Consider the following 121,896-nt stretch of genomic DNA (forward strand, 5'->3'; position numbering starts at 1 on the left):
CCCTCCTCTCACAGAACTTACATTCTAGTGGGAGAGAAAGGTAATACATAAGTATAAAAAGTATGGCCAGCAGTGAGAGTGAGGAAAGATGAAGCCTGTAAAAGATGGAGAGTACCCAGAGTTAAGGTGAGGTGAGGGTGGGCTACTTTTTAAGATGACAAGGTCTGGTCATCTGAAAAGAAACATGAAGGAGTGAGTCCTGCCAGTATCGACCTGGCCAGGAGTTTCTGGGTAGAGGCAACAAGTAAAGGACTGAGCATGTGTGTGTGCGCGTGCGCGCACGTGTGAGCATGCATGAACACTTTACACACTTCAGGAACAGCAGGAGAGTCAGTGGTCTAGAGAGCAGTGAACAAGGAGTAGAAGGCAAAGCTGAGGAGCCAGTTCATGTAGTGACCTGGAAGCCACCATGGCAAGGAAACATTCAAGGAGGGCTTTGGCTGCTCTGTGACACATGGACTGTTGTGGGGCATGTGAGGAACCCAGCAAGAGTGGAAGCCAGAGGCCAGCTAGGAGGCTACTGCAATAGTGAAAAGAGATCTTACGAGGGCTGTCTGACTCAGCCACTGGAGATTTGCTGTTCCTGCAACACAGAGTAAAATAATCTAAAAATTACGCAGAGAATTTGAATGGCAAAGGTCAAATATCTGGATAATTCAAGCCTCAAAATTAATTTGGGAGTCTACAGAGTTATCTGAACTGGCAGTCAAAAATCACCATCAAACTTCAGAGGACAGTAATTTATCTCTGTCCCTTGCTTTCTGCCAATTTAACCTAAGGGAAGTGGACTTGAGATCTGTAATTGGCAGAGTGGGACTGCAGGACCTTAAAGTCAGATTCAGATCAAGCAAACTAGCTTTATTTTTGCCAAAGAAAAGTGTTTCGTTGAGCCAGATGACAATTTTGTAGCCTAACCTATTTGCATTGGCTCTGTCTACCTTCTGAATTACTCCCATAATTGCTAATTCTGAGTTTAATTTAAGCATAGCTGCACATGGAAGACAGAGCTAAGGAAAAACTAGAAGCTGTGTCTTGAATAAACGTATAAATTAGTCTAGAAAACTCCACTCAATTAGGCTGCTTTTATAGACAGAAGTATTTCAAGTAAAGAAAGCATCCTCAAGGTCAAATGTTATGTAGGCCAAGTCCCTCCTTCTCTGAGAGGTAAATGGACGTTTGAAGTAGGCACCGAGTTTCAAATGAAAACAAATAAAAATCAGTCACAAGGACCTCCAAAAGTCACATCTTGATAAAAAGGAGGCTCAATCCTGACCCTCCAGGTTGGTTTATTTACTTTGATGGAACTCACTGGAAAATTGTTCGACTCCATGCTTCACTGTGCCTGTGTAGATGTGTTTTCTGGGCATTGGATGTAGTTCCTGTCAGTCAGGCACTTTCCTGGAGCACTAAAATGTACAGATTACACACATCAAAGGCAGGCTGCAACCACTGTAGCTGAAATTTACACAAATCTGTGCTGCAAGTAACTGGATAAACAATGAGACTAATGACCTTGTTCTGCATTAATCTCCATATGGCTCTGTTGGTACTGCTCTTGCCTTCAGGCAAGAAGGTTGTGGCTTTGGCTTCTAGCCTCAGACCAGGGATTAGGCGCGGGCCCAAAGCTGACAGAGCCCAGAGCCCTGCCCCTACAGCCCAGGGAGCCTGAGAAGACTACAGAGGCCATCCATCTTAAGTACACTTACCAAAATTCAAGAAACATCCCTATTACCATATTCACTGAGGAAACAGACTTGTGAAAATAAGAAAAATCCTTTAGCCATGCCTCCCCCTTCAGAGAATTTATTTTCTTTAGGAGGGCCCAGGATATTCCTTGAGTATTTTCAGGGCCTCCTCACTGTCCCCCAAAATAAGACAGAACCCCCAGTGTCTTGGTCCATGTTCTTCTTTCATCCAAGGATAAATTTCATAATGGCTGCCATCTATAAAGAAGAGTGAAAGGAAGGACTGAAGTTGACTGGTAAACTTGATCAGCAATCACATCTAACCTGGGACATTTGCAGAAAGATATGATAAAAATAGAGGGTCCTCTCCCTACCCGCCAAGTGCTGCTCCCCACCCCACCACCCATTGCTATAGAGTCCCTTCAACACTATTTGTGAAATCTGCATGTTGCTGCTAGCAGAGGCAGCCAAAAGAGCTGGAAAATCTCAGAAAGATTCTGTACTGGGCAGCTTTGGGCCACAGTAAAAGGAGACCGGAACACCAGAAACCACCCCTTACTCTTGCTTTCATCACCTTGTACACAGGTCACAGTGAAAAGTTTATACTGGGAGGTGGAGCTCAGGAAATGACTCCATCAAGGGGGTTACCTTAGGTTAGAAAGGATCACGCATGAAGCACATGCAGCAAAACGCCCTAAGTGCTACACATGTGGTACTCCTGTCACTTCACACCCGGCCCCAGCCATCATCTTCACTGCCTTGTAAACCTGAGATGCCTCAACCTAAGGGATATAATCACATTCTATTCTGAAACATAAATTCTGGTGGGATTTACACAGTCTTAAGGAATATCTTTTATACACCTTTCTAGTCACTCCCCTGTGTTCTTATTTCTGTTCTTGTTTTGAGTATTTTATCCATACGTATATTACTCCTTTCACAGGCCATCACATTCCCAATGCTGTTCACAGAGTTATTGTGAGTTGTGTCATATGCCTCACAAAAATTATTCTACACTCAATGTCATTTTTATTCATTCATTTATCAATTCATTAAGAGCCTATCATAAACATGAGGGACAGTTAAGGCACATTCTCTCTCTTTCTGGAATGTTCTTTCTCTCATCACAGTCTGGAGGTGAGACAGGAGGGAAGGGGACAGGGCACAAACAATGAAGGAATGACACAGCAATTGAGGACAAGACAAACTGGTTATAACCAAGATGGTGGGAAATTTGACTCCTAGTAGACATTGAGCCTCATGGCACACCCATAAGGTGCCTTGACAGTTCCTAGGTTGACCATAAAGGCCAAAAAGTAGGCGGGTCCAATTCCTGGAAATCTCTGCCCCTTTCCCAATGTAGCTGGAATAATCCTTTCTACTCATTAGCATATGAAATTATCAAAGTCATAAAAACTAACAACCCCACGCCTCGTGGTCACTCTCTCTTGCCTTCTGAGATGGCACGCACTCTATTGGGTGTGTATCTACTTTTACTATAAACCAAACACACCCACACCTCTCAGCCTCTCTCCCTCTTGCCTTTTGAGATGGCCTGCATCCTACCTATGGAGTACGTATCTTCTAAGCCAGTTTCTCTTCTGAGTGAGATGGACCCCACTCTGTCTACAGAGTGTGTATCTCTCTACACAAACTTACTTTCACTTCACTATGCCTTGCTCTTGAATTCCTTCCTGGGTGAGGCAAGAACCTATTCTCCAGCAACAGGGGTAACAAATGCTAAGGTGATTTTTGTGCCTTTGTAACACAAGTGTTGCAGATGTGGAGATGGTCACAGCAATGAATGAGTGTGAAACTATCAGCATTTGCTCCTGTGGTAAAGATTCCTAATGCTTTAGAAGCTTTTTGTTTGACACCTACAAGTCTCCATAAGAATCATCGTTGCTTCCTACCTTACATTTGTACATACTTTCACATGCAATATCTCACTAAATTTTTCTAGCAATCATGTCAAGTAGGCTATTATTACACTTATTTTGCAGAAAGGAAACTGAGTCTGGGAGAGGTTAAAGGGCTTGCCTGAGGTCACCACAGCGTGCAAGCGAGTGGCAGCACCTACCTTCAACCCAGGATTTCTGATTTTTTGCATTATACGATTTCAAAGCTGTCTCTTTACATTGGTTACTTCTGAAACAACAGAATATTGCTCAAGAAGTGTATGCAAGGAGAGGCCTTAGAGTTATTTTTGTTTTGTTTTGTTTTTTACCATAAAGACAGAAACTTTCTGGCTAGTCAGGGTGTAAGAGAATATTTCCAAAGTCTGTCAATCAGATTTCAAATCATAAAGACCAGAAGTGACAACTAGTGCTTTGGTAAAAATAATCTTAACACTTGTTTTCCAGATTTCTGTGCAAGGAAACTAAGCGGCACACCTTACGGTGTGTAGAAAAAGCAGCACTCTACACAACAACAAACACGTGCACATGTGTTGTATCAACGTTCTTTTCCCAAATGTGGTCGCAGAAGAAAGTGTGAAATATACTGAAATAAGACAATATTTATGGCTGAAGAAATTCGGCTTCACATAATGGTAATTATGAACAAGATATTTTCCCTAATAAAATTACTGCAAAGTAAAATCTGGAGAAACTAAGTGTTTCCCTATGTCCTCTTTACTTTATTCCATGTGCTCAAGAATAGTTGCGGGAGAGTATAGGGAGCGGGGCGGGGGTGGGGGGGGGTAGTTCTAGAGAGACGGCCTCTGCTGAGGGTTGGTTTTGCTTTAGAAACTGGAATGTGTCCAGGCTTGATTTTTATTTTCAATTCACATTTCAGATCCAGCTCCCCAAACTCTTTGATCTTTCTCCCTGTCTCCTTACCCGGAAGAGAACCCTTGGCCTTCTCAGCTGGGAGCTGGGAGCACACGTGGAAAGACTGGCTCGGATCCATATTCTTGCCAAATTTAGTCACACAAAGGGGCCTGCAAGGGAAAAAAGAAAGGATGAAAGCGGCAGCCGCCGAGACTTCAAAGGCCACGCCGCCGCGCCGGGCCCTGCGCAGGCGCCGCCCTCCGCGGATATAAGGTGCGGCTCGCACACGCGGGCGGCCTTTCTGCGCTGGCGACCCGCGCGCGTCCTCGGCCCGAGGGTGGATGGAGGGGGGACAGGCGGCGGAGGGAGGTACCAAAGGACGAGCCGCCAGGTCTGCGCTACCCGCCGCAGCCCGAGGCCGGTCCGCACGCCAAGTTAAGGAGCCTGAGAAAAGTTTTCAGAAAGGAGGGAAATGAATTTCACGTCCAGCTCGCTAGGCGAGCCGTCCTGCGGCCCGCAAATGTATTCCAGCTCCCAAATCCATTCCATTCCAATCTGGGATCCCCTTCCAGACATAACGCCGGCTCCTCTGCACGGGAGCCCGGGTTCCCGCCGGGGGTTGACAGGGGTTCCCGTCGCCGAGCCGTGCGGCGAGGGCGCGTGGCTGAGCTCACACTGGCCCGTGCCGCTCCTCTGAGTATGCCCCGCGTCCCCTCCTTCCTGTCCGCGATCACCCCAACTTGCCTCCTCTCCCTCTGGGCGCCCTCGGGACGTGGGCCCTCTCCTTTGGGTTGGCAGAGGGTCAGCCAGCAGAACCCACAGGATGTAGGGTGGGATGGGGCCCTCTCTTGCGGGCCGCCGTGTGAGGACCCGCCCCCTTGGACGGGCGCGCCTTGGCCCTCCCAGCCAGCGAAACGCGGGCGCCGAACGTCCCACTCGCAAGAGCGCGGGAGAAGCCGCGGGAGGGCTGGAGGGGCGCGGCGGGATCCGTGGGCGGACCCCGCGATACTCTGAGGAGCTGCAGACGCCAACCGGCGCCGGCTCGCGGAAGCCCGGCGTCCGCAGGCGGCCGGATTTGGGAACTACATTTTCACGGTCCCACGAGTTCTCTGTTACCCCCCGTGGGTGTGGGGGTTGAGTTTGTTTGTCTTAGGTGGGGGCAAGAAGAGGCGGAAGAACCCCTGGGACACAAACTGCCATTTCCCTCGCCCCCACCCCTCCCTTTCCGAGAAGTCCGTTAAACTGAAGATGCCCACAGCTTTAGTCCCCTGGTGATGCTGTAGTGGGAAATCGAGGGTGCAGGAGTTCCGTCTCTGGAATCACATTATTCGTTTTTCTAGTCCTTCACCCTCGCTACTCTCTCTTCCAGCATTCTCTTCCGTAGGCCCCCTCCATCTCCTTCCTTTGTGATCCCACCAAAGTTGTAGCTGGGAGAGAGTCCAGGCCACACAAAGGGGGAGACCGGGAGCCTGGGCGGGGGGTTAGGACCAAGGAGGCGGAAAGGGCTCTGAAGGGCACCGCGCTTTTCCCTCCTCCCTGTAATTAAGGACTCACTTGAGTGTCTGTAGCTGACTTGACTTGGCAGCAAAATCGCCAGGGGGAGGGGTCTCTGGTGTGTGGGGTGGAGAAGCGGGTTGTGGAGGGGGTCAACCTCCTAGTTCCCCTGCCGGCACCCGTGGGGGGCTGGGCCGCGTTTACCCTTCGGGCTGCGAGGCCTGTGTCTGCCGCCCCCCCTCCTCTGTTCCGGCCCGGGGTGGGCGCCTCGCCCCCCACGCGCAGCGCGGTTGACGGCGCCCGGCGCAGAAGGAAGTGTTGATATAAAACAAGTCACTGTTCGCTCCCAAACTGAACCCCAACCAACCAAAGCCACCAAGAGGGGAAAAACCAACAGCAATCCAGCCAGCCCCTGGCAATTGTTTCACGGTCGGAATTAAATCACATCAAAACGCCCCCTGATACCCACATCCTGAAGGAGTGAACCTGCAACAGCCATCCTCCAGTCGTTCGCTCGAGTTCACACGAACAACCTGCCTTTACATCCGAGGGAAGGGGGCGGAGGGCGGCGGTGTTTCTCCCGCGCGGCACCCACCACATCCCGGACTTTGCGCCCCAAGAGGCGGCTGCATATGTTAATAGAAGCCCCCACACGAATTAGAAGAGACTTCCCCGCAACAGAAATACCTTTGCCTGGAACTTCGCCGAACCTGTAGGAAAGGAGGAACGTCTTCCCAGGGTTACTTCGCCCCTCCCGCGTCTCCCAGCCTTTCCTCCCTGGAGAGAAAAGAACATTTCACGTGGAAATGTCAATCTCCCTCCCAGACCAAGCTTTAAAAAAATGTTTTCTAGGAAAGCACCTTTTAAGTGCATCTCATCAGACGATTTGCAGCAATGCTAAGGGACAATCAGCCAACAGCCCGCATGCCACGAGGAGGGAAAACAGCCACGCACATAGAATAAGGCTCTGGGTGATTTCGTTAGAAACAGTGTTTCCAAAGGAGATTTGCCGCAAAACACAGAACGCAGCCACCTACTCTCGGCCCTTCTAGTAAACGGTCCCCACTAGTTACTGTTCCAAAAATTCCCATCTTCTCGAACTCCTAATCTCCAGGACACCTGGAGCTGAGCTCCAAATGACTCAGGGAGTCCAGATAATTAATATGAAGGAGTAAATGGGATTCGAATTAGTTGCAACACAAACAGGGGGGTATAGGAGTTGTCATTTAAGCTCTCTTTGACTTCTAGAAAATACCCTCTGGCCATTCTGAATGCCGCCCTCCCCCCCTTACCCCCCCCCCCCGTTTGATGAAAAGGAACTTCTACTCTGGTTGCTTTGGTGAAACAGTTTTCCAGTTCTTTTCTTATCGGTCAGATTGGCGCATTTGTGGGAGAACTTTTGGCTTTGTTTTACATATATCTTTTAGAACAGAGGGTATAATGTCTGACACAGCTACATGTTCACATCTCTGGGACATTACACGGAGGAAGTTGCATATCGCTACCAACCAAAAAATAAAATTGAGGTTCCCCCCCACCTTTTTAATATTGCCTTACATATTTTAGCAGATTATTCTTTTTGTTTTTCTTCTCTAAGGCATAGCATTATCGGCCATTTAAAGTGGAATTAATGTTTCACTCTTCCTGGGTCCCGTCACCAGCCCTTTAATTTTACCCGTCCCCCCAGATAGAATTTACTGTGTGACCACTGGCCACACTCTATGTGAGCAACTTAACCCTTTAAATGATGTAGTTTTTAAAATTGCTTCCTAGTGAATTCCTATCCCTAGCAAGTAATTATCAGTAGGCGAAGTTTTGAGTGCTCATTTGGAGCATTGTTAAGATCTTTACTTATACAGTATCTAGCAGCTTGCAATTTCCTCCTTAGGGAAAGAAGAGGGATCTTTGCATGACGATTCCTGTATAATGGAGCTAAAGTCTGATTCTGTAATGTTTTTCTTATTTTCAATTTAAGAGAGATGGAGACACATTTCTTCCTGCCCCTTGTTTACTGTTCTGAGGTTTTACAGATGGCTACTGTATTGAGTATAATAATTTTGCCTGGATTTTTAACTGAGGAGGTTTGAGAGCCAAGGAACAAAATGTAATGTGTTTTCAAACTTCAGCTTTGCTCATACTGTAACTTTCACAAAGCATCTCCTTAAAAGTCCTGTCCTTGTACAAAAAGTATCAAAGAGACGGTGGAGGCTGGGGAATTTTTGAGGTTGGATTCGGATTTGCATCTTCAAGGGTCCCTTTGAGCGTTCAGTCTGAGGTGCCAGAGGCTGCCCTGTCCTCACTCCTACTGGCTTCGCTCTCCTGAGTCCTTTTGCCTTCTCTTTCCCCTCCTTGGCGTATATCTCCGAAAATTCATGAGAGACCTAGCATTACTCGCTGTGCGTCCCATGGTGAGGAGGTAAGGAAAGAGATCTTGCTTAAAAAGCGGTAATTAAGACCCAGTCTTGAGTTTTTTCTTCGTCGTCCTATTTTTTTCGGTAAGCCTGGAGATTGTTTTTGCTAGCATGTATTCCCTTGTCCTTTTACAACATATTTAGAAAAGCCACAACTCTCTAGTTCTTCTCGCTTCCGTTTTCTCATATTAGTTGAGCAATGTGTTGTTCCCCCTTTTCCTTCTATCCTCGATTCCCGCCTCATCCCCTCTGTCAGAGCATCTATCAATGTGGTGTCGATCACAGCTGCGGCGGCTTCTCTTTCATCTTCTTCCCACTGCCCGAGTAAGGGAGGGTGAGAGGGCGGCGGAAAGGAGGTGGGGGAGAGACTGGCGGAGGAAGGGGGGTGGGTGGGAAGGGACAAGAGAAAAGATACTTAGATGGTGAAGTTAAACCATTAGGTCAGAGTTTCTCGTCAATTTCACGTGGGCAGCGCGTGAAAGCTCAAGAAGCGTCGGGTCCTTCCTTCCCTCGCCAAGTTGCCTAAATTTTTCCTCTAGCGCGCGCGCGCGCGCGCGAACACACACACACACACACACACACACACACACACACACACACACACACACACACACACAAACAACTAGGACTCGTCCTACAGGCTCTGGGAGAAGAAAAAAAAGTCCTCAATCACCACCTCCTCGCGGTCCCCCTCCTCCCCCACAGCGGGCAGCCAAGGAGAGCTGGAGGCGGGGGAGGGGAAGGGGAGGAGAAGCGACGCAAGTGGGTAGCTTTTCAGCGCCGGCGAGGCGCGGGAGGAGGAGAAGCAGTGGGGAGGCGCAGCCGCTCACCTGCGGGGCAGGGCGCGGAGGAGGGACCAGGCTGCGCGCTCTCGGGCCGAGGAGCCGGGACGCGCCCGCAACCCCGCACGCGGCCCAGCTCGGGGCGTCACCTCCCCCAGGCTCGGCGAACCCGAGGGGTGCAGTTCTTTGCTTTGACAAGCAGCCCGACGGAGGCGTGGAGAGCGGCGAGCAAGAGAGCGAGCGAGCCAGACTGAGAAACTCGAGCCGGGAACAAAGAGGGGTCGGGTTGTGTGTGTGTGTGTGTGTGTGTGTGCGCGCGCGCGCGTGTGTCTGTGTGTGTGTCGACTCCAGCTCCCGGCAGAAGCATTTGGGTCCAAGGCCCCTGCTGTGAATCCCCAAGACCCAGCCGTGCCCTCCACTGCCGACTCCCTTCGCTCGCCGGCACAAACTTTATTCTTGGCAAACTTCTTTTCTTTCTCTTCCCCTCCTCCTCCGCCCCCACCTTCTCCTCCTCCTCCGGCAGATTAAATGCGCCAGGAGAAGGAAAACCGAAGCGAAAGGGAAGGAAATAAGAAGCTCTAAAACGGACATCTCCAACCCGGGTGGCTGGTTTTTGTTCGGTTTTGTGGTTTTTTTGTAATACCCTCCAGGAAGTGGACATTTCGTTGTCTTCAGATTCTCCTTGCACCGTCTCTATTGGGGCAAAGGGAGTCGTTTTGCCCAGCTCCCTTCTTTTCTCGGAAAACAAACTCCCAGATTGGCATCCAGGGAAGCTAGGGTGGAGAGGTTTGCGTAGAGACACGCCAACGGACCCTCCTGTGCACTTTGGAGAGTCGAACCTCCTCCGGAACCGGCGTCCACCGCGCGCAGACCCGGGAGACGCTGGTGGCGTGGGGTGGCCGCTGCGGCAGCCTAGCCTAGCCTAGCGCGCGCCGCGCAGACGCCCCCAGAGGCGCCGGCTGCGGCGGCCCTCGCAGTTCTGTGTCCTTTGGCCTCGGGGACGGGCGCCGGCGTTGGTCTCGGCGGAGTGGGAAGGCGCAGGCGGCTGCCCGGGCTCGGGCGCCGCTGCAGCTGCTCTGGTTGTCGGCCGCCAGCCCCGTGCTCGCCGGCCCGGCTTCCGCCCGCCCTCCTCCCTCACGCATCCTTCCAATTCTCCTTTTCTTCCCCCACCTTTCGTTGACCCATTCTCTTTTCTGCTGTCGCCTGTGGTGCTCCCCCAGCGGAGCGGAGATTACAGAGTGGTCGGGATGCCCCAACTCTCCGGGGCAGGCGGCGGCGGCGGGGGGGACCCGGAACTCTGCGCCACGGACGAGATGATTCCCTTCAAGGACGAGGGCGATCCCCAGAAGGAGAAGATCTTCGCCGAAATCAGTCACCCTGAGGAGGAAGGTGACTTAGCCGACATCAAGTCCTCCTTGGTTAACGAGTCCGAAATCATCCCGGCGAGCAACGGACACGAGGTGAGCGGGCCGCTGCCCCGAGCTCCAAGAGGCGTGGCGGGTCCCGGGAAGAGCAGAGGGAATAAAGGAGGGAAGGCACCCAGCAGCCCGGCCTGACTGGTCCCGAATAGGTCTGCTGGGAGCAGGGTGGGAGGATGGGGGTAGATGATGGGTTCCTAGTCAACGTTATTCGTGTGTGTGTGTGTGTGTGTGTGTGTGTGTATAGGGGTGTAGAGGGAAACATTACAAGTGGATCAGTTTTGGGGTTCGGAGATTAAACCGTTGGTTTGCGGCCAGGAGAAGCTGCCTTTAACCCGTAACGTTTCACCTTCGGACTTTTTTACTGGGATTGAGAGGGTGCGATGCCTTAAAGCGAGGATGAACAGCACAACTGAGAAGTTCTTCCGTAGAACGGAAAACAAAGTGCACGCGCTCTCTCTCTCTCTCTGTAGATGTCTCTGCAAAAGTGCGTTAAACCACCAAAGGTTTAGGTAGAGACGAGCAGAGCCGCAAGGCAGAGAGGAAGGGGAGGCGGGCGTGGGCCGGGGACAGGCGGGGCCGTCCCAACCGCCGCCAAGCCGGGCTCGCGAGGAGCCGGCCGGCCGAGGGGGCGCGCGCTCGGGCGGCGGGGGCGGTTCGGGACCGGGTCCTTGCGGCCGCTGGAGTTCCAGCGCCGGCGCAGGCTGCCGGGAGCCGTGGGAGCGCTGAGTCGAGCCACTTCTTGGAGGCCCTGGCAGTACTGCCCGCCACACTAGTTTTCTCCAACCACCTTCACTTAAAGAAGAAGAAGAAAAAAATATCACGCTTCTATCTGGGGTTAGTTTGAGCCAAGATCAGGCCTTAAATCTATGCAGAAGAAAGGCGAGTCAGAGTCGAGATGCGGCGGAAGCCAGGGCACCCACTCAGGGGAGGGTGGAAAGCGCCTTTATCAGATCTCCTGGCCCGCTGCGGGCGATAGCGCTGGTAACCCGAGTAGAGTAAATAGAGACACGTGGGTGCTGGCGAGAGAGAGCCGCGAACCGGACCGCGCGGAACGGCTATTTCAGGCCGCGAGGAGAGCTTCAAAAGATGAGGGGTGGGGGGAGCGGATGGACCCTGATACCCGACACTCCACTGGCCACACTTGTTCACAACTGGGCAATGCTTTGGAGGAAATCCGGTAGAAAAGACCTGACATTCAGATGATTTCACCAACGCTTTTTCCCTCCAAAGAAATTTGGAGGGTATACCCTTTTTCCTTAAATGGCATCCTTCTGCCCCCAAAAAGAAAGCTTGTGGTTTTGAGGGCGGGGACATTTTGGGTTTTAAACAGCAAGTTTAAGAACACATCAGAGTTACCTTCTTTATCCCAATGGCAGGGGTGAGTACGCATTTTGGAAGGCCGGGGACCTGGGTTCTAAGGAGAACATGGGGGTGTTCTCTATCCCCTGAATCTTTCATCCCAACATGCCAATTCAGGGACAGCTAGGTTGCAGCCAGCCCTACTTGAAAGGTGTGTGACCATGTGTGTGTTGTAGGAGGAGGTCACTGGGAGGACGTATGTCCAAGGAACCAAATAACATCCCGAACACTCGAGGCCAAACTCAGATTTGTAGAGCAGCCTTTTGTTTTGTTTTGTTTCTAGCCATTTTGCTTGTCCTTTCTTTTTCTATAAATAAATTTGCCAGCCACTTACCATTTTCTGCATGTTTCTGCCCTGCGGAGAAGGGCCCTGCGTTTGAAGCCCAGAACCCAGGTATAAGGGCTGTGTTAATCTTTGCCGGTGGTAAGTGGGCATGGGGCAGGCCCAACGAAGATGGTGAAGGGGTAATACCACTGATTTGCACGTGGTTAAGTCTGGGTGGATGGTGGTTACCAGAACTGATATTAGCTGGGCTACCTTTTAGGTGTCTATGACCCAACTCTCAAATTTTCCTCCCTTTAACCACAGAATAGTTCACTTTTCTCTTGTAAGCTTGTAGTCAGCTAACCATGGTAGATTAGGAGGAGTGGAGCTCCTGCTTGAACTGGTTTGGGACAGTTGCCTAAGACCCTCATTTGTCAGTAGTGGGCTTGTTTTTATTTAAAATGTCATTTTCAGTTGCAAAATCGTACTTCACTTGTTTAATGAGTTCTGATTGAAGTGAACAGTGGTTGAAGAAGCTATCAGAACCATCAACCCCATTAACTCAGATTCCTATCACATTGGGCATCCAAGTAGCCTTGATGTGTTTTAGCGAACAGCATACGGACCGTCCCCAAATTTGTTTTTATTATTATTTATACTTTCTAGTCCTGGGTAGATAATTCTCAGAAACACATGTTGAAAAGGAAAAGATTTCCCAGTACTCAACCCTAGCCTATTCTCTAAGATTAAGAAAACAGGCAGGTTGAGTTGCACCTAATCTTCCTCCTTTGAGTTACCAGTGGAATCACACTTACTTTGGTATTGTCATAAATTCTAAGGTGATTTCCTTTCTTTTGGGGGTGGGGAATTGTGCTGTTAGGTGGCCAGACAAGCACAAACTTCTCAGGAGTCCTACCATGACAAAGCCAGAGAACACCCTGATGAAGGTAAGACACTAACTCTACTTCTCCCAGTTTTATTGTTTAACATGTGCAATTTGTGAATATAGGGATGTTTTTTATTTTCGTCCAAGAAACCCAGATTAGATGTAATATGACATTTGTTAAAATGGAAAAAAAAAAACAGGAAATTTGTTGTTTCTCCATAATGTGTGTTTACAGTGTAAAAACTGTGAATTTAAATGAGTGAGGGGCCTTTGGATTTCAGTTGGATTCCAAAATTCTTTGTGGAAGAGAAATGTCTATGATGAGTTTTCCTCTTTTCCTCACTTTACCTAAAGTTCTAATTATAAATAGATCTTTAGTATTTTTTTCCTGAATTGTTACAAAGTAACAGTCTACATCAATTTATTTTCCAACAAGAATAGTTTCAAAAGGATTTTCACTTGTAAAATTGCTGTTTCTTGTTATAGTGTATGTGCATACTAAATATGGCTCAGTAAAGAAGAATCTAACCTTTAAAAATATAAAACTTAATTCTTAAAGTTAGGAATGATGCATACAGAACATGATAGTCAGACTTTCTCTCCATTTCTTATTCTTGCTCAAAACATTAAAAATTATGTATATATTTTAAGATTTAAAGAGAACTCTCTGTGACTTTAAAAGAATGTGTAATCTGTAGGGTTCCTTTGTTGAACAGTGTCCATTTCTGTTCTCCTTTAATTACTCACAATTGGCCTGACCAGAATGAAGTGTTCTCATGTACAACATGTCAGCCAGGGGAAGAAGGAAAGAGAGTATAATATCAGGCTTCCTTCTGAGCTACAAAGTAGTTACACAGATTGAAGAGAAGAAATGTATACACTGAATACACACAAGTTTCTTTGGCAGAATGATGTAAGTGTAGCACATAAAATTAAGTCTCCTGGAGTTAATCCTTCATGAATTTGGATAGTTTCCTGTACACTAGATACAACTCTCTCACTCAGTAAAATGTAGTCATTTTCTAGAAACCTAGAAGCACAGGTAGAATTTTTGAGTCTGCCTGTAAGCTGGAGCATAACTTTAAGTAGAGTAAATGTATACGTGTGTGTAGAGCTGAATGGCCTAATGTATTTATATTACAGCTTTATGTTTGTGTGTCTTCTTTCATCTGTCTGTATTTCTTAGTCCAGTTTGTTAGTATTAGAACAAATTAAGTTAGATGGATAACACTTATTTTTGTAAAAACACCAGTCAGTAGTGGAAGTAAATTGAACCACATGTTTTTAAAACATCTGGTTCACTGCTAAGCCATTTAAGAGAATAAATACTGTCAATCTAAAATAGAGCATAATAATCCAGTTACAATATTTTGTAAACAAATCTTTTATGTAAGGTCTGATTTGTCGTAGAACCATTAACTTTTCAAATGAAAAATACAGTGACATAAAAAGGAAGTCAATGTGTCATTGATTGTTCTTTGCATTCTCTCAGGAAAGCATCCAGATGGAGGCCTCTACAACAAGGGACCCTCTTACTCGAGTTATTCAGGGTACATAATGATGCCAAATATGAATAATGACCCATACATGTCAAATGGATCTCTTTCTCCACCCATCCCGAGAACAGTGAGTAACATGCTGATGTTGCAAATTATTTTCAGAAGTGCAAATTAACTTATATTTTGGCAAAAATGTTTGTTTTTTTAAACACACTGGAAATGCTTTCATTATATATGTCCGGTCATTGCTACATAAGACCTGCTATGAGGAATGGTTGCCTTAAAATTATGCTACGTTTGATGTTTTGCACTTGGAATTTTAACTTTTGGCTTATTAGTTAAGATTAATAAAAAACAGATCATGAGCTATGATGAAATCAAATGAATTTAAATCAGCAAATTCATGATTTTATGAGTATTTGCTTTCTACTCTGTTGAAAGAGATTGATTTAGTCTTTCAATTAACTAAGTGCTGTATGGCTCTCACTGCCCATAAGCTGTCTAGAATCAGAACTCCTTTGGCTCGTTTGGAGCTGAATGTTCAGAATGTTACTTCAGCTTTCTAAAGTGTCTCATTTGATTGTATTAGCTAATGTTTCTTTAAAATCGGTTTGGCGTGGGGTAGGGGAATGAGCTGTTTTTACTTTATTGCGAATTGTTAAGAAAGTATCACCTGAAGATTACTCTAATGAAAACTGTTCTTTTTTTTAATCTCGGAGTTCAGTTAATTTTTAAGTTCTAAAAATGCAGTGGCATTGTAACTGCGTTCTGCATTATGCAAATGATAACACTATGAAGAATTTTAGATGTTATTTGATGATATTTTCTCTTTTGCTGAGAAGTGGAAACCTCACTTAGGCAGGAAGAAAACATGTAAAGGGTAACTTGTGTAGAACATGTGAAGTGTGCTGGTGGTGGAGTTCTCCCCGAGAATCAGCTCTTTGAAGGTGGTAATGGAGTTCTACTGATCCGTCAATATATTTACCTTTCTGGCCTCAGTCTCCCACCACCACGCAAACCCCAATGAAAAACTCATACGTTTGGGCCTTGGAGGTGAGGATTTCCGTCTAACTGGCCCTCCTGGGAGTTGAATCTAGGATTATAGGATGGAATTTGTAGTCCTTGCCATATTTGCCCAGAGCTTCTACCAAGTGATAAAAATCAGTCACAGATGTTTGGGCACGTACTGTTGTTAATGCCTCAGTGAACAGAATGTGGGAGCAAGATGCTCCAAGTAGCAGAGAGGAGTAGCTCCCAGTCAGTCATCAGCAAACAGTATCTGTGGTTATCTTGATTATCTGTGGTTCTCAACTGTTGAAGTGATAGGTCTATGAAGTAAAACCACTTTAAGTGGGCACTCTGATTTAGAAGTTATCGTAATTTTTTCCCACAAATTTTGGAAAGATGTTTGACCTTTCAGGTAGGGGATAAGATTTTTCTAATTTTCACATAACAGCTAACGTGGAGATCTTGGAAGTCTTGTGATGGTTGTTATAGGAAGTAGCGATTTCACATTATATTTTAAAAGGCTTTTCAAATATTTAATGATAGAAATGTCTGTGTGGTATGTATGAATCTCTTACCTAAAAAGTGGATGAACTAGTAAGAGCAAATATAGATTAATATTTAGAGACCACCCAAATAAATGCTTCTGAGTTTTCAAATGTGTAGGAGACTTTATATCTGTTTGAATTAAACATGCGTACATATCAGGTATTTCTTTTAAGTTGGGCTGTTTTTGTTTTGCTGGTATTTTGGAGTAGATACGTCTTAGACAAGGAATAATTGAAGATTTCTGCTGAAGGCCTTTTAGAATAACAAAGAATCTTTACAACAAATCAAATTATAATCTCTGACTTTGTAACAACAGAAAATACCGCTAAGATAATCTTACACTTTTTGGCAGTGTATACAGTTAATGCTTAGTAAGTAATTGTGGAATTTATTCTGTTGTTCAGCTGCTTCTCCTTTCAAAACAATTTTTAAAAAGTCAATATAATAAAAATCGATTGATATTTGTAAATTATCTCCAAGAATATTGAAAGTTAAGCTTCTCCCTCTTTAAACCAACATTTTCTGCCTTAGGTCTCTCTAGCCTTTTCTCCCACCCCCCCCCCCCCATTTAAAATTACTAGAATGGAAAGTATTTATTGTTAGTGTACGTATTAAAATTTTGAGGTCAGTTAGTTGAACAGTCATTCATTGTTTAGGAAAGATCTGTGGCCAGAATAAATGTTGGTGGGTGCAGAGTGGAGGAAAGGGGTGTGGTGAGGAAACAGTTACCCTACCCTGTTATCTACTGCTTTGCTTTAGTCTGTTACATTTTAGGCACATTTTCTTGGCAATATTCTGCAGTTTGCACAGTTCCAAAAGCTTTTCAGTTTTAACCACAAGACTACCTTCAATTTTTTCTTCAAGGGTCCGACCGAAGTGAGTTGCAGTCTTTGGTTTTTAATACCTAACAGCTGTTTTTAATGTGTCTAAGACCCAAAACACTTTAACCGGAAGGCAGCCTCTCCTCTTCACCCCTAACCACACTTCTGCCTCTTGCTCTAATTTAGCTCTGTCCTTAGCAGGACTGAGTGTTTGTGTAACTGACATCCACGGTGATAGGTTGCATCTAGGGTGTCAGGAGCAGGGTGACCATTTGTGTTTTGGCCTAGGGTGGGAGCAGGAGCAGTCCGCCGGCATCCCTGTTACTTGGATTTCCATTCCAAACAACTGCTTGTTTACTGCATCTGCTGCCCTCAGGTGTTAGAATTGAAAAAATATCTGAGGGTGGGGGAGGGCCCTGCCTGCCCCTTCCCTACACAAAATCTTCTGTTTAGATGCAAGTGCAGGTAATCCAGAGAATACCAGCTGTGGCCAGCTGGCACACACAGAAATGTTTCTGCTGGTAGCTCGTGGTAACAATTCTATATGCGTTTGCTCTTTTTTAGACGAACACTGACATACGTCTGCACGCACAGCTTTTACCTATGACCTGAATAGAGTATTGCCTACACAGGAGAACAGCTTTCGCCAATCAGGCTTTTTTTCTTTTGAAGGGAAATTTTAATTGGCCAATTACATACTTACAGAAATTCTTAGAGGTGTATCTATACCATAAATCTTATAAATGAATGTGTCAGAGAATTTAAAATGAGAATTCTTAGTTCAGATGAATTGGGCCTAAGGAGAAAGCACCTTTATATAATAATAGCACATTTGGTGTCAGTGTGAATTCTTAAAGTACAGTAAACTGTGGCTTGAATTCTCGTCTTCTTCAAGAGTGAGAAGATGCAGAAGCCTGTTAAATATTTCAGAGCAGGGGCCCTGGAGAGTTTATTAAAATCATACTCCCAAGACTTTCTTTCTCTGCGTCTTATTTATGAAAATTCTTGGTGGCCAATGGTTAAGTATTAAAAAAAAAAAAGTAGTTTGTTGCGTCCTGCGCTGGGTGCTGGCACTTGTGTGCTGAATACCGTGTGACAGTGAGCTTGGCTGGCTTTACATAGTGAAAGTTCCTATTGGCCTCATGCACTGTGGTTATTCATCTTAGGTGTCAAACTTCCATTTGTCCCTCACACAACCCAAATGTTTAACACCTCCAAAGTGAAAGATCTCATTTCTCTTCGGCTGCTCGGGGAGGGAGAAGCAGCAGACTTAGCGCAGGAAGCGACTGCAGACATTGCAGCTCGGGTCCCCCCAACCGCAGTAACACCTGGTCAGAATAGTGCTGCTGCTGACTGCGTTGTTTGTTTCTGTCATCCTTCTGAGGATGGATTTTTAGGTGGGAAAGGACAGTTGTTTGTGTTCACATTTCATCTTCCTTTCTTATTTTTAGTAGACGTTGCTATTAAAATGTTTCAAGGGTATTTTTCTTCATTATTTTGAGCAACTCAAAAAAATATGGTTTTTACCTTAAGGGAATCAAAATTTGGATTTCTGAGGAACGGAATTATGCCTAGTGTAACTTTATCTTAACCTCCCCCCACCCCACCCATGTTTGTATTTGCTGACAAACAGATAAAATTTGATTTTTGTCACTGCTCACATCTGGAATTAAGAAACGAGTTGGACGTGTCTAATCAGTAAGCTTACCCTTATCCAGCTGTCCATCACACTGCTGCATAGCTTTGAAAATAATCACAGGAACAATAATTAATCCAAAGATAGAAGGAGACTATGCTTATTAATTCATTCAAGGGTACAGGGAGACTATGGCTTATATTTTAAGTAAAATTTTTAAGGTGGAGTGTCTTTTCACTTTACTGCAAGGAGCTACTTCTTTTGACTTACTGATAAATTATTTTAAATTTTCTAATCTAAGTTGTATACTTTTTGAAGCTAAGTATATTAAATTTTCCTCTTTGCCTCAAGTGCAGGAGAATTTAAGTTTTAGAAGCGTATTCTATCTCAGATTGAATGTGGATGTCAGGAGAATGTGTGGGAAAATTCCTCAGAGCCCCAGACTCTTCTGTTTGATTCATCTTATTTAGTACTGCTACAAAGTTGGGAAAGGACCACAGTAAGAATAACTGGGACCAATGACATCCCCTCTTCAGATACCTTAGATATCTTATGACCAAACAGCATCCTAATTCAAGTGTCCCAAGTGTCCCAAGTGTCATGCTACACGTGACCCTTTAGGAGCTAACATTGCACTTGCATGACTTGTACGGCAGAATTGTGATCTTTATTCAGATAGGTTTTTTTCGAAATGACCCTAGACATTTCTTGTTCATTCATAAAGACAGAACAACCCAGTTTCACAAAAACAAAGGCAGTTGAGCCAACCTGCAGAAAATCTTGCTCTTTGAAGTCCCCCTCCCCCTCCCCCCATATAGGTCCTGAATTTGCTCTCATCAACCCCATTATTTTGACCCATTTTGGTCTTGCAAAGACTTGTGTAATTTTAACAGGACAGAGTAAGGGCCTCACAATTGGATCTGTCTGGACTTGAATTTATCTCACAACCATTCTTCAATAGTATCAACTGAGAAAATTTTGCAACTTATGAGTCTTGTTTTAAATAATCCTGTTAGTTCCTTGGACGGAAATGTTTTTGGTTTATGTGACTGACATGTTTTTAAGCAATCGGCTTGTTCCATTCCTCTCTGACTCCTTTACTTACTCATTTGTGTATCATAGACGTGATTGGAATTTTATCAACCTGGTTTTTCTTTGGTTTCGAGATAGACTTCAAATTTAAAGAGAAAATATACTAGCACCATCCATGGGCCAGCAGAAAAGCACATATATTTTATTCCCAGGCAAAAGTAGAGCTTGGCATTCTATAGGTGCTGCTATCATGGGACTGAAGGTTTTTTCAAAAGAAGGTATTCATTTAGAACTTGTATCTTTAAAGTCATTATTTAAGTGATTATGCCAAACTGAGCCAGTCTGTTGAAAGCTAATACTGTAATAGTCAAGAGACTTAGTACTGCTTTATACTGTCCCAGCAGGTCCTCATACATTTGGAAAAGGCAGCCATTGGACTGTATTTAAATATTTTTTAAAACATATTTTAGATTGATGATCACTTTTTAAATATTAATTATAACCTTACGAAGTCATAGTATAGGAACTGTAGACTCCATTATCAGCTTTTAAGTCATTTTAGGTGTATAAATTAATCCAGTCTCTAAGATTTGGAGGTGCAAAGCCAGAAAATGATCTAGAGACCAACAACAAAAATGGGGAAGGGGACGGATCGAATTCATCAAAAAGGAGAGTCAGAAGTTGAATGGAGAATGGACAGGGAACAGGGATTGGTAACTCCCAGATTCTGATAATCTAGCCAATCTAGCTGGGACTGTTTGCAGACTATTATCAGGCTATTCAGAGGACTGTAAAGTCTCTATAAAACAGTACATTTATGCACAAAACCCACTCTAGCTAAACCTCTAAACCTGCTGAAATTATCCACTTGCTGTTACTCAGCTGCCTTCAATTTGCATGGAGAAAATTGCAAGGGCATTACAGAGCAAACAAGAGTTTAGGTTACCTGTCCCCTTTCCCCCATCTGTAGGAGAAATATGACTGACAGAGATGTTACTTCACACAGGGTCTAGAAATGTGTTTTTGTAGCTAACCTGGAGCAAGTATACTCTAAAAAAACTTTTTTTTTTTACTATTGACCATTGTTTCTAGCTATGCCCACAAATAATACTATATGGAACTTGATGACAGTTTTGCAGAATCAAGTTTTGATCTTCATCATAGTAATTTATTGTTGATGTTACGTTCACTTTTAAAAAGAGGTCTTTTTTTTTTTTTTTTTTTTACTGCTTTACTCAACATGGAGAAAGGTTGAATGAGGGGTAGGTGGCAGGAAGGCTCTAATATAAAAAGCAAAGTGGCTCTAGTGTAGCTTTAATTTTCTTTTCTTATTGTCAGCTTCTGAATGAAACAGTTACCAAAACTGTTAAAAGCTGACAAAGATATTTTTATAAGTCCTTTTATTTTTTTGAATCCTGAAAATTTTTGCAATAAAGCCTATCAACTGTGGATGATAGTTGATCCTCTGGTCAGTTGATCAGGGACTACTGATGAATTATGAGATAGTTACATATTATGAGTCAGCCTAGCACAGAATAGACGCTTCAGTAGATCTGCTGAATAAATAATGTGCTAGAAAATTTTCATATTTGTTTTCTGGATATTTCCAAATGATCTGTGTTTATTAAACCAAATGCGGTGTGAAAATCAAGATCTGAAAGTGTCTGCTAAATAATCCTTAGTATTTTATTATTTCACTTTTTCTCAGATTTGTTGATCAATGAGCATTAGACCATTGTGTTTAATGAGGACATCAGTCAGTCCTTACAGAATGTTGTTTCCAAGTAACACCTGAAAATAGTCAACTGGAGAGCTTGCTGCTAGAGTGAAAAGGAATGGGATTGGGTCCTCATATGAGGACTGGTCATAAAAAGCACTTACCTCTTACTTAGGTCCTAGAAACCTAATTGAAGAAAAGGAGATGATAGAAATGACTTTTTCAGAAGGGTGCTTGAGATGGAAATATAATAGTAATAAAAAGAAAACCGTCTTCAATTATGTTTCAGGATCATATGGTTAATGCTTTTTAATTCATTTTTATTCTTTCCCAGATAGAAAGGATATTTCTTTTTTCAGTTTAACAGTTGAGGTATTTTAAGATATTAAAAAATTCTGCGTATTCTTTCCAAGTACATGTGGTAGCATCCGTGCTGACTTTTCTAGGCCAGTGTGTATTGTAAATTGATTACACCCTTCTGCAGTGTGGAGAGCACAATTTTTGAGTTTTTATTAGGTGGAGGTAGGCACCTGTAAGCCCTGTGAAGGCTGAGCCTGTGGGGGAGGAAAGTCCTGGGGAAGATGTCCAAAGATCTGGAATCTAGTCCCACGTCCATGACTCGCCTCCAAAGCCTTGGGAAGGCATTAAACCTCTATCAGCCTTTGTTTTCTCATTTACTATGAGGCATGTTAATATCTGGCTTACCTACCTAATATGATTGATGTGAAATTCAGATGGCACAAAGCCTGTGAAAGCACTAAGTTTTCTAGATTAAAGGAGCAGAGCAGGAGTCTCAGATGTTGCAAGCCAGTGTCCTGGTCCCCACCTGGTCGGAATTCTGTCACAGGAGGGGCTTGGCTGTACCCTGGAAGCTCCTGAGAAAGGGAGGAGTTTTGGGGTCTTACCGTGCCACCATGCTAACCTGGAATTTGGACCCTGTGTGAAGGCCTTACATTAACCTTCAGAAAATATTTGCATCAGTAAAAGTTTTGGGAATTGTCACTATGTCCTTTATAGAGATAGCTTTCTTCTCTTGGGCTCTTTTTTCTCTCCCAGTTGTTAGGAGACCACCTGGTTTCCTCTTTAGCTCTCTTGTCCTCTACTAAAAGAATGATGTGTGTGAGGGAACAGATTTCTAAATTTCAGATTTGTTAAAAATCTCATATCCTTCTAATATTTGATATGAAATTGCCAGGTAACTCTTAACTCCTTGGATGGGGGTAAGAATCAGTTTTTATTTAGGAGACTCTTTTTTCCTTCATTCTTTAGGAGCTGGGTTTCTTCTCACTGCAAACATTATACCGAGAGGAGATTTAAGAGCCCTGTGGGTGTAGAGGACAACAGGCGAGTTATTTTTCCCCCATCGAATTTTCTTCTGACTCAAATCTTTCCAGCTTTCCTGGCACCTAAAAAAATCAGGTCCAAGGGGATATTTTGTCCAGGCAGCAAGGAGAAATCAGTGTTTTTCTAGTCTCATTGGAAAATTCCAGCTTTCATCCTTTGAAGACCTTTTTCTCTCAAAAAAACTCAGTGAATCTTAAGTATATTTCAATGTGGAGTTAGCTTTCTTGGAACAGAATTCTTCAATTTTAAATATCATATACTAACCCTTGTAATAATTATGAACACATATCATCTTGGCACATTAGTTCATATGACTTGGATCAAGGAAGAAAGGTACTGTGATCTTAACTGTGTTAACCTTTGTCTTAGACTTCAGCAGTTAGATTTCTTAACGTCTGAAACAAAAACAAAGCTACCAAAGTAAAAAATGTTTATTGTTTACTACACCTAGGCTAACCGGTTAAATCGCCAGCAGGAAAAGAATCAAGTCTCCCAGACATTGCTTGAATTGCTTTTTGCTTTTTTTTTTTTTTTCTTTTTGATATATGTTAAAAGTTTAAAATGAAAATTCAAGAAAAATTTTTGAAAGGGAAAACAATTAACTTTCTTTTTCTAATTACTATCATGTGCCAGATACTGTGTTAGGCATTTTACATGAGTGGAAACTGTGAATAGGTGTTGTAATCTCCTGTGTGGAAGACAAGGGGCCCGTCCTCGGGGACAGCAGTAACCTGATTCAGTTTAGTAAGTGGTAGAGTTACTGCCCTTCCTAAGGTCTAAAAAGTTGTTTATTTTCATTTAAAATAACCATATTTGCCTTTCAGAACATAAAATACTTATTAAATTAATCATAATGTTGATTAAAATGTAAAGCACAAAAGTAATTTTTATTTTGAAGAGTTTTTTTGGCAGTTTCTTTTCAATAATGCCTAACTATTTTTATGAAAATAAAAAGAACTAATACTTTCATTTAAAAAGCAATACATGTTCACCAGAAAACTCAGATGAGCAAAAAGAATAATATTCAGTTCCCAGGAGCCTGCTGTCAGAGATGACCACTCTTAAAATTTGCCATGCAGCCTTTTAGACTTCTTCCTGTGCACATTTAGAAATACACACACACAGATGGAGGTTACAGCTCAATGGTAGAGTGCCTGCTCAGCATGCACAAGGTCCCTGGGTTCATCCCCAGTCCCTCCACTAAAAAGTAAATAAATAATAAATAAACCTAATTACCTCCACCCCAAAAAGAAAAAAATTGAAAACAAAACAAAATAACCAGAAATACACACATGCATTCATAAATAAATGTCATACATTCTTGGCAATGGGAACATAATATACCATTTTTGTACTTCTTTTTCCCAGCATATGCAGTAGATAATCTTTTTTACTCTTCTGTAACATCATTCTTATTGATGGCCTAATTTATTTAATCAGTCTTTTCTTGGTGAGACATTTAGATGGTGTCACCTTTTTTCTCTATCTTAAGCAATATTGTGATAGAATGCATATTTTCTAAGTCTGTACAAATTCTGTTTCTTTGGAGTACATTGCTAGAAGTGGAATTGTAGAGTCAAAGGCAGTTCACCTTTTTAAGGTGGGATTAATCCAACATTGCAATTTAACCTTAAAAAATTTTATTTAAGGTCAGTGTTTAAAGATATTACTTGTTTACATTCACATTTGCTTATGGTTGGTGTTTTGAGGCTGATCATTTTGATGCCTTCCTCCAGTAAAGAAATTAGTCCAGGATGGATAAGAAGTCAGACACATGGGGAGCAGAATATCAGCTTAATTTTTTTTAATCGAAGCAGCTTAATTATTATTAAAGCTGGATTGGAGAATGTGACTTGAACCATGACACAAATTTGGACTTCTTTAGACTTCCCCAAATGGAACACACCACTAAGTCATCCAATAAGGGCAAGGAACTTCACCTCCTGTAGAACTGGAGATGAGAACAAACCCATGTTCAGGCAAGCTGGCCCCAAGAGAGAACAAAGGGTCAGTCTGCCCTTGCTCAATTCCTTCTCCAAATCTCCAGAGATGAGCTGCTCTTCCTTGTGGAATGTGAAGAAAGGGGTGGGAGAGACAAAGACTGTAGCCACTGCCAAGAGAGCAGCTCCTACTTTATTGGCCAAGCCAAGGAGGAGGGGAGAAGGAGAGCATGGTTACCTCCTTAGTCATAATCCTTGCTCAGAGTGATCAGACCGTGGGCCAAGGACAGTAATAGTACAATACGTGCCTGATTATGATGGAAGTTGCAGCAGAGCCCTGCTGTTAGGGCCAGAAGATCTAGATCTCAGTGTCTGCTGCTGACCAGCTACAGCCAGTTACCTACTCTCTGAACCCTGGTTTCTTCGCCTGTAGCATAGACTGCCATCTCTTCTGCTTACAAATACACGGTACTCTGCATTAGTAGTGGTGTTTCTGGAAGGGGGACCAACTGCATCTGAACTTACTGGTGTTCTTGTTAAAAATCGCCCTTAAAGATCCAGACTAAACTGTACTTCCTCCATGAAGCTCCTCCTGATTCCACCACCAGCTAAGACTAAGTGCTCTTGCCTGTGGGTTCCCTCAGGACCTTTTTCATAACTGTTTCTACATCTTATAATAGTTGGTTCTCCGTGTCTGTTTGTCTCACTAGCTGTTAGTTCCTTTAGGATAGGAAGCTTGTCTTACTCATCTCTATTGCCCAGAACCTGTTATACTGCCTGGCATAGGGCAAGTTATTCCACATATATTTGTGGGATAAATAGAGCAGAAGTTTTAAAACTTCACTAATGTAGGGCAGTAACACCGCATATCAATCTATATTTAAATAGAGACTCTAAAAAAATATATATACTAATGCAGAATCACAAACTTGAAACTGAGCTTAGAAATTGTCTAAGCATTAAGTATAGTCCATGGACTAAATATTAGCTATTATTTTGAGTACTTAGTATATGCCAGGACTTATTCTAAGCACTTTATATGCATTAATGCATGTAATCCTCACAATAACCCAATGATATCCCCAATATCCCTGTTTTACAGATGAGGAGACTGAGGTATAAAGAGGGTTGAGAAACTGAGACATAGGGAGTGTAGAAATGGTTAAGGACCACTGTAAAACCAGACCAAGAAGTGCTCGGTCAGATACTGTAGGTAATTTGCTTGGATCACACACTGGTAAGTAGTGGTGCCATGCTTGGACCAGGCCTTGATACCCACTGCAGGGTGCTTTCTGCAGCTTGTTTTCACTGCCATCACTGGCACACAGAAGATGCTCAATGATTGTTGAATCAGTGAATTTTTCATCAGGAAGATATGAATGATTCTTAACTATAGGGCTTTTGTGAGTATAAAATAAGATAGTATATGATTTTATAAATGTCTTTAACATTATTTTAGTAGCAATAGGTATGGTGTTAGCAGAGAACATGGGATTCAAAGGCAACAAGTTAGATACAGTTGGGGGGGTTAGAAGAGGGGGGAACATGTGGAAAAGATGGTGAAAGCTCTAGCCTGATGATGAGGGGAAAGTATTGGTAGAAATAATGAATTTAGAAAGAGGAGCAAGTTTTAGGACAGACATTTATGAGTTTGGCTTAAGGACCAGCCTATGTTTTCTCTTTTATCTTAAGAAAACAAAAAAATTAACCAAAATTAACTAATATCTGAAATGAGACATTTTACATTATGGACATCGTTTCAGTCCATAATTTATTTAAGTCAGCCATGCCTCACAAAATCACTTCACTTACCTCTGAAAGCTGCCTGGACCTTGATTAGAAGCTTCTGTGTGATTATGAAAAATAGAACTGCATATTACCATCACTGAGGAGAGGAATAGTATTAATACACTAGCATGTAATATTTAATATTTAATGAATGCACTTTACATGCATTTTTCTTATTAGAGACTCACTGTACCACTATGAAGTGAATACTGCTAGTCTTTCCATCCTTCCATTCAAGGAATTGAGGCACAGAGAGGTTATATGATTACTCTAGTCCCAAAGTTTAGTAAGTGGTAGAACTTGGATTCAAAGCCAGATAGCCCTGATTTAGGAGCTGGGACTCATTTCATAAAGTAGTTCCTTCTTCTAAAGGATGATGAGAATAATCTTTAGTCAATGTCAATAAATTACTTTGAGGATTAAAAGTGTCTGTTATGCTTATGTTTTATTAAAGAATGTAAACCGTTCAGCTTAAATAACATGTTCTAAGAATACTTCAGAATTGTCTTCTGGTTCACTCAGCACATAACCATGTAATTGCTCAATATATTCTTGAAAATCCCCAGGAAATATTTGTTTCTTGGGTATATCAGCCATATTTTGATAATGTCTAATTTTTATGGGAATTCATGTTGCTCACTTCTGGGGTCCCAGTGTCCTTAAGTCTTGAGGAGTAAATAGATTAATCAAATAGCCATGTGGCCAAAGGTTTTGGGAGTCTTGGAATCTCTGGTGAATGAAGGTGGCCCTTATTCCGTAAGAGCTGAGCATCTAGAGGCAAAAATCTGCTGCCACAGGATGTTCTTTGCACAATACGCAATTAAAATGTGCTTTGTTTTTAGGAGCTGTTTGTGGTGATTTTTGTGGTATCATGATGTCAGGTTAAGTAAGAGAAATTAGTTTAGGATTAACTGGAATTGTGATCATTCCTGAGAAGTTGCAACAGTGGGTTTCCTTAAAAAAATAAGGAAACTTTTTTTGTTAGGATAATTATTAGGAACAGTCTTCTCTTCTTTCTCTCAAAAGGGAGTGTCTTTTTGTTGCTGGTTTTAATACAAGTATTTTTTATAAGTGGGCTCATAAGGTTATATTTTATTATAATTTTTTAAATTAAAAGTATGTTGTTGCTCATCTTTCCATGTGATTAAGTAAAGGTCTGTATCATCAGTTGTGGCTGAATACCATCCTATTATAAGAATATTTCAGTTTATTGATTTTATACTCAATTATAGATTTTTTGTTGTTACTTGTTTTAAACAATGCCAAAATTAAACCCTGTTACAAACACATATTAATAATTATTTTTATAGGTTATGTAGATTTAAATAGATTATAGACCTAGATTCCTATTGAAGTAGATTATAGGTAAATATATATGTATATATATTTATGTTTGACATGTTTATGTGAATTGCTTGATCGTATCTTTCTTGATTTATGAGAGCTTTTTGTATATAATTCATATTAACCATTTTGATAACAAGAAAATGCTCTCCAGCATTATCTTGGCTTATTCTTACATTTTATTTCAGGAGAGATGTTAATCAAGCTCTTCTGACTCATGTAGGATGATAATGTAACTGGAAAAGCATTTCATTTCATTTCACTATCAGAAGAAGACACCTGTTGTTACAGCAGTCTCTGAATTAAACCTTAAGTTTAGGATTAAACAAATTTTTGATAGAACAAACAACGAAGAATGTTTGTTTCAGGGATGATTTGCCGTTCATCCCATAAATATTCATGGAAGGTACTTATTTTGAAAGTCATTGTGCTGAGCCCCATAGTTGATGAATGACAGTGAAGACAGGGTCACCACCCTCAAGGAGCTTACAGTTTAGTAAGGGAGAGAGGATTGTGCAAACACCCACAGCTGAATGCAGAGTGAGCAGGAGCTACATCAGTTAGCACAGGACAGGAGTGGGCAGGTCTTCCTGTAGCCATGCAGTTCCTGAGTGCTGCAGTTTGTATAAGTGCTTTTATATGTTTTTCTTTATTTGCTTTTAGTTCAGTGTGGAGCATTTGGAGTATTTGGTTTACTTGTTTCAAAATGTTTGTGTAGATAATTCTATTTGGGTAGGGCCAGGAAAGTTGCTTCAATAAAGATTTTTTTAATTAAAACATTATGCATAGTAAGTAACCTAAGACTATGTAAGAAAAGAACGTAGAACAATTTATAGAGCATTTTATTTTATTTATTTTAAAAGTGAAGTTAATACATCCATCATAAAGCATTTTAAATGAGCAAGTTTATAAACATCACTGCCAAGTTAACAATGGTTGGTAAGCATGAAGGCTAGAAGTTAGAGCCTCTGTTTAGTTGTTGATACTATGTCACTGTTTCATTGTACACCACCAGAAACTTTAACTTGTGTAAGACGTTTATTCTGTGTATGCTAACCACATTTTAAAGAGTAATTGTCAGGCTTGACCACAATTAGAATTAGGCAAATGGAAGGAATCTCAGGAAGGTAGACAAGTTTCCATTCATATATAAGAACACATGCCCTGGATCTTGAATGCCTGAGCCCAAATCCAGGATCAGCCCCTGGCTAGCTATCCAATGGCAAAATTACTCTTACCTCTGTTTCTGTTCCTTACTCACAGTTTGAAAATTTTCCCAATAGTTGGAAACACAGCAGGAGATGGCTTCTTTGAAAATGATGTTACTTAATTACCACATATAGGAAATATTTGGTCAAAATCCATGGCAGGGAATCACTACCTGCTAGGCATAGGTGTCAAGATACATCTGTGAATTGCAAGCCTGAGGATGTTTGCTTTCGTGTCTTCTATACCATTTATTGAATAGTTCTAAGCTAAGACCAAATTTAAATGATGTAAAATCGTATTAACTAGATTTCATAAGGGGTTTTCACATATCTATTTGGGGAAATTAGTCAAAGATTAAATTTTTCAAAAAGAAATGTTTCCTCCCAAGATAGAAGGAACAGACATCTCCTTGTAGTGGCAAGAGAAATGTGACGTTTAGCCCACGGCTGAGAAAACACAAACCCACTTCATAATTCAGGGACATCTGAGGTTTTATGTTATGTTTATTTGTTTTTTGAGTAGTTTTTGAGTGAATTCAATAACGTGTGTGCATTGTGAAGTTTGAAAAGTAGGCTACCTAAGGGAAAACAAATTTTAAAAGGCTTTTTTTTTTTTAAAGTTCTGTTGTTGCTAATTTCATGGTGGGGGTAAAAATACTGACGTGAAGTTAGGCAGTTTGTTCACTAGCTGTGTGTCTTTGAACGAGTTCCCAACTTCTTCGAGCCTCGGTTTCCTTGTCTAGAAGTGGTAACAGGTGGTGGTTGTGTGGACTGTGGGAGGCATAGTCATGGTGGTGTGCCTGCCTTATTTAAAAGCCCCTGGGCTTCTTGGTGCCAGACCTCTGAGCCGCATCAGAGAAGGAAGCACATTTGCATTTCTCTCGAGTTGTTTTATCGGTACTGAGAGTGTCAAAATTGACCTCAGTGCTTTGGTAAAGGAGTTTTTCTGCTCTAGGGGCAAAGCAAGGTCTGATGGTATGAGGAAGGAAGAAAACTGACCCCGTGCTACTTTTGCCCGGCTCTGGAAGGGCATCTCATTGTGCTTTAGTAACTTCTGGGAGCACAAAGGTTAGACTAACCATACAGGTGAGACCTGGACATCTAATTTGAATGGTTCTGTGCAATTGACCTGCTGACCATTAAAGGTCTGCCTTCAGAAAACCAAGCTATGCCTATTTCTGCTTTTCCTCCTCTCCTCACACCCCAATGTATTCCTGGAATTTGTCACCCACAGTTGCCATCCAGATGCTGTATTTTTACAAGCAAACATTTTGCTGTTTTAAAGTCACAGGGTAGCCCTGTAGGCAAAGACTAAGTCACACAGTAGTTTTACTCAGAGAGATTACATCCAGGAAGGTTTTCTCTTCTGGCTTTTTTTTTTTTATTTGAGGGAGAGGAATTTACCCACTTGTTCAGCAAATATTTATTCAATGATTACTAATTTTTACATAGCTTTATCTGGATATAATTCATGTGCCATACAGTTCACCCATTTAAAGGGTATGGTTGAATGGCTTTTACTGTATTCACAGATTTGTGATTATCGTGACGGTCGGTTTTAGAACATTCTCATCACCTAAGAAAGTAAGCCTATATCTAGTAGCTGTCACCCCCACCCCATCTCCCCGACTCCCTCACCCCCAACCCTAGGTCTGAGTAACCACTAATCTATTTTTTGTCTCAATGATTTCCCTGTTTGGGACACTTAATAAGAATGGAATCATGACAGGTAGTCCTTCATGAATTGCGTCTTTGAGCGTAGTATTTCCGAGGTTCATCCATGTTGTAGCATGTATCACAACTTCATTCCTTTTTTCCTCTGGCTCTTCATGGCTGAATCGCACCTTCCAGAGGTTAGGTACTTTCCCTGGTGCAGGTATGAACATCTGTACAGTGAGAAAAGAAGTTGATTCAGTCTATTTTGGGAGGAGGGAAAGTTAAAGTCAATTGATATTTCAGATATACAAGTCAGTAGTGAGAATATTTTTGACCACAGAATGCTGCCAGTTAAAAAAATTGACTATTCTGTAATTACTTATGAACTATATACTTGAATTACTTATTTATCTAATAACTCAAGAGTATACCCTTAGGGCACTGTTCATGGGCATTCATGGAAGCTGCAAACTCTTACTTAAAATGAATACTTGAATACTTTGTTTAGCTTCATGTCACATCTCATAGATTTTAGCTCTAACGCAGACTCTAACAGAGTTATTAGAAATAGGGTCATTGTCAGCTTTGCCGTTTTCTTGAGTTTACCTGTACTTACATTATTAGCACTAACTTTAATTCACTCAGCACTCTTGCCCATCCGATATGCAGAGCAAAAGGGGGCATTTGCCCAATGACAATGTGTATATTAAAATACTTCGTTAAGCTTAAAGTTTTAAATGTAAAAATAAATGTTGACATTATAATGTTTTCTTCCTGCACCCCTGGGGGGTTATGCTATGTACTCTTTGTGTACTACGTTGTAACCCACTGCTCTGGGTTGATAGGGAAAGTAAAGAGAAGCTGAATCCCTGTTTGTTCCAATAAGGTACTTCTGGCAGTCTGGCTGCTGTGTGTTTCCCGTGAAGGTTTTTGTTTTTTTTTGTTTTGTTTTTTTTTTTTTTTTTTTTTGAGACCAGCTGATTCTGCAGCACAGAAATACTCCTTTTTGGCCAGTTAGGGAAGTTCTTTGCTGTGTAAGTTGTGGCCCAGCACCGCCTGGCTTTGCTGCCCGCTGGGCTGTGGGCCGAGGCTGTGTGTGACCCAGGTGTGGCCCAGCTCAGTTCCAGCATTTGAGGTTGTGCTTCACACCGCCCTTGTGGCAGCTCCTGTTGGCCCTTCTTGTGGCCCTGCCCTCCAGCAGCTGTGTGGGAATTCCGCTGCCTTCCTTCCCCTAGATTAGATGTCTGCACTGGGGTGTTGGCTATTTTAAACCAAAAATGTACAGTGTGTGCAAGTGATGAAACGGCTTGAAAAGAAAGCCCTCCGCTATCTGAAACGGTTCTCGGTCTTTCCTGAGCACATTGGAAATTGGGCACCGTCCAAATCTTGACGTGCTCTCATGGCTCTCAAAGGCACAGCTAGTCCCCAGAAGGACCCGCCCGATCAGGAGCTGGCCATTTGACTTGGAGAAGGCAGGAGGGCAGTTTAAAATCCTAAGAACAAGACTGTTTCTTCAAAACGAGCTTGTGACCAGCTTTGTTCTTCACTGAAGGAATATGCCAAGGAAATGGGCTTAAATTGTTGAAAGAATTTAGGTGGGAAGAATTACTTCAGAGGGAGGGATTAATAAACATGGGGATGGTTTATCAAGGAAGAGCATGGACTCTGACTATTTGAAGGTCTGGAGAATAAATGTTTGTTTGTGTGAAGCGATTGCAGTGCCTGCCCTGGAGGGATCTGGACGGTGGGCTGTGCCCGTCCCTCACCCACCTCGCCTCCCCAACTTGCCACCTCTGAGGTGCTTATGTGTTCTGTTCTTTCAGTCAGCAGCGTGCAAACCCTCCAGGTCCTCCGAGAGATTATAGTCTTTCCTGAAGGGTAAAGTAAACAGGCCAGCATGTAGATTCTGCTGTATAATGAGTCCCCCGTGTATTATCACAGCGTTGTCACTTCAGTTCGCAATGATGGCCATTTTTGCTGAGGGCAGTCTCAGGGGTGTGTGAGCCCACGGCTCCTGAGGGTCCGTGTGCTTTCAGTGTGTCCCTGCTTAGCTGCCTGGTGTCACACTCAAGGTGGGTGGCTGAGCAAAGGGCTCGTATCACCTCACGTCGTGTTCAGGTGACTAAAATTCTAAATTCAGATTTCTCGGAAGAGAGCCTTGAAGAATACTGGACTGGCTGGAAGGAGTCTAGGAAAAGTGGGCCGCTTGGTGGTGAGTGGGGCCTGGGTCCAGTCAGCTGGTCCTGACTGCTCTCAGGTGCGAGTGGGAGGCCACGGATGCTTCCGGTGGCTATTTTGCTGGCTTTCCTGGAGAAGGCTAATGATAGAATCATGAAAGAAATGGTTTTTGCCTGATAATCTGAAACTAGATTGGGGCCTTGGGGTACGGAAAATATGATAAGCTTATTAGAAATGCAACACAGAAAAAATAACTGGAACTTATTTCTGGCAATTTCTGAAAATGGTAAAATTAAGGAAAGACAGCACTTTTCCAAGAGAAAAATATCTAGCCTTTGAAATGCTATTACTTAGATATTCTTGCTGAATTTTGCTGTTGCATTGCACAGACTGAAATTCACGGAGTGCATTTGCACCCCTTTTCCCCAAACAAAACAGACAAAAAATGAACTCCAAATAAAACAAGCATCAAAACTGTAACCCAGTAAACTGAGGTAGAGTTGTCCAGTTCAGCACAGTTTCAGACAGATTTTTCAGAGAAAATTTACAGTCGGGGAACCTACAACCAGGCCTGTTGATTCAAAATCCTATCAAACAGACAAAGGCAGCTTTTGTTCATCAATTACTTGGTGTTTCAGAGCTAAGAGATTCTGTATAGGATGAAAGGAGGCAGTTATTTCATAGTCAATTCTTCGATGTCAGTAAGTTTTAGAGCTTCTTAGACTTGGAAGAGTAAAAAACTCATGGTTCATTGACTAATATCTAAATACACAATATTAAATCTTTTTGAAAGGGGGCTTTAATAAATGAGATGCATTATTCACTTTTGTAAATTTTTAAAAAGTTCTACTTTCCCACTCTCTCCATCCTAAAGTCTTGTCTGTTTTCACATTTGGAGTTTCTCTACAGAGCTACAAATATAAGTTGGGACAGATATTTTCAAAAACAGAAACTGAAGTATTGGAATCGGAATGTGAGAGGGTTTTCTGATAGCTAGGGAGTGGTAGTTACAGGACCCGCACAGCACTGCGTAACCCTGGAGACAGAGTATAGTGATTTATGGTTGACCTGCTTGTTTTTTGTGTTGATTTTAAATGTAGTAGTGGATTATTTACACAGTGACTTATTTATAGTGACCAAAATGCCTTAATTTAAAAAATGAGGAATTCTTCACTCTTATTTGTCATTTTAAGAAAGAGTAGAATACTGGTGTTAATATACTTTGGTTATTGTATCCTTAAGAGTTTTTCTGCTATTTGGTTCCTTGAGGTTTTGATTCAAACGTCAAGGTATAATCATGGCAGACTGATGTGTGTCTGTGTATCTGGAGCCAGAATTGTAAACGTCCCCTGACTTTCCTGGTTTTTTTTTTTTTTTTTCTTCTCTCTTGTTAATAAGGAATTAAGTACAGTTTCCCAAATGAGCTGTGATTTACTGCAGATGCAAATTTCAGCTCTCCTTAATAGAAAGGGGAGTGGGGAGGGGGCAGTTCTTGAGCTGCTGCACAGGTTCACCTTGCATCAGGTGTCTGCAAAGTCTTCAGACCCAGTGCATGTTAGAGTCCCTCTCCCAATTGGAATCACTTGCCCTATCATTTCATTTTACCCTTTAGGCTTGAAAAAGCGTGTATTTAGCCATCAGTTCATTTTGTGTGGTCTGAGTTATAAAAATGCCCCTGCTGGTTTTTCCATATGAAAAACATGTTTTTCATTTGTGGAAACTTATATAATTTTTTCTTCTTGGCTGGGCTTTCTTTTGTGCTGCTTTAAATTAAAAGCAAATGTACTTCCCTCCCCTTCATTCTTGATTCCCCACCCCCATCTTTGCATGTTCCAATTACAGAGTTGTGAAAATAAGTCATCTTTCGGCTTTTGTTACTTTAAAACAGCTATCGGTGATGTCAGAGTCAATACTAAAAGCATTAAGAATGCTGGCAGAATGTAATGCAGCTGCAATCCAACATGATGCTGGAAATGGGGTTGAGAGCATAAAGGCTTTCCATATTCCCAGGGCGCACAACTGCTTGCGGCCTTGGCTTTGATCTCTTCAAAGGCTGCTGCCTCCTCCTAGTAGAGAGACTTGGCTGCCACTCGCTTGCATTGAAAAAAGGCAGAGGTCTCTATTCAGGCAGAAATCAATCACTGTGCAGAAACAATTATGTGTAATTCAACCATCATGAAAACAGGACGAGATTACGGGTTTGTTACCTGAGTGACTGTGTGGAGACAGGGAGCAGAGAACACTGGAGTCCTGCTGACATGCCACATCTCGATGACAATTATAGACATATGAATGATGCGGCGGGCGGGGGCGGCACGGTGACAAATGCTGGTCACGCTGTCCAGCAGAGCAGAAAATGAGGTTACAATTGGGAGATAATGTTTGCATATGTAACCATATTTCAGCAAGCCGAACAACTTCGGGAAACAGACCCTCAAAAACTCTTGTGGGTATTTGTATGTATATATACCAGCATGTGAATGTGATACTAGCTGAATTAAGGCAAAAATCATCCTAGTGATTTGAGAATTAGACTAGAAGAGCAAAAGAAAGTGAACCTGGGGTTATTACATTTGCTGACACTCTGAAAACACAACTAAGTTTCTAACCTCATATATGTGAGTCTGTCTTTAAACATTTGCTCATTCAAGAGTAACATTTTTATTTTAAATTTGTTAATCTACCTCAAAAAAGCATTATGTTTTCTCATCTTAATTTAAGCACTTTGGGAAAATGATTTTGTCTGTTGTTCTATCTTCCCTTGTTTTCAAATGTTATTTTTCTAAAGCAACCTTCTGAAATGCGTTGAAGTTTCCTTTCACTGTGAATAAAAGCCTTTTTTCTAGGTAGGAAATAACTTTTTGCTGTAAGTAGAAGTATATTTCATCTCAGAGACCTGGCACGCAAAGCTGTCGAGGCATTTATTTTTATTTTAACTTGCTCTTGTCACCTAACAAAGGCGTAGGAGTAACCTCACACTTTGCCAGCTAGCCCAGCTAAAGGGGGGAAAAGGCAAAATAAGATGAAAACCTAGATGGCTGATTATAAAATGGTATTGCTGCTGTTCAGCTTGCTACCCAGGCCCGGGTTTACCTTTTATGCCGCTCCAGCTTAGACATCAGAGGCGTGAGAGCTGCTTTGAGTTACAGATCTTCAAACAATAAGTCAAAACAAAAAATCAATCCCCTCCGGTCCCTGGGTGCAGTTATCGAAAGATAAAAGAGAAAAATAAAGTTATGCTAAAGCAGATAGAGGAAAGGAGCAGATACGCCAAGGAAACTCAGAGGACAAGTGCAGAGTTGAAGTGGGCCTCGTGTGAGCCAACATCAATGAATTTTTATCTTATCAAAAAGTTTTAGGGTTGCCAGTTCTTTTCAAACTGGATCCAGTCTGCTCCAGGGCTGCCTGGAGCATTGGCTTTAATAAAGTTGCTTTCCCACCCGCTCCTCCCTTTTAAATATAACCACATAGGAATTAGAGTGCATTTCACTCAAGGTACAAAACTTGCCACAGACTTCAACAGCAAATTAGGGGTTTCAATAATCCCTTGATATTTTGAATATAAATTGAGAGGTTTTTTTTTTAATGTTTATTGAAAGCTGTAGATTTACATGAAAAGTAAGGGGCAAATCTCTATAATGTGTGTTCTTTTTTCAGGCCAAATTACTAAGGAGAACTGGAAAGCCCCCATGAATTCTTTTTGAGGTTAAAAAAAAATCTGTGTTTTTCCTGTTTCTTGTGGGTAATGTCAGATATTTTTGGAGATTAACTTTAACAATCTATCTGAAGCATTTTGGCCGGCATTTTGATATATGAGCCAGTATGTATAATTATGAATTCAAATGAGAGTTTAAAAAGGCTTATATTTTTAGATATTCTCATAGAATAGTGACCTATTTGCTCACTAATTTTATAGCTGTAAACATTTCTGAAATTATCCAAGATACAGTTCCTTCATTAGCTTCCCTGAAGGTATTACATACAATGGCAGCACAGATCTCATTCTTACCCTTCCCTTGGCTTCCCTGTTTTCCTCACTGATAGGGTGGTGTCCCTGAGCTTCTGTCTGAGGAGCCAGGCCCACATGCATCTCCTTAACCACGGTGGAGCCTGGGCTGCCCCTTGCCGGGTAATCAGTCTTCAGATTTTAAGGAAGAAAAAGATAGTCGGTGTTATAGAACTGGATGCCCTGCTATGTAAAGAAATGTGTTCTATATATAAACTGTAGTTTATCATTTGAGTAAAATCATCAAAGCTTTCATTTGCATAGTTCAGATGACTCACTGTTTTGAAAATTAAATAAACTCAAATGGAAAACAACCACACACTGCGGGTTGCAACTTTTATTTCTTAGTATAGAGTTAATGAGCAGAAAATGGCAGAGCCGTTTCCACACATCTGAGGGTTACATTTTTTTAAGTATTAATGAATGCACTTTATTGTAAACACTGAAGCTTACAAGAATGTGCTGTCGGCCCTGAGAGAAGAAGAGGGGTGAAGATTCTGTCTAGTCTCTTGTAATTAAGCTGTGGCCGAGAACTGCAGGCTGTGTTTAGGCCTTTGTCCTCTGACTCTCCTTCAGGCAGGGTTCAGCTTGCATTTCTACTCCAGTTCTCCCTTCCATTTCCTATCCTTAATCCCATCTTGTCATCCTTCCAGGCTACTTAGCGGATGTTATTATAAGTGCCTTCATGTTCACATGCAAGGAAGGAAAGAAGGCAGGAGGAAAACGGGGCAAGGTATATATGCAGCAGAGTTACCACACCCTAGCTAGCTCTGTCCTGGCCCAGGAGGAAGAACCTTTGAATTCCTGACATCCCAGCACGGAAGTCTGAGCTCAGATCTTTTACTCCCACACAGGCAGTAGCAGCTCCAAGGGGTTGGGGGACAGGGGGATGAGGGCGGGCTGGCCTCCGTAATCTCCAGCATTATCCTTAACCACCCCAAATAAACACCTGTGCTAAGTAAAAACATTCTTCAAGACAGAACCTCTAATCCCTTCTTCCAACTAGATTACTGTCCCTAAGCCCCTTTTCTGCAGAAATGTATATGCCAGATAAATTTTGGGGTGTATTCACCTGTGAGTGTGTATATACATATATACATGTACATATAATGCAGTGTTTAAAGCTGATGAATCAGATTGTCTATACTTGAATCAGCTCCACCACTTAATGGCTATGGGACCTTAAGCAAATTACTTAAGTATTTTAATCCTTCATTTCCTTATCTGTATAATGGGAGTAATAGCAGTAACAATGTGGGAGCTCTATGTAAAGGTAATGCAAATGCAAAGCATAGGTGACATTTAGGTGTTAATGTTAGCTGTTCTTGTTAGAAAAGAACACATCTGTTCTGCCCTCAATTGAAATGATATTTGCATTCTGTTACTAATTTATAAGATGTATTTATGTGTCTTTGATACTTGAGTTTCTTCATGACCCATTCCCAGAGTAGAGCCCAGACTGTGGAGGGAGATGTTAGGTCCAGCATGTCTCATCTAAGCCTGAATTTCTATTAAAGATGCAATAATAGAGGCATTTATTGCAGTGATCCTAATGGCTGCATCATCATGGGAGAAAATATATGGTTAATGATTTGTTTAACTCTTAGATTTTCTAATTTGGAATTGAGGGAAACAAAACCATAATTCATGTTCTTTGTACCCTTTTTAATATGCTAAAGGAAACAGCTTATCTCTCTCAAAGGAAAAAGAATTTTAATTACATACATGTTATATTTTAGCATATTTTATTTGTTAGTTGGATATATTCCATAGGACAATATTAAGTCTTTATTATAGTCTGTGCACATGTAATTCACTAGCACATGGGATGGTAAGAAGGAGAGCGACAGTCAAATATTTTGAGTTACAAATAAAAAATGGGCTAAGGACCTAGAATTTATGATATTCAGGATATGGTGGATGAGACAAACAAGATTCAGATTACTGGATTATTATAAATCCTCTGGAATAAAAGCAGACTCTGGGCAACACGGTAACTCACATCTGTCCTTCCTACACTCACATGCTCCTCCTGCCCACCAGCACGCACAGCCTCTTAACCATCACACCACAAGTCATCAGTGCTGCTTTACCTTTCTCTGCTCAGAAGTTGAAAATCTAAATCACAGTGTGAAGATAACTTTATGATATTTAAAATATTACTTGGACCTTATGTTTTAATAGGACATCTCCGACTTTGGTGATATGTTTTGTTTTTGTAAACAAATGTTGAAGATAACTTATTTAACAGTTTTGTTCCTTTTAACTTCAAAATTTTGTACAGTTTGAAGAGTAATTATTTAGGAGGAGGCACCAAAGTATATCTTAATTAAAGTTAATTAAAGTCAATTTAAAAATATTTAAAATAAAACCTCTGAATTTTTGACAAGCCAAAAGAATCTTAGTCTGAGTAAATAGCTTTATCCTGAGCAGAAAGGCCCAGACAGCCTCTCAGATTTTTTTCAAACTTATTTGAGGTATAATTGATAAATAAAAATTGTAAATATTAAAGGTGTACAAAATGATGTTTTGATCAACTTCTCAGAATTTTAAAGAAATACTCAGAGCTCTTAATTGTAGCTCTTTAATTTTCAGTGACTACATACCTATTTAGTAACTTCATAAAAATTATTGGCAGGTGTCTCCCATTTTGTACTCTTGGCTATTTGGAGTTAGAACATTCTTACAAGCATAGCAGGGTAAACAATCACAAACATTTATGCTTTTGAAAGAAAAGTACAAGTCTTGTTGGAGGGCACATGAGCCTAAAGGATTTAATTGGACTCTTCAGGCACACTAAGAATCAAATACCATGTTTTATAATACATGTAAATCTTGCCTCTAGCTCTGCAGTTACAAAACTCCTAAAAGGCAAACTTCTGGGATTTGATCCTATGTATTGCTGAGCTTTTGAGATTTGAATGCGTTTTCCAAACCCAGAATGTTATTATGCAGCATAAGCATCTAAAGTTTTTTTTTTTTTTTTAAAAAAGGAAATTAAGGAGATGTATATTATTTCATTAGAAGTATTTGAACTGGCAATTTAGCACACACACATATTGCTATTAAGATTAATGCTTCGATTTTAGAATGCTTGGTCATTGAATAGTCAGGCAACTCAAGTATTGAAGGTTTGGGGGGAATATGTATCGTAGAAGGACAAAGCAGAAATGATAGAAAGATAAAAATTTTATAAAATGCTAAACCAACATGGAAATTTTAAAGGTAAGAGTTCTTCATAGAACTCACATAGTGTTTGCTTGTGCACCTTAGAAAAGATGAACTATGCTTTATAATTTTAAAGGTTTTAGTATCTTCTGGAAATTATTTTGCATTTAAGTTCAGAATTTTTTTTTCTCTTGCCCACCATGTTTTGTTTTGTTTTTCTACCTGAATTTTAGCCTTTGAAGGACTTAAGTCTTTTCACCCCATGTCATCAGCTTCCTATGAGTGGTTGCCCTGCTTCCAAGTAAAATGAGACCGGGTTTTGTTCTATTGGCCTGTTTGATAATTTTGTGATTTACTTTCTGTATGAACGGGTAAGGAAGAAGTCAACCTAAGGAATTTTAAAAGGATGTACTTAATCCCATACTGTTTTGATGTATCTTTGGGTGGGGGTGGAGGGGAGTGATGAAGCCAAAAAGAAGAGATTCCTGGGAGCCAGCCCATGGGGTGAGTGGGAGGAGGGTAGAAGGAATTCCAGGCTTCGAGTGGGGTTAGCCCCTGAAGGATGTGGAGTGGATAATTACCTGCACTGTAGGGCTTGGGGAGGCCTACAAGTCTCTGCTTGCCTAAAAATCTCTCCGCTGCTGGCAGTCCATTGAAGTGTCACTCAGCCGGCCTACTGGCTCCCAATTCCCACTGTTACAGGTTCTCTACAGACAAAGCCGGGGCGTTGCTGCCTAAGGCCCCTGCTTAATGCCTGTAACACAGACACTGCGGATGGGGAGGGCCTTAGGGGTGGGCTGACCTAACATTCTGGCTGGTAGACACAGCATTGTGCCTCTCCCAGGTGAGCCCAGCCCTCTGCAAGAGTCCCCCCTTCCCCTCTCGCTCTCCCACCATCTTCCACCCCTGCTGGGAGAGGCACCTGTGTTTTAGGACCATCACTGAGAGTAAATGGAATCACTCCTTCACATGGTGTTGAGACTACTGTCATTTGCCTTCCTCTCACTCTTTTTCCAGACTAAACATCCTTAGTTCTTCCAAGTCTGTACTCTCAGAACTTTTGCTGTTCTGGTTCCCCTCCTCGTTTCATGCTTTGTTTTGGTTCAATAAAGGCTTGAGGTTTGAACTCCTCAGTGCTTCAGATTGAGTCTAACCACTGCAGCACTGGGCTGGTCTGTGGTGTCCCTCATTCTAGTTCTGTTAATGTAACCACAGGTTTTAGAGTCTTAATCACTTCTTGACACCTAGGCTTAAAGTTAATTTGGGGCAATTAAAACTCCTGTCTTCCTCCAACATGTTGGTGTACGGACATATCAACTTGTAGTTTTGTATTAATCCGTATTAAATCCCCCTTCTCAATGTCACTTAGTCATTTTTAGCCACTTTTGGTCATTTTGGATCCAATAATAGTGTTTTTTATTCTTCCCATTTTCTTGTCCTTTTGGAATTTGAAAGGCAGGCATCTTCATCCTCCTTAAAGTCATTGATGAAGATATACATAGAGGCAGGGCTAAGAACAGACTTATTGAGCCATTCATCAGTACCCTTTGGGTATTTTAGAAGAGTCTTGTTGAGACTTTGGAATCAGATAAGAATCCTGGTTTTACCTTTGGCTTGCAGTGCGACCTGGAATGATAACTTCTCAAGATGTTAATATCCTCATATATAAAATGATGATAACTCCTGCTTCATAGAACAGTTGTAAGGATTGGAGGTCATGTACGTAAATCATCTAACACAGTGCCTGGCACATAGTAGTGGTCAACAAAGATTAGTTCCCTTTTTTTCTGTGCTTTGGAATCACAGAGATAAAGTTTAATCCTTCATCCGTGGTCTTGTGTTAACTGAATCACTGTCTTGTCTGTTGGCTTCACAAGGCTTCTCTTTTCTAGGATTAAGTGCCAATTCCTTTGACTGCTCCTCCTGTGCCCTACATTACTGCACGTTTGAACTTTAGATAAAGAAATAAGTTTGCTTTGGATGAGTAGTTGACCTTTTACCTAGTCCTCTTTCTGCACTGGATTAATTTATCAGTCGATAATTTAGAATGATGACATGGAGGAGGAGGCATCGTGGGTAAAAGGGAGGTGTGTGATAGCTATCTTCAGACAGTTAAGGACTGCTGGTGTGGAAGGAGTAGACTTACCTTGTATAATTGCAAAGGACGAAATTATACAGATCCACAGTCCTTTATAAATTTGGAATTGAAGAATACCTGAAAATTGTATTTTTTTTAAATAAATTTGGTGGCAAAATCTGACCCTAATTAATGTGAAGTTATTTATAAGCTTTATTACACTAAGTGTAAATATTCATATGCCTCACTGCAAAAATATGTTTGATTACAGAGTACTGTCCTGGTCCCCACTGAGGGCAATACATAACACACAGTATGTATGCCATGTTGCTTTTCTAAAATCTGAAAAATTAAGTTATAAAATATATGGTCCCAAGGGTTTTAGATAACCCTTGGGATTTAGATAAGTGATTGTGGGCCTGTACCAATGGGTGAACAGAAATCATAGCAAGACGAATACCAGTCTATTTTAGGAAAGATTTTCTCACATACTTGACAATAAAGTGGGATTATTTTCCAACATGATGACACCTCCAACACTGAGATCATTCGTGGTGGGGGTGAGGAGGTGCTAGGAAACCATCTCTTATAGATGTTGTCAAGAGAGTTTATAGAGTAGGAAACTGAGTCTATGAAGTCTCTTCCAATCCTACATGCCAGAGTGTGGGCATCTAAAGATGGAGAAGCCCGTAATTGCTTTACATTTATTACTTATGTCTCATGATTACATAGAATGCTATAGTCATTGTAAAGTTTAAATTCTAAATAAAGGTTGTATGATAAACTTTGATTTCATGAGGTTGATCTGACTCAGGGGTTCTCAAAGCTTGGTCTGGGCATCAGCAGCATCAGCATCACCTGGAAATTTCTTAGAAATGCAAATTTCTATTTCTATCCCAGATCTACCCAGAACCTGTGAGGTGAGGTCCTGAAACCTGTTTTATTAAGCCCTCCAGGTGATTCTGACGCATGCTAATTCACTAAGATTACTGAGTACTTTCCATGAAGAAAACACCTGCAGGGACCCCATGGGGCCTGCAATCCAGGTAGTATTTTGAAAAGGCTATAAATGAAACTCAAAATTCGGAAGAAGAGTAGGGGAGGAGTAAAGGAATTCTGATTGGGATAATGAGAAAAGGCTTATTGGGAAGAGTGTGCCTTAAGATGGGTAAGACTTTGGGGGTACAGAATGGGATAGTATTCCTGGCTCAGGAGAAGGAACAGTTACCTCCCCACTGGAGAACTCAGTTGTCTCTAGAATGCCAGTGATTGACATAGCACTCACAAGGGAGGGCTAAGACAATATATCAGCCAGACTACTGGGTTACATTTTTCACATACTTTGGATGTGATATCAATGCTTTTTGGACCCAAGTGCTGTACCTATTTTTTTATCCTTGTTAAATTTCATCTTGGTCGAATAGGCGTATTATCTAGTCCTGTAATGTTTTGGATTCCTGAATCTCTCACCTCTGTTGCCTAATTAAATCCTCATCCAAGTCATCAATAAAAATTTCAAATTTGCATTTGAAATCTCCCTCCAGGTTGACCTAAATGCTAACATTGTGTCAGTGCACTTGCTGAACTAGAAAGAAATAATTTTGATTTCCTGTGTGGTTTGTTTAAAAAAAAAGTCCCATTGTTTTATCGTCATACCCTAGACAACACACTACTAAATTTTTTACTGGGGACTTTTTTATATTTTAAGCTTTTTATTGTAAGATGTACTTTATACTATATGATAAGCTACCCAATGGCAGGATTTTGTCTAATTTTTAGCCTGTCAGAAACTACATTTTTATTTTACTCTCTCCCAAGAGTCCATGCCTCACAGAAGCCACACTGGTGACAAGCAGCATGTGCTTACAGGCTTGTGTCGGCATCTACCCAAAGCAAAGGCGCACAGATGGGTCTTCCAGAACCTTCCCTTAGGCTGCTTAGGCAGTTTGTGGAAACTGACTTTAATACTGTTGCCTAAGAGTTCATGGTGTTTCCAGATGTCTTTCTTTTGACTAAAATTTTCTCTAATGATAGATGGAAGTATGTTTTTGTGATGGCCTCTTGCATGATTTTGTAGGTGTGATTTTGCCTAGGTACTTTGGAGTGGGTTAAGTTAGGAAAAACTATTTCTATATAGCACCCATCACCACAGTATAATAGTTTGATGTTGTTTAAAACAAACAAACAAAAAACCCCAAAACATACAAACAAAAAAATGTGTTCCTTATTTATTTTCTTTCTTCATTGGTTAAGGACGAACCTAAGCTCCAGGAAGCAACTGGGGAGGCGGGAAAGGGAACATGTTATTTTCACTTCATAGCTAATTAACTGGAAAGCCTTTTGATGAACAGTAAACAGTTAACAATATAATCATAGGCTGATAACACAGCATCATAGGACTGTCAACATAAGAGAGCATCCTTATGCCTTTAAGGATCTCAACATTATCCGGATAGATAGCTATCTGTCAAGCTCTTAATGGCTTCATTTTTAAAGAGAATCTTATAAGCAGTCCTAGTAATTGGTTCTGGTCACCTGTGTTTCAGGCTGTCCTGCCTCCTTTTTTTTAACCTCAATTCCAGCTGCTACTCTAAAAGTCCTTGTTATGAAGGGAGAGATTTTAAGGACTATTTTAACTCATTCCTAAACTCAAAAGGAGATGAACGAAGTACTGTTTTTCTGTAAGTGATCATCGGGACTGATGAGGTTATGGAAAAAAAGAAATGAAAACGGGATCACTATTGACTACCTCAGTGACTCTTCACTCTGTAAATAGCGATGCTACCTGTAAGATGGTTTACGGGGACAATGTTTCTTTCCTAAATTGGTACCATTTATTATTGGTACTTCAGACAGGCTGAGAAAATTGTTCAAAGAATACACCATGTGATTCCTAGGGTTACACCCAAGTGAGTGTCCAATATTGATACCATGTGTTTGTGCCTAAGATTTGCAGCTAGCTTGTCCTAACATAAGGTAAATTTAATACATTTCTAGCTTTATTAAACAGTTCAAGTGCCAAGATATGACCTGAATTAACTGGGAACAGTTTGTTGTTGGATAGACTTACAAAGAATGAGAAGATAGCTTTGTTGTTTGTCTGTTAAGTGGAATACCCAGAGCAGTATTTTTGTTCTATATCTGGAATTTTCTCAGAATCCAGAAAAGTGTTGTTTTACTTGGATTGTTCTGTCTCCTTCTGTCTCTCCATTATTCATGAATGACCATGTTTTTGAGAACAAAGCATTCAAAATTCATGTAATCTCTACATGGTTTGAGCTTCTAATTTTTTTCTTACCCCTCTTAAAAAAAAGTGACTCTGAATCTTCAAGAAGCTATGATTCAGAGATATTTTTCCTCCTAAAGTTATAATTTTCTCTGGAATTCTAGTGCTCTTATAACACTAGAGGCAAAGAGAGCATTCTAATTCACCACTGGTTCTTGGGAATGGAAAGGGTTTGTGTTTTTCTGTCTCTTTCTAGTGAGCTGGTTGGAACTGACCAGAGTTCCATATAATCAGAAAGACTGTGAAGACTGCACGGTGTTCAGGGAAACTTGGTTTTCTGTATTTCTTTTTCTTCTTTCCTTGGAAGCAGCAGGTTTGGTAATGTCAGGAATGGGAAAATGAACAGAAACAGAAGAGATGTCCTGATTCAGCTTTAGGAGTGGAGCAGAGGGAGGGGTGAAGGATAGTGTCCAGTGGACACTTTTGGGTTTCACCTGGCTTTATTTTCTAAAGTAAAGTAAAAATGGTGCCTATGATTTAATAGTGTGGGAAGTGCTCATTTATTTTATCTGTGATAATGTTTATTTGATTGCTACAAACAGCCATTTATAATAGGCATTTTTACGGGTTCTTTTCCTCTTATTTTTATATTATTAAAGCAACAACAAAGGAAATAAAATGAGCTAGTTCATACACAGCCTACCACCCTATAATAAATAACTTTTTTCATTATTTATGATCTTTTCTATTTTTCAGTCTTTTGCCCGTGTACATATGTATTTTTGACATTTAAAAAAAATCTCATCTGTTTAGATAATATATATCCTTTCAAAAAGAATGGGTGCTGTATCTTAACTGTATATTTATTGTCTAGTCAAAATGAATGTATTTCACAGTTTAGAAAAGAACATTTTAAATACAACTTTAAAATAAGTTAGGCTCTTAAAAACAAATTTATGGTTACCATAAGGGAGAGGCAGGAGGGAGCGATGAATTAGAAGTATGGGATTAACAGATACAAACAACTGTACGTAAAATAGATAACCGCCAGGGATTTACTGTGTAGCACAGGGAATTATACCCAATATCTTATAATCACCTATAATGGGATATAATCTGCAAAAAAAAAAACTGAGTCATTATGCTGTACATCTGAAACTAACACAGTATTGTAAATCAGCTGTATTTCAACTTTAAAAATAAGTAATGTCTTTCTAAAGGGCAGAAAAAAAAAGTTCTGACTCTTTACTTTCAGTCAACAATTTATCCTTTAAAAAAAGTTCTGTTTTTTTTTTTCTTGAGATTTTAATCCTGCCTTGCTTTTCTACCAGTGACTGATTTCTTGTCAAGCTTTTATGGATACAACTTTTTTTAATGGTAACTAAACAATTTTGCTTATATTATAAACATTGACATTTAGGAGCTCTTGTTCTAGTTTTATTCATGTTTTTTTTTCTTGAACCCCTAACTTGTCTTTGGAGGGTAAGACTGAAGGTCCTTGTGAAGGTCCTGACTGCTGGATTCCCTCCATTAGTAAAAGGTCCTCTCATGGGAACTCCACAGTGGATGACCACTGTCACTTCTGTACTAGGACTTGCATGTACATTTCTTTTTGAGAGTACTGTCTCTTCCTGAGAACTGTACATAATTCACTTGCTGTTTTTCCCCAGCCATCACATACTGTGAAAACTTACTCTACATATGTTGCATTAGCAAACCTCCAGTGGCTGGAGAGAGAAAGAAGTAGGGCTTATGGGATTGAAATGTCCAGCACTGGACCCTACAGAGAAGATTCAGGGCCATGGTCAAAAGCCCCAGAAAAAAGGACACAAGGACAGACAACTGATCCTTGACCTCATTCTCGTTGCTTGGCCCCAGACACTTAAAACTTTAAATCCCTATTTCCCACAGTTCAGCCTTCAGTTGGTTTTTTTTTTGTTTGTTTGTTTGTTTGTTTTTGCAGATTATATTCCATTATAGGTGATTATAAGATATTGGGTAATTCCCTGTGCTACACAGTAAATCCCTGTTGGTACAAGTTGTTCTCCATACATCCATAAGTTCTCTGTGACCTCCTTTTTCCCCACTATGTATTTACTTTTCTAAAATCTCTGATTCCTGACAGTGGCAAGAGTGCTGCAATACATTTTCTGCTTCAGTAAGTGAGAAGCAGCTACAGTACACGTTCAGTTGAGTGGGATGTGCTGTAAGATCAGTTCCAGACGCTGCCTGTAGTCCCTGAGGTAGTTTGATGGGTGGTTTTCAAATCCATGGAGAAAAAGAGAAAACATGAAATTTACAACACAAGGGTAATTGTAAATAACTTCTTACCCACAGTGAACCTTTGGCTTGCTTCTTTCTACCTCCATTCCCTCCAGCTCTCTTCAGCCTCTCTCTCTGGATGTTCATATGAGATTCAGCTTCAGTGATTTATATAGAGTCTTCACGTGCTCAGCATTTCCTTAGGAACACAACTTTATAGATGAAGTAGCAATTTTTAGATGTCTTTCATTCCTTATCAGTCCCCCTAATGTGGAGGACTTTGAGGTAACATAAGGAGCCCTTCCGAAGGATAATTCAAAGAATTGCTTTGTCAGGTGGGAAGTTACAAGTGCAGTCACGAGCCTCTCCCAGGTTTCAGCGTGCTCTTCTTTCTGCCAAAATGCTCCCCCACGTGGAAAACTCCTGCTTGGCCACTGACCCTGCTTACATGTCACGTCTCCTAAGATCTTCTTAAGCCCTAGTTGGCCTTAATACACCTGTAGAATTTTTTTTTAATTCATGCCTCACTTATAACATTTTCCACATTGTACGGAAAGTTATTAATTTACATCTCATCCCTCTCATTAGACTGTGCACATATTCCTCAGGACAGAGACCACCCTTGTATGATTAGTCCCTAAAACTGAGCACATAAACACAAGTCAGTGAATGATAAATCAGTAAGTGAATGGCAGTTTTCACCTCGTTTTTTAAGAAGGATAAAAAATGAGTTGAGTATGTTGAGAAACTATTACAGTCTTGATTAATTATTCTAATTATGACTTAACCTAACTCTGATCCTTTTACCCACCTTTCCTTCATCCGTATCACACCTTTTTGTACATATCAAAAGGCACAGGAAGGTCAAATTCAAACTAATCAGTTTAGGACTTAATTAGATGAAAAATTTTGATTGGGAAGGTTGACATAAGTAACTTAAAAAACTTTTAAACACTTACTAAAAGTATCTATCATACCTGTTTTTCATTATTGTCAAAAATCTAGAACTTTTTTTTATACATTTGTGTATGAAACTTCTTACAATTGAAGAAACTTATAATTGGAGCTTTAAGTTCTTGGTAGAAAATGAGAGAATTCCAGAACATAATTAAGAGCACTGGACTCTGGAATAGGACCATTTCCTGAAACAAACAACAAAAAATTACCCCATTCCAATAAAGTTGTCTCATGTTCATCTAAGAACTTAAATCTTAAGAATTGGAGGTTATGGGTAGTTTTGTTGGTTTGGGGGGGTAAAAAATATGATCAGTGTTCGCACTTTTATGATTAGTAACTTTTTTAACTTAGAGTTCTAAATAATACAGTATAATACATTTAGGATTACCTCATAGGTGAACTATGATAGATTTAATCAGCCTTTATGGATTACATTAAATGGAAGTTTCAGGCAAGCCTTGGCCTCTCTTTAGTGGTAAAACTGCACATTCACTACTGAATAGCTAGCCATAGGTAATTTTCATTTAGTTCATGTCATACCTGTAGTTTTTCAGTGATTTCTGTAAAGAAACACTCCCTGCCATAATACCCAAAAGAATGCAACAAAAAAATTCTTATAATACAATAATTAAATGTAAGGGCAAATAGTCTTAAATACTTCAATAAAGGGAGTAGATAAAGAAAACTAGAACATTTACACTACTGCATTTAAACCATCTGTTGTAGGTCAGTTGTTTACAAAATTTGACTACTGAGCTATTTTCCAAATTCATATGCTTTAAAGAAAAAAAAGATTCTAAGGCGGTGTCATGCAGAAAACAAATGATTTTTCTGAAAGACCTCAAAGTTGCAAAATCTTAATACCATATAAACTATCAATAATATGTACATATCTGCTGAATTTTCACAGATTTTCAGTAGTTTATCAAGTAAATTCTAAAACACTAAACATTTCAACTGTAATAGTGGGAAATTTAAAAATGATAATGTGTGGCAGGATATATTTAAAAGAGAGCTGGAATTCTTCCACTGTAATATTGTTATGATAATGACTGAATTATATTGAACTGGTAAATATAATGAATACTCCTAAGCTCAGTGCATTAGTCTAGAGAAAAATAATTGCTAGTCTACAATGGGAAAATATGTTGGTATTTAGAATTCTAAATTGGAAGGAGCTAAATTCCATATGATTAGCCTCTCAGCAGATAATTGATTTCAGATTTAACAAGTCAAAAATAATGTTTCCCACAGCTTGGTACCAATAATGCTACATTAAAATACATGGAACAAATCTGGTAATACATAGAAAGGAATGTTAGAAAATCTAAGTTTTAGTCCTAGGTCCAAGTTGGATTTTGGACAGATTGCTTGCAGATAAAAGAGTGTGGAAATCCAGAAATGCATATCAATAGTTGAATAGATAAAGAAGATGCAGCATATATGTATATGTAATGGAATACAAATAACCCATAAGAAAGAAGGATTGCCATTTGTGGCCCTTCATTCACTTTTTCTTTTTCACTTCAAGAATAGAAATGATCTTTTCTAAATGAAAGTAAAAAAGAAAATTTCCCCATCTTAACAGAAAACAACAACAAATGATTTAGAACCCAAAGACTTGATTTTTTCCTCAGTATGTGATTTTCGGTAACCTGGTGTTTGAGTTTTCATTCTGAATGTGGGAGTTGGTCTTCACCTCTACAGACAGGGCTGTGATCACAACCTTTCCTCTTGGCCTTTAGACCTCAGAATTCCACAAGCACAATTAAGAGAGGTGGGAGTAGGAAAGAGAAAAATCATCTTACTGTGTATCCATACAATATTCTAGAAAGTAAAAAAGCCGTTAAGACTAGGAAGCCCACTTTTCTGCTGCACAGTTTGCATTTAAGATCTACATAGCTGATCTAATGAGAAGGCAAAGGTATTGAATAAAATCTTCCTTTTTAAATTTTATTTTCATGTTGCTTTCTTTGGTGTAAGTTACTTGAAAGTGATCACAAACCACATGCAGTGAAGAACAGCTCCCTCACGAGGGTGCATAGCGTGCGCATGCACACACACGTTTGGAAAAAAAAAAGTTACAAAGTTTTTCCTTTAACCAAAAAGAAGCTTAAGAACAGATCTGATCCTAACAACAAATGTGTGTAAAACAAAACCCAGAAAACAGGTTGGGTGGATGTTGGTTGTACTGTCTCATTAAAGAAAATGAGTCAAGATTGATCTAATTAACTCACAGATCAGCACATTTACCCACTAAACCAGGCAGCAGTGGCCATCTCCTGCCACAGCTGTTTGTTTAACTTGCTTACATGAGTCATTCTGAGAAGAGACTCTGCCTTTAAAAAAAAATAAGTAAACAAACTATTTGAAATCTTTGTCCTCTACCTGATAATCATCTAAGAGAAGCATGGTAATTATGTCCTTGGGAGAGGCCCTGGCCTGAGGCCTTTCAAAACCTGAAGCGGCCTAGAAGTTTAGAAGAGATGTCTTTGTATTTGTCATTCACTGGCAGCATCGTGTTTTATCAAGTCTGCCACCCTCCTTCCTAGTTCAGCCATAGCACGGCAGTTGGTAGTTCACATTTAGCCTAAACTTTACCCTCAAGCTGTTATCAGAACCATTATGTGAAATGTGTGGAGGTTGACTGCCATTAGATTGATCTGTTGAGTATTTTTATGTCATTGTTTAGCAAATGCCGAAATGTGGATTTGTAAAAAGATAACTAGAGAGATGAAAGCATGAATTCTTTGCCAGCTCCTAAATTAACAGTGAGTACTTAGACGGTCATCTTTTTAAAACCAGTGCAGTGGAGATAATAATTAATCACCCTTACAGTGTGCTTGGAAGGAGCCTGTACTCTGGTGCCAGACCTGGACTTGACTCTACTTTTGCCATGTACCAGTTGTTGGATCTTAGGGAACTCATTTCATCTTTCCAAGACTCATCGCTACCACCTCCTAAAATGGGGATAATTATAACAATCTCACAGGGTTGTCGTGGGGATTAAACATTTGTTTAACCCAGTACTTGGTGCAGAGTAAATGCTCCAAATGGTAGTAGTAGTAATTGTGGCTGTTCTTGCTAATATTAAGTTGTATTTCACAAGTACTGATTAAGTCCTGTTATCTTCTAGAGCCTTGGTTCTCTTATCTCTATAATGTGGGGTTGGTAGGCGAGCTCTAAGTAACTTTTCCAGCTGGACATTCTGAGTCTGGTTCAGGAGGTTGGCGCACTGCCCACTGGAGGGTCTTCCACTCTCCTCTGCTCTCCTCCCTCATGTCTCTTCTGTCCCCTGCAGCAGCCCCAGCCAGTTAGCAGCCAGTTAGCAGCCAGTTAGCTCCCGGCAGGAGGTTGCTAGATCATAGCCCTGCAAAAGGTCGGGCATTGCTGGCTTTGTGATGCTCAGCTGGCTGCAGCAGCTGCCCTTCCCTAGCCTGTACCACAGAAGCTCTGGCCACTACAGGGAGAGGCTTTTCTAGCACCAGGGCTCCTCTGAGCTGGGACGCAACCTAAGGGAGAATTCTTGTCTGGGGGTCACCATCAGAAGTTTTAACTCTTCGACTTTTGTCTTCTTTTGGGATATATAAAAGGTGAGAATAGGAAGGTAGAGGGCAAGTCTTATCAAAGATGTTAGCAAGTGGTAGGGGGTGGGGGGCATAGCTCAGTGGTAGTGTGCGTGCTTGGCCTGCACAAGGTCCTGGGTTCAATCACCAGTACCTCCATTAAAGGGAAAATTTAAAAAAATAATAAATAAAATTAAAATAAATATATGTAAAAAAGGAAAAAAATTTTGAAAAAATGATAACAAATGGTAAATTATGATACAAATACTGCCACCATTAAAAATGGTATCATAATACATTATCAGCTAAGGGAATATATTCACAATGTATTGAGTAAAAAACTAGATTACAAAACAACATCTCAGTTTTGCTTTTTAAATAACTGTATGTGTGTGAAAGCATAAGAGAGAAAAAAGATGGGAAGGAACTTTATCTCTGTATTAAAATGTTTTTTCTGGTTGCCAACATCAGGTAGTTTTGCTTCACTTTTATTTGGATTTTCTGAATGTTTTACATGAGTTGAGGATTCTAATAAAGAGAAACAAAAGCTGATTTTTTAAAAGAAAGAAACCGAATTGTCTTTCAGACGAAAAGGTTAACCTTTCAGAGAAAAGAGGATGTGTGAGTGTGACTCTGTGCAGCAGCACCTCGAAGACTTGTGTTGCCACCCTCAGGGGCTGTGGGCTTGGAGCGGTGCTCGGGGCCAGTTCCTCTCTTTGTGAGCACCACACACCCAGGGCCGTTCTCAGCACTCTGGATCTGTTAACTTCATGAAGGAGATCCCTGATACTTCATGGGAAACTGAGGCACAGGGAGGTTAACGCAGCCAGGCTCACACAGACAGTGAGCAGGAAACCAGGACTCAGACCCGGTGCTGAGCTTCAGTCACACTGTCCCGGGTGGCCCTGAGCTAAGGCTCTCCCAGCGCTGCTGTTTCCAAGGTAGATTTTGTCCGTGCAGCCGTGGTGAGGTGAACTGGGGCACTGTGGGCAAATGCAGTTATCAGTGGGCACAAAGGGCTCTTTGAACCCTTTTCTCTTACCTGTTGCCTCTCTATCCTGTCCGCTGAGTCCAGCCCACATCCTCCTGCTCTCTCCGCTGTTTGGATCCCAGTCCTGATTCCACAAAACTACTTTAGTTATCAGGGTCTACTATCTGTTTTACCTGAAGATCAAAATCCTACCTGGGTGTGAGCGCACATCAGTGAGTCTATAGCTTCACTTAGAATTGCAGCCACCATTTCTTTTCCTTCTGTCGTAGTCAGTGACTTCAATTCTCCCTACGGAAAGAGCTCTTCCATAACTGCTTCTCAATAGAGAGAGGGAAAGCAGGGTAATGGAGAGGGTACCCCCTGGCCTGAGGTCTTCAAACCACAGGTGTACCTCAGCCATCTCTGTGTATGCTGCGGGCAGACTTCGTAACCTCTCTGGGCCTGTTTCCTCACTGGAAAAATGCAAGGACAGAATTAAATGAATTTCAAGGTCTCGCACTGCTCTGATTTCTTGAAAAGTTGCAGTGCAATCTTTCAGTATTTTCTGTTCCATATTGTTTCTTTCTAGTATATTCCATCAGCAGAGAGAGGTTGGAGTCTTGTGTATTTCAACAGCAGCCACTAAACCCTTTTCCTTTCTCTCTTAAAACTCTTCCAAATGATAAGTACCTCAGCTGTGCCCTGTCGTTTTGATAGCAATTTTCTTACTGTGGGCATCAGTTACTAATTTATTTTCCACGGAGAGCTCAGCATTACCAATTTTGGGGTTATTAGCAAAATTGTTTCTAGAAAGACCATTGTCTCCTCAAAGTAAGCCACTTTAAAATAATATTTAAATAGAATTTTCTTAAGGTTACAAAGCCAAGGAATGACCTAGCCACTGAGAGAGGAGGTAGCTTCCCAGTATTAAGCCAAATTGTATCTAATTTCTCTTCATTAGATCTTTTTACTGTTTCTACTTACTCCTGTTCCTACCCTCAGGGTAACACATACATTAAGCTGTGCCTGTTGGTCTGATCTATTTGGACAGCTCATTTCCAGAGTGTAAAGTTGGGTATTTGCATGGCCAGTAGAGATTTTCTGTCTTCAACGGAGGAATATATCAGTTACATCAGTGTGTGTATATATGTGTATATATAAACGGAAGGGGACCTTTCGTTGACGGCTTATAATCTAAAATGGATAATAAAACAGCAGCCTCTTGGACTTAGGTTGTCCATGACAGGCCAGAGGGAACAAGTCTCTCCCATCCCTTTCTTCTTAGACGGGAAGCCCCTGCCCTCACGATGCACAGGACTGCTGAGAGGCCAGTTCACAGAAAAAGCAGTTTCTTTGATAAGGACAAATGATATATCACATATGATGTGTGCCTCTGACAGAGGTCCTAACTGCCCCTTGTAAACCCTTTTCCAGGGCACAAGGTGTTTTCCTTGCCCTTTAGCCACTGCTCAGTCCTATTCAGAGTCTCTCCTTAAGCGTTAAATCCCGAATCTTTAGCTAATGGAGTTTGTCTGCTCATAGGCAACAAAATTGTCTCCAAGTTTCCTAGAGAACACTTGTTTTCCTATTACTTTGGGCTGTTTCCCCAAATTGTGTGCCTTTTCACATCTGTGCCTTTACTGTTTTCCTCATTTTGACCTTTTGTCTTTAACAGAGGACCCTTGGGGTGGTAGGGGTGATGAAAACCTTCCTGCAAAAACCATTTTCTGGAATGACCCAGTTTATACTTCTTATTATCCTGCTGTATGGACAACAACAACAATGATGATGGTGATACCACTCTTTGGCTCTGCATACAAATTGCTTTTTTTTACCTCTATCATTTAGGCAGGCTTGGTCCTCCTCCTTTCTTGGCCTTTCACGTTCCTTTGCTTGACTAAAAATATTTTTAAGGTTAGTTTGCCTATCAAGTGGGCTAGCAATAAGGAGAAAGAAAACCTTTGAAAGACAGTTTTTTATGGTTCGTGTTTTGCTTGAATGCTTAATACTCTGGACAAGTTTGAATACTTACAACTACTGGCTTGAATATGCTGAATTTCTACAATGAAAAAATGGATTTTTGAAAACTTCTAACAGGTTAAAAAGTGTTGAGCATTTGAAGCTTCCTGACGTTTCCCAGCATGCTTGCCTTTTAAAACAAAAAGAGAAAGAAATCCAGACTGCTTTAAACTTACTTGTTGCCTTTCTTTTTACTCTGTCTTCACATAGTGGTTTTTAAATATGCTTAGTGTCCAGAGCTAAACCTGTTACAACTGAGAGTAGAACAGACCAACTTTCAACTGGAATCTGCCTTCTTTTATTCAAAATGATTATTCTAAGCCGTAGTGACAACGGCTGGCCAAATGGCAGAATGAGGGTGTACTGCTTCGTCCTCCCTGTGCACACACGCACCCACCTTGTATTCATGGCCCCGACCTCCCCCCGTGGCGATTGCTGTTTGCATCTGCCCTTCCTCCCATTTTAAAGAGTGCCAGGGAAATCTTGTTGAATTCTTCGAAGAGCAGATTTGTAGATGTCTTCTGTTTTGATATTTTGACAGCACTAGGTGCAGACTTGGGTTAAGGTGCTTGTGATCTGTGGCAAAAACAGGATGTTTTAGGTGAGCCTGACTGTACAGGCAGGGTGGGTGCCCCTGACTTTGGTCCCCATTTCCCCCTCCACGCCCACAACAATTCAATTTCTTCGTGTGCAGGTTAGTTTTAGGACATGTCAAGGGATGGCAGCTCAGTAGGTGCTTCCTTGACCCTTTAACACAGTCTCCCCAGGTCCCCCGTTGTGCCACCCAAACCCGAGCAGCTCTCCTCCCCAGTGGCTTCGGTGGCCCGGTGGACCCCTCCCACCTGCCTCCTTTTTTGCCTTCATCAGAAAGGTTCTGTCCCATGTGTTCTTGCTCTGATTTTCCAATAAAAAATTCTCGGTTAGTGAACTTACTGGCTGGATGTAGTTCTTCGTCTTTGGTCACATATGACATTAAACAAAGAGAACGGTTTCCATCAGTATCACTAATTAAACATATGGCATATTTTTCACTTCAGTAACTAACCTCTCACATTTGCAGAGTAGACTCCAGTTCACAGCTCATGGACTCATGGCAGCACCCAGCTTCCATTCCTGGGCTCCTGCCTCTTCTAGTGTTATTTCCAGTCCACTGGGGCAGTTTCTGACAGTTCTTTTTGATTTTGCCTAACTGTACTTTATGAGTCTCTGGAGTATGTCTTAGGGACAGAATACACTTTACTATGTGGAGTTAGATCCTGACTTGATTCTGCCTTTCTTTCTGAGAGGGCCGTTTCTGTACAAGGGTTTAGGTTTAAAGTGAGGAGGATATACTGCATTCACGTTGAGCCATTTATCTGTATTAGGTACAAGTCACAGTTGGTTACCGTGCAGCAGATATTGATTTATTTTTACACTTTTATCTACTTAACAATCATATATGTATGTCATTATTATGAACCAGGAACTGATCCACATACTTAACTAATAGTAGCTCATTTAATCCTTCACAACCCTGTGAACTAGGTAGTGTGATTGCAACCCATATTTTCAAATGAGGCACAGAAATAGCAAGTAATCTTGCCCTCGGTCATACAGTAAGCGACTGAGCTGAGATTCAGACCTTGGCAGTCTGGCTCTGGACACCATCTTTCACCACCATCCCATGGTTGTGTGCCTGCAGGTGGGTGGAGGTGGCCAACAGTCTCCTGGGTACCATTTCGAGATGTACATTCTCTTTGCCTGTGAGAAGCCAGGATGACAACACTCAATATAGGGGATTAGGGCACACAGTGAAAAAAAAAACTGACCTTCAGGCCTGAGGGCCCTTTGTAGGGGCACTGGCCCTTCTTGGGCCTCTTCTGATGGAAGCAGGTATCTCAGGCCCTCCTCTGACTACATCAGAACCATCATAGGCTCACAGAGTAGGGTCCAGGGATAGGAGTTTCTAAAGCCCTAGCAACCACACAGTGTGTACCAGTTCCTGAAATGTCAGCATGCTCTAGGTCGACTGGTGCCAATCCAACATTCCAGCACCACTGAACTGCTCACGGATCATTACCAGTTTTTGTCCATCTCCAAACAACCCAGCTTTCTGCCTACTCTGACTGCTAACTGCTGACCCCTGAAGAGAATTAGGGCAGGGCTCGATTTCCTGGGTCAGAAGCTCTAGTGCCAGCAGTTCACCTTAAGCATAAGATCTAAGTATGCCAACACCTTCTTGCTCATCTTGTCTTCCTCTGTCTCATCCTAAAGTCTCCCCCTTACTAAGTAAACTGGTGAAGATAAATGTCAGAGTCAGGGCTGGGAACTTATATTATAGCTGCAAAGGGGAGAGAATCTCTTTTTGTAACCTTCTTTTGTTTTCCCTCCTGCCCTCTCCTCCACGGCCAGCCTGGCTGCTGACGGGCGGGCGACTTAGCCAACAGTGCAGTTTCCTGGCTGGGTCCCCAGCTACACTCAGCAGGCTTACTTTAAAAAAACAGCTGCAGGCCAGTGTGCTGGGAATCGAGATGAAAACACAGGACTTGTGAAGTCCTCAAAGCTTTAGCTACGTTCAGGAAAAAACAATGGGAAAGGAAGAAGGTGGAGAGTTGAGTCCGCCTCCAAGGGTGCAGCTCACAGATGGACACCCTTCATTTACCTTCATGGGGGTGCTACTCAGCCGTCCTCGTGAATGATCTCTTCTTCTTCATTTTGTGACTCATGTGTTCTTTGGTGCATCCTATGGAAATACTGGGTGATGGGATGTCACCCAGTAAGATGTCAATTAGCCCTGTATTCTGCTTAGGAAGAACTTGGAGGAAATTTGCCCAGTCTTTAGGAAATTCAGCATATAGAATGATGACCCATCTTTCTTCCAGTTTCGTAAATGCTCAATACAGACAGGGTTCAGAGACATTATGGTTGTAGGACCCATCCAAGTTTTTAAATAATATGAAGAATTGCCATGTACTATTGAACAGCTACTAAATTCTCTGTGTATTTTCCTTAATCCTTATTGTAACATTAACATTTACTGGTACCTTTAACACTGATGTTGGATATAAACACTTTCGTTTTATGGTGGAGGAAACAGAGAGGTTAAGTATCTAGACAAAGATGCAGAGTCAGGGTTTGAACTCAAATCTGTGAGCCCTGCACCACAGCAGGCCTGTATGGAGCACCCATGCAGTGGGTGGGTGGGGAGCATAGATTATCTGGGGTGACTTCCTGAGAGAAGTGGAGAGGGGAGCATTCTTAGGATGGTGAAGAAATAAAGAACGTTGAAGTGCCTGCCTCCTTACTGGAAAATAACCTCCCTTTTATATTAAATGCCAGCAGCACAAGTGTCAATCCCAAAGACAGTTATAATCATCCTATTAGCAACCTTCTAGGCAACAGACACATGGTTGTATCACCAGGGGCAGATTGAAGCTATTATGTTGTAGAGATAGTAAATGCCCCTACTGTGTGGTGCTTTTGAGAAATTCTGACTTCAGAGAAAAGAGCATAAAATAATGAAACGTGTTAATTTTAGAAAGTGAAAACATGCCCCATAAGGAAATGATTATAATACTTAGTGACCCCTGTTGCTGCACTCAAAGTAGCCAGACAGAAATATCTAACAACTCCGTACTGTTTGGAGATGTTAATTTTCTACCCAGAAAACTGTTCCGCCAACACTACCACCTGCCTTTCTTCCCATCTCCTCTCCCCACTGGGGGCTCGGCACCCTTGCTGAATATAAACAATTGAAGGGAAAAGCAGTTCTGATACAAACCCTCATTACTTTCCCTTTCACACCCCTCCCCCAGTAGACTTTAAAAGTGATAATTGCTTGAAATACCAGGAGAAGGTAATTTGTATTGGTAAAGCTCCGGTGAACTTCAAACAAATCTGCATTCTGTAATGGTGACTTGTTTTTAATTATGGGGCCGGGCAGATGGGTATTTCTGTGGACCTGCTGCACCTGCCCCTCACCCCCACCCGAAGAGCTTGGGACTTGACGGAAAATAATGTGTCTGGATTTTTTAAAAATCTGTATGTATACAGTCGGGGGTCATAGTTTAAAACCTCAGGGAATGTCTTAGTGTTCAGGATCCTGAATGTTTTAGCTTCTGTTTTCTAGATTAAAATTTACATTTGACAGCAGTAGTCATATCTGATGCTTATCGGCCACCATTTCAAGTGCTTCCCATGCATGTAGTTTGCTCAGCACTGACATAGCACTTGCCATGAGCGGGGCCCTGTTGTTAGTGGTTTGCGCACATCAGCACATGTACTCGTCAGTCCTTCAGGGCTCCATTTTCCACATCCAGAAACTGGGCACGTGGAGGTGGAGCAACTTGCCAGAGATCACCCAGCTGTTGAGTGGCAGAAGCGACAGTCCAGCCCAGGCAGTCTGGCTGCAGGGTCCACGCCTGAGCACCTCACTGACCCGGAAGACAGCTTGTTCCTCTTCCTCAGAGGCGTTTCAGGATGATAGTCTCCAGCAAGGGAAGAGCATTTAGCTTTCGTCTGTTAATCATTGAAACAAACTGGGCGCTGAGGAAGTGCTCAGGCTGAAAAACACTGTGGAGGAACAGTTGATGGCCATACAGGGAGTGGATTTCTTTCTTCCAATTTAATTGATTCTTCCACGCAGGTGCTAACTCAAATATGCCTAAAGATTGCATGCCCACAGCAGATAAGTAGCTTCCAGCAGATTTAACAAATTATCCTTTGTCTTTTTTTATCAAAACTACATCCCTAGGTAGAAATGTAAGGTTTTTTTACATACCAAAGTTTGCATGCTAAGCTGTGGACATAGGAGGGACCTACTGAATTTCATATTTGGTCTGGATCCAATCCTGTATTCCTGGTTTGCAGATAGAAAATGAAAAACACACACAAGTCACCCCTAATTATTAGTAAGATCTTCGCTCCAGATCCTTTTAATGTAATTAAGAGAGTTAATAGGGGTAGGAGTGCGAGGGAGGAGAGAGAAACTTGCAGCTCAACAGGAAGGACTTGTTTGCTTGTTTTCTGTTTATTTTTAAACCTAATATTTAACTGTTAATCCTAACTTCATGCAAGTGGACCTTATAAATAAATTGAAAAGGTAGTGATTTGTATGGGTTCCATAAAGGATCCTGTTTACCTCATGGCAAAGAGCTGGTAAGGTGATGTGGGAGGCCTTTCTAGCCACGTGAGTGTTTCTCTGGACCACGTGACTGTTCTTATTTTGATGGAAGTGTACCTGGTTCCAAGGCCATGAGCCATCTCCCATTGTAAGGCGAGTTATTGTACACATTCAGAAGGCAAATACCAATTGTTATGCGTGTCGTTGCTGTAATTTGGGTAGGAATAACTGAGCCCAGTAAAACATTAGTGCTGCATCTCGTAACCAGATTAGGTTGCAAGAAGAAAAGGGGTACTGTGAGTGAGTCAAATCGAGAAGAAGTCGAAAGTAAGAAAGAGGTGCTATGACAAACTGATTGCAGATAAGATGATAAACTGAGACCTTTTCATTACCAGCACGATGTTATGGCTGGTTACACAACTGTCATCTCTTGCAAAGCACCTGAAGGTTGATGTGGAAAATCTGAGCCATTTGGAGAGGAAACCTCAAAGTTGAAGCACTCTGTTCTAAAGCCACGTATCAAGGTTGAGGTCCCCTGCAGCTGTACACTTTCCAGAGTGATTGAATAGATGATTGGGTCTCGTTGATGCTTCCATCTCTCTCTCGAGTTCAGTGCAGATGAGTTTCACTTCACGACTCTGTCTCACCCCATCCCTGCCCAGGGGAGCTGTCCCTTGGCAGCAGCTTAGCCCTGTGGACGACTGGCTCTGAGCCATCAGAGTTGTGCTTTGTGAGGCTATCCTGGCTCCTGTTTATAAGACCTTCATGTGGTAATTTCCTCACGAGTTTTGTGAATGTCCTGGGTTTTCTTTATCTTGTTCTTTCTCTCATCAGTAACAGAGGGGATGGCAGTGGAGACAGCAGAGTCGGAGAGCATAAGGAGTGAAAGTGGGTTCTTGGATTCCCTGATAGTCAGAAAGGTGCAACACCCAATTTTTTTTTTCTTTCGATCAATCTAAAATGGTCTCAGAGTGTGTGTTTGTGTGAAGATAATCATTTACTTGACAGAAACATAGGATATTTTGTGAAAAACCTAAAAATTAACATGTGAAGCTGACTTTAGTGGCTATCCAAAATAAAATTCAGCATAACATAAAATAGTATATAGTTTAAGCTCAAATAGCACTAAAATTTCACTGTGTTATAAAATAAAACTTTTTTATTTGATTATAAGGTTAATGCATAATATTCTTGGTAGAAATTTTAGAGCATACAGAAAAGTGCTAGAGACAAAAATCACCTCTGGTCTCACAAGTTAACATTGTGGTTAGCATTTTAGAGCATGTTTCCAGTCTTTTTTCTGTTCATAGATGCTATGTGAAATTTCACTTTTCCCAGAAGTAAGGCTGCTAAAATCTGTGTGATCTTAAAAAAAAAAAAAAAGCCTCTTCCCTCTCTGTGCCCATAAACTCCATCCATCATGTTTGCCTGCAGAGGCCACTGACCCCAGCCCCACTTCCAGGCATTCGTGGTGGAATAAAAATGACAAGAGGCAGAGAGAGTGGCTGTTTAAAGGCCGAGTCAGCCCTTCCACCAGGACCAATGGGCCTTTTTATCTTAAGAGGCAGTAAGATGTGGGTTTTGTTTTTTTGTTTTGTTTTGTTTTTAATGTTTTCCAATCAAGCTTGAGTTACCTACCCACTGCTGGACTCTGGCTGTCACACTGTGTCTGAACGCTGTCTGATTTCTACCCATCCCTCTTATTATGCATTTTTCAGCCGGTCCGCCTTCTCACTCAGATGGGTTTCCTCTCTCTGAGCATTCAACAGAAGTTAAAAGGGAATATAAGTATGTGTAAACTGCCCTTCATTATCAAGTGTTCTTAATGATCATGTGACGTTGCTTTTTCTTATATATTTTTTACCAACATGACTAAGTTTTGGAAAAATAATTTCTATTTCTGCCACTCCTCCTTGAAACTCATCTACTCTACAGGGAGCGTTATGGAGGAAAGGGTGCCCAGGGGCCAGAAGTCCAGTCCTGGGCCATCCTTGGAGTCTGGTGTTGGCTCTGCCACTTTCTAGCCCAGTGACCTCACGAAAGTCCCTTTGTTAATTTTGCTGCATGAAGTGACAACAACATGAATACCCCAACTGGAAGGTGCAGTCATGTGTGACAGGGGAGACAGCAGTGAGAGGCAGCAGGGGTGGGGAGAGAAGTAAAAGTGGTCTGTTGGACTTCATGATAGTCAAAGGCCATAACACCCAATTTTTTTCCCCTTTAGTGGACCTAAAATGTTCTCAGAACGTGTGTGATAACACAGCCGTTATCATTCCTCAGCTGCCTGCCTACCCCATCCTAGTCCACAGAGACCCTCACCATTGTCCAAGGCTTCTAGTGTGGAAACCTGGAAGGCTTCTCCTGGCCCTTCCCCTCACCACCACACCCTTTCTGTCACCGTGTTCAGCTCATTGTCCTCTGCCTCCTCGGTGGCGCTCACGTCCGTGACCCTTCCTCTGTCACTGCCATCTCTCTGTCCTGTTACCTCCTGCTGGACCTGCTCCTCTCCCAACTCATCTAGTTTTGTTTTGAACACTCCACATTATAGGTACTTGCAAATGTGTCTTACCTCCTTGAGCAGATACCAAGTTCTTCAAGAACAGAGATGAGATTTTACTTATTTTTGCCCCCCTTGCCATCCTTCCTTATCTGGCCCTGCACCTTAACATGTTTGGTGCTCAATTTAAAGTTGAGTTGGGTAGAAGTGAACTGAATTGATTGGACTGTTTAATCTCTCTGAGCCAGGTTTGGGCTCACCTTTGAGAATTTTTGGTTGATCTGGTAATGGCATGCTGTCGTGAGGGAAGCATTGGATCTGGAGTGGGAAGATCCAGAGCTTGGCTGCAGACAATACAACCCCAGCTTCCCCAAACGTCACCTCCTCACCGACGGACTGAGGGTAGTCAGAATTCTGAGCCCTCAGGCTCCTTCCAGCACTCGAATCCTGCTTTAAAAAACTGCTCTGCTCTTGATCATTTTGAAGTGGCAATTTCCCCCCTCTTATATGAGATAAAATGAATATTTCATCTCAAGCCCAGGAGTCATTTTGCACATATCCTGTGATGGGAGGCTAATGAGAGCCCTGGCAGAGACTTTTCTGTAGAAGAGATGTGATCATTTCCATTGTTCTAGCATAAGAATTTGGCTAGATCCTCTATAGAGAAATGAGATAGAGGATTTAAAATTTTCATTCGTAACAGTAAAAATCATGATTTGAACATTATTGAAGTTAATTTTGAAACCACTTGGGAATGGAAATATTTGAAATGAAGGTAATTTTTAAAATTCTAAGAGAGCAGCTTTTAAGCTTTGTATTCCAACCCAGGAGTCCTCTTAAGGAGTAGATACTACATAGAAGTGGATTCTTGACACACTTGTAACTTTGAAAACTCTCTGCCTTTTGAAGTGTAGAAAAGAATAGAAACCACAGTACTTAGCACTCCAGGTTACAAATGTAGAGTTTCCGGGGTTTGCTGCCTATAAACCCGGCCTGCTGGCTGGGCCAGCAGGGAGCCCTTGGAGCCCTTCCTTCCGCGTGTGCCTGGATTCCGGGTCTGCAAGGTATGCTGCCTTCAGCCCCCCGGGGCACACGCCCATCAGTCCACCTGGCAGCTGAGAAGACAGGGCTGGTTCCCAGGAAGTTTGCACACACCCGCGTCATTCTCTGGCAGGTTGGAGGATGCCTGGAAAATTCTCCAGTTCCCAACTGTCCGTCCACTGGCGGCGTCCGCAGAGTCAGACTGATGCGGTTTATGGACCGACTCCAGAGAACTCCAGTAACAGCCCCTCTGCCGGCTCCGTCTCCATGAGTTAGGCCCAGGAGTGAGCCCGCCAGGGAAGGGGAGGCTCGCTCCCAGATATGTCCGCAGTATACTTCTGTGGGTGTCATCTGTGTCCCTAAACACACACATCCCTAAACAGTGTGTCATGCTTCTGCTGTGGGCTGTGCTTTGGTTGTATATAATCCCAAGTTTAGCCTTCAGAGATGCCTGTCATCACTACATGTAAATTACAAGGTTCAGCGATATAATACACACATAGAGTAAAATATCACTTCAACTTGCCTTACATATGTAGTAAAATTAGCTGTCATTCAGTCCAAATCAGTTCTTGTGCCTTTAGTTTATTTTTTAAACTTGAGATATAATTCTTGTAACATAAAACTCATCATTTAGATTGTACAATTTAACGGTTTTTAGGATAGTCACTGAGTTGTAGAACTATTACCATCATCTAATTCCAGAACATTTTTATCACTTCAGAAAGAAATCCTTACCTATTAGTGGTCCCAGTTTCTACCTCCCCTCAGCCCTGGCAACCACTCTACTTTCTGTCCCTATGGATTTGCCTGTTCTGGATGTTACATGGAAATAGAATCATGTAATATGTGACCTTTTGTGTCCTGTTTATTTCACTTAATATAGTTTTAAGCTTCATCCATGATCTAGCATATATCAGAGCTTCTCTCTTCTTTATGGCTGAATAATAGTCGATTGTGGGGCTATATCACAGTTTATTTATCCGTTCATCAGTTGATGGACATTTGGATTGTTCCATGTTTTGGCTGTTATGAATAATGCTGCTGTGAACATTTGTGTACACGTGTTATCGTGAGCACATGGTTTCAGTTCTCTTGGGTATGCACCTAGAAGTGGAATTGCTAGGTCATATGGCAATTCTAGGTTTAACTTTCTGAGGAACTGAAAAACTTTTTTTTTAATCTATTCTTTGAAATATTTTTAAAGGCCTAAGTATCACCTAGCTTAAAAATTTGGTGAGGGGACGGTACAGTTCAGTGGTAGAGTGCATGCTTAACATACATGAGGTCCTGGGTTCAGTCCCCGGTACCTCTATTAATTAATTAATTAATTAGTTAATTAATTTTCAGGGAGACAGATGTTAAACAAGTCAACATATTTTGTTAGAGAAAACACAACTGAATTAGTAATAAGCTGAGTTGGAAAATTTCAGGTTGTGTTAAATACAAGAAAACATTATTTACAATGATTTATGTTATCTCCACATTAAACTGGCTTAAATAGGGTTAGTGGAGAAAATGAATTCCCACGGATTTTTTAATAAACATATTCAAACTTTGGTGAAATAAAGTTTAATTATTTTCAAGAATTAGCAGTAGTAATCAAGGTGAAGAAGATATCCTGAGCATTGCTAATTAGTTGGAAGACTTGAGAGCCTGAAGAAATGACCATTATTAACATAAACTGGAAATTAAAGGAGAGGTGACAGATACAGACACATAGGCTCCTTACAGTGATGATTCTTAGTTTTATGGCAGGAATTTTCCAAATAGAGTGATAGCATATAGTCTTTCTTGACATTCCTTGGCTTGGGAATCACATTAATCAGCTTGGCTTGGGAATTAGAAGGCTTGTGAATAATGTACTGATTGATTATACTATTACTGTGTTGCATAATCATTTCTGAAACATAAACTCAGATGACAGCAATGATAGTATTTTAGGAGGAGGGGAAGGTTCTGTGGTGATTTCTTATTTGGCTACACATTTATAGCTTGATATTTCTCACACTTGCCTCTGAGGCCCTGTGGCCTTTTCCAGCTCAACTTTTGAGATCAGCCTAGTAAGACAGGCTATCCGCCACTGGATAATCAGAAAATGGACTGCATCATGGTTTGGGGAAGGAAAATAGGATTGATCCAGCCTTTCTTGCTAACTGGTGTTGGACTTTACTGAGATTCCTTGTCCTTGTCTGGAACATGGGGATACTAATACTTTTCTTTCCAGAGTGATGGTGAGATCCAAACGAGACAAGGAGCATGAAGACATTTTGTGAACATTTTCCTTGGAGTGGCTTATTCATAGCTAGATCAAACTTCCAGAGCTGCATCCTCTTTGCAGTAAAGCACTTAGTGGACACCTGGAGTCCATACTCCTGGAATAATGCAGGACTCTTCTACATTTGCTGCTACGTAGGACCATAGCTCTGGAGCCAATACCGTTCATAGCCCTTTCAAGTACTGAGCATCTCCTCACTGTTAGTGTAGGCTTTGGGCTGGCCTTTTTGTACACGTGCCCCCAACTTGGGGGGCTGCTATCTCCCTGCCCTTCGGACAAGGTATTGCCACTTCTTGGTCACAGACTAGTCCAGTTGGGTTTGTCTGTGAAGGCAAAGTGGTGGAGATTCAAGGCTTGGGGTGCGGGAAAACACAGTGGTTCCTGTCTTTGCTGCAGAAAGGAAGAAGCCCTTAGTGGAAATCTGGCAGGATGACCCATCTATCTGGAAGTTCTGTCTCTTGATCATGACTAGAGCAATCTTACAGGTCCTTGGACTGGGAGAAATCAGGTTTAATGACAGCTAACATGCTCCTGCCCGCTGTCTTAATGTCTGCAAGCTTTACTGATGTCCCTTCAGATTACTGGCACACACTGCCATCAAGCCAGTGCCCCATCAGCCATGTGACATTGACCCATCTTCAAACTGATTTTTTTTAATGTTCAGATAAATAAGTCATCTCTGATCATATGCAGTTCTTTCTTTTGCCTTCCTGACCTTCCTTTCTCCTAGCTACCACTAGAATCAATAGAGAACCACTAGAACAATAAAGTATGGGAATTCAAAGCTTCAGAACCGTTGGGATCACAGGGCCGTTGGTGTTGGAAGATATTCGGGCCCACACTTTTATCTTTTGTTAATGGTAGGAATCCAGTCCTCAGACTCACAACTTCAAGTTGTTGCACCTAAGACTCTTGCCTGCCCCCTCCTCCGATGTATTTACCTTCCTTGCTGCCTCCTGTGTTTTAGACCATCTTTAGTGTTTGTCAACCCCATGGTGTATATATTCCTACTTTCTGTATTATCCAGTCAGTCACTACCTTCAAACATCATTAAAATATTGGTATTCAGATGAAGCAGGTGCCACATATTAAAGAGGTAAACTGAAATATCCTTCATACATTTAGATGGAACATATTATAGCATATTTGCATCATAGAAAAAAACATTTTTACACAAAGAAGTTATCTTAATAGGGAAGTGGAGATTTCTTTGAGGTTGCAAATCAGTAGTGAAACAGTGATTGAGAGGATTCTTTGAGGCCATTATTAACTGTTTCAGCAAATTTCTAAGCTAGCTTTATCTGGTATTCACTGAAATAATGCATGTTGACACAGGTAATAACTTTCTCAATGTAGGAAATGAGATTAATGACTTCTTTTTTTCCAAAGTAGAATTAATATTGTATTTACATAGTGTTTTACTACTTGCAAAGTGTTTTTCCATGCATGATCCCATTTGATCCTTATACAAACTTAGCTGGGGAAAATAATAGCCTCATTTAATGAGCAATCTGAAACACAAAAAGGGTAAGTCATTTGCATAAGTTCACACAACAAGCAACAGGTAGGACCAGGAATATTATCCAGGTCTTTCAACTTAAAATCCTATATGCTATTATTACTTGCCCGAGAACTGTCCACTACCACCAGCCTTGGTATGGAAATGCAGGCAAAAGCTTTGTTAAAACAAAGAGTAGAGCATCTTACAAATATTCTTTAATTAGCCCTTAAACTATTTTTGCTCCTTTATACCTCTCTGGAAAATTCGTAATTGCTTTCAGATATCCCTAAATTGATTCTCATATTCTCTACAGAGAATTTGTGTCATATTGCTTGAGTGAAATGCACTACAAAGATATCAGCCTCTCATCTCCCTCTTTTTTCATATTTAGTCCAACTCCAGGTTCTGTACAGTTGGCCTGGATAATTGCATTCTCATATACTGCCCTCATGTTGGAAGCTGCATTCTTCAGTGCACATCTGACATAGTTTCAGTTGCTTTTCTCTATAAAATTCATTTGTTATGGATAACTTTCAAAAATAATTACATTAAGTATTTTGCACTTTTTTGGGCTACATGAACTGTTTCCTTGAGAAGAGGGAAGAAAATGCCAGTAAATCTTCTACAAGCCTCTTCTCCTTGCCGGCCAGCAGAACTCCTGTCTAGTGACTCAAAGAAAGTGGAGTTGAGGCCCAGAGGCAAGGAGCCAGGCAGAGTAATTAATGACCAATGGCCACACATTGCCCCAGTGTTAGCAGGGCCTGGGGGCATGGTTCAGGCCATCCGAGATCATGTCAAATGATAATCTTTGAAGTTTCTTATTCTGGAATGGTTTCAGACCAAGATCAAGAACATGTTCCTGTTGCTTATCAAAGAGTACTAAGGAAAGAAAAGTTTGTTTCACCTAGTCATTTAGGAAGGGGTTTAGTGTTTGCCAGGGGTGTGCTGTTTCATGTCTAACAACTCGCTTGGGGGAACTGGCACTGACTTTTCACATTTGCCAATTTCCATGGTGTAAATAATCCCACCATGGCCAATTTCAAGCTACCAACATAGTATTAACAGGCTCTCAAAATTCCTGAAAATTTAGCAGTCAGCTCTGGAGAGCTAGTACAAGCTGTCTTCCACACAGTGCTGTAAATTAAGGGCAACCTAGGTTGCTTTGGGAAAGATTTGTAGATGCGGCATTCAGTGTCTACCTCGAATTCTTCAGCAAGTTCCCCCACAAAAGGTACAAGAAAAAATTCAAAAAGGAAATTTCCTATTCAAGATGAATGCTACAAAATAGAGTTTATCTTTGATTTTATATTCACAGGAGTATCCTTTTTCACTAGCAGAGAATAGCTATTGTCATCTTTGCTGCTGTACCTTCCCGTTGGCTAAGAACATTTCTTTTTTATAATACAGACATAGAGTTGAGCTTCTAAAGGGTCTTTACATTTTACTTCTTCTTTTTATACCATTAAAACAAATATCTTCAAGGAGAGTTTGCTATTCTAGTTTGACTTATTTAGGGACTTTAAGTTGTGCACAATTACATGAAATCCTATTTATGTAATCTGCTTCATTTGTCATTCAGGTTTTTTGCCTCAGTTTCAACTCATTTCAAGATTTTGTTTTCAAATCTGAAACAAAAGGTTCTTTTTCCTTGACTCATAAGTATATCCTATAAATAGTGATAGCTGCAGCATCATTTTCACTGAAGATGAACTTTGGTGTTTGTTTTTTCAGGCAGTATACTCTGATGAGAGATGGGAAGGATGGTTACCTATCACGGAATGAGTTCATCATTAATTTGTAATGAATCTGAAAGTGTGTATTAGGTGTTTTTAAAAGTATTTGAAGAAGTTGAGTGTAACTGCTGTGCAACACAACCATTTATTCGAAAGGGTCAGTGACCTGTAAAAGGTGGACATAATTTAGTAATTTCTTTCATACTATAATATGAAATGTTATGCTTTTATACTACCTGTCATGTAAATATTTGGTTTTAAACATATTGACTTGGCCCTCAGTATGGAATATTGAAATCTCGTGTTTAATTGCCAACTCTGCCACTAAACTTTTCTGATTTTCAGTTTCCTTATCCATAAGTTTCCTTTTCCGTAAAAGGAACTTTTGTTAACAAACATGCCTCCTTTTTTGTTTTGTTTTAAGTCAAATTGAAGTACAAAAGAGAAAGGGGCGTTTTTACCTACAGATTTTCAAACTATAAAGCAGAGCTACCTGATAGAAATACAGTGCAAGTCCAGAAATGCAAGTCATATATGTAATTTTAAATTTTCTAGTAGCCCCATAAAACAGTAGAGATGGGTAAAACTAATTTTAATAATAACTTTTTAACACAGTATATAACCAAAATGTTATTTCAACATGTAATCAATCTAAAAGCTTCCTGAGATACTTTACGTTCTTTTTTCCACATTAAATGTTTGAAATCGAGTGTGTCTTTTACACATATAGCACATCTATATTCAGACTGAACACATTTCAAGCCCTGAAAAGCTGGTGACCAACGGCTACCATAGTGGACAGAATAGCTCCTTAGAATAGCTTAGTGCTTATCTTACAGTATAAATATCATATTTATACATGCATAGAAAATGGTTTGCTTTTCTTAATAAACCTTAGCTCTCAGTTAGAGTTTTATTGTTAGGAGCTGAACCCAAAATAATTTGTACTTTTTTTCTTTTGAAAGTCTCTTCAGCAAATTCTATAGAAAAATGAGGATCCCCACAGACTGAAATGTTACTCTTTTCACTTTGCAAAACACCCAGTTTTAAGCAGAGACTGTTTTACACATAGCACTTATTAAAAGCAGAGACAGCTTGATGGGACAAAATTGGCACATATGTCTTCTTTTTCTTTTAAACTGAAGTACAGTCAGTTACAGTGTGTCAGTTTTTGGTGTACAGCACAATGTCCCAGTCATGCATATAAATACACACATTCATTTTCATATTCTTTTTCATTAAAGGTTATTACAAGATATTGAACATAGTTCCCTGTGCTATACAGAAGAAACTTTTAAAATCTATTTTTATATATAGTGGCTAACATTTACAAATCTCAAACTCTCAAATTTATCCCTTCCCATCCCCTTTCCCTGATAACCATAAGATTGTTTGCTGTGTCTGCAAGTCTGTTTCTGTTTTGTAGATGAGTTCATAGTGTCCTTTTTTTCTTTTTTTTTTTTTTTTTGTTAGATTCCACCTATGAGTGATATCATATGGTATTTTGCTTTCTATTTCTGGCTTAACTTCACTTAAAATGACTATCTCTAGGTCCATCTATGTTGCTGCAAATGGCATTCATTATTTTATTTTTTGTGGCTGAGTAGTATTCCATTGTATAAATACACGACAACTTCTTTATCCAGTCACCTATTGATGGACATTGAGGTTGTTTCCATGTCTTGGCTGTTGTATATAGTGCTGCTGTGAACATTGTGGTGCATATAGCTTTTCGAATTAGAGTTCCTTCTGGATATGTGCCCAGGAGTGGGATTGCTGGATCATATGGTAAGTCTACTTTTAGTTTTTTAAGGAATCTCCATACTATTTTCCCTAATGGCTGCACCAAACTGCATTCCTACCAACAGTGTAAGAGGGTTCCCTTTTCTCCAAACCCTCTCCAGCATTATCATTTGTGAACTTTTTAATGATGTCCATCTGACTGGTGTCAGGTGATACTTCGTTGTAGTTTTGATTTGCATTTCTCTGATAATTAGTGATATTGAGCATTTTTTCATGTGCCTGTTGGCCATTTGTATGTCTTCATTGGAGAAGTGCTTGTTTAGGTTTTCTGCCTATTTTTGGATTGGGTTTTTTGGGTTTTTTTATTATTAAGTTGTATGAGCTGTTCATATATTCTGGAAGTTAAGGCCTTGTCAGTCTCATCTTTTGCAAATATTTTCTCCCATTCTATAGGTTTTTATTTTGCTTATGGTTTTCATTGCTGTGCAAAAGCTTATAAGTTTAATTAGGCCCCATTTGTTTATTTTTGCTTTTATTTCTATTGCCTGGGTAGACTGCCCTAGGAGACAGTTGCTAAGATTCATGTCAGATAATGGTTTGCCTATGTTTTCTTCTAAGAGGTTTATAGTGTATTGTCTTATGTTTAAGACTTTAAGCCATTTTGAGTTTATTTTTGTATATGGCATGAGGGAATGTTCTAACTTCACTGATTTACATGCAGCTTCCCAGTTTTCCCAACACCATTTGCTGAAGAGATTGTCTTTACTCCATTGTATATTCTTGCCTCCTTTGTTGAAGATTAATTGGCCATAAGTCTGTGGGTTTATTTTTTGGCTCTCTATTCTGTTCCATTGATCTGTGTGTCTATTTTTGTGACAATACCATGCTGTTTTCATTGCTATAGGTCTGTAGTATTGTCTGAAATCTGGAAGGGTTATTCATCCAGCTTCATTCTTTTTCTTCAGTATTGCTTTAGTAATGCTGGGTCTTTTGTGATTCTATATAAATATTAAGATTATTTGTTCCAGTTGTGAAATATGTCCTGGGTAATTTGATAGGGATCGCATTAAATCTGTAGATTGCCTTGGGCGGTATGGCCATTTTAACAACATTAATTCTTCCAATCCAAGAGCATGGGATATCTTTCTATTTCTTTATGTCATCTTTAATTTCTTTAATGTTTTGTAGTTTTCCACGTGTAAGTCTTTCACCTCCTTGGTCAGATTTACTCCTAAATATTTTATTTTTTTGGATAAGATTTTAAAAGGGATTTTTTTCTTTACATTCCTTTTCTCATATTTCATAATTAGTGTAAAGAAATGCAACTGATTTCTGTATGTTAATCTTGTGTCCTGCTACCTTGCTGAATTCTTTTATCAGCTCTAGCAGTTTTTGTGTGGAGCCTTTAGGGTTTTCTATATATAGTAACATGTCATTCACATATAGTGACAGTTTTACTTGTTCCCTTCCACTTTGGATCCTTCAAGGGCAATATTTAACATGAAAAATAAAGGCAACACTCAGAGGATTAGGGGTGTGGTGAAGGTGTTGTGAAATGAATCAAATAATAGGATGTTGCAACTTTACATAATTATAAGTCATTTTCCCTTTTACTCTGATCTTTCTCAGCTTAACCCTAGTTCCTCTGTTTATAGACTGCAGTTACCGAAAAGTATGGATCCCCTTTTAGCTCCCAGAGTGAGTTATTCCCTTTTGTTGCCACTCTTTTCAGCAGTTCACAGTTCATCTGGTTGTCAGGTAGGGCCACTCAAGCACTGTTTGGGACAGAATAGATCTGTATTTAATTCAGGTTCAGCCATTTACAGGCTAACCCGTGTGACCTTAACCCTTCTGAGCCTGTTTGTTTCCTCATTTAAAATGAGGGAATAAATTTGATCACAAGTGTAAAAGTATTGTTCATAGTTCCTAGAATACAGTAAATATTCAGTGAATGTCCCTTCTCTTGTCTTTCTCATTCAAGCAATCCAGGTTTTTAACTATTGCAACCTATATTATTTCTCCTCTATCATGTTTATTTCATACACCATTTAGTGCATTATTAGTGATTAATAAATGGTAAGACAAATTATATGCCCCCTAAAGTGTCAGATAATTAAAGCTTCAGGTTAGACAGAACCATGTAATAAAAGAGTTGTACTTAAATATAAAATAATGATTTGTCTGAAGATTTTCTTAAAAGGCAAACGATTGGCCAAAAGCAGACATGCTGGTTGTTAATGTTGAAGAGAAAGCCAAAGCTTTTTAAAATTTTCTTCAAAATAAATTTATTTGGAGCCTCAACTCTGTTTGGTGATGGCCCTTTCGCATTCTTTAAGCCATGACCCTGTAGTTAGCATGGAACTTTCCTTGCGCATAATTCCCCTGATTTCCTGACGTTGGGAGGAGGGGAGGGGAAGATGTGCAAATCCTCTCCCGTCCCTTCCCCTCTGAGCCACGACTGCGGTCAGCTCTGACGAGAGAGTAACACGCTCTGGACGATGTAGCCTCTGGATTAAAAGAAAGTAAAGAGAAAAACACAAAACTAAAGCTCAGAACTTTATAATGTAACTAGAATAACTATAACACCAGGTAATGACATTTGTAGTGGCATTTCATTTTTATCTGCTAAAGATTAATTGGTGATAACGTTTTGCAAATAGAAAAAATAAGAAACTGAAGTGGGTTATCTGTGTCTTAACAGATGGCGTCAGGTCCTGCAGCACCCTGAGCTGATCACAGCGCCTCTCCCACCCAGCTCCCATCCAGCTCCCATCCCCCCACTCTCACTGTTGGCTTTAGGAAAGAGTGATTATGGGGTAGGCCTGACATAGTCTCAGGGGCCCTTGGAAAGCAGAGAGGTTTCTCCAGTGGTCATGGATGAGGAGGTCAGAGATTCAAAGCAAGAAACATTTATTTGATGTACCATTACTGGCTATAAGTTGGAGGAGCTGCTTGTCAGGGACTATGAGTGGCCCCACCTGACAACCAGCAGGGAAATGGGGACACCACAAGCAACTGAATTACACTAACAGCAAGAGCGAGCTCACAGAGCCTCCAGACAGGAACTCAGCCCCGGCAACACCTGTGGTACCCTGAGCCAGGAGCCCGGTCACACCATGCTGGGGTCCTGCCCCACGGAAGCCATGAGACAGTACATTGTGATGTGTTAAGCTGCTAATAAATTTGTGGTAATTCTTTAGGCAGCAATAGAAAATACGAGGATCAATCCCTGTTTTTAATTTAAGGGTATGAATTCTTTCTTGAAAGGAGCTGACTTCTTAGTGTTGAAAGCCTCATTTAGACCATTAGTCATGAGAAGTAGGTATTGAATGTCTCCACTTTACCAGGACCTGTGCCAGATGCTGGCGATAAGTTACCAAGGTCTGACCTCTGTCACGTGAGAGAAAACAGATGCACAAACAAGTAGCAACAATACAGTGTGGTAAATGCATGGTGTCACGTCCTGCGGGTGCAAGCACAGAGCCAGTGGTGCTGCGTGTACCTGAGGGAGTTGAGAAGCCTTCTTAGCACCAAAGGGTGCAAATCTGTATTCCCAGCTATTGTGTATCAAGAATTCCTTTGAAGAAAATAATTCAAAATTGAATGAAAAAACACAAGTCTGGGGCTCTATATCAAGTTAAAGAAGTTGAAGGAGTATTTAAAAATTTAAATGTCATTTAAAAGGATGAGGTATATATTATTTTTGATTGTTTGCTTTTCAAATTTCTCTTGATTTGTAGATTTATAGCACTAGCAAGGAGGAAGGAAAAAAATGATAGCTTAGTACATCATGAAAACATTCCACCTTTGTAACTCATAAGTCAGTTTTCCTCTGAATTCAACTTAACTGAAATAATACTTTTCAGTTTATTAGCTTGGATCATCTACAGTCAACAACTGTCTCTGTACCATTACTTCAGTAAAGGCAGCAGTTCTCAAAGCGTTACCTGTGGCCCCCCAGGGCTCCATGAGGGTAGGGGGTCCACGAGGTCAAAACTACTCTCATGAAAACAGCAACACATTATTTGCCTTTTCCATTGTGTTGGCATTTGCATCAATGGTGCAGGAGCAACACTGGGTAAAACTGTTGGTTCCTTGGCACCAAATAGTACTAACAGTCATTGAGTTCTGCACCACTACACCCTCCCCAGAAAAAAAAAAATGCCAGTGTCACTTAAGAATATCCTTAATGAAGCAATAAAAATTTTTAATTTTATTAAATCTTGACCCTTTGAAGAAAGGCTGACAAACTGTGGTTCTTTGGACTTTGGTATCTGACAGATGCTTTCTCACAAATGAGCAAAGTGAATTTCTCTCTTCAGTAGAAGCAGCTGACAGCATTTGTTACCAAGTGATAAAATTGGAGCTTTCAAGCAAAAATTAGAATTTTAGAAAACTTGTGTCCACCACTGTAGGCTTGATGACTCCCCAAATCCTTAAAGTTTTTCTGATCAGATGAGTGATATTAATGAATGTGAATTTTATATTGAATAACAAAATATGTCAACTTAGTGAACAGTTTTCCAAATGACCAATGCAAAAATGACACATGGGTAAATTCAAAGTGCAGATTAGCTCAATGGATTTTAATGGGAGAGTAGAAAAAGTATATTGGCAACATTTTTGACTCTACATTGCAGCTAGCCTTTAGGAAACTACCACTTGTTGAGTTTTGATTTAGTTTCAAAGAAGAAGATCCACCATTATCTGAAAAAAGCTGTTAAAATAATCCTTCCCTTTTCAGTAAAGTTTCTATGTGAGGTCAGATTTTCTTCCTATATTTCAACCAAAATAACAGCAGAGTGGAGATTTGAATGTAAAAGCAGATGTGAGAATCCAGCTGTCCTCTATTAAACCAGTTGCGGACGGGAGAGTTTGGTGGGTAAGTCATCTGAAAGAAGGCACAGTTCTAAATTCTAAAACTTACTGTGTCTTAGAGATGAGTGATTTGAACTTCTGGGAGCAGAGTAATTAATTTATGGGCCCTCTTTTCCCTTCCCTCTTTATCCATTCCACAGATTTGTATTGAACATATATGCCAGGACTTTAGATATTTTACTTGCTTTGTTCATTAATCATCAGTAATCTTGTAGGGTATTATTCCACCCATTTTACCCATGGGGAAACAGATCCTGAAAAATAAAGTGAATTACCTAGGCATAGCAACTCAGTGGCATTTGAATGTTTGGGATTTGAACTCTCTGTCTCCAGTTCCCATGTACTTGAATATTAAACTGTATTATTACTCATCTCATCCACTTGGCAACCAGAGGATGCCAGCACTGTCCATTTTGGGTTCCTCAGGAAATAAGTTGTGGAATTCAGAGTCACCGACTTGGGTTCAAATCCTGTCTCTGCTACTTAATATCCTGTGTGATCTTAGATAAACTACTCACCCTCTCAGAACGTTGGTTTTCTTTTGTCAAACATAAATCATAACTCCTAATTTAGGGATGATTTCAAGATTCAATGAGGTAGTGTATAGAAATCATCGCCTGACAGAGAACTGGGAACACAGAGGGCACTCCACACCTTTTCATCTTAGCAGCAGTTCCCGTGGCCGGTCTGTAGTCCTGCTGGTGACGCCAGCCTTCTCCTAGTGGCCCATTGTTCCCATCCAGACCCTTCATCACGGTGGAGCCTAGGGCAGGCCACGCTCAGCTGGCATGGTGGTTTGGAGCCGAGGTGGAAAGAGGAGCTGAGTAGTGAGCAGCATGGGGCAGGACGAGCAGGGATGTGGGGTTCCAACAGCACCTCACAAGCCCTCTCTCCGCGGTAATTACTTCGCCCTGTGTCCAAGGGGACTCAGCCTTCTCATCCATAAATGTGGAGGTGATACCACCCACCACGTAGATGATGCCAGAGATACAAAGGCACGGCCACAAGCACAGCACTTCCTGAGTGTCCAATCCGTGTGCATTCTTTCCCCTACGGCATGTTCCTTCCGCTTTTAGGGAGAGCTTCCCAGGCGTCCAGTGGAGACCATCCCTTTGCCTCCAGAGTTGGGCTCATGGAATATCTGTCCTTCACAAGCCTTAGAGTTTTGCTGCCTCCTGCTCTGGAAGCCTGTGGGCCTGGGACCTCGTCATTATCTGACAAGAGCTGCCGCATCACGACCAGCAGTGGTCTTACGTTTGAAAGCCACACCAGTCCTGTGTTAGGTGTTTAGCTCTGGTAGATCTTTGGAAAGATTTCTAGTACTAAGCATTACTTTTGAGTTCTAGTTAATGCAAAAATCGTTGTTATCTATACTTTTGAAGTAAAATAGATCTACTCCTCTTTCTGGGAAGGCTTGAGAAGCTCAGATTCTCAGGAGAAGAAGGGAAGGCATGATATGAAATTACACAGCTTCTGTTTCATGAACACCAAGGCTTCTTAAGAGTTTAATAAGAAGTAAAATGCCACCGAAACTATTGAGGCCAGATGAAATTCCTCATCTGAGTCAGCTGGTGGGGTGTTTAAATTCCCCTGGATTCGGTTATTACCAGGAGGACTACTGATAAATGCACAGCCAGTTAAAACGGAACTCCAGACCTTTGTGCACAGCCAGATCCTGTGCTGCGGCGGGTTGAGTGGAAATCTGGAGATGTGCAGAATGGGGACTAGTCACCGGGCCAGCAGGTTTCTCCCCCAGTTACTCCACTTACCAGCAGGCCATGGCCTTAGCCTGGACGGAGTGAACCACTTTTTAGTCCTTCCCAGAACCACATCCTCAGAAGCTGACAACATTCACGACAGCTCGAGTTAGTGCCAGCGGTGAGCGGGTCATTTCTGGGAAGGCTGCTTTGGGGTGGCTCTCAAGATCCCTAAGTGGCACCCACTTCGTGTCCACAGGAGGTGTGGGTTTTATTGGCTATGATGCCAAAGAAGTCCTTACCTGCAGGGACCAGCCTGGGTGGCAGCCAAGCTAGCTTCCTCAGCATGTTTTCCAGTCCTGGAGAGAAAGGCTGCCGTTGAGTCTGCAGCAATAACCGCTTCTCCTGAGATGCCTCTTTGTCTGATGCGATTCCTGTGCCGGGTACGGAGACCACACAGTCACTTTATGGATGTCACATACTGTCAGGTATGGCCCAGATGGTCAACCCAGTGTCCAAGATTTTATGAACTGGGCTCTTCACGGAGGCCTCATGGTATACTGGTTATGAATGTGGTCTTTAGAGCCAGACTTTCTACATCTGAACCTGGCTTCGCCACTTAATAGCTCTATGCCCTTGGGAAAGTTACCTCCTTCTCTGTGCCTCAGTTTCCTCATCTGGAAAAGGAGAATAATGATAGTGCCTGCCTCAAAGGTACTTAAAAGTTCTTAGTACATAGAAGTACTTGGTTAAGTATCAGTTGCTGTAATTATTATTTGCTACGTGGGTAGGATGGACTGATGGTGGTTTTTCCGGTTTGGGAAAGGATTGCGGGCTTCCTGCTGGGTAACTGTGAGTGGGTGCTGAGTATGGGCAGGAGAGCTGTCTTCTAGAATCCACCCTTGATATTCTCTGCCCCTTTTCCAGTACCTGTTCTTTCCACCTTTCTTAATTTTCCATTGCTCACCTGACTCATCACCTGCCTGAGATGTGGAGCTGGAATCAGAAGATCAGAGTCTGTGGCCTGGCTTAGCCGCTTGCTGCCACGTGAGCTTAGACAACTGACTGAACCTCTCTGAGCAGGAGTGGAAGATCTGGGATGACTTAAGGCTGCCAGGCATCTTGTAAAGGTGGAGAGGTTGTCTGTTTATCCCAGGAAGACAGCATGCACAAAGGACACATGTTGGGAACACCTGGTGGTTCTCCCCTGGAAGCTGAGACCTAACCTGTCTGGTACATGAGAATGAAAAAGAAGTGGTTTTTACCCTTCCTCCTGTCCTTACGGGGAGATGTGTTGGGAAAAGCTCCAGAGTGGGAGTCAGGAGACTTGGGTTCCATCAGGTGCAGTACTATGTGCACAGCACCCAGCACAGAATAGGAGCCAAAAAGATGGGGCTTCTCTACTACTTGGTTACACGGCATTGAGTGCCCCAGGGGTTTCCATCCCCATTTTATTCACAGTGACCCTGTATTACTGGAGTTGTGTAGTGAGCAGGGCTGTCTTATTGTAAGTGCTGACGGTAGTCGTGGCTTGGTCACACATTCCCTGCTGACCTCTCTTCATCAGCTTCCAGTCTTAGAAAATAAGGATGTTGGACTAAATGAACTTTTGGTTTCTTACAGCTTTAATTTGATAGGAAGGCATATAATTAATGTACACTGTCCCTCCTATCACCTGGTCCTCTTCTTCATAGTGCTTGATGCCATCTTTTCAGATTTTGCTTGCTTTGTTTGTTTTGTTGTTTACATATATTTTTTGTCTCCAGGACCCTCATTCCCATTTCCAGGCCCCTAGAAAGGAACCTACATGAGGACAGGGACCTTATCTCTGTTGGCCATCTGAGCTAGAATGTTGCTTGGCACGTGTTAGGTGTTTAGTGAATATATACATATGCCCTCATCTACACGTGTAACCAGGCATTCTAATGTGCTTACGTAAGTTTGTCTATAGAAACTAGGTAGTCAGTTGGTTATTCCTCCCCTCACCTACTCCTCTCTCCCATATACAGCACATTATTATTGGAGACTGGAGTTAAGAATGGTTGTATTATCTGTCTTAAAACTTACATAAAGCAGCAGTGCCTGGGTTCTCGCCTTGTGTGTGCATGTAGTATTGGAGGACAGTAACTCCTGATACCAGACGAAGCCCACGATTTAGGGCTGAGGACACTTGACCGTGAGGATGACGTGCCAAGCGTCTGTGGTGCCCGTTGGATCTGTTTACATACATAGTGGAGGTGGTCGGCAGGAGGCAAAATATAAACCTTAGAATTGTGCTCACTCATATTATTGAGCTTTCCTATTGCTCTTATTATTTGGTCACAAAAATGGACATAATCCTTGTTGGCTTTAACACACCTACTAGTACTGCTTTCGCTATCCATCTTGCAAAATATAAGACAAGGCCAGAGCTTAAATTAAAATCCTCGGCTTCTTATCTCCTCCCCACAGGAAAGCAAATCTGTGTTGAAAACCGTAAAATTAAGAGGAGAGCAAGGATAGCATAATTTAGCAAAAATTCATGGCACCAGATTCTGAGCTATATGACTGGAGGGATAGGTCAGACATTAAGAAGATGCTGCCTGCTAATGCAAGTTCCTTAAGGTGGTGCTCTGAAAATAAGAAAGGCATGCAAAATATACATATATATTTCCAGAAGGTTTCTGCAGTGCTTACTCTTTTTAACTACCTTAAGAAAATATCTCTGTAGATTGTTTGGCAATTATACTTCTCATGAGACTTTTGAAGTGAAACTCAACGCAGTTATTCTCAAGTATAGTTGAAATACATTCATTTTAGCATTTGGGTGTTGAGATTTTTGCTTCCATTTTTTAAAGGGTTTATAATAATAATATTCTCCTTTCCTAGCATCCCCCACCCCCCACTTGCTCTAGCATTCTGAATTCCTTGTATTTAAGAAGCTTATTCCGTGTGTTTGGCAAACTGTATCATTAACACTTGAAAAAGCACTGAAACATTTTTTTTAACCTTTTACACATTTATATGCATAGATGTCTGTGCTGAGGTATATAGAGAAAACGTGTGTGGCTTTGATGATGGTGCTCTATTTAATAAACGCCAAGGGCGGTACGAGCTGCCCGTTTGCCGTAAGAGAAGAGCTGATAATTATAAAACGGGGAAAGTCTAGTATGGATATTATATCATTATCTAAAATTGTGTGATTCTTTTCCCTTTGCTTTTTTTCCCTATAAGTTTCTTTTGGGTGGAGGTTGTAATGATGAAGTGGAGAGAATTACTATTACTAACTGGAAAGAATTAAGTGTTTTTAGGATAATTATTCCTGATTTTCCTGAGGATGGTTCTTCCTGTTGGAGCCACGTACTTTTTATACTTAATTTGTAAAAAAACACGAAATACAAAATCAGTGTATGTCATAGGTGTAGCCACCACACACAGATGTGTCACGAGCTCTCAGCCGTTCAGATACTTGCCTACGTTTTAAGCAGTTTGCGCTGTGCAGTTTCAGGCACTTCCTCAATACAGGTATTTGTTTCTAGAGAAAGTGATTTCACATCATTTTAATCTGTAGTACAGTAACAGTCTCGCTAATACAAACTAGTTATGGTGAAGGCATGTCTAACTAGTGAATTAGAGACTGTTTCGAATTCATTATAGTCTGTTCCTCTTAAATTCACAAGTTATTACCATAGTGTTTCTAAATAGAGATCTTCCTGAGACTGCCTTAACTAGTAGATGGGTTTAAAATCAGAAGCATATTTTTCATGTATGAAATTATGTTGAATTTACTTTCTTTGGGAGAGGGGTGTAGAGTTTCTTTAAAAAAACAGTCCCCTAATTAGGTTAAACTGCCTGAGTCTTGTTTATATGACTGATTTGCTTAGTAAGCACTTTCTTAGAGGGGGGAAAAATTCAACTTTAACCAAACAAAAGAATCCCAGATTTCAAATTGATGAAATCCAAATAAATAATCTGAACCTTTAAAAAGTGTTTTTGTCATGTAGTTTTAGAATTCTAAATTAAATAATAAAATTTACTTTTAAACAAGTACAAGACATAATATAAATGCTAAATGTTAAAATATAAATGCTAATTTAAAGTGTTCTTACAAGCTATATTTCACATTATACAGTTGAACTCAAGATTGGAAATTCTCTTTTCTCAATTAAGGCTTCTAGAAACTAGAGAACCTAATGATGAAATGAACGGGGCTGAAGCATAAGAACAGGTCACTGGCCATGTTTGATTGACAAAAGTATGAAACATGAAAAAATGGTATAATGTGGTTCTTAAAGATGTACAGCTCTAGAATTATGAATTCTGTAAACCAAGGGGATATCAATGCAGCAAATTCATATTTATTGAGTTGTTTAGAAACTTACCCTGTAAGTTGACAATATTTATTCATTTATTTGTTCATTCAGCAGTTTTTGAGTGCCTTTTTAAAGTGCCAGACATATGTAATGAATAAAGAGCTTGTAACACATTCATAACTTTTGCTCGAGTAACTCTTTGTTGGCTTTAACCTGAAGAGATAATCCAAAAGGGAGTGTTAATATGTATGTACAGAAACTGATGCCATGTGGAATAATAGTGAGCCACCTAAATCTCTGAAGGGGCCTTGGGTAAACAACTGCTAGTCTCTGAGTGGGATATTGTACTTGACAAGCATTTAAATGGGAAAATCCTGAAGATCTAAATGAGCACAGCATGTGATTGCAGTTGTCCAGGTCTGGAGAAGCTTCTTGGGTCATGCTGATGCCCAGTTCCTGCTGCTGTGTAACTTTGTCTTGGGGAGAGGAGACAGCAACTGGGTATCTGTATTAACTGTTGACCTTGTGGTTACTTTGCAGTCAAATAAAGTGCCCGTGGTGCAGCCATCCCATGCAGTCCATCCTCTCACCCCCCTCATCACTTACAGCGACGAGCACTTTTCTCCAGGATCACACCCGTCACACATCCCATCAGATGTCAACTCCAAGCAAGGTGAGAGCCCTGCCTCCCCAGGCCTGTTTGGATAAGCGAGGACACATGTCACCAGTCTGAGTGACCTCACAGGCGCCTTGCTCCTGTCACGGGGGCATCAACATACATTCATAGGAGACAATAATTTATTTGATAGCAACTTTTTATAAGCATACAAGAACTTGTTATTAGCTTCTTTTACTTTTCAGGATTCAAAAAAACAGAAGAAAAGCATCAAATGGTCATTTTCAAATTGCCAGTTTTGAACATCTATGATCACAATATAAACCAATATGTTGTGCAGATATATTAAAAATTCAGCCTTCAGTGCCGCCTGCCGTATTCATTTATTTCAGCATATACTAGGTGTTGATGATAGTTGATGATAAAAAAAATTTAGAAAAGGGACAAAGTAGTACTTTTTTTTCTTCAACTTTTATCTTTTTAGTCTTTTGTGATTTCTTTCGGTTTCAGTTATATCCTCGTTGTGTTTTATCTTCTTTTTGTTGTTTACCAGCACCGACTTAGATATAAATGTAATTAAAGTACAAAATCAGCTCTGTCTAAAGTCAAAGCAACATGAATCGTCTTTTGCATCTCTGTATTACCACCAAGTTCTGCTTCCATGTCCTTTACAGAGAAACACGCATCGTAAGAGGTCTGAATAATCAAAATGCCCAGTTTCTAACCCGATGGGTGTGAGTTGGTTGTCACACACGAAGCTCCTGTTCTCCAAGCCTCCTGGTCCCATCTGCTTAGAGGAGACTTTGAGGAGGAGTTTATTTACAGAATAGCCTCTGCGCTTTCCACATACATACACACTTGGACCTCAGCAGGCCCTGTAGAAGTTCAAAACAAAAGATCCTAAAGAATCATGTGAAGGCAAAAAATATGCAGGGCTAAAACGTGCCATCTCCAGTGCTTCACCCTTTTGTCCAGCCCTATCTTTGATTGATTGTGAACAACAAAATTTAGTGTGTAAAAAAGAGTTGAGTTCAGAGGCTGTGTTTTTTTCCACTACTCTGAACACTTCGGGTTAAATACAATCATCTTCATTTCCCAACATTGTTAAATAGGCATCTATTTGAGGACTTAGTTACTGTTGGACTTTGACTTGAGTGGAGCCCAAGCACCTTTACTTAGAGAAGGTAGGAATCACCCAGACAAATGTCTCCAGGTTTGTCTGTGTTTTATTCTTCATTTCCAGTCCTTCCTCTTCTCTACTTCCTTTTGTCAAAGACCTCCAAAGAATAGGAAACATCAAAGACAGGTCTGTGGATATATCATGAGAAAGGGAACCTAAGATAGGTGTCTCAGGAAGAAGGCTGAGTTTGAGAGGGGAGATGAAGAACAGGGCCTTGGTGGTGGCGAGTTTGAGGTGCCTTTGGGATCTCTGAAGGGAATGTGAGGGAGGCAGTTTAAATGTGAGTCACAGTCCCAGAGCCTGGTCTGAGCTGGAGAGACACATCTGGGAACCATAAGGATGCGGACGACAGTTTCAGATAGCTATAAATGCCCCAAACAAGCTATTAGCAAAAAGAACCCAACAGCATGTTTTATTTAAACTATTTATTTGTCTAACAATTACATAGCACTTACTCTATTCTAGTCCCTGTTCTAAGCACTTTGAAATAACTTATTTAAAAGAATAACATTATAAAATGTTTTTAAAGAATAATACATGATGGTTCAGTAGTTTTCCTCTCAAGAATTCTAGTACAGTTCAATTTTAAAAAGAGCCAATTTGATGATAGCTATCAGTTACATTTATACTTTGTCTTCTGTTTCCATATCTTATTGCTACCTTTCTTTATTTTACCTTGCTAATTGTTAATTTTTATTTCTCAAACTTTTTTTTTTAAATAAACTCCCCAGAACTAGAGAGGGGACTAGCAAGTATGACCAGAAATTGCCTAAAAATTGAAATCTTTATTTTGGCCTGAAAATTTGTGTGACTTTTGCATTCTACTCTATACACTGTTTATATTTGTTTCAATATAAAGATCCTGGTTTTAGTTACTTTTTTGTCCTGGACTTTGTGTACTCCATCACCATGTAACACACTAAGGGGATATGAGACCTTGTTTTAAGACAAATTAATTGGCATGATTCTGAGTTTGTATCATTCCATTTAGGCACAGTCATCACCAAAAATAAGTATAAAGCTTACTAGATCTTTTACTGTTACTCCTTTTCTCTCCTGCCTGCCTTTTGGTTATATCATGTAGTGCATCTAGTTAGAGCATGGTGGTGCTGAGCGGCTGATTTCAAAGTTCCTGGGAGACTGGTTAGCTTTATCCAAAAATAATCCAAAATAGCAGAAAAAGAGTATCATGTATCTAACCCGAGACTGAATTATCCAGTAAACAAACTCATAAACTGTCAACAGAACCCATTTTCATTTGTAGGAAATAACTTTAGGTTAATTTCCTGTTAGGAAGCACATTCATTTCTACCTTTCTCTCGGTGTGTGACGAAGTGGGGTGGGGTACAGGGCTGTGGGTGTAGGAAAAGGAAAGGAAGCTAATACCAGCCATTTTGTTCCACTCATTATGTCTGATAAAAATGTTAAAAAGAAAGAGCTTTTAGGAAATACCGGGTTTACATACCTGTTTATATGTTTATATCCTTATAAATAACAACAAACACATTGCACTTACACTGCATACCAAGTACTTTTCTGTATTATATACGTGAATGTATTTATTCCTCACAACAACCTCTATTTCATTTTTATTCTAATTTCACACAACAATTAATAATTAACCTCCTCAAGGATCTGTATAGCTAGTGAGTATGTATACTATATCCATACCGTCTGAGTCCAGAATCATTTTAGCTATATTTATAAAAGTTTAAAAATCTTTAAGGATATGCTGCATATATCCTCTAGCACATAGTAAGTGTTCAGTAAATACTCGTTAAATGAATGATGGGAAATGTGTTTTCAGTAGTTGGAAGAGAGGCATAGGCTTCTAGGAGTCTTTGGAAATAGGATCTTAAAACAACAGTAAGCTATTTAGAAAACACAGATCCACTTTCTGGTCATGTAGTGACCTAAGCCACATAATGTCCTTGTGTGTACATTTAAAATGGTTTATGATGTTGACCCAGCATGAGGAATGGGTCTGTTTACTTTACTTGTTCATTTGTTCAGTCATTCGGAGGTGTATTCAGAGCCTCCTCGGGAGATAACCATAGTCTGATACACATATTGGGAAAACAGTCCCTTTCTTCCAAGGAGTGTATAAGCTTATGGAGGAAATCACGCACAAACTGTAAAATAAAATGAAGAACATCTTAAGTACCACATCAAAAGTAAAATAAAATGTTGTAGATTCAAAGAAGAAAGATTTCTCAGAGCTATAAAAGTTAGAGAATATTCCATGGGAGAGAGGTATTTGAAATATGATTAGAATTTTAATAGAAACAGTCAAATTAAATACCCAGCATAGGAACTAGCATGTGGCAGATGCTAAGTAAGTGGTAGTTCCCTCCTTTCTCCTCTGAGCAGTAAAGCCAAATCCAGCTAGTTTGTGTTTTTTGTTCTGTTGAATTACTCTCACACAGAACTACTAGTGCGGTGTTCTCAGTGTACCTAGAACATGGACTAGGATGGAGAGCAAGGTTTTAAGCTCATCTGCTTAGACACATGTGATTGGAAGCAGTTTACTTCTCTGTTCCTGGTGTAAGAGCCCAGGACAAACCATATTTTCTACATACCGAGTCACGTCACCTCTCTGACAAAGGAATTAAAGTAGACAATTCAGAAGGTAGTTTCTGACCTCTAAGCATAATTTTCAAGTTCAGATTTCCTCAAAGTTTCCAAAGTTCTTTTGAGTTGGTCTGGTTTTTGTTTCCAAAACGGAGCAGCCCCCTGGCAGACTCTGAGGTTTGGGGAGGTATCCAGATCTCAGGCTGAGGGAGGCAGCAAGTTGGAGAAACTTCCCTGTGATTCTGGTATGTTAAGAATCACCACTCTAGGCAACCCTGCTGCCCGAACCTCCCCAGACCCAAGAACAAATCCCAGGGTATGAAATTTGGGGTCCACTGTGCCCAAAGAAGTAGTATATCTAGCTTTAAAAAAGGAGATTTTAGACTATTCTTATAAAAAACAGCAAAACTTGAGATGATCTCATGTAGACTCTCTATTAAGAGATTAAAGACCTTTCTCTTTCCTACTTTCTGTGAGAGTTGAGAAATAGTTTGTCCTAACTTCAAAGTCAAATTAACATCAACTTAAAAGGCAATACTTCTTAAGCCATTCCCATATGCTCAAGGCCTTCAATATCTTTTAAGATCCAAATGAAATTCATAGGCATTTTAAATAGTAAAAAATCAGAATACTTAAAGAGCATTTTCCATGTACTGACCTAATTTTGCATACTGGCCAATATAATTACAGCCACTAAATGCATATTCTGAGCGTTAAACTGGGAATATGTTCATACATAGTAATGGTCTTTAAAGCCAGATTATCTGTGTAAAGAAACCCACATGGCTTTTTTCTATTCAGAATCACTTTCCCCCAAATATAAATCTCAGTTTTTATTTTTTGCATTTTTATGTATATGTCTTACCCCTTCTCTTCTGTACCCAAGGTAAGATATAAACAAAGAGATGTCATTTGGGACTAGGATTAGGTATAATTTTTAGGTGGTTTTTACAGTTATAGGGCAGTGTGCTCCAGGGAGTGTGAGCACAAGAAACAATTTGGTGGCACTCTCATTTTCTGTGGAATACAACTAATCCAGAACAGATTGACCTTGGAGCCCAGAGGACTCAACTTGATGAAGAGCTTAGTTGGAGCTGCAGTGGCAGAGACCAAATGAATCATATCAAGTGTGACCATTACGGGGCTGAAGATGATTCCTAATTAATCTTTGATCCTCTGAGGTATCACATTTCCCAAATCTATGTGTCCATAAGGGAGCCAGTGAAAATCTGAAAGTAGCAATTTACCTAATCCTTGAACACCATGGCAGGCCTTCTGCTTATGAAGGGCTGCCATTTTCCATTCTACACAAAAGCAATTGTCTACTATTTTCTAACCAAAGTGAAATAATGAGAGCAAACTAAATAATTTTAAAGTCTTACTTTGATGCTTGTTTTGCTAGCAGCATACTTACTCTTTAAAGAGGTCTTCAAGATACATATACTACCTTAAGACCTGTTTTCTCAGATGCTGAAATCTTGAGAAAAGCTAACAAAGTGACTTCTGTTAAATGGATCTGAAAAATACTGTTTCATTCCAGACCTTAAGTATTAATGACATAAAGCATTTTCTTGCCTTTCTCTTGAAGTCAAAAGTCCTATTGAATCTGAAAACTCTACCTCTTCGTTACTCTTTTTAATAGGCATGTCCAGACATCCTCCAGCTCCTGAGATCCCTACTTTTTATCCCTTGTCTCCGGGTGGTGTTGGACAGATCACCCCACCTCTTGGCTGGTAAGATCCTCCTTGCAACCTTCAGCCACAAATTCGAACACATGTTTTTCTACTTCCCATTCATGGGAAATTAGCTTTCTGAATGATAACATTTGTAGAGTTGGAGAAACTTCCACAAGCAAGGTGCTAACTTTATTTCATTTCAAATTAGAAGATTAAAAACCATACAGACTTTGAAATGGATTGAATCCGTTTGCTAATATGTGTAGAAAATGACTGTGTAGCATTTGCTTTGAAGCTTATAGTTTTATGGATTCAATTTCTGGCTTTGGGCATTTGCTGGGCGGTACAAAGTGCTCAGTGTAGTTTTTCTATTCTGGTTCTTTACGAACAATTTATATGTTTGAAACATAACCTTAGATATATTGAATAGTGATCTTTGCTTATAAATGAGTAAGTGAGGTAAACAACAACTAGAGAGAAGTTTAAAATACAAAAGTATCTTTTGAATGTTAATAAAGTAAGCACCAGTTTGAGTTCAGAGGAGTGGACTTTTTTTTTTTTTTTTTCAGAATCCAAAAGATCTCTATTTTGTTATTTCTAAAAAATCTATACCACTGCTTTCAATTTTTTTTTTATTATAAAGGTAAAGGAAAAATGTATTTGGTGAAGAAACAATAGTTTGATATAGTGTAGCCTAATTTTGTCATTTCATTGTTCACACACAACTTTCCCTGCTCCCACTCCATCCCTTCTCCTCTCCCCACTGCTCACTCCAAGGAAACAGTGCTTCAACTTTAGCAGATGTCTTCTCTCCTTTCTTTATCCGGCTCTCTGTCCCTTCAGCCCCCATGTCAAGGCCCGGTCTCCCCACCTTGACATCCGTACATTATCTCTTCTTCAGCACAGAGTGGGAGGGCTCGTCCTGCCATGGACATTCCAGCTTTCTCTCTCCTCTTTAGCATTACATCTCAGTCAATAACTCTGTTTGCATTTAATTGATTATGCCAACACTTTCAAACCTACATCAGTTATTCTGTCTGAACTTAGTTACTTAGGGGCAATAATCTAGGGCTGAGTTGCATCAGTGGCATCTGGAAATAAAGACTGTAATGAAAAGGGTGAGATGTAGGAAAAAGTAAGAGAGATGGAATTCTCAGAGCGGAGAGAAAATAATTCCAACTAATTGAGCTTTCATTTCTTGACTGTAGCATGGGTATATGGGGGGAGGGGGGAAGCACAGTGCTTTAAAAATATTTATTCATTTTTATATGAACTTTTATTTCCTTCTTCCCTTCTCTGAAATTCTCAAAGATTCTGATAAGGAATCCACTAGCCTGAAAGGAATATTTCACCATTCTCAGGTTCTTTTATATTCAGTAAACCCTGTTTACATGCCTGTTTTGTTGAAAGCATTCGCAGGGCTGGGAGGGGGGAAGGGGTAGAAGACAAGGAATTCACCGACTGCTGTGGAGGACCATGATGATGGTTGGATTGGGTGGAGGATAAGGAGGGGAAGCAGCTGGGTGACTGAAGCACTCACCCTAAAGTGGTAACACTTCCCAAAGTTCTGTTTGAATTCCTCCCTGTCCTCCCCTCATCACACTCTTATTGCTGGTTGGTAACTCGTGTTTTGTCATTGATGGGTTCCTTTCTTCTGTGACCTCAGGCAAGGTCAGCCTGTATATCCCATCACGGGAGGATTCAGGCAACCCTACCCATCCTCACTGTCAGTGGACACTTCCATGTCCAGGTAGGTGGAGGTGGAAACCGGGCGCTCCAGGACAGGATGCTCTAACGCGCTTGCCTCTTGTGCGCCTCTGCTTGCCTCTCGTTCAGGGGGCCAGGCGGGTGCGCAGCTCAGCCACATCTGTCTGCAGTGTGCCTGGCTCCCACACTAGGCGTCCTAGAGATTCCTGGGTAGGAGCCAACGACAGCACAGCACCAGCCACGCCCGTCAGGGAGATGAACTCAGTCACACTGGGAACCGTGCCTCAAAAACGTTTCACTGCTACCCAACTGTGGGATGGGAAATGTCCCCAAAGGGGACGATATTAGAAGAGCTTGTTCGATTCAAAACATGTTGGGGGTGGGGTCAGGGGGAGGGTAAAGACTGGTTTGGTCTCAGTTCTATAATTTGCTTTCTACAAGGAAAGTTGCATCAGTTTCATGTGACAGTGTTTGAAAATGCCCAGCTAGTCTAGAGCCTTCCTAGACCAAGGCTGTCAGAAAAGAAGCAGTGGTGCTTCTGGGCTGTCAGGCCGTACGGGTGTGTGTCCTAGTGTGTGACTCAGGCCCTGTGTGGACATTCTGGTGCCAGCGAAGCTCTGTGAGGTCTGCTGTGCCACACTGCTCTGTGTAATGCTTCTGCCTCTGGAAAGGATGGCGTCTGTGCCCTGTGCTCGATGTGCACACACACTTGCGGTGTATCATCTGTGTGTTCCATGTGGCTTTTTCAAGGGAGCCAGCATTATCACGCTGGAAATCAAACTGTTGGGTTAGTAACTGGTTGTGAATCTATTTTCTAATACAGGTATGAAATTCGCAGTTTTCTGTGGTGAATTTCAGCTTGTTAAAAAAACATTATTTTCTTTCAGTAAATTATAAATCTAGCTGGTTGGGAGGGTATGAAATTAATATCCTTCCCCTCAAAATATATTTTTATACTTTTTAACATTGTAAGAACTACGCGATGACAGGATTTTCTCACAGGCAAATAACAAGCATCCTGTATTTTTGCAAATGGTACATTTAGCAAAGCATCATTATTTAATCAAATATTTGTATTTTTCCCATGCCTCCTTAATTTTTAAAAATTTCTTTCTGAGGTATTACAAATCTAATCAGAGTCCCTTCTTTCCTTCCTAGATGAAGGAATTAATTGTACAGGCTGTGATGAAAGACCTGAGAATGTTGTTTTTGTTGAATTAAATGTTTACTTTAAAACAGTTTGAAAAGCAAAAAGTTCTAAAGCATATCTAAATTTATCCAAAGAGTTTGTTGAAAGTACTGTCTTTATTTTATTTTTCTTGCACGGCAGTTTCCCTCCTTTGTGTTGGGTGGTGGTGGATATTTTAAGACTTTTTTTAATGCTCTGCAAGCATACTCTGGGAAAAAGCCTTTATTTTAACATGTGTTATTTTTACCTTGATGCAAAACTTTATCTTTCCCTTTAATTAAATCATTTCCCTTAATTTTGTTATCAATTTTCCATTCAGCTAGATCTCTCAAACATTTCTTTCTTTCTGTGTAGAAAATTATTTGGGATGATGTTGATGGCAAGCAACCTTATTAAATTGGGGACTGAACAAACCTTCTGCCCCATATTTTCTCAATCATTCTCTCCTGGTATTAGGAAAGATGCCAACAGGATGAGAAATGTGATGGTTTGCTTAAGGATGTAGACAGAGATTTCTAAGTGTAATATCTTTAGATTTTAAAATCATTTAAAAAGCTAAATCTTAATAAAGTGTTATATTTCCAGTAATTGCTCTTACTGAAATTCTTCTCTGAAAACTGCTTTGCAAGAAAAGTGACTCTTTTTTTTTTTTTTAATCCTATGGCCTAGAGCCCTCCCAGGAAAAATGCCAGATTCCACTATTAGCTTGAAAAAAAAATTCTGTTACATGGTGAATAATTATACATATTTTCCGCCTGAATACAGAAAGGAAAGAAATTAATCATCAGCCTGCTCTCACTTATAGTTAATACTCCTGTGTAGGAAGATGTGTTTTCATTCTCAGCCAGTAACAGTTAGTGGGTTGTTTCAGAATTCCATTCAGCTTTTGCTACAGCAGTACATTTTCTTTTCTTGTCTTTCCTGCTTTTAGGTTTTCTCATCATATGATTCCTGGTCCTCCTGGTCCCCACACAACTGGCATCCCTCATCCAGCTATTGTAACGCCTCAGGTCAAACAGGAACACCCCCACACTGACAGCGACCTAATGCACGTGTAAGTGTGCCTCTGTTTTCACCTGCGTATGCCTTGCGGTGCTGAGGATTCAGACAACACAGTTATTCCCTGTTGTTGAATCTTCCCCTGATTATGAAAAGCAGTATAGCTCTGCCTTGAAAGCTCTGTCCCTGAGGACGTTAAGCAGCTTGATTCCCACTGCTCTGATTTTGGTTCTGAGATGGGGAAGGAGCACAGGCGTTAAAAGGTCAATGGAACCTCACCAAAGGGGAGTGATCTTCAGAGCTTAGGGACTGAACAACTTGAGCTGTTTTAACCATTTACTACCAGGTTTTAATTGGGCTCTGACTGTTGGGGGAGCCCGGAGTGGAGTAGATTTTGGAGGGTTTAACGTGTTTCTTTCTGGAACTGCAGTGACCCTCCATCAAGGTTTCAAAAGCACAGAATTCAAGGGAAAGGGGCAAACCAAACCCAGGACTTCCTTTCGGGTCAGGGTTGTCTACGGCTGTTACAGCAGGGCTACATTCTCTGAAGAGATTGGTAATTGAGTTTCTTAATCTAGGGTTTGTCCTGGGATGGGAGGTTGGGATGGAGTGAGCACGTGCCATAAAACCCCTACAATTACAGGCAAAGCCAGCATGCATTTGTTTGGGGGAGAGAGTCTGAAGTTTCATTAACCCCTCAGAGGGGCCACTAACCCAAAAAAGTGAAGAACCTCAGTTCTGGCGGAAGATTGACCACCTGCACTATGTGTTCAGCTTTTCCCACCGTGACCAAGGAGCTCGGCCTCAGGGCTCTAGATGGAGCATCTTCACAAACCCGTGCCCATGTTGTGTTAAACACTTCAGTAGCTAGAGGTGAACTTTCTTATTCACACAGAGTTGGTGACTCACTCTTCAAAGTCGATGCTGTTCTGGGGCTTGCAGAGCCCAGGGCGGTCCCCAGCCTGAGTGGGACTCGGATGTAAACAGGTGCTCTGCTTATCTCCTCCCATCTCTTCCCTGTTCGTCTACCCCTTCCCCACCCACCCCACCCCTACCTTGTAGGAAGCCTCAGCATGAACAGAGGAAGGAGCAGGAGCCAAAAAGACCTCACATTAAGAAGCCTCTGAATGCTTTTATGTTATACATGAAAGAAATGAGAGCGAATGTCGTAGCGGAGTGTACTCTAAAGGAAAGTGCAGCTATCAACCAGATTCTAGGCAGAAGGGTAAGTAGTGGGATGCTGTGTAAATAATCATGGTAACCGTGGAACTGCTTCATTAAAATCTAACCCAAGGCACTCACCTATCAGGTGGTCATAGAATGCATTTGTATAGTCACCAGCTACTTGGGGAAGTAACAAGGAAGTAACATGATAACCTTTAGAAGTAAATGATTTAATGCATTGTAAGTTTATTTTTTTGGTGGGCAGGGGGAGGTAATTAGGGTTACTTTATAACAGAGGTACTGAGGATGGAACCCAGGACTTCGTGCATGCTAAGCACGCACTCTACCACTGAGCTAAACCTCCCCCTGATATATGCATTGTAAACAACTTAGATTGTACCTGGCACATAGGAAACTTCCTGGAAATGATAACTATTTTCCCTGTTATCATTCTTTACACAAATATTTATTGAGTGTCATTTATGTGCCAGGCTCTGTAGTAGGCATTAGATAATTTTTCTGAGTAAAATAGATGTAGTCCTTGCCTTCATGGAGCTTGAAGTTTTGTGACAGGATACAGCTATTAGACAAATAATTACCCAATTAAATATATAATTAAATTGTGATAAATACCGTGAATGTGAAGAGCAAGAATCTGAGAACACAGGGGGCTGAGAAGGGCCCCTCTGAGACAATAGCACTTGAGCTGAGACCTGAGAGGTGAGTGGGGAGGAAGCGGTGAGTGGGCCAGGGTGGGTGGACTCCCCCACACGGAGCAGCATGCGTGTGCAGACGCCAAAGCAGGAGAGCACTTAGCCCACTCAGGGGGCTACAGAAAGGCCTTGCGGGGCCAGCCACGCTTCTGGAGACCCTGGCAAGCAGAGGTGGCTGCCCCTGTAAGCAGATCGTTCTACGTTGAAGCTGTAAATGGAAGAATTTGTATGGGCCAGAGAAGAATTTGTATGGGCTCTCTGATTCTTAAAGTGTACATGTGCCAACTTTCTGGGTTGCCCCTCTCTTTTTCTTTTATTGCTTCTTTCACCAACGCTGAGAGCTTGTTCTGAGCGCCTGTCCAGTACCAGGCACGGGACTGCAGTTAGAACAGACCCTCTTAGATTTCTTTATCCGGCCACCAGCCCAAAGGCTGGTCAGTCCTCCCTGGTACGTACTGAGGGTTGAGATGGGTTTATTTAGTTAGGTAGCTGAAGGGTGGAAGAAGAAAACTGAATTTTTCTAATTCAAGTAACATTTTTCTTGTAACTGCATTATAATTTCAGAAATGCCTCATCTTCCCTTGTCAGTGCTCTTCGTGTATGTGTGGTAGCCTCTTAAAATAGGACCTTGTGTATCTGTTTTTGCAGCCTCTTAAATTCATGATTTGCAAATGAATATTCAGGAGGAGGGGCTTAACAACCTTTGTGAGACTTAGAGATCATGTTTTGGCTGTTGATGATAATTTTTATCATGTTTGTTACAAACCTAATACATTTCAGCATTTATAACAGAAAACATTCAGGAGATTTCCAGGCCATGTGAACAGATGGAGGAAAGGAGGCGTTCTTGTATTATCGATTCCTGTTGGATAGCATAAGGATGCAGCTATTTCCAATCTGCAGGACACCAGGGTTTCAGGGGTAGGGTACAGTGGCAGATTATAGCTCTTTTGGTGCCCTGTGCACAATACTCTATCTCCCTGTGGATTCTTAAACACTTAATAACAATAATTACAATGATTTCCCAAGCGAGATCATTGCAGATGAGTGATTCCCATCATCTTTGAAGAACTCTGCCTTAAAAGCTTAAAGGCTGATGACCATTTCCCCTGACCCTTTAAAAGAAGTCAGAGGAAAAGAAGGGTTCTTATTTCAGCTTATGTAAAACTCTTAGTTTTTTGGGGGGTTTTTTTGTTTGTTTTGTTTTGTTTTGTTTTGTTTTGTTTTGTTTTTTTGAATTAAAAGTCCCTGGTCCTCCAGTGGGATTTATTTTCCTGCTCAGGAAAGTAAGGATATGATATAGATGTACGCTTCCTATTTTTAATGCATGTTTCCAACAGTTGCTACTTTCTCAGCTCCCTTAACAATCCCCAGATCAGAGCATGTGTCCTCAAGGATGGTTCTCATTTGGGGTCTCTCTCTGTCTTTGATTTGGACACCTGTTTCTATTTATAGGCCTCTGAGATCTTTGATTAAGATCAGGTTTTCTGTCCTTTCATAGCTCCCCTCTGGCAGGGTAGTCCTTGCTAGTTCTTTAAAGTTCCTGGCTTTAAAATCATGAAGTTTTACGCTGGGATAATTAGACTTCTTAATAGTGGAACTGAAATTCATCCTGGAACATTTTATCTTTTGATTTTTATTCACCTTTGCTATATCTCTGGCATAGAAATGTTCATTCATATGCATGTGAATCAAAGTTTTCTTCTCTGTATTATAAATAACAGTATAAATAGTACTTTAAGCTTTTTCTTGTCAGACCTTCCAGGCTATTAGAGAAAGTCCATTTATTGGAAATTTATTGTTAGAATTTTTACATCTTGGAACTGTGTAAGTTTCTTCAAATTAAATGGGTATTTTGCTTCTGTCAGTAAGCAGAAAGGATAGAAAAGCATTTTCAGTCAATTGTGTTTCAGAAATTCCTGTAAAGAAGGACCATCTAGTTTGTATCAGACTTTATTTTTGTTTTCAATGCAAAACTTTAATGCCGTCATGTTACCTATTCTTTTACTCTGGTAAACAATGTTTTATTCTGAGTAGAGTTTGTGCATTCAAAATGCCAGGGAACTAAAAGCAACTGAAAATGCAAGTGAACAGTTTAATCTGTGGCCTGTTTTTTCCCTCTTGAATTTTGCTTAGTTTTGTTAGCTAGGGTCTTGTCAACCTGTTTCCTGCTATAACTGAAAAATTCCTGCTATAACTGAAAAATTCCTGCTTGTTTAACTGGTTGTTTGGGTAAAAAACCCAACCTCCATATGTATTTTTGGAGATAGTTTTCTTTACAATTCCCAGTTTTCTCAGCAAGTTATAAAGCTGTCATAATCATATGAAATTTTACTTTAAATTACTCAATTTTTTATATTATAAAAATATACTTATATATAAATATAAAATATATTTTGCAATAATATGACAGATTAGCAAATGAATAAATTTACAAAGTAGGTCACATCTTTTTCCCCTTTAGTCTCCTTTTTTGTTCCTTTTTAGTAATGCTTTGCTGCTTGCCAATCACATTAGCACCAGAACTGTCTAAATGTTAATAGTCAGTCTTTTCTCAAAAAAAAAGAAGAAAGTGTAGGCTGATATTTTCTACTGTGCCCACCTTGGCTTATTCTCCCTGCGATGGTCTCTAGCACCAGGTCCAGGACTCAGATTTAGAAAAGCTGTCAGTTGACAGAAGCAGTGTGACTTTTCCTGCCTCAACGTCCACTGCTCCCCAGGAGTGGCTTCTAAGGTACGACTTGACTGTGATTACTCTGCTGATACAAAGAACTGTGTCTCAGGTAACTCAGGTTACTTTTTCAGAGTTTTTTTTCTTGCCACCTCATCTCCCTCAACTTTTTTTTTTTTTTTTTTTTTAAGAAAAGCACATTACCTGATTTGCTTTAGGCTCTTAACTTTACAGTCTGCACTTCTAAAGCAATTAGAAATGAAATCATTTACCCTACCCGACACAGAGGCCCTGGCTTCCACGGAGCTTTCTGAAGGAAATGGACTCCGCCCCCACCGCGTCCGGAGTTTTGGGGAGGGTGGGTGCAGCCCAGGGCGCTGTCTGCTCTTCTCAAGACCAGGTTCTGGTTCTCTTAACAGACAAGAGCAGCAGGTGTTGTCTCCTTGAGGCCGCGCTCTAGGGGCCGCGTCCAGGCTGAGGACACAGACAGAGCCTCCGCCACGGCAGCCTTTCTTTCTCGTCAGCCTGTCTCCCTTCCTGCTCCTTCCTTCCCCCAATCCAACTACACCTTTCTTTTCTTTTGGATTTATCATTTTTGAAAACAAGAACAAAATTAAAATCATCGTGGAGGGTAGACATGAGAAAGAATCACTCAGCTTTTAATGGGAAAGAAGAGAAATGGGCAGCAACACGCCCCAGGGCTGGGAGAGCTGGAGTGGGAGCCAGGCTGACCTAGAGTGTGCGTGCATGCGTGCGTGTGTGTACACTCACGCAGGTGTGCGTGGTGTGGGCTCAGGTCCACTCCTCCTGCAGCCATTGCCTCTGTGCTGTCACCTCTGGCCAGCGGGTCCCCCACGGTGCAGCCAGTTCTCGGGGGTTCTGACGACAGAGAGAAGGGAAGTAGGGAACGTACTTGAAAACTGCCCATTGAGGACGTGGGGCAAGTTGTGTGCAAACACACAAAGTGCAAATTACAGGCTGCGGAAGATCCCAGATGGTGCCTTGCCTACATGAGCTGTTTTGCTCTGTAAGATATACATCAGTCACGTAAAGGGAAATGGAAAGTTTGCAGGGAGTCAGCTGCTCCATTCTCCAAATTAGACCTGCAAGTCTCAAATTCTAGATAGCAAAATAAACTTAGATCCTGCTTCTTGCTTTCAATCAGAAGGAAGCTATAAACATAGCCATAAACTGTGCATGAGTGATTGTACAGTGTTATGAGTGTTCTTCCCTTTGAACAATGAGTGTTTAAATAAGTGTGAGGGGAGGGTGAAGAGACTGAGGCAGACTGACTTCTGCTGCTATAGACAGCATCATGTGATGAAGGTTTCAGACTATTCATATGACAGAGAGGGCCAGGATGTATCCGTGTGGAAGAAACCTTTGGACATGAGCTTATTTGCGTAAATAAATGATGCTTGGGCTCCGGTGTTGGCCTATGCTACAATCTATGAAAAAGGGCCACGTTGGGTGTTGAGTCTCACCAGTGAACATTCACTTCCATTTGTGTTGGAGAAGAGAAGGGGTGAGTGACAGGCCATTTCACACTACAGGTTTCATGTAATATGAGAACAGGATAGAGAAACCAAAGTTTGAGTCTCACTCCAGCCACCAGACTCCAGCTGGATTTCGGCAACACGTGGTTCTGCCATTTAAAAATAAATCAAAGTTTATATGCTTAATATTTTTATTCTTCAGTGTTTAAAATATGGACTATGTAATACTGTTACTATTTTGCTTTTACTTGATTTTCCCTCTTCCCCTCTCTGTTTCAGTGGCACGCCCTCTCCCGTGAAGAACAGGCTAAATATTATGAATTAGCACGGAAGGAGAGACAGCTCCACATGCAGCTCTACCCAGGCTGGTCGGCCAGAGACAACTACGTAAGTGCCTCCCGCCCACCAGCCGCTCTCCCCTCACTCGTGCTCTTTCTTGCTCTTTTCAAGGAAGTGTGTTGTAGGGTATATCTAATGCTGGCGCTGTTTCCTATTTTTGAAAGTTAATGAACTTTATAATAAAGATTTCATGGATCTATTGAATTTTGAAAGCTTTGAGCTGTCATAATTTTTTTTATTGGCTATAAGTGCTACTGAATTTTTTTAAGTAAAATTTTTTAATCCCCCCCCGTAAATACTTTATATTAAAGTGTTGGTAAAAAAAGGTCTTATTAAAAGCCCATAATCTTATCATGTGAAGGCAGCATAGTAATAACTAATTACACTACCTTTCAGTATTTTTTCTATGCATGTGTTTTTATTTTTCACTTGGATATAAGTGGGTGAGTTGGTGGGTGAGTGTATACACACTTTTGTGTTGTGCTGCTTGCTCATATAATATGCATTTTTCTGTTGTGACATAGTGTTTCTATACATCAGTGTTAACAATACAATTCTATACAATATTTCTATACAATACAAATATTCAGATATACAGATATATAAATATTCTATACAATATTTCATTGAGTGAATGTCACAATTTACTTATTTTTTTCCTGCTTTTAGACATTTTCTTCCTACTTTTTTTATAATCAGAAATAATCCTGCAATGAACTAACTGCGTAACAGTTTTTTCTATATCTAGGACTTATTTTTGTAGGATAGATTCAACTGGTGATTGTTGAGTAAAGGAGATAAATATTTTAAAGGTTCTTGATACATACCATCAAATTGCTTTCCAAAATGACTATATTATTTTACAGTTCTTTTACAATGTATTTAAATGACCGTTTTGCCGTAGACTACTCAGAACTAGATAAAAAAATTTGTTTGTTTCATATTAATGCACCCTGATGTCTATTATATATTTTATTCAGATGGAGTAGGTATTATCATATTTTTTAAGTTGTACTGATTTTATTGGCAAAAAAACCCACATCATTTATATTACTGAACATCTTACTCATGTAGTCTTGATATAGCAAACACTTTCTGAGAAAAAATATAAATGATATTAGTTTTATCATATTGTATAGAGAGGAGTGATTTTGATTATTTAGGCTCTTAATTTTAAAAACTGAAGATCATTTTCATGTTCCTTGTGAGACGAGCATTCAGAGTGCCAGCCAGGACAGTCTTCATGTGAAATGGAATTGTCCCTTTTAAAGAGGGCAAGGTGAAGCCATAAGTAAGTCAATACGTCAGTTAGTGTGTGGCCCTTGCTGTAGAGGGTCCACGGGGCTGCATGTGCGAGATCATACATCCCATGTAACGAGGCACCTAGACTTTTGGAATACATTCGTTTCCCGTAACGTGCTCTGAGTCACTACTGGTCAGGATTTGGAGCTTAAACGCTGGATGTACAATTGTGACGTGGAAGTAAGGGTCCTGCTGTTTGTCACTTGTGAGCAGCAGGTTCGTCAGCTCTCCTGGATTGTTGTTTTGGTTACTTAATAACTACCATATGCCGATTGTCAAGAACTGTCTTAAACGCTGTTATTTTCTAATTCTTATAATAAACCAGTGGCATAAGTAGCATTACATTTTACAGATGAGGGAAATGGAAAGGACCAGAGATTGAGTAATTTGTCCAGGGCCAAGTAGTGGCTAAACTGCAGGTGACACCCAGGCCCCCTGACTTCACAATCTGTGCACGTTCCCTCCTCCAGGCAGACCAGCTCAGTCTTCCACGGCCTTCTTAGGAACACTGCTTTAGTTGAGTTTTCTCCCTGAACTGGGCTTCTGTTCTCTGGGCAGTAATTAGCATTATGTGGATAGAGCCTCTGCGGTGCCCTTTAAGTGGGAAGATCAGTCAGTTCCCTACCTGAAGGGTTTCAGAAGTGGCCTCCTCAAACCCTGTCCTGGGTCTGTTGGACCTGGTCAGTGTTGTCTTCTAAGGGAGAATGGCTTCCTTCTTTGATGCCTGGGAGAGCTTTGCTGTGCGGTGAATCTGCATAGACTGAGCATTGCATGCTGAAGTTTCTATTTCTGACCCTTAAGGAAAGGAGTGAGCTTTACTTTTAAAAAGAGATAAACACCTCTCTCTATCTCTCTCTCATTCTTTCCCCTTTTCTCCATGTGGAGAGTGGGAAGAAAGTAGTTTTAAAGAAAACCAGTGTAATGTGACTTTACCCTTAAAGATTTTCCTTTTTAAAACTTTCAAAGGAAATTGCATAACTTGATTTTAGGATCCCTTTGAATGGAGGGGAAATCCAGCTTTGTTATATACAGTTTTGATAATAATCAAAATAAGCCTCTTAATTACTAAGGCAAACAAAAGTCAATCAAATGGTAGCACTTTAGCTAAAGATATTAGTGTGTTTTTAAAATAAGGGTACAGGAATAGAGTCCAAACAAGGTACATGCTCTGTATCTTGTAAATGAGATACTAGCATTTATTTGTCAGGATGCTATCCTCATGTGCTCACTGAGAGTGTATTAAATATGTATCTCAATGGTTTAATATGAAAATGCCCTATTCTATGGCATCATAGATTTTATAACTTCAATTTGTTTTTATAACTTTCATTTTTCATAACAGAAGTTTTCATAAATCAACAGTGCATGTATTTTCTCAGGTGAGATCAGCCAACTACTTAGAGCTCTTATTTAGTTTTTTGTTTTTGTTTGGGGAGGGTAATTAGGTTTATTTTTTAAATGGACGTACTGGGGATTGAACTTAGGACCTCATGCATGCTAAGCACACACTCTACCACTGAGCTATACTCCCCCCCCCCCACCACCACCCTTAGAGCTTTTAAATGTAGTGCTGAAAACCCCTGGACTATATATAATTTAAATGAAAATTTTGTGCATGTTTACCACACATGAATTTTGTTTTTGTGTAAGTTGACATATCCAGACTCCTTAGGTCCTTTTGTCTACCTTAAATGTAAGTTGTCTTGAAGCACTGGTTTATATCCAGAATATAGCCCCTCATAAAGGCAGCATCAGCCGGACACCTCCGGCCACAGTCACGTGCCCCAGGCACGTCTGGGTGGCAGAGACGTGCTGAGACGCGGGCGGTGCGCGTGTGAGCTGACAGCCATGTGGAGAGGGGCCCCGGGACGCAGCCCGTCATGGTGCCTGTGAGGAGCTAGGTTACAGTGATGAGCTCTGCCTGGGGGTGCGGCGGGGTGACGCAGAGAAGGCTCCTGGAGCAAATGACACTTGAGATGAGTCTTGAAGGGCAAATGGGAGCTAGGAGGAGAAAATGAGGATGAAGGTTCTAGACACATGGAACCTTATTGCACCTTCTGAAAAGCACAGTCACTGTATTTGAAAGGAAGACAGCAGTGCCCGTGAGAAGCGTGCTCTCCCTCTGTCGGCTGCCCTCCTCCTGGCGTGCCTTAATACTCTTGAAGACCACTCCATATTTTTGACATGCTGCTTCCCAAGGTCACTAGTATCTGCTGTTTGCCTTAGTGTTTGTGAGAACAGTTTCAGTCAACTTGCCAAAGACATAAAGCCTCAATGGTCCGGTCATGTGACATGAAGAAAAAATACTTCGAGGTGCTGAAAATATATACTTAAATATATTCCCACAGTATACTCAATATAATCTTACGGTTTTATTTTTTGTTATTGGTTAATGTGGTTATCACTGCAGACATAAGATAGAGATATTGGATGTGATATGTGTTCTGTTACACTTGTTTGAAACGACCATGGGACCAAACATTGTAAAATTGTGATTAAGATGATTTTGAAATGAGGCACATTCATGTTATTGTGTCTGTTTTAAGAACAAGATTCTTAACTGCCAGAAATGTCTTCAAAATTATCTTTTTGAGTTTTCTCAGGTTCTGCCTGAACATTTCTACTGCTGCCCTTTGTTATCATGCCTATGCCCTGGGGGCCAAGGGTCCTCAGTTAACATTATGGACTTTTAATTAGATGGTGGAATCCACAGGAAGGGAGATTTATCATGAACACTACCAGAGGTGGGCTCTAAGTTTGGTGGTTAGAAATAAAAGGAATGCCTGCTTAAGTGGGCTTTCCTTGAAGGGGGTTCTGTGGCCACAGCCCTAGGACATCATTAACCTAATGTGTGTATGAGACCACTGCTAGCGTCCGCACTAACCATGTTAAATATGAAGTGGTAGAGACAAGGGTCACAGAGAAGAATTCTCGCTCGCTCTTTTGCTCTCTGCTTCTAGGTACAGGTGGGGAGATAATGAGACAACTTGACCTCTTGGTTGACCACCTGCCTGTCCTTTGTATCCCATTCACAGTACAGTCTCTAACATGACGATGTGCCTGTCTTCTTGCAGGGTAAGAAAAAGAAGAGGAAGAGAGAGAAACTGCAGGAATCTACATCAGGTAGGCACCATGTGACTTTCCAGTCAATTCTCATGCTTCTGACAAACACCTTTTAAAGTAGTCGACACCTTTCTACACAGTGCTTTGTTCTTCAGCTGTAACGTGTGATTCTGTAACTTTGCTTTTCTTCCTAAATTCTTTAAAAATGTTGAAAAGACCTTTCTTTTAAACGTGACTATGTGAAGGTACATCTGAAAACTCCTTTCCCAGACCCTGTGACCTGGAATCCCGGTTGTTAGCTGTGGTTGTTTTTTGGTTTTGTTTTTTATTGTCCATGTTCTCTTTGCTTTAACACTTCTGTTCCTCTCTCTGCGTAACTGCTTACAATACAGTTTCTTATGATGATTCTGTAATATACCACTTTGTGTCCCCTTGAGAATTGTTTCTGTGATTTGGGGTTATTTAAAAATGTAAAACATGGTAGGGTTTATCTTTCCTGTACATTAATTCAAGGCATCAAACCGTGAGGCCCTATTTATTTCCCCGTTTTCTTGCATTAAAAATAAGGCCTCCACTTGTACTGCACAAATAAAAATGGCTGGTATAAGAACCATAAAAAGTAAAGCAAACAAGTCCACGTGATGTTGTAGCTACTACGTGTTTGGAATGTACAAAAACCGCTTCAGTAAAAATTTGTTAAAGACACAATTTTCTGCAGGTACAGGTCCAAGAATGACAGCTGCCTACATCTGAAACATGGTAAGAACGACTCTCTGGTCCTACTGCTGACGTTAGTTATAAACAGAGGCACTTGCTTGTGAATCTTCTTGCTCATACTGATGCAATTCAGCATTGCTCTTTTAAAGAGGAAACTCCACCAAAATCCAATCAGCGCTTTCAAACATCTGATGGTTTTTATACCGGCTATGTGTCTGCAACATAGTATGCGTATCTCTCTTCTCCCCTCTTTTGCCCCTTTAATCTTTCTCCATTCCCATTCCCCTAACTTGTCAGCCATTCCTTACTGACCAGTGGCACATCTGCCTGCTAAAAACCAGACAGGCAACAAAAACCGGCAAAACACTATCTTACTCCACAGACCTGGGGCTGCATTTGAGGAGCTCAGGCCCAGACTAGCCCAGGACTCAGAAGCTTTTACTCTGTAGAGACTTCTCAATTGAGATGATAAATAGAGACTTAAAAGTAATAAGAAAAATAGAGATGCTTAATTTTTTCTATTATTTAAAAATATGGCGTGGGGACTTAATTGACTGTATTCTGCTGTAAAGGTCTTTACTGGTAACCATGGTTAGATCTCACTCTCATCTTTGTAGGTAGTATTTATTTCATTTCTTTTTATTGTAGTTATTTTACTTTTGACCACCAACGCTGGTGGGAACCTGGCTTTGTAAATTGCTGCAGTGTTTGCTCAGCTTGGAACTCACGTGTGTACACCTTCTCCCGGGGACAGTTCCTCTCAGAGGCGCTGCTCCTTCTGTTCTCTCTAGGAGCCCGCATCCCAGTGCTGTCAGCTCTAGCTTTTGGGTCTGTCTGAAATCTTTTCCACTCACCCTCATTGGTGCCACAGCCCCAGCTCAGGTGCTCAAACTTTCCATCTGGATTATTGTAATCCCTTTGGATAATTGTCCTGCCTCCAGACTTCCTTTCTGCCAGTTCATCCTCTGTGTCCCTCCCTGAGGGATTTGCTGAAACACAAACTGATTGGGTCACTTCCCGACTTAGAGCTGGTCAGTGCTTCCCTCTGTCTGCAGGACAAAGTGCAGACACGTTAGTGTGGGTCTGCCTCTGCCCTCTCCTGCCTCCAGCCAGGCCCTAGGAGTCCTGTTCTCAGTCCAAACAAAATTATTTGCCATCCCCCAAGATGACTGGGGCTGCTGCATGCGCTGCCCTGGTGCTCGGAAAGCCGTTTCCTGGGCCTCAGAACAGGATAGATCTGCGCGGTGTTTCTAAGGAGGAGAGCACTAGCCTGCGGGTCACTTGGTTCTTGACTTGAACCAGACGACCACTTAAGCTTTTAGAACTAATTCTGATGCTGAAATTTGAACAGACCTTCCCAGAGGAGCCTGCAGAGATTGTGGGTACCAAATAGAAATCAGCTGTTCGCCAGGACGATCTGCTTGAGCTTTTTAATCTTCATGTTCCACCTGTAAAACGGGACCAGTAACACCTCCCACCTCTGGTTCTTTATTTGGCATACGTGGCCTCCCTTCCTCCTTCCACCCACACCAGGTCCTTACTCAGCTGCTCCCCCTCCTCTGTGAACCTTTCCTGAACTTCATTCAAAATTTCATCTTTGTGGTTTTGTGGTATCAGAAGTCTTCCAAACTAATGCTGAGAGGCAAGCTTTCCTCCCGGTGGAAAGAGGATCAACCCTTCACATAGGTGACCGAACAAGGGATCAGAAAAGGACCTCAGATGGCGTTCACATTTAATTCAGCTTTTAACAGCTATTAATTGAGGGCCCCTCTGAGCACAGGCCCTGCCCCTAGTTGCTCATGGAGTTAGAATTACTAGAAGTAATTCTAGTAGCAAGCACATGCTTTTGTACTTTTTTTGCATTTTTTTAAGACTGTTGTCCTTTGAATTTCTGAGCATTCAGGTACAGACAGCAGCCCTTTTATGCTCTGCCTCTTGAGTGGAAAACCCTGGTAAACGCAACGTGCTGAGGACCAACATTCACTCATTTACTGTCTGCTGTTTGCACCAAAATCTTTAAAACTGTTTCTATTACTTCAGTTTGCTACTTGGTTTTCTGTCCTTAATGATGAACGTTATATAGTCTTTTAGATCAGTCAGGCTGAGTGCGTTTCTATCCTAGAATGTGTCCCAGGTATCTCTTTTTAAAAAATGTCATAGTGATCATTGTGCTTTCCTGTCACTTACTTGTTTTTTTCTAAAGGTCAAGGTGTCCCCTCTACCCTGTCCCAGAAAAACAAAACAAAGCCCCCCCCCAAGAGAAACATTCTCACCAGTGGCCGGTGAGGCTCCAGCCAGCTGGGCTGCACTTAATCAGAGTCTCCAGTGTTCCTCTCCCGTCTCATTGCTGGATCAGTCATACGGCCTTTGAAGTTCTGTCCTCCACACTATCCTATTTTAGACAGCAGCACTGGCAGTCATTTGATAAGAATTACTAAGCAGAGAGGAGCTCAGATTTGCATTCATGAAGATTTCAGTAAATTGGGAATGATACTATCCCTGCTGTCTCCCCACCCCTTTGTTTTAGGAATTCAGAAACTCCTATATGTGTAGTAGTTGACTTGTTCAGTCATTACTCAGCATTTAGTGAGCACCTAATAAATGCCAGTTAGTTCCGTAAGACCTGGAAGTCTTAAAATTAAAAATACAGGAAAGTATATGTCTGTAATAGAAATAAAGCAGGGAGTGACTTGAGGGTCTGGCTTTAGGTTGATGGTCAGGAAAGTCCCTCTGAGAAGGTGAGGCTCAGTAATTACCGGCTGTTACCTCTGGAGGGTGTTCTCTGTGCTGTTCTGGGACAGAGCAGTGGCATAGAAACGAAAGACCAGCCTGACAGAGCATCGTGGTGTAGGAGGAGCTCAGACTAGGAGCAAGGCCACCCAGGCACTCAGATTAGCCCTCTGTGCGGGCTGCGTGGCTGGGGCAGCTGGTTTAACCCTGGAGACTCCAGTTCCTCGGGCCAGAGTGGAAGGGCCCTGTCTGGCCTCTCAGCTCCCCTGTCTGCTTTGCTTCCGCACGCTGCACTGCCTCCCAGTGTTACTAAAGGGACTCGGGCCTCTTGTACGTTTACTAACATGTAGTCCTCATTCTAGGTCTCAGTGGCTCTAACCGTTAAGGCACCTGTATGATCTGGAAAATGACTTGTCCACAATGTGCTTGTTCTTCAGCTTCTGAGTAGATCAGCCCTGCCTCCCCAGAACGAGTGCTGCCTTTGGTTTGGGGGGTTTCACTCTCCACTGATGTGGTCACGTTTGCCAGACCTTGGTCACATGAGTACTGGCTTCACCTTAGCAAGAAGCTGAAGACAGATAAAATGTTTGATTAGAATTGATCCTGCAAATAGTGTGACGTGAAATCTGACAGGGCTCACTTTCAGTTCTGAGGGGAAGTTCAAAAGTCACCGCCCTCCCTTCAGGAAGGGAAAGCTAACGGAACGCAGTGCCCGGGCAGGGAAGATGCTGTGACTCCAATGTGAAGATTTTGGGGAGGGTTTCTCTGTGTACAGTGAAACTTAATGGTATCCTGGTGTCCTTAAAGAAAATTCCTATTAAACTGAAAAGATCTTTGAGCTTAGACGTCCACAATGTAGCTGAAATGCTAGAGAACTCTGGTTAACTCTGAACTAGTGTGGGACAGTGGGCCACAGGGAAAAATCCCACTAATAAGGAAAAGACTCTCCTCCATGAACAAAACAGCCCTCTGAAAACTTGTGTTTCTGCTCCTTATAAGATAAAAGTTTGGCTTAATACTTCCATTCTGTTGGTGGGAAATGCCACTGCAGTTGCCTCCACAGCCCAGCGTAGAAATTGGCCTGTTATGTAGTTGGTCACACCGCCGTCTGTCTCCCTGTGTTTCTGCTTTTGACCGTTGTGTAAGAATATTCGCACTGTTGAAGTCAGGTGAAACAGAGAAATGAGCGTTAACCCAGTCTCAACACCTTGCAACAGATTTTAGGATAATTAAAGTGGGATCCATAAAAGACACTCCCCCAAGTTAGAGGTGATCCTCAAACTCTGCGGTCTTCTAAGAAATTCAGATTCATAAGGGAGAATCTGGACTAGCTTGTCCCTTGTGGTCATGCTGGGAGCCCAGGACCTCAAGCTGTGAGACTGCACACCTTCTTCTGTGTCTAGCTGGAAGGCCAGTATCATAAACGCCAATCATTTGTTCATTCACTCTGCAAACATCCAGTGAAGTGTACTCCTCCAGGTCAAGAACTGCTTTAGGCAGTGGGGGTTACTTGCTAAACGGACCCTGTTCCTTCCCAGGGGAGCTCCCAGTTTAAGAAGATGCAGGCATACAAATGGCTACTTATAAAATAATATGTTTTATGCTATGAAGAAAGTACATACAGTGTATGGTGTTAAAAAAAAAAAAGAACAAGAAGTATGTAATCGAGAGTGAGATCAAGGAAGGCTTCCTGGAGTAGGTAACATGTGAGCTGTCCAGTCATCTTGGGTTTGATAGAACAGTGATCAAGTTGCTATGAGTTTCCAGTATTTAGTATACATCTGATTTGAAATATGTAACGTCTCAAGAGTTTGTCAGGAGTCAGAGATTATCAAATACTGAACTTCCCTTTCTTCCTGACTTAAGATTCAATAAGTAATTAAAGAAGCAAAGAATTAAATTTTTGAAAAGCTGGAGAGAATTATTCTTGAGTTTACTAACTTAAAAACAGTTCCACAAGTTGGTTTACTAATACTTAATTTAGCAAAGCATAAAAAGCCTACCATCTTAAAATGTTAGAGATTGAAAAGATACTCTTATATAATCAAAGGAAATACAGTGAAATAGCGTAACTCAAAGAGCTAATTTAAAAGTAGAAACAAGCTATTTTTTAAAAAAAACCAAAAAACCTCTGGTTAAACACACTGAGATACACATGGATACAGATACCCACAGCACTCTTATTATTCCTATACACTATGTTTTTGGCTTTGGAATAATCTTTATCTTGTACATTTGCTGAACTGAGAAATTAAAATGTGTTTTTTACTAAATAAAAAGTTTAGCCTTTATTTCCCTGGGCCAAGAAGTGTGTAGGAGAGGTAATTTCTAGTCCAGTACAGAATGCAGTGGTTAACTGTGTGGTGTTTGGATTTAATCTTTAAATTAAAACAACAAAAATTTTCAGCTTTCCATTTGATTGGACCAGAGTCCTCTTCAGGATTAGTGCGAGGACTGTGACCCTGAAGATCTTCCAGGAGCCTTGCCTGATGCACGAGAATTAGCCCTGTCCTCTTGAGTCAGGGAGTGGTCTAAATATTTTCTGTAGTCTCCTTGAGAGAAACACTTATTTCATATAGTTCGTGAAGCTCGCCCTGGCAAGTGTGACACATTTGTCTCACCTTTGCTCTGAGCACAGATATAGTCAGCTACCACGTTAAGTATCAGTGAGCCTCTGGGCATTTGTTCCCAGGTTGGCACGTCTAGTTAGGAAGCAAAGCCAAGCACTTAAGTGATAAAGTTGGAAGCACCTAGAGAAATTGGTAGGCTTGTCCAAAGTCTCGAAATAAAAATGAGAAGGTGAAAAAATAACCCGTTTTACATTTTTCATCTTTTTTTGTCACATGCTTTGGGACTAAGTGTGTCAAGCACTTACGGAGCCCATGGCCTAGAATTGCCACTAACCAAACAGGAGACGGTGGAGGCTCAGCACTCTGGGGAAGGGAGCCTGGGAGGCGCCCAGATCAGGGAGACCAGCTGGGGCACGGCCACCTGCACCCGGCTCAGCGCTGTCCCAGAGCTCCGCCGGAGCCGCCTCTGAACGGAGGCCCAGCCCAGTGCAGGACCGTCTGCCCGTCAGTCAGATCCTGATGGAAAGGACTGCAGGCGAGTCGTCTGTCCTGTCTGGATCACAGGTGTACTCTGCCTAGGGCATGGGGGTCTGTCTGAGTTGTTGGCCTCCCCTTGCCTCCCCTCTGTGTTTGTCCACAAACCCTCGCTAAACCTGTCACAGATTAGTAGAAAATCTGTAGAGAATTCACACAACAGTGACACTTGACTACAGTGTCCTTACTAGGGACTCAGTAGTGAGAACACTCAGTAAGGGAAGTTCAGACATTGACAGCAAGGCGGTCCTGGTCACACTGTCCTAAGTCGAGATGACTCTGTAACGGCACTGTGTGTGGACTGCAGGTGCTTGGCTCTAACTGTTCTCCAGTGCCTCATGTGCACTCTTGTGATGGGAGCCTTTTGATCACAAGGAGCACAAACAACCCGCGCCAGCTTAAGGAGCTCTATGTTAAGGATACAGGAGCATCTTGTGGAAGGTAAAGACAGAAGTGCCAGTAGGCGAAGGAGAATTCTGGGAGGTGGTCTTGGAAAACTGTCCAAGTGCTTTTCCTGCCTCTTCTATCCGCCTCTTCCCCCCAAATCCCATCTTCCCTTCTGCAGATTGGCCTCCTCAGTTCTTTGTTCCACGTGTCCATCTCCCAAAGAGATGATTATTGCAAATTGCAGAGAAGGGACACTGGCTAGCCCAGCTTAGGTCAGAATTCTACCCCAGTCCGTAACCAACCACGGCCAGAGGAGACGGTCACACAGTACAGAGCGACTGCCGGGGGCTCCCTGCTCCCACTGCAGGCGTGCTGGCATGGGGATGATCCAGAGGCAGGCTCCAGCCCAGATGTCCACCACAGCTCACTGACTAGCTGGCGGCAGCGCCTGTTAGATTAGCAGGCAGGTGATTCTATCTAGGCAGCTGTGCGTTAGTGACAAAGCCAGGAGAGGATCAGACTTGTGGTGAAAGCTTTTAAAATTTCTGCTGTGCTGCAGCATCTTTTCCATCAATCCCTTTTCCCTCTTGAATGGTCAGAAGAGCTAGAATTGTGTTTAAGTTGCTTTGGCAAACAGAAACAGGAAACTGGACCCTTGACTAGCAAGAGTGACCATGTGCCATTAAAAATCACTGGCGAGGAAGGGAAGGGGGAGGCTCGTTGCTCTTGAGACACATAATATTTAGTATTGTTCATGAAAGCCCGTGAAGTGCAGTTCAGATCAGTGCACTTAAGAATAGTTCATGGAATTAAAAAAACATCTATTTTGGACAAATTTGGTTCAATAGAATGGTTTTCTCACTGAGCAATCTGGAACAGAATTATTCTTCCAGATGATGGAGTTTCCCAGAGAACTCGAGATTTACCTCTTTAAGTGTCAAAACATATAATTTTTAATTTTAACTCTTTTGGATGCACCTCTTTCTTCAGGACTACATCTAAATTAACTATTTCTTTATACCTCGCGCCATTGTTCTGTAGCGTGTACGATGTACCGTACGGTGTATGGCAACAAAGAACTGATGCTGTTTGACAGTGTTCTAAATGATCTCAAATAATGTGAGAGTTTTAAAAATCTGCTTTTCCTAGTTTATTATTTTTTCTGTTCTGCCTGGGCTGGTACCCTTCCCTAAGGTAGTAAATATGTTCCTTTTGATCCATTTTATAGATTTGGGAACCAGAAAACAAAGCGTATTTGAATAATACATAAATTAAAAGCAAATGGAGTCTGAGCTGGGGTATGAAGGGCACTCTGTTAAGAAGGGCACATGTGGGGTTTTTTTTAATGTGAATTTCTTGATACTCCTGTGAGTACTTCCATTTCCTCCACTGTGTCCCTAAGAGTAAAGCTGCCAGGTGACACACCCAGAAGAATGGGGATCCAGCTTAGAATGGCTGTGAGCCCTGAGGGAGTCACTGTGTTCTTCTGACAGAATGCGGGAAAAATGGGAGCATTTCAGTCAAACCGTACTGCCCACTTTCTTGCTTCAGTTTTAAGTCAAATCGAACCTGAGGTTTTTTCAATTTTTATACACATTCTCTGTAAATATAACACCAAATTTTCTGTTGCCCTCTTGGGATTACTTTTCTTAGCTATCATTGTGTTTCTGGGGACACTGTTTTATGAGATATTTTACAATATTTCGTAAGAAAGGTTTTACAGTATTCTCTATTGGTCTTAATTTTCCACCAGAAGTCCTGTAAGTAGAATGAATCTTGCCTTTACCCTGCACATGTTGTGTGAGATTGGAACAAGGGAAGTGGACTGTCGTTTCTGGACCGTAGTCTGTCCCAGGCGCTCTCCTGGAGGCCTTAAATCCCGCTCCCACGGCAGCCCTGTACGGGGAGGAATCTCTGCCCGACTGAGGGGCAAGGAAACGTCAGTAACTCGTCCGGGGCCAGCTGGCTGGTGTCCAGACCTGGGTCTGTTCTTCTGTCCCTCTTTGACTCAAGTCTCCACTCCCTGTGCCCTGTCAGATGCCAGGCACTCGCCACGCCTGTCACACGAATTGCCTCCTTTCAGCCCCTCAACATGCTTTGTAAGGTGTAGCGACTTATGTTTGGTAAGTTTAAGTAACTTGCACGGGATACCCCAAGTAGTATGATGGAGGTCAGGGTTCAAACCCAGCTGCAGACTGTCTGTTCCCAGAGCTCCTGCTCTGAGCCCACAACACACTGTAACCTCCCTGGGCCACCCGTACTTAGACACATGGACTCGTACACAGACACAGGTATGACATTGGACATCCTTGGTTCGGAAAAAAAAAATGGTATGCACTAATTCTGTTGCCTTGCTTTTAGAAGCTGAAGTTGGGATCTTCAATGTAGGAGAACTTGTAGAGAGAAAAGTGAGTTGAATACAGAATTTGGAAGTGGGTAGATGAGTCTCCACAGTGACTGTCCTCCTGAAGCACTTCAGTGTGCAGAGTTACAGTGGATTTTGAGGCCCCTTATTCAGAACCTTCCTCAAGGGCACTTCCCAGTGTCTCTAGCGGAGGTGAGCACCCAGTGGGTGAGACCCGCACTGGGAGGCCTGGCCTGCCAGCGAGACGTGCATCCTCACACAGGAGACACACAGGGCTGATCAGGAGAAACTCCCCTAGAGCAATTTATTAATAGTTACAGGCCTGCCTCAGCGTCATCTCAACTTCACCAAGGTCTGCTTTCACTGCTCCTAATCCATTCTGAATGCCCACAGGGGAAGAAACTGCAGACTCAGTGACCGAGCCTCGGCCTGTGTAACCCGGATCCAAGCCCAGGCCCAGGCACCCATCAGAGCACCGACCCTCCTCCCTTCCTCCAGGTTCTGGGAATCCTGCATCAGAACGTGTGGCCCGGGGACTGGGGGACTGGCTAGTCTTGGTTGCTGGGACTAAGGACTAACTCAGCTGCAGAAAGAAGACTCAGCGCTAACCTTCCTAACCACGCGTTACCATTTTTCCTTTTTTTCAGATACTAAGGTTACTTTCAAGGAGCTGAAGTTGGCTCTTATAGGTTATACTTTCAATCTTAGAGATTTGCATTTCAAAGTTAATTTCTTATGCCCTTTGTTCTCTCATCCTGCTTTCAAATAGAGCGTAGTATGTTGGGGTGGGCAGTGGTCTAGGTGGAGCCCACCTCCACAGGGCTAACTGTGCTGTTGACTAGTGATGGACAGATGGGTGCATGGAAGCAAGGCAGGTGAGAAGAGAATGAGTGATCGGTTAGCTGCAAGGGCTGCTGGGGAGAATTTGGGTTTAGGGCTCAAAAGCGAATCCTGCCAGCTGTAGGTTGGGTGACCGTAGGCAGGGCTTTTCACCTCACACGGCCCCATCCTTCTCTGTAAATGGGCTGGAATCATAGGAGCTGGTGTGATTGCTGGAAATTGTACGTGTGCCCGGCACAGCCGTGCTCAGCAGGCATTGTCCTTCCTTCCTCCCCACCAGCAGACCTACATGGAACCAGGGGCTTGGGGACCCTCAGACCAGCTACCGACGACTGAATGTCTTGGTTCCATCTAGAATGACGGGGCCAGACCAGCTCTTGTCGCGCTTGCTTCCTGCTCTGAGAGCCCGAGCCTCTCTGAGCTAGAGTTCCCGCCCTGACCCCACAGCCTTCTGTCGGTTTGCCCCGAGACGAAGCAGAAAAACCTAGGCAGTTGTCATGAAGTGTGTGGTGTGCTGCTGTGAGGTGATTTTTGGAATGAAAATCTCTCCCTCTGTTCATCTGTCACAAACTAAGTACTCTCTCCTCAAATTTCATGTCATAACTAAAAACACTTTAAAGTTCCTGCTCCTTGCTCATAATATTTGGGATGGGGAGGATCTCTTATTCTAACCCACCTTGTTGGGTTCCTCACCACCTCTGGACAAGGAGTGATGGGACCTGACACTACGGGTTGGTGGGGGGGGGGGTCTTGGCAGCTCTGCTGCTCCCGCTTGGCCTGCACAGTCCCTGCTGCCCCAGTGGGTCCTGAGTCACACACCCACCCCCTCTTTTCCACCTTGACCTCGGCCTCACCAGTGGGCTGATTTCCTTGACCCTCCTGCTGGAGGACAGCCTGGGGGAGGGGGCTGGGGCAGCACTCGGCTTCCAGTTACAGCAAAGGAATTCCCCCTTTCCCCTTCTTCATGTCTCCTGAACCAAGGCCTAAAAAGCCCTAAGGCCTCAGTCTGTGCTGCTCGTCTCCCAGACGCAGGTCCCTCTTGAAATCTCGAGATTTCCTTTTCCCACCTGGGCTCTTAATAAGTGACTCTGCCCATTTGGGTTCCTGGTTCCAGCTGGTTAGTGGGATATTTTATCAAGATTGGAGTTTGATCCAGGAGAGCTTCAGGGGTTTCGGCTGGATGGTGGTGGTAGGGCACTGCCTTGTGCCTCCTTCAAATACACTCAACAAATGGCCCACATGGTGACTCCTGGCAGAGGGAGCCCAAGCCTGACATGTGTGAGAAGGGACTCGGGGCCCCCTTTGAAGCGGGAGCAGTAATTGCAGCTTTGATTGCACCGACTCCACCACTGGGTTGGGCCGCATTGGGGCTCGCAGGGCCAGCCCAGCCTCGGCCGCGCCCCCCACATGAAGCCTTAGATGTGGGAAGTCTCCAGTCTCCTGAGCCTCATGCCTGTGGTTTCTTGAAAAGAATCTTGATTTGACTTGTTTTGTATCTGTAAAGCTGCATTGGAAGGCCCCCATTTCTCCCATTTGGAAGACTGGTCTGCCCTGACGACGCTGTATTTTAAAGCAGCAACCAAGTGCAAGCAAGGTGCCTCATTTGATAGTGAGACAGTTCTTTGCCGATTTCTTTAAATACCAGTTTGACCTTAGGAGAGTAACCCAGGTGGGGTGGAGTCACTTTTTGGTTGGCAGTGGTACGGAGCATCTCTGAAGCCAAATTGCAGGAGGATTTGTAAGAGGGACACTGAAATAATGAAATAACAGTGGGAAGACGTGACCACAGAAAGAAATGGCTTTATTAGGAAATGTCAAAATTCTTTCTATGGAAGCACATATCATCCTTGTGATAAATGGCCACTGTGGCCAGCCAGGACTGGTTTAGTCATCGTGATGTTGTGCTCAGCTCGAGAAGTAGGGAGGAGGCGACACTGTGGGTGCCCTGGGGAGGAAGGACGACTTGAACAGCCAAGTGCAGGAGAGCAAGGAGAGCTGCGCAGGGTGCCTGAGGCTGCGGTGGGGACGGGCCCAGCAGAGGGACAGCTGATGCCCGGGAGCCGGCAGACACTCCCGGCTGCTAACGGCCAGTCGCTCCTGAACCACAGCAGTGGTCTCCAGCTGCTGGGCCCGTCCTCACCAGCAAGCGCAACCCTGACCAGACCTCTGCCCTCTGTGACGCACAAGCACGGTGGGAAGAGGCGTCTGAGGGCGAGGGGGCGGGCGCCCCCCACCCCACCAGCTGGGCTCTGCTCCTTCCTCCTTGGAAAGCCAGGGCCCTGCCAAGCTCTTCCGCCCTCCGGTGTGAAGCATCTGAAATACTCTGCTTACATTTTAAAAAGCCACAGCACCGGTGTGTTTCCTGTCAAAGGGGCAAGGTCAATACTGCAGTGACAAGGAGCTGAAACTGCCACTGACGACCTTCGCGCTGACAACGCTCTGGCTGATTTTCTCCCATTTTGTTTTTGCTGGGTTTGTTTGTTCAGTAGCCACCCGGGTAAACAGACACTTTCTTCGCACTTCTGGTCAGCAGTCATTTTGAGGGACAACGCTGGGGGTAGCTGCAGTGATAATCAGAATGCTAACTTGCAGCAGGGCTCACTGTGAGGGGCTCACCGCGCGCTGCCCCTTAGACGCACCGGCTGAGCCATCCTCACGGCTCCCGGCCACAGATCGCTCTTCTCTGAACAGCACTTTGTAGACTGTAAGTCACCATCCAGAGTTTAGTTTTCATTGTTAAACTATTTCAGAGCTTCCTTTTATTTCTCAAAGTTCCCTTATACTTAAATAAAAAGCATAAAGGAACACACTCTACTATTTGGAATTAACTTTGTAAAGGATACATCTGCTGGTAACAAGGACACCACAAGCACAAAGCGCTGAGACTGGTCTGAGGCTGCCGGGGCCCCAGGCAGAGCGGAGCTCCCCTGCAGCTGCACAAGGCGCAGGGGAGGAGGATGCGCTCCTTAGAGAAGGAGTGGACTCTGCGATGTGCTCTCTCCTGTCTCTCTCATCTTGTACAATGTTTTATTTTTAGTCACTTCTCTAAATCTCAAGGTTATTACAGCTTTGGGGATTTAGGGAATCTCCTTTCTGGATGCTATTATCACCAGCAATACCTTTAAATATTTGGTGAGTGTACATTCCAAAGTGAATATTAGCGATCTTAGGTGTTACGAAGGAAAAAAATCTTGAGAATTGAAAAGTCTGAAGTAAAACTGGAGAGGCTTATGCACCTCAGACTGAATACGAGCGGACGGAGAGCGTCCCTGACTCCTGGGGCTGGCAGCAAGAGCATGTGGGGCACCGGCTAGCCTGAGCACGGTTCAGTCTCGTGTAAGTTCATACAACGGCTCCCCACAGTGGACTAAAAAGACCAAACACTTCAGAATGACAGATCTTTCCCTGATCTGGACATTGCCCACCATTACAATTCATGTTTGGCCATTCCTTCCTGATGTTTCTCAAACGGATGCTTTTCTTTAACCATGATCCAGAGTATCAGCTGTATTTCACATGGTAACACTGTACATACATGCACATGAACCTGGAAACAAACTAAACATTTCAATAACAGTACACGTCTTCTCTAACGTAGTCTGAGGATTGGGGGCTGCCGTGGGGCAGTCTGTTTTAGCCATCACCAAATCAAAAAAGTGGATTCATTAAATGCAGAGATCTTAAGACATGTGCTGTATGCAGTAGAGGTTAAAATCTGTAAAGGTTTGTGGCAAATTCACATTAACAGCATTTTATTTGTTCCTTCTTGAGGTGGAAAACGAAGCTCATTCCCAACGTGCAAAGCCAAGGCAGCGACCCCAGGACCTCTTCTGGAGATGGAAGCTTGTTGAAAACCCAGACTGTCTCCATGGCTTGCCCAGTCCACCCCAAAGGAGAATTGACACCCACTTCACCCTGAGGTCACTGCTAGAGACGCTGACCCATAAAGACAATCACTGACAAACTCCCTTTCATCTACTGCAAGAGCCAAGTTCCACAATAAAGGACAGAAGGTTTTTTTTAAAAGAAAAATGACAAAGCACATGAGAATGCTAGCAGGCCCAGGGTCAGCTGAGCAGCTTTTCTCCCCTCATCTCTGCCGTGCACTTCCCAGAGCATCCTGCATCCATACCTGTAACCTTCTGGCAAGGACAGTAACTTGGCTACCTTTGCCTGCCCCGAGCAACCGAGTGGCAGCCAGCACAGCCGGCAGCATCCCCGCGGGGAACTTGTGGAAGAGTTCCCTCCTTGTTTCTGTCTTCATTTTTCTTTCTCTTCTCCTAAAGCTTTTATTTAACAGTGCAAAAGGATCAATTGTATGTTTGCTTCTTTTTTTTAAACTTGAATTTTTTTAATTTACACTTTTTAGTTTTAATTTTTTTGTTGTATATTTTGCTAGCTATGAGCTTTTAAGTAAAATTCAAAGATCTGGAAATGTTTGAAATAAAAATGAAATGAAAAGAAGCTTTTTTTTTTTTTTTTTGAGTGATATCTTGTCTGCCAAGTGGCTTCTCTGTGAATGACCTATAACAAATAGTGGCCTCTCCGTCTTTGTAAGGTGTCCAGTAGAGCTACATAAATGCAACAGCCAGTCCACTCTGTGGGTAGCAGCTGGCAATCCTCTTTCATTTTATTTTTCTTATGATCTTTTTTTTTTAATGATAAACCTTAACAGATACTTTCAACAGACCAGTTTGCAGTGAATTTTCATTTCTTTCCTTCTCACCCCCTTGTTGTAAAAAGCCCAGCACTTGAATTGTTATTACTTTAAATGTTCTGTATTTGTATCTGTTTTTATTAGCCAATTAGTGGGATTTTATGCCAGTTGTTAAAATGAGCATTGATTTTTTTTTTTTAATAGCAAGGCACAGCCTTTGCCCAAAACTGTCATCTAATGTTTGTCATTCCAGTTTGAGTTAACGTGCTGAGCATTTTTTAAAAGAAGCTTTGTAATAAAACATTTAAAAAAAAAAAGTCTTTTTTTTTTTTTTAAAGAGTGAAGTTCCTGACAATCTGCAGTTGGTAACAGTGAACTCAATCCACAGGCAGAGCTGGCGTGTCCACGTGAGAGGGTGCGGCTGTCTCCAGGGGCCAGCCAACACCCTCCCCATCTCCTAGCCATGCCGTCCTCAGAGGTACTTGTACCACCTGGACCCCTGTCTCCTCTTCTCACAGGTGGAGATAGAAATCAGGCCAAAGGGAGGAAGAGGGTCACCAGAACTCAGACAGTAGTGATTCTCTTCCTTCCTGAGCACCCAGACAGCCTCCCGGGCTCCAGCCATCCGCCCTCACACCTCTGCAGGCGTGCCGGTGCCCTCTGGTCAGAGCTCACTGCTTCTCCCGCTGGGATCCCCAAACCAAGGTGTCCCTGCACTTTAACACCCACACATCTCCCCAGAATCAACATTTTCCCAGTTTTGAGTTTGTACTTCGTAATTCTCCCCTAAATCAAGCTTTTGTTATACTAAAATAGAGCTATTGGATGTAGCAAAAACTATGCATTTTAAGTTTAAAACATCAATATTTCATGGTCTTCCACAAAGTTTCCACAATCCATTGAGCTAGTTTGAGAACCACTCATACTGCTGGTCTAGCTTCTGTCTCTTGCTGAAATTCTAGTTCCGTTTCCTTTTTCCAACCTTCAATACAGCTGGGGAACAGCTGGCTACCATACTTGTAATAACCCTCCACATACTGCACTTGAAGATTGCCATTAAATCACCCCTCAAATTTCTCTTCTCCAGGCTAAGTAATCCCAATTCCTTGAACCTTTCATCATCGGTCCTTTAATCATTTTCATTACTATCCTCTGGAACCTCTCCAATTCTTCTTCATTTAGACCTAAACTTGAACCAGGGAAAAATGTCTATTATGTCCAGGGGACCTACTTGTTATAAAGGTTTCATATTCATTTGAAATTATCTCTCAGTTTTCTTAATGTATATGAACCAAGTTATAACTGCCTAAAACTGCCACTGTACTCTTTTCAGGAGTAACAAGAACATCCAACAAAGTGGCGTAGGAAGTGACAGAAATAAATATTTAAGTGTTACTTTTTGGGGGTGGGGTGGGGGGGAGTTGTAGCAACACACTGATTGGCTCTTCTGGATCTTAGAAACTGATCAGTAATAAAAGCCTGTCCATCAAGTGAAGAGCAGGGATAGGAGGTTAGACTCGGGCCTCGGCCAGAGCCCACTCAAGTCCCCCTCGCTTGCTCCTGTGCTGTGTTTTTATGACACAGAGTGAATCAACAATGCCAAAAGCAGCAGGCTGTTTGGATCCTCTGAGCCAGCTGCTTTGCCACAATTTGGTCCCTCCTAGTTTTCTACATTTCTTCCAGAATAACTTTCCCCAGATAACTTGGATGTCCTGGCACGGTGCTCATTCTTGGTGCATCTGCCCCATCCTGCTTTCCTCAGGCAGCAGTTCTGGGGAAGGAGAGTCCAGAGCCCTTGAGAGGTACATACAAACCAAGGGACGTTCTCCTGGGGCACCAGGCAGAGGGACTCCCTCTGGCTACTGCTTTTGATCTTGCAGTGATTGGGCGTCCTTCCCTGCAACGAGCTCACAGCTGGACTGTGTGCCAACAGGAGAGAACAGGCCAGCCTTCCTGCTGGAGCCCAGCCTTTCTCTGAGGTCACAGCTGGTGTGCTGGTCTTAGGAAGGGGTGCTTTTCTCCTGGCTTTACTTTGGTTGCTAGGGTTGCTGGCAACTACCTGTTTAGCTGGAAGGAGGCTTTGAACAGTTTCACAACTATAGCTGTCCAAGTACAATCATTTTTTCCTCTACAGTTTGTTCTAAGGCTGCAACAGTGTGGAAACCTCTGATCAGGGGCCCCTGAGCAGTAAGATGTCTGCGTGGCTTTCCTTTTAAAAGGGAGAAGTCACAAGGGAGTAATGCATGGTTCCAACAGAAAAGAGAAACTTAAATTCCACGTGACACAGTAGCGGTACAAATTACTATGTTTGCCCAGGATGCTACCTTTCACGCATAGAAAATTTTAAAAACTGCCATGTGAAAACCTAATTTCTAGAGATACATACATACACACACAAAACTGGATCTGCTTTTTAATAGAAACTGAATAGTGTGAAGTTAAACATCTTAATACTGATAGAAGGACATGATTCTAAATGCTGCTTACTTACGTATTATGGAAAAAATAAGATGATTGGTTTTGCTGGTCATCATTTAGTGGATACCATTTTGGAAGCTGCTGTTTTAAACTTCTGCACCTCTCTGATGGGAAAGTCTACACCATCTTACACCGCAGCTGGGAGTGGTTCTGAGGGACAGTAGGAGAGGAAGGTGTACCAAGGGCAGTTATTTAAAAGAAACATTACTAGCATGAATCAACCTGAACTAGGACTTTATACATATTAGGTAATACAGAATAATTTATAGTAAAATGAACACAAGTGAAAACTGGCTGTTCACTCACTTGCCCTGTTGAAGAAATAATGCTCATGTGGTTCACTGTCAGCAGCATTGTGGGCACAGTAAACTGGCATTTAACAGAAATGGTCGATGTGCTCATTCAGTACATGTTTACTGAGCACCTGCCCATGGGCTGGGCTGAAATAACTGTCCACTAGGAAAGTGTTTCTACTGCTTGTAAGCTTGTTCACCACCGGCACTTGTTACAATGTGCAGGCATCCTTCTCCCTGAACAGTAATTTAAACTTTAAAAATCAGGTTCTTATATCAAAATGAGTATGTGTATGTATATGTATGACTGAAACATTACGCTGGACACCAGAAATTGACACAACATTGTAACTGACTATATTTCAATAAAAAAGAATGCCAAAAACAAACAAACAAAACAGGCTCTTATGTTAAAAGGGAAGGAGGCGTGCAGTAAGGAGAGCCCAGGTTTGGAGCCACTCCCAGCATGGGCAGCCCTTTGCCTCCTGGTGGGCCAAATGAAGATCTCACTGACCTCTAACAAGATACAGTGAGTGGAAAATGAGAGACACCTTGCACATACAAAATAACTTAGTAAATGAACTTCCCCTTGAATTTTTTTATAATTTGTTATTAAACAGGCTTTTTTTTGCCCAATGAGAAAAAAAGAAACTTTGTTTTTGTAAAGCCTATAGCCGTAGAACACATGGGCACATTTCTTCTGCCCATGGAAGCAGTTGGTAACCAGGACTAAACACTGTTTTGGCCCAAGGATCAAGGAAATACTTACAGAAAGGGGATGGGGTCATCTGCTCTGATGTGTTTATTAAATATTTTTCTCAATTTATAATAGCTTCAGATGCTACCAGCTAAGTTAATTTTTGATCTACATTAAATACATGGAGGAAATTGGTCGAAAATGTATTATTTGCCAGATGGAATGAGAACACTCCTACAAGTAGACTTAGTCACACAACTGTTTCTCTTCGTAGTCACAGTGGAATTAGTACATTAGTCATTTTCTCTCCTCTGTCCGTAACTTAACTGTCTCAGAATTTGAACTCAGTAGAATCACTGAATTATGGTCTAAGCCATAATGAGGTGTTCTCCCATCAGGAAGGTAAAGACAACCAAAGTAAAACGAAGCCCCACAGACTGGCCTGTTGTTACAGGTCCTATCAGGCTTGCTCGGCTGGAGAAGGGCAGCACATGGTTTTCTAGTCGAGCTGGCCCTCCATGCCCGGCACTGGACACCGTGCAGCACACGAAGCCAAGCCTGTGAGGGGCTTGCTGGGAGACTCACAAAGGCCCAGAGGTGCTGCTGAACGATTTCATCTGCTCCCCAAGTGCCAGCATCTAGCGCAGGCTGGGCCTGCTCAAACTCCCAAGGTTACAATCAGTTGGGCTCTTTCCACGTCCCAGAGAAGTCCAACCCATCCACCCACCCCTCTCGGACTGGCCAGTTCTCATGAGCTTTCAACCTGATTGCCACACTCAGTACTGTGGCCACTACAACTCTTATTCTGAAACGTTGGATGACTGTCTCTATTCTCCCCTCCAACAGTAGGAAGGAAAATTTCAAGTGGTATCAGAGACCCTGGAGGGCGGAGTCCCAGGGAGGCTGTGGTTCAGTGGGCAGGTGTGGGGGCCGCATCCTGTGAAGAAGTGCTGGCCCCAATGACCCCCTCCCCAGCATTTGGGATTAGCTGAGATTTTAACAAAAGTACACTTGTTCTCTCTCCTCGCAAGTCAACCTCTAACATGCTGAAAGGTAGGACAACAGCGAAAACCAAGGCACGAGCATTAGCAACCTCACCTAGGCCTCTGACTTAAGAAAGCCGAGCCAGCTATTGCCAG

At 41.7% G+C, this 121,896-nt stretch overlaps 1 protein-coding gene across 7 annotated transcripts; it reads left to right on the plus strand.

Annotated features, from left to right (window-relative positions):
• The first annotated feature begins 9,149 nt into the window (after positions 1-9,149).
• LEF1 (lymphoid enhancer binding factor 1) lies at positions 9,150-117,152 on the plus strand. 7 transcript variants are annotated; one of them, XM_010999065.3, is made up of 12 exons: positions 9,416-10,603; positions 13,069-13,135; positions 14,567-14,700; positions 82,344-82,476; positions 87,813-87,903; positions 89,513-89,596; positions 91,674-91,796; positions 92,804-92,966; positions 98,065-98,172; positions 102,501-102,549; positions 103,208-103,248; positions 116,404-117,152. In XM_010999065.3, exons 1-11 carry the CDS (start codon positions 10,391-10,393, stop codon positions 103,240-103,242), a joined length of 1,200 nt encoding a protein of 399 aa, XP_010997367.1. In that variant the 5' UTR covers positions 9,416-10,390; the 3' UTR covers positions 103,243-103,248; positions 116,404-117,152. The 7 variants fall into 7 exon arrangements, with proteins under 7 accessions (XP_010997370.1, XP_010997368.1, XP_010997367.1 ...); XM_064484279.1 differs by lacking the exon at positions 9,416-10,603 and adding an exon at positions 11,232-11,942; XM_010999064.3 differs by lacking the exon at positions 103,208-103,248.
• Positions 117,153-121,896: the final 4,744 nt, after the last annotated feature.

Source organism: Camelus dromedarius, chromosome 1, assembly GCF_036321535.1.
Source record: "Camelus dromedarius isolate mCamDro1 chromosome 1, mCamDro1.pat, whole genome shotgun sequence".
Classification (NCBI taxonomy): Eukaryota; Metazoa; Chordata; class Mammalia; order Artiodactyla; family Camelidae; genus Camelus; species Camelus dromedarius.

Excerpts from the sequence above, each read along its gene's own strand:
- LEF1 (XM_010999064.3), top strand. The coding sequence starts at position 10,391 with ATGCCCCAACTCTCCGGGGCAGGCGGCGGCGGCGGGGGGGACCCGGAA. Across the intron at positions 13,136-14,566 it reads CAGAGAACACCCTGATGAAG|GAAAGCATCCAGATGGAGGC; the intron begins GTAAGACACTAA and ends GCATTCTCTCAG. Across the intron at positions 91,797-92,803 it reads GACAGCGACCTAATGCACGT|GAAGCCTCAGCATGAACAGA; the intron begins GTAAGTGTGCCT and ends CCTACCTTGTAG.